General features: G+C 41.1%; 1 protein-coding gene and 1 pseudogene across 9 annotated transcripts; both read left to right on the forward strand.

Annotated features, from left to right (window-relative positions):
- The first annotated feature begins 16,643 nt into the window (after positions 1–16,643).
- On the forward strand, positions 16,644–70,481 carry RNF182 (ring finger protein 182). Of its 9 annotated transcripts, XM_017860999.1 has the most exons (6): positions 17,014–17,274; positions 36,316–36,438; positions 51,603–51,685; positions 64,679–64,833; positions 66,722–66,835; positions 67,364–70,481. In XM_017860999.1, exon 6 carries the CDS (start codon positions 67,575–67,577, stop codon positions 68,316–68,318), a length of 744 nt encoding a protein of 247 aa, XP_017716488.1. In that variant the 5' UTR covers positions 17,014–17,274; positions 36,316–36,438; positions 51,603–51,685; positions 64,679–64,833; positions 66,722–66,835; positions 67,364–67,574; the 3' UTR covers positions 68,319–70,481. The 9 variants fall into 9 exon arrangements, with proteins under 9 accessions (XP_017716484.1, XP_017716486.1, XP_017716491.1 ...); XM_017861001.1 differs by lacking the exon at positions 66,722–66,835 and having other exon boundaries at positions 64,679–64,837; XM_017860996.1 differs by lacking the exon at positions 66,722–66,835.
- Positions 39,598–40,166, forward strand: LOC108521276 (39S ribosomal protein L35, mitochondrial pseudogene; annotated as a pseudogene).
- Positions 70,482–144,179: the final 73,698 nt, after the last annotated feature.

The raw sequence follows: 144,179 nt of genomic DNA on the forward strand, positions 1-144,179 counted from the left end.
TCTGTCTCTATATGCAGAAGTTTCTAGCTGTGGAGAGAAAATACTATTTAAAATAATTGTGAAGATCCTAATTCTACAGCAGCTGTGACAAACGGACCTTTTCTGCTCTATTAGGTTTTGATGAGCTTATTTTTAGTTAAAACAGTAACTTTTGTTACTAAAAAACTCTTAATTTCATCTCTTTTTTCAAAATTTGCTCCCAGTTAAAGTCTATACTGAGCTTGAAATCAGAATCCATTTATTTTTCAAACCAGTAGCACAATCTGAATCACAGTTCTCAGTTAGATTTGATATTTATAGTAGGGTTTCTAGATATCCTAAAGCTTCCTTCTGATATTTCTGCAAATTAGGAAAAACAGTGTGAATAAACAACAAGCTACTTTCTGTGGAACGACATTTAAATGTAATGCAGGAATGGATGTGTGAAATTTTAATTTCCCCTTAGGTCACTTTTAGTTTTCTACCTATAGATGGCAGCAAGTGACCAGGCAGCTAAAGCCCCGGGCCTTTCAGCCAGTCTTTATCAGCCAGTGCATCTGTTGTAAAGCCACAGGAAAGGGAAAGCCATGGCTGAGAACAGATCCCATCTCTGGAGAATGTTTCATTCAGTCGTCTTAGATGGCTCTTCTCTTCAGATGTGGAGAACTTTGCTGTGTTTGGATTCTTCTTCTGAGGCTTAGGAGAAGTGTCCTCGTAGCACTGAAGGAATGGTTAAGGCCCATCAGAAAGGGCATGAGTCTGAGGGCTTCTCTGAACTGCTCAGTGCCTTCTGCCTTGGCTTCTTTATCTTTGAGCATGATGGAATGGAAATTCCACTGAAAATTCAGCCTTGCCTACATGGTCCCTAGGAGTCTGGAGTTCCTCGCTCTTGTTTTTCAATCTCTCAGCAAATTGTATTCTTGGGCAGCTCGTATCTTGAGTCCTGCTGTGCACCCTTGGCCCCATGGGGTTGGAGGGTCAACCTGCAGGAGACTTTAAACAGGATAACCTAAGGTAGGCATAAACTGGTTGACAGGTATACATGCATTTATTTTGTGTTTATTATTTCTTTAGCACCGTGCCAAATACTTTATATACATCATCCTATTGCTCCTCACAAGACCTCTACAAACTAATTATGAATCTCATTTGGTCAATGAGGAAATAAAAGTAGATTAATTTGTTCAAAGTCACAAACCCAGTGTAAACGGCTTTAGCTACTTTAAGGAAGCTGCTTCTTAGAACGTGATAAGACTTGGATCACATTCTCAGCCAGTAGGTACAGATTACTACCGTGTGCATAATGAGTGATACACATGTTCCATAACCTTGAAGACTTTACAGTGAGAGGTTCTACACATAGGATAAAGATAGAAAGCAGCAGAAGAATTTAAGAAATTCAAGTTATGATAATTGGAACTTCTGGAAGACCCTGGGCTAAAAGGGATGTCTTAGGGTTTTCAGGTTTTCATAGAAATGAAAGAAGCCAGAATAGAAATGGAAGCTAAACAGGGGCCTGATCAAATTCAAGATAGAATATCCTACTCTTCCAGTTTCCCTTGGAGTGGTGTAACATCAAGAACTTGGCTAAGCATTATCCTCAGCAAACTAACACAGGAACAGAAAACCAAACATCGCATGTTCTCACTCATAAGTGGGGCTGAACAATGAGAACACATGGGCATAGGGAGGGGAACAACACACACTGGGGCCTGTATGGTAGGGGGCGGGGAGAGGGAGAGCACAGAAAAAAGAGCTAATACATGCTGGGCTTAATACTTAGGTGATGGGTTGATAGGTGCAGCAAACTACCATGGCACACATTTACCTATGTAACAAACCTGCACATCCTGCACATGTACCCTGGAACTTAAAATAAAATAAAAAGAACTTGGCTAATAGCTTCACATTGTAAGGACCAAGATGTAGTGAACTGGATCCTCAAACTCTCATGGAAATCTAGGATCTGGATCTACTCTGGGTGTCTCTGGCTGTATAAAGTCTCCTGAAGCAACAGAAATAGATTGTTTATAAGAATCCAAAGCTTACAAATGGCCAATAAGCACATGCAAAAATGCTCAACATCATCAGTCACTGGGGAAATGCAAATCGAAACCAAAATGAGGTACTACTTCACACCAACTAAGATGGCTAGAATCAGAAAGTCAGAAAACAAATGTTGGTAAAGATGTAGAAAATTGGAACCCTCATACGCTGCTCGTGAGAATGAAAAATAATGCAGCCAGTTTGGAAAACAGTCTAGTGGTTCCTCAAATGATTTAACGTAGAATTACCTATGAAATTCTATTTCTAGGTTTATACCCCAAGAAAATGAAAAACCAGGTCCACACAAAACTTGTACATGACTGTTCATAGCAGGATTACTCATAATAGCTAAAATGTGGGAACGACCCAAATGTCCATCAACTGATAAATGGGTATATTCATACAATGTAATGCATGAAGTACTGATTCACACTACAGCACATATGAACCTTGAAAACATGATGCTGAGTGAAAGAAGCCAGCCACAAGAGACCATATATTGTATCATTCCATTTATATGAAATCTCCAGAGTATGCAAATCTGTAGACACGGAAAGCAGATTAGTGATTGCCTCGGGCTGGGGACAAAGTGTAGGAGGATCAGAAGGTGATAGCTTAAGGGTATAGGGTATTTTTTTGAGGTGATAAACACGTTCTGAAATTGATTGTGCTAATGGTTTTCCAACTCTGTAAATATACTGAAAACCATTGAGTTATACACTTAAAGTGAGTGAATTGTGTAGCATTTGAATTATATCTCGAGAAAGCTATTTTTAAAAAAAGAATCCATAATCAGCTACAGCTACTTATGTAGAACTTGTTTGCCAGGTAGTATTCTAAGCACTTTGCATATGTTAACTCTTTAAATCTTCAACACAATCTCACCAGGTAGGTAATTTAATCTTGCCCATTTTACAGATGGAAAAACCAAGACACAGGGGTATGAAGATTTCTTCGTACCTAAGCCTGGGTATGGTATTATAATTACTGGGTATGGTATTATAATTACCATGATAATTGCCTAAGATTTCTTAGTTTACAAGAAAGGCCACATTAAAATCTCTTGTGTAAAACTGGAGGGACTTCAGAAATTCTGCTCCTAATCATAGGCCATACTGCTTGTGAGAGAGGAGATCTGCGCGTGTGATTACCTAGTTAAACCCCCTTCATGTTATATATGGAAAAACAAGGCAGGCTTAGGGTGGAGCTGCCACAGAGCCAAGGCTACTGCACCTGGTTTGAGATTCGGTGGTATCATGTTAGCTAGGCGCTAAAGGATTAGCCAGGACAAACTCAGAGGCATCCACTTACACAGGGGATCATCTTTTCCTAGAATTTACTATTATTATTTTCGAACCTGGGAGATGAGTCAGGTCAAAACTCACAGATGGTGGTGGTGGGGCTGTTAAAAAGAAGAAAATGAGGGTGCAGGCAATAAAATTGATTGGGGATTTGGGAGTTTATGGAAGTAAAGTGAAATAATATGCAAGCATGTCCATGAAATATTGCCTGTTTCATTTTTCATTATGTATTATCAGAAGATTTCAAGGGACCTAAATCTGCAGAAAGATCTTGCTTGAAGTCAGAATGGTTCTTTTTCTGTGAGAAACTATTAGGTGTTCCACACTCCTCTTCTGTGTCACGGTTGTGTCTAAGGAGGAAGGGAGTGGATCCCAGGCTATGGAGAAAGATGGGGAAGTAGAAACAAGCCTTGGCATTCTATTAAGTGACTTAAAGTTACAGAGTATCAAAGAAAGCCTGAATTAGCAAATGATCACATTCTCTACCATTGTTTCTCCTTGTAGTTATCTTTTTTCTTCTTTTTTTATTTTTGTGAGACAGAGTCTTGCTCTGTTACCCAGGCTGGAGTGCAGTGGCACGACCTCAGCTCACTGCAACCTCCACCTCCCGGGTTCAAGCAATTCTCCTGCCTTAGCCTCCTGAGTAGCTGGGATTACAGGTGCCCGCCACCATGCCTGGATAATTTTGTATTTTTAGTAGAGATGGGGTTTTTCCATGTTGGCGAGGCTGGTCTTGAACTCCTGGCCTCACGTGATCAGCCACCTCAGCCTGCCAAAGTGCTGGGATTACAGGCGTGAGCCACTGCACCTGACCAGTAGTTATCCTTCTTGAAACGTTATCTTCCCTAAATCAGCTTTCCACAACTGTCCTCGGTCAGCATTTGTGCTCCTCCTGTCTCTTTACAGTATTGGCAGCTAGTTTGCCTCGAGGTCCTCTGAGTTTTCTTTGAGGCTGAGCTATCTTTCTGTACCCTGGCATTTCAGTCATCCTTAAATTGCTCAATTGCGCTGTTCATTCCCACTGCAGTCTCTTAAATGGCTCAAAATGGAGCACAGCTTCAAAGAGCAGTCTGATATTTGTAGTCTTACATGTGATTTGTAACCTTGAAGGCTTCCCATGGAGGAATTTATATATCTGTGGGCAATGTTAGATTACAACATGTTCAAAAAGAACATTGCAGTAAACGTGTGAACGCCAAGACATGGGGGATGAGTAAATCCATGCAAAAGTAAATAAAATAAATTTGAGGTGAGAAAGAACAACACAAAAACGAAGGACACGAGGAGGCACACTGTGAAGCAGTGATAAGAGATAAATGACAGCTGTAGTCAGGCTAGCAGGAAGTGATAAAGGTTGGGTGACTCAGTTTGAATGAATGAAAGCTGATGGTGATGGACAGATTGAGAGGAATTTTCCCACAAGTCAGGACAAGCCTCCATGTCAAATAATTATACATAAGCCCCTATTTAATTTAGCAGTCAACATGAAAACAATGAATGATGATAGCCTTTCAGCTTAATTTAGGTGAATATAAGATAAGTGTTTTCGGTAACTGTGTATAAAAATTTCCAGCACAATGAAACAAGCTACAGCTTAAATCAAGTGGACAATCCTGGTCTTTTAGATTCAACCTTTCATCATGATCCCTGTTGATGATGATGATGATGATAATGATACCAATAGTAGGTTATTATTGTTATATGACTGGGTTTGGATTCATTTACATAGGAAATTCTTTATTCATTCGCTCATAAAAGTGCTTACTGTTTATAAGAACCTTCCTGGCATTGAACTAGATGGAGAGCAGAAGCAAGCATTTGGCAGGTGTTGCTCAAAACCGTTTCCTTTTCATAGTCTTAGAAGTCCTTTTTTTTTTTTTTAAACTGCCAGTGTGTCCAGCCCCAGGGAATGATTTGATTGGCCCATGCCAATCATAGTTTCAGAAATTCCCTTTGACTATGATTGGCTCAGGGATGAGCACATGACCCATTCAATATATTGAGACTTCAGCCACTGAGGGTTTCTGGGAAAAATGTTGCTCCCTGATTAAAGGGAGTAGGATGATGAGACATGCATTTTGTCACCTTCCGTTTCCTTCTGTTTGGATGTATTTGTGTGAAGACATGAAGTTCGCAGCCATGCCAGCCATTTTGTTCTTGTAAGGGAAGCTCCTGCCAACCAACTGGGAAAACAGAGCAGAGATCACAAGAGCCCAGCCTTTGCTGACACCACGAGCTGCTGGAATCGCCTACCTCTGGGTGTCTTGTTTTGTGAAATAAACACCTATCATTTGGACTGCTTTTATTCAGTTATTTCCCTCCTCCTAGTTAAAAGCATCCTACCTGACAGGAGAACTTTAATAATTTAACATTTGCTGCCACAAGCGTGAAAACAACCAGTGCATCCATCTGAGGTTTGTCCTCACGTCCCCTGAGGCGAGCTGGCTTTCTTCTCCCCAGCACTTCAGTCATCTTAGTCATCTGATTTTGTGCACATGCATTACAGTTTTACAAATAAAGTCCCTGAAGAGAAAAACAAAACCAAATTAAAAGTTTGCTTAAGCAAACTGATCCTGTAAAATCCTTTTGGAGTAAAAGCTGAGGAGACAAATGTGTCTCCAGTACTAGGGTGTTCAGGACTGTTAAACAGGGCAAAAGTCCAAGAAAGGAAAAAGACCTTCCCACAAAAGAAGCATCCATGAGTAATTAGGGATTGGGGAAAGGAAGCTCAGACTGCAATTCCAAAGCTGTGCTTTTGTGCCAATAAGAGTGCTTTCGGAGCAATGAGGCAAGTTAATTTCCAGGCCACATTTTATAAACGGACATCTCTTCAGTTTGCCTTAACCCCAAAACAAACAAAACCCCAAACAACCAACCACCACTTCCCATACAAAATAGAAAGACAAAACAAACCTTTGATGTGCACGTTCACTTGTCAGCTAAACATAATGCCACAGCAGTGACCCCTGATGGTATTTACACCTGGGGTGGGAATTCTATGTCGAACAAAATACTTAACTCATTAATTCAGCAAAATAACTGCCAAGGGAGGGCGAGACGCCACACTAGGGGCTACATGGGATTTGTTCTTGACATATGCAAATGCCACTTGAGCACAAAATGTAAGGTTGTAAGCTCTGCAAGAGAGATACAAGGTTATACACTACAGGTGATGATAGATGAGACAGAATCCATACCACCCAAAGAATGAGACATTGTTTCCTGCCAGTGAGGGCATTTGAAGTGAGCATTGAAGGGTGGGTACTATTTGAATCTGGGAGAGTGGGAGAAAAACGGCACTCCAAAGGTGAATGAACATGTTGTTACAGAAGAATACTGTATCTTAGTTTAGCCAGGGCATGAAGACAATATAATGGGTGTTACAATGGGAAAAACAGAGACAGCAAAAGAGTTGGGTAAGATTGTCGTTCTGTAGGCAATGGGGAGTCATGGGGTATTTAGGGGCAAGGCATGACATGTTCAAAGCTATGTGAAGGTTAAGCCAGCAGCAAAGAGTGGGATGACCAAAGATGGGAGAGATGGAAGACCACATGACCAGTTAAGAAACTATTAGGATATTTCAGATAAATACAGAAAGTCCTTACTAGGATAGTGGAAATGAAAGGGAGTAGGAAGGTCAATCTGAAACCTGAATATGGAGTTGATAGGATGCAGCAAATGGCTAGAGCCAGGAGAGAAGTTTCACCCTGGCTTGCATCTGTAGTATGAGTTTCTGAAAGAACAGGGTACACTTCCAGACTAAAGATTTGTTTTCATTAAAATCAAACAGTTCTAGTGAATGTCTTTTCTGTTAAATAAGTTAACTGAAGCCCCTTGTGAGTCTAAGGTCTCCATCAGCCAAATCAACAGGCAGCTTTGGGGGATTCCTGGCCCCCTGCCTGTCTCTGGCAAGCTGTCATTGATGAGGCTAACAATGGTGCTGGTCTTGGCGACACTGTGTATCTGTCCATGGAAACCAGGACTGAAACCAACAGGCCTGTTAACTTCCAATATACTTCATTATTAATCACACGGGCTTTTAAATTTGCTAAACTCATTTGAATGCAGTTTCATAAATAATGCCAGAGAGCCTGCAAGAAAGGGTGTGTGCATATGTGTGGTCACTAACGGATAAAGTCCCAGCTTCTCAGTGCGCAGGACGAGGGAACCCTCAGGCCAGCACAAGAATGACAGCATAAGCATTGAGAGTTCCAAGGGGAGGTAAAATCTGGGAGGAAGCAGTGCCATATTCTGGTCACCAGTGAGGTCTTGGTAACCAGGAAACCATTTTTCCAGGGTTAGATTTTACTATTCTGGATTTTAATGTTACTAAAGAAAATGACTTTTCTGCACACAGGTCCATACCATCTGGGGCCTTGCTACTGGCTTGGTGTCATTTCCTGCCATCAGCCCATGAACACCCTGAATTCTGTCCCTGTGGAATTGAGGCTCAGAACTTGATATGCTGGCTCAGTGTCTCCACGCCTTGCATTTGTTGCTTCCTCTACATGGAATGACCTCCCTTCTTCTGTTGCCTCAGAGGACAGTGCCAACATTACCTTCTTAATACCCTGCAGGGCCCCAAGCATGATCTTCAGCGGTTACGCAGCACATACCACCTAGGCTGTTATTTACTGTCACCCTTTCCTTATCTGCAGACAGCCTTTCCTCAGGGCTGGGGCCACCCGTTATTCATCTCTGGATCTCTGGCCCAGCCCAGAGATCGTACAGAGAAGGAAGAAGGAAGGCAGCACATAATATTGCATGAAGAAATAAAATCTTTGAATTGGCCAATGTTCATCAACAGGTAGTAAGTTAGCATCTCACATGATGGATTTTCCTTCTCTTGACATACCTGTTCTAACATTTACAAACCTATAGCTCTTCTTATTAGAGGCTGACCTAGTTCATACATTCCCTGGCCTTCATCCAGCCCTTCTGCTCACTTAGACTCCTATGTGTGTTCTGGTTCAGCCCTTTTGTTGGTATGAAAAAGAAGTCACTCAAAGGATATTTTTTTAAAAAGTTATTTTAAGGACATGGCTATTTTATAGCATCCGAGGGCAGGAAAGAAATGAAAGCTGGCTCCCTGTGAACTAGAACTGGGCACTGGGAAGCTGTCTGTTTGCCCTTCGTCAGGTGTTTACTGAGTGATCATTGTACCTGGTGCTGTTCTAGAAGCTGAGTTGTCAGTGTGAAAAAAACAGGCAAGTCCCCTTGGACTCACATTCTAGAGGGTGTGGTGGCAGAGGAGGGCAATACACATGGGAAGCATCATGACAATGTCAGAAAATGGTAAATATTTTGAAGACAATAAAAGAGGGCAATGTGATAATGAGAAACTAAGGGCTATTTCAGATTAGGTTGTCAGGAAAGTTCTCTTTGAGTAGGTAACATTTGAGTGGAAAGCTGAGAGCTGAGAGGCACAAGTCTTGTGAGACAGTCTTGTGAGAAGCTGGGAGGAAAAGCATTCCAGGCTGGGGAACAAACAGAAGGGCAGAGGGCCCAGAAAGGAATGCATCTGATGAGTTCCAAGACCAGAAAGAAAGAAAGCCTACCCTTTGTGACTCATAGGAGCCACAAAGCTCTTGTCTCTGTTTCTCTCTTTTTTTTTGAGACAGAGTTTCACTCTTGTTGCCCAGGCTGGAGTACAATGGCATGATCTTGGTACACTGCAACCTCTGCCTCCCGGGTTCAAGCGATTCTCCTGCCTCAGTCTCCTGAGTAGCTGGGATTACAGGCATGTGCCACCACGCTCAGCTAATTTTTGTATTTTTAGTAGAGATGGGGTTTCACGATGTTAGTCAGGCTGGTCTCGAACTCCTGACCTCAGGAGATCCACCTGCCTCAGCCTCTCTGTTTCTCTCTTTGCAGTTGCTTATCTTCCCCCTACCCAGGGATCAGTACAGCGGTTAGTCTTAGTCATGTATCATGACATCTCAGCTATATCCACTTCTACCAACAGATCCCAGTCTCTTCTTTCAGGAAAGATCATCAAATTGGCTCAGCCTTTCTCTCATAACACAGAATCCTTCATGGAAGGCCAGAAACCTGTGAGGGATTCTTGGTGCTTTCCTATCCCTTATGTCTTGGAGGAGGCCCCTTACCGAGTCCTCTCTGTTCTTCCTCCAAAATGCTTCTTTAGAGTTTTTACCTCTCTCCATCTCCACCGCTACACACTTTGACCCCGTCCCATCCACTATTTTCTTTTACCTAACCTCCTGAACTATTCTGCTCATGGGTCTTCTTGACTTCATCTTGCTCCCCACAAATCCACTCTCCATAAAATAGAGTGGTCTTTAAACCATTAATTAGGGGGAAGGTCGCATTCATGGTGGTGGTGCATATTTGGGGTGAATTTCTTAGACTCTACCTCCTTGTTGGGCAATCTGATACATCTACAGGGAAACAGAAGTGAGGTGTCTCTGATGGGAGGGTTTGGTTTTGTGAATGGTACAGAGGCAGAGGCCACCCCTTGAGCCTATTGTTTTGGGCCTCACTGTCAGTTTGCTTTGGTTATGTGACCTTAATCTTGTGCCATTTCTAATAACTTGCTCTTCCTCTCCCTCAGCTTCCCTACTTACTTTGCTGACTGCTTATTTCTTTTTGGTCATTGACTAATATTTGTTGATCTGTTTCTGCTCACTAGAATAGGTTCTTCCTAGGAGCCACATCTACAAATGTTAAAATCTTCCCTGAGCTCCCTGTCAAGGGTTAGTTGATTTAGCAAATAATAATACAGGATGCCCAGTTAGATTTGAATTTCAGATGGTTTAGTGTCCTTATGTTCCAAATATTGCGTGAATTGTACTTCATCTGGCAACTCTACTCTCCCCCTTTCTAGATCCACCCCACCCCAGTGAGCAGAGCTTGTTCCAGATCTTCATTCTGGCCTAATCTGCCACATCTGGCTGCAGTTTACAAGCCTGTGTCTGGGTATTTCCTGTGATCTGTAGCTATCCAGTAAAGCAAGGTACACTCTCAACTGGGTGGCCAGGTGTCAGTGGAAAATGCTGTGTTGCATCTTTCCCTTGACACACTGAGTACCTCATCCATGAAGAGCCTGTCTGGTCACAACACCCTTGGCTTGCCTTTGATGATGTAGACTTCTTCATTTATAATGTTCAAAAGATCTAGTCACAAAGAGGGTCTTTAAAATAGTTTTACTATTATAATGATGTGTACCATATACAAATTTCCTTTGATAACCCTTCTAGTCTCTCACTCCAATAGTATTGCAACATTAGTCTCAAAGAGCCTTTGATCAGTGAGCTTTACTGAACGATCTAATTCTTTCCTGGAGATAAGAACAGACCTCACCACTCTCATTTTATAGATGAGGAAACTAGAAACAAATCATTTCCATTCTGCTAAGAGCTAATTTGCAGCTGTGTCAGAGATCAATAAGTGAGTAAACAGATAATGAAATTTAAAACAGATACTATTGGAACTAGGTCATATTCTGACACATTTTTGCCACTGAGATGAGATAAACTGTGAGTGTGGGGAAGGTGGGATGTGGAGGGGCCGTGAAAAGAGATGTCTCTACTTAATGACCCAAGAAAAGAAATGATATCTTTACACTAACTCTCTAAATACAACATTTTTCAAGATAGCCAAAAGTTAATTTATTTAAAACAAAATTTACTTAAAATCAGGGTAAAGTATATAAAAAGTTTACTTTCTTCTGATCTTATCAATATCAAATTATACGTTCAGTTGAGATATTATGTTGGATCTCTCTGTAGAGAGCTCTTGGCAGAGAACTGCAATGTATTAGTTGCTTTCTTTTCTTTTCTTTTGCTAAAATTCGATGACCTGCAGTTTTTTAACTCTCTGTTTCCATGCCATTTTCCCCTTTGTTAACAACATATATATTTTTAAATGACCTATACAATAAACACAAGGGCATAAGAAATGATGAATAAGACAGTGCTTCTCAATCCCATTTACTTTTGGCTGTATTTTCCAAGATTCTCAGAGGATACACTTCTGCAAACAGTGGCAACTACTGATGTGCCAGATAGTTTGGTGGTTAAATGTATCACCACTATCAAGTATTGACAAAATTTTTCACAATACATGGTTTAGTAGCAAGGGTATTTCAAAATTTATCTTATCTTTGTGGAATGGACCGAAATGAGAAGATAGTCTCCTTTGCTTCTATAAGCAATTATGGGACTGTTTGGCACTGATAAGAAAGCTGGGTGTTCTTTAATTTCTTTATTGCTAAAGCCAGTAGGGTAGACCATAGTCTTTGTAAACCAAGGCATCATACACAGAACTAATTTCAAGTTGAGTAGAATTCTTGTCATTTGGCTGAATCTTTAATTTCTCGAAGAGATTCACGTATGATTAAGGAATTGAGAAGGTTAATTAGGCACCCCTTGGAGCCTTTGAAACAAATTTGATTTAAACTCCCCACTATGGCCACAGGTTGTTGAATTTGAGGGACCGACATAACTCCTTGGAACAAGGATGTTCAAACCACTTAGGAGCAGTGTATTAAAAAGTACATTTTTCTCTACTTACAGGTATATCTTAGTCAATATTTGCCTTTTAGAGCAGATTTGCCCAGTACCCTAAGGGGGGCTATTAGGAAGATAGGAAATTGTGAGTTCTAAGTTTCTGGCTTCTATAGACTCAGCTGAGATGTATTTTTCTTTTTCAACCCTTCTAAATGGCTGGGGCTAGGTTTTTCCAGTCAAATTCAAAAGCTATCCATGAAGAAAACTAATTTTAAGACATAAACAAGTATTTTAACAAAAAATCTAAGACATAAACAAGTATTTTTAAATGTGTTTTGAATGCATTGGTATCACCTCATTAAACAATGTCAGAACATGGCCAGAAGGCAGGGGTTGAAGGAGTTGTTGCTTAATGAGATAGTAATGAGCAAACATCGAAGCTTGCATTTTCCTTCTGCTTATTCCAAAATGCATGACTTACTGGGATAAGATAATTGAGCTCAAGCTCTTAAATAATTTTAAGATATTTCTTAGGATAGTTGCTTTTCTTTTAGTGTTTGATTGTGTCAAGAAGTAAAGGTTAAGAAATGTTCTTTTCCCCTTTATTGAAGCTGTAGGATGTAGTGGTTAATAGTCTGGTAATTCTGCTACTAAATAACTGTGCAACCTTGGACACAGTGTGCAATAAATGCCAGTTATGATTATGATGTATAATTGAGGAAAAAATAAGGATTTGGATAGACAAATTTCAAGTTAGGGAATAGGAAAATTCTTTTACAAATGCTTTAGTAGGGATGTATTATTTACTTTAAATATTAGAAATTTGACTACAATGAACTGACTTTAAACCACTTGATAACATTTGCTGCATTTTGTTAAACCTAAAAAATTTAATATTTATCAAAATGAAATTATTATAGATGCTGATCCGGTTATTGAAATTTCTGGTTTATTTTACTAACTTGAATCAATATCTCTTTAATTTTGATAACTTTACAGTCAGTTTAAGGGTAAAGAGAATGAACTTTTGATGTCTCAATTACAGTTCCAATCAGACCATTTAAAGGAAGATGAGAGATTTATCTATATATATAGATGAAAGATTTATATATACGTGTATAGACTAACTTGAATTGAAGGTTAATAGAATAAGTGAGAGCTGGCCAGGCACGGTGGCTCACTCCAGCACTTTGGGAGGCCGAGGCGGGTGGATCATGAGGTCAGGAGATTGAGACCATCCTGGCTAACATAGTGAAATCCCATTTCTACTAAAAATACAAAAAATTAGCTGGGCATGGTGGCACGCGCCTGTAGTCCCAGCTACTCGGGAGGCTGAGACAGGAGAATTGCTTGAACCAGGAGGCGGAGGTTGCAGTGAGCTGAGATCATGCCACTGCACTCCAGCCTAGGCAACAGAGTGTGACTCCATCTCAAAAAAAAAAAAAAAAAAAAAAAAAAAAAAAAAGTGAGAGACCCAGCAAAGTATAATAATAAAAGTAATAATAGTTAATATTTATTCAATTTATTCAGCATTGTACACAATCAGGTATCTACTTTTTACAACTCAAGGAGGTAAGTACTATTATACTATTATAATCCCCATTTTATAGGTAAGGAAACTGAGGAACAGATGTATTAAATTGCTTGCTGAGGTCATGTAGTTGATAAACAGAGCTGGGATTCAGGTCCAGGTAATCTGACTTTAGTGTCTGTGCTAAAATCTTTCTAAAATATAAACGCATAAGCTAATGCTTGCGTATAATAGTATTCTAATAAGTTGAAATTATTTAACAGAAATTGCCATACTGTGGCATATTTATAAGTTGGGGAGCATTAATGAGGTAATTACATTTTCACTGAAGGTTAAGAAGAATAGCTACCGGCCGGGCGCGGTGGCTCAAGCCTGTAATCCCAGCACTTTGGGAGGCCGAGACGGGCGGATCACGAGGTCAGGAGATCGAGACCATCCTGGCTAACACGGTGAAACCCCTCTCTACTAAAAAAATACAAAAAACTAGCCGGGCGAGGTGGCGGGAGCCTGTAGTCCCAGCTACTCGGGAGGCTGAGGCAGGAGAATGGCGTAAACCCGGGAGGCGGAGCTTGCAGTGAGCTGAGATCGGGCCACTGCACTCCAGCCTGGGCGACAGAGCGAGACTCCGTCTCAAAAAAAAAAAAAAAAAAAAAAAAGAAGAATAGCTACCTTTAGATTTCTTAATGATATTTTGCTATAAACACTAATTCTAAAACAGAGCTGTCCAAAATGTCAACATATATAATTTAAAAATTTCTAATAATCATGTTAAAAAAGTGAAAAGGAACAAATGTTAGTGATTTTAATAACATATTTTATTTAACTCAATAAATTAAAAATATATTTTAACATGTAACCAATATAAATATTATTAATAACTTTTTTAAAGTTATTGTTCCAAGTCTTTGAAATCTGGTGTGTATTTTGCACTTACTGAACATGTCAGTTCAGTAGCTAATTCATATGTGGCTGCTAGCAGTTACTGAATTAGACTGTGCAGCTCTAGATCTTTTTAGGAAAGCAAATTCATTATTTTAACCTCATTTCAAAAATGGTGAGAATAAGAAAGACTAGTTATGTATTCACACATTAATTTTAAGATTTAGTACCTTCATTTTTCAGTTTGGCTAAACAGACTAAAAGCTGCCACTTAACCTATTCAAATTATATCCGCTGGTAAGTAAGGTGGCACATTTTAAGACGGTTTCTTGACAAGTCTTTTAATTTTCTCCAAGAGGAAGAATGGAAGCAGACCTTAAGATAAAGCTAAACCTCTTTTGGAAAAGTGAATGTCTGGAAGAATGTCTCACAGAATAAGGCAGGGCCAGGTCACTAAGCAATTCTCTAAGTGGGGGCACAATGTGGACTTTTCCAAGCCTTCAGCTGAGGGCAGGGATGGCCAAGTTAATGGTCCCTCCCTATTCCTTATTCAGTGTTTGATCAGGCAGTAATGTGCATGTAGGTCAACAAACATTTATTAAAGCTCTTTGTTTTTGATTCTTCATTGATAAATTACTAATAAATGCTCATTTAAAAAAGCCAAACCAACCAAATATGTGTACCAAATTGTGCATCGTAACAGGTAACTGTCCCTTCAATTTTTTTTGTAGTTAACAGGTTACCACCAGTAGCAATTACGTAGGCATTCTTATAAACCTCTATCTCTACGTTTTTGTTCCGTTTCTATCTATCTAGTTTTTTTCTTTTGTACAGAATGGGATCACCCACACATACTGTTCTGAGTCCCCCTTTTCCATTTAATAAGAGATCAGTATCTATGAATTTTATGTATTTTATTTCTATTAATGGATGCATAGTATTACATGGTATGAATATGCCACAATATTTAACCATATCACGATTGATAGGCATATCAGTTGTTTCAAACGTTTACTATTACAAAACTTTTGCAATGCATATCCTTTTATATCTATCGTTACACATCTGTGTGTTTCTGTATGACAGATCTCTAGAGTTGAGATAGCTGGGAGAAATGTATGTGCATTTTGAATTTCGGCAGGTATTGCCAAATGCTTAAGGGCCTGCCAAAAAGACTTGTCTTCTGACTTCATCTAGAGTATTTTTGACTTCATTCAGAATATTCCCATTACAAGAAAGAGGCCAGTCTCTCCGAGGAACAAACTGTTTTCTTTTTCCACCATGAAATAGATCTTATCTTTTCATTAGTTAATATATGTGTACTTTCAAATGGCAATCACATTGTTCTGCTTTGTGACTTCTCAGATAAGTAGTAAACCCAGAAAACATCAGCTACCATGGATTGTATTATAAGTTATTGACATTCTTTTGGTGATTCACGAAAGCCAAAAAATAAATGTCATGTTCCCCAGGGTTTAAAGAAAGACACTGTAGCTTTTGGATTCAGCAACGGATCTTTCAAGAAAACAGTATGGAGGGGATGACTCACTCCCCCCATGGAGGCTGTCCTCTAGCTCGTCCTTTAGAGGAAGCATGACCAAGGGTCTGCTAGTACTTTTCTCTCCCTAAGAATTTCCTCAGGAGAGGAAAAAGTTAGCTTTCTTTTCTCTGCTCCTGAGTGCCATGGCCTGCAGTAAGTGACCGGTCCTTGGCACAGAGTCACTCAGGGCTCATGGTAGATGCTTAGGCAGGGCAGTCACGGCCAGTAGCTGCGCAGTGTGGCACCAGCTGAGATCCATACTGCAGCCTGAAAGTTGTGTTTCAGCTTGTGAGGTTACAAGTGTATCCTGTGTTTACATCAGAGATAAAGCCCCCTTTCCCTCTCTCCTGCGGGAGCCCTCAACAAGACAGATACACGGTTTGCGTGGAGTGAGACCAGATCCAGCAGAGGCAAAGCTTGGTAAAAGAGGGAGGAGGAGGAGGGGGAGAGGGAGAAGGCGGCACGGCGTCCCTTGGCAGCTCCGTGCATGCTGCGGCAGTTGCAACAGGAGCACCGAGTAACAGTTGCTCAACACTTTATCACTTTGCATTGCTCTTTCTCCTTCCTTAAGTAAATTTCCATTTTGAGGGTACAGCTCCACAAGAGAAAGGTGTGGTGGTGGTGGTGGAGGGTGTGTGTGGGGGGACGGTGGTGCGACGGCAGTTGGAATGTCCAGTGTGGGAAAGCAAAGGAGTGCCTACTAGGATGCGAATACCACTTGGCCCTGGGCTCGCTCCGCTTTAGCCTTCCGCTCTCGCTGGGGAGAAACAGGCGGTTTGTGAGGGAGACTGAAAGAGGGGCGTGTTTGTGTTGGTGGCGGCCCATCGGGGGTCCTTGTCCCCTCCGAATACCCGGACTGCTGAGGGGAAGGGCTGGGGGGCCCCGGCGGTTGCCATGGTGACGCAGGGTCGGCGGCTCGCGCAGTGGAGACAAAGCAGCCCGCCCGCCAGCCCGCTAGCGCCTCGCGCGAGCTCCTCCTCCGCGGGAACCTCCCTCCCCTCCCAGGAGCCGCCGCAGCCGGAGCGACTCCCGGGCCCTGGGCCGCCGCCGGCCAGGTAAGGCGAGCGCGCCCGCGGCCGGGGAGGGGTCGGCTGGACGCCGGGGTGGGGTGGGCCACGCCGCGGCGCGCGGAGGGAGGGGTGGGGGCCAAGCATCCGGCGCGGCCCCCGAGCCGGGGGGCGCGTTCCCACCGGGAAACGGCCCGGCGGCCCGTCCCCCCGACGCCCGCGCCGGCGCGGCTCCCGACGCGGGGCCAGCCAGCCCCCGCAGCTCCTGGACCGCGCCGGGCCGCCTGAGCTCGCCGAGGAGAGGGGCGGCAAACTTCAGGCCGAGCGGCGCCGGGGGCCGGTGCGCGGTGTCTCCCTCCGGGCACCGCGGAGGCCGCCGTCCTGGCACCAACTTGAGGGGCTGCGCGGCGGAGGGCGGTCCTGGAGCGCCCGCGCGGGCTGCACCTGCTCAGGGAGCTGCCCCTCTGTTGTTGTTGTTTTTTCCTTCTTGGCGTGCCATCGAGGCTTTTAGGGGAAAAAAAAGGTATGAAAATATTTACCTTTGGATTTTCATGTTTCATGGTATTCTCTTTGAGGAGGGCATGGAGGGACAAGCGAAAGATTTTTACAAATCTCTGAAAAGTGAGCCCATTTTTATGTCTGTGGCTGAAGCATTTTGAGGGGACTTCTGAAGTTCGTTTGGATATTGAATCGAAAGACCTTTTTCTTTGGACGGTGCAGTTGCACCTATAACTAGATGGTAAGGGTAGCCCGGGTTTCCCCGGCTGGCAAGACCAGAGTGTAGAGCAGTACCGATACTTTGTCGAGGAGATACTTGGCACCGAGGTCATTGCTTTTGTTTCTGGAAGGTATTGTGTTCATGCTGTAAGGAACTGGAAAGTGGCTTGTGTTTTTTTGTGTGTAGGGAGGCAATCCAAAACACCTCTGGAGGCAGGTAGCTGGGCGGTATTTGCCTCGGTGTTTATGAGTGTGATGATAAGGACCATGATGCGGTTGCCATTGGAGCACTGCATATGTTAAAGGTACCCCTGCCCTTTCTCAGTGGCCCCAAGCCTTGCAGTCATTTCGTGATAATTAGTTTGTTGCAGATGCGAAGCACAGATTTAAATTGTGACTGTGAAGACTTACGTTTTTGGTACTTAGACATCATCTTACATGTAGTAATATGAAAGAAAACACATTTTCAGAGATACAGTTGATCAATTCAGAAGGAAATTGTATATATGTTAATAAGATCTGTTTTAAATCATATTTAAATAATATGAGATGTCATATTGGTAACTGGAAAATTAATTAACATATACATAAAATTGTATATCCAACTTAGTAAAATAATGTATAAGTTGGAATAGGTCAGTTAAAGAACTCTATATGGAATGCAAGAAGTTATATTTTTGCTAGAAAGTAATTAAAACAAACAGTACCACTGATCATTTTGAATTGCAGTTAAGTTGATTGGAATTCTGGGTATTACAGCTATTTGATATTACAGCTATCTAATATTCCTCTTCCCTCTTTTGGGATTTCAACACCTGTTAGCCTGCTGATTAATAGGTTTCTCAGTCTGTTCATATTTGCCAGCAACTTTAAGTAATGTCACTTCATTAGAAGATTGTATTGGAAACTAAAGGATTGAAGTTGCAATAACAGTTTGCAGGTTATTTCACAATTGGGCTTGTTTTTAAACTGAATTTTACCTGTGGAAGATTCACAGATGCTCTGCTAAATACTCTTTCATGACGATAATGAAATGGTACATTGATTAAAACGAAGTAGATCTGTTTTGAGAAGATAAACAGAAGAGAAAAATAAGTATTTTCTCACTTAAGCGTGAACAACAAACAGGATATTGAAGCCTAGGCACATTATATAGACAGAGAATGTAGCTTTGTGTTTTGTACTAAAAATAAATTATTTGTGTGTGTGTGTTTTTCCTAAGGGACCAAGAGAACAGCTTTATTCAGATCTTTGTTAGCAAAATGAGCATTCAAGTTAAAGGACTTGGTCCATGCTTTCAGCCAGATGAAACCCACACTGTGAGTTCTAGCCTCAACATTTATGTTGTGGCCCTTAATCTGAATGACGAAGAATGGAAATATCCATGGTGAATTTAGCAGAGTAAGAACTGGTGCTTTGCCTTTCCTGCTAGCTCACGCAAGCACAACATTCAATATAGTTTGGCTTCTTCAAAGCTGCATCATTTTCTGCCAAAATATAAAGTCAGTATACAGAAATCAACAATCATGTATTGCATGCGCTGCTTGGTTGTAGTTATAAGAGCTCTGAAGCATGAAATCAAGCTTGTGTCAGTGCAGTGGAAAACAATAATCTGGCATGATTATATGTGTTACTAGTGTTCTGAGGTATGTGCATAACTGGATAATGAAACAAAAAAATACTATGATATCTGCAATATGTCCTTAGAAAATGCAAACAGAAAGTGTACTTTCTGTCCATGGTTTAGCCACCTGGTGGAAGCAGGCAACAGCACTGCATATCCCCAGGTGTAAAATACTAGTCATCACTCTTGCTGATTCACAGGACTAGGAGTCTTTTCCTGCATTTCTAGCTTCCGAGTTTTAATTTTATGAAGTAAAACTGGCCCTGAGTTTTGATAAAAGCTGTAAAATATGGCTTGATAATCGTCACCATAGCTGTATTCTACCTGAAAGAATTCTGTAATTTAGTTTATGAAGCATATCCAAAGAAAAAAAAAATAAGCCACAAATGTTCCTGTGTAAGTTAGGATTAACATTATATTTGTGCCATTGAAAGTCAGTTGTTTGTAACCACATAAGCCTGCATGGGCAGCCTAAAACCACTGAAGCCTTTATTAGCTGTTTCTGGGTCAACATTCTCTTGCAATTTCTAGTTGCACTGTGATAACATGATTACTGGTTGGTAATTTAGCATGTAGTGCAATGTGTCGTAGCATTTATAAAAGCGCATTTGTGAAGGATGGTAGTTTTTAAATGATTTCTTCATTACCAAAACAGGTTTAGATTTGTGGCTGGGGAGAATAATGTGACCCTGAGACCTCAAGACAAAATGCTATAAATATAAGATATTGTTAACTGACCTGCTGTGCACAGTGGTTATTGATCAGAACTACTGTACTGAGAAAAGGCACAGGAGACACATGGTTATGGTGATAGGATGTGGTGTTTAGTAACACGGATTATTAATAGTGATTGATAGAAGCTGAAAAACTTTTGTGCGCATGTGTTTCAATTTTCATGTTTTCAGTTCAAATGGAGATAAGATGTCTTAAGCTGTTTGGTAAGCCACAAGTGCTTGGGGAAAATATATCCTTTTGTACAGTATTGTACATAATTTAAATGATATAAACATAGTTCAAGGTAAACGATTGTTTTCCTTATGTGCCAATTGTTTGTAGCAGTTATATAGTATGGTTTTGGACATCAGCCATCAAATGTTTATCAAATGTTTCCTTCTATATATTCTGTGTTGCTTGATGAAAGTCAACTGACCTCTTATATTTGGGGACTTACTTGTTTTTCAACTATTAGGGTTATTTATTTTATATGTAATTCTTTATGTATGATACCCAAATATTCTCCTTTGGTCTTGTTTTCAGCCTTCCTTTTTTCAGAAGTCGTTAATTTTGTAATGTTTTTAAAAAACGTTTTATATTTCCAGAGCTTATTTTAATGATGATTTGGTTAATTTGTAATTTGATCAGAAAATAGTGTGCATAAAAAAACACATTATGATCTTTATATTTTGCGTTTTGAGTATTTATAGACATTGTATGTTGGGTAGTGGAATTTGGGATCCTGTTAGGTGATTGCTTATTTCCATACATATTTTGAACTTGATCTTTGCTTCTTTATCTTATAGTCATTTGAAGTGAAAACCAAATAACTAGGAGGTGGAGGCAGCAGTGAGTTAAAAGGTGTTAAAGAGATCAGTACATACTGAGAGTCTGCGGGTATAGTGGCCAAAAGTGGTGCAGGGGTGGGGGTGCAGTGGTGGTGGTTGGGAGGGCAGGGTCAGGGAGTCTGAGGTTGGGAGCTGGGAGACAGTGACGGCTCTAATAATCTCTTTAACACTTTATGGTCCAGACTCTAAAGCAAATTACCTGAGGTCTTTACCTAGTGACCATTTCCAAAGGCTGGCCAGTCCTACAGAAGAGATGCTGGTGCTGGTCCTGGTCACTTGCCTCCGTTTTTCCTCCCAATTAACTAAAACATGACTCTCTCAAATTGTGATTTAAGTGCACTTTAAATATTGTAAACCACAAATTAAGGCCCAATAATAAAATGTTTCCACATGAATAATGTTATCTAATTGGTCAGGTACATGATTTAGACAATGAAGATGGCAATGGAACTATAAAATAAAACTGTGTGTTTGGCTAACATATTTGATGTATTTGAGTGAGAAGTTGTGTTTCCGAGCAGTCTATTGTGAACCATCTTCCCTCTTCTATAGCTATGGTCATTCAAGGCAGACATGGTGTTTTACATAAGTTGATCACCATGTGATGTGTCAGGCATAGTTATACTGAAGAATTGTTGTTTACTCAAACTCTTGAATTTTAAATCTACAATAAAAGGTTTCTGTGTGGTCTTCTCAGGCCTTTTTTTCTTCCTGTATATTGGTTTCCTGAGACCTTGTTTAGTCTGATTGCAGTAATTTTGACTTCCAGCTCTTCTCTGTCAATCAAACCCTTATGAATTCTTCCCTATGGGCCACTTTTCCAAGTACTTCAGAAATATCAACTCTTTAATCCTCACAACAACCCTTTGAAGTAGGTACTATTATCCCTATTTTATGAATGAGGAAACTGATATGATCTCTTTCTGTTATGTTAACCCAAAGGTACACAAAATATACCAGAATCCTGGCTTTATGTCAAGGAATGCAGCAAGCTTTATTTTCTATTTACTGATATCTACTAAGTGTAGAAATAATGACAGTAATTATTATGCTTGGGCTTTCCTCCCCATCTTACTTTCTCTTTTGCTAAAATAAACAAAACCTAAAGTCATAAAACAAGAAGCATTTCTTCATAGCACTTTGTGACATGTACCAGTATTTTTTTCTGTACATAGAAACTAGAATAATTTATGAAAAAGATGTTTTCCAAAGGTGGTTGTTCTTTAATTTATTATTTGTATTCATATATTTAAAGAATATGGTCAGCCTTGCATATCTGCAGATTCTATCAATTATGGATTGGAAATATTTGGAAAAAAACAACAATACAATGATAAAAAATAATACAAATAAGAAACCCAGTCTAGGAACTATTTACATGATATTTACATTGTATTAGGTATTATAAGTGATCTACAGATGATTTAAAGTACATGGCAGGATGTACATAGGTTACATGCAAATACTATGCCATGTTATACCAGGGACTTGAGCATCCTCAGATTTTGGTATCCTTGGGGGTCCTGAAGCCCACCCCCCTGCAGATATTGAGGGGTGACTACATATTTTCTGTGGTATTGGCTGTGCTATCTACATGTAAATCTATCTTGGAAATGTTGATCCATTTGCATTGCCTCACGGGGTTATCCTCAATCTGGGCTCACCTGCTCTTCCCTAGGCTACCTCTTACATGTGCTAAGGACTAAGTGATACTGCCTTCTCACTCTTTCCCAGTGGAACTCTGTGCATGTCCCTCCTCTGAAATAACACATGTTCTTACTGTCTCCATAGAAGAATGAGTAAGCATTTTAATTTCAGGAGCCTTATTTAAGCTATGTGAAAAGTAGTACTAAATAAGAGACAGCTGTTCATAAAAGCAAGTGAGTAAACATAGTTCTGTAGATTCATTTAATAGTAAATATTATAATAACTACTATTTATTAAGCATTTACTTGGTGCCAGGTACGCTATTAAGTATTCCACATAAGCTGTCTCTTTTGATCATCACCATAATTCTTGTTTCCTCATCTATAAAAGGCTAATAAATAGCTTATCCAAGATTGTACAGAGTTGGTAGATTTAAAAACATGATTTGTGTGGATAAACCACAATCTGAATTTGACTATGATTGCTTTGTTAATTACCAGCAGACAAAGAATGCCTTCCTGCTGCAGTGAAGATGCTTTTTGAATTATGTTACTTTGAAAGAGTGGCAGTTGAGGACTGCCTGGTAGAGCAAATTCAGAGTGGCAGGTATGGATGGCTGAGAAGGAGGAGGTAGTTCTCTGGAGGTAGCCAAGAAAAAGACATCGTTGTTTACAATTATTGCTGCAGACCTCAGATGGGCTTTTGGAGTAGAAGGAGGGAGAGAGCCCCTATCCTCAAGCCTAATTTTGGAAAAAAAACCCAAAAAAATTAAATGGAGTTATTTTCTGTCTCCTGAATTTGTGTTTTGTTTTATACTGTGTTCTGGATTGGAAATGAATAAGGACAAGTGCTACCTGAGTGGTATAGGATGAAATGAAATGAAAAGTAACTCAATAAATGTCATACACCGCAGGCTAAATTCTCTGAGGGTCAGAGCAACGTGCTCTTTGTTACAGTGGGAGATTTCCTTGTTTTAGGATGCTGAAGGTCTGGAGTGTGGTATAAGGGATGAAGTTAGAAGTTTGGGAAGATGTTTTCATTTGGGTCATTCCCCTGCATGGCATGGGGTTTTCCTGGAATTCCTGGTGCATACTTTTCTTGATAACTCCTGGGGGGAAAAAAGGAGTAAGAGATTTAGAATCTTAATAGTATGGAATAAAACCACTTTTATGATCATCTAATTATTTAGATCACTATGACTTTTTTTTTTTTTAAATGTTCAATGCCAATATGAGAAGCCAGACAGCCTGGATTTGAATACTGGCTCTGCCACCTTTTAGTAATATGATCTTGAGGTAGCTGCTTAATCTCTCTGTGCCTTCATTTCATTACTGCAATGGACAGCATTCTTATGTCCCCTCCAAATTCGTATGTTGAAATTCTAACCCACAAGGTGATCATATTAGGAGGTAGGGCCTTTGGGAGGTGATTAGGCCATGAGGGTGGAGCCCTCACAAATAGTATTAGTGCCCTTATAAAAGAGACCCCAGAGAGGTCATTGGCCCCTTCTGCCATGTGAGAACATAGTGAGAAGGCACCATCTGTAAACCAATAAGTGGTCTTTTATCAGATACTTAATCTGCGAGCACCTTAATCCTGGACTTTCCAGTTCCCAGAACAGTAATAAAGAAATTTCTGTTGTTTATAAGCCATTCAGCATATGGTATTTTATGATAGCAATCTGAACAGACTAAGACAATTACCTTTAAAGCAGAGACAATAATATTACTTCGCTTGGTGATTGTGAGGATTAAATGAATTAACATTTCTAATGTACTTAAGTATTAGTTATTAAAGGTAAGTTTTGTGTGGAGAAAGGAAAATTAATATTTAATTTATTTCAGGTAGAAACAAAAATCTAATTTTCTTTAGGCCTCTAAGTTCAACTTGCATATCTTAATACTCTGTTTATATATCTGGTAAATATGAGCAATCATCGTCACTTTTTCTTTGACTAAACTTTAATTCAAATTGAATAGATTGGATTTCTTAAATTATCAGCCTCATTTATGAACTTAGTTAAATTTCAAACCTTAAATATTTTAAATTGCACATGTTACTTTAATTATTGATTGTTCTGTTTAGATAAATCATATGCTTATTGGGCAAATTTATGACTCAAGTAAGTAAAACCTTACCAAATACTTAGGTGAAGTTCCTTTGAATATTTTGTCACTTACAAAATTAATATTGTATAGACATAGTCAAATACTCCTAAACATTTCAATCAAAATAAATCGTCTAAAATCTATTACACATTTTGAACTAGAATCACAAGGCTCATCTGTCAGTTTGATGTCAGATTCTTTTAAATTGTGCACAGGCTGTTCCAATTAATATAAGACATATTTCTAAACTTTTCTAAAAAGTAATACAAGTGTGATTTTCCTCATCTTTATATTTAATTCTAAACCTTCTCTAGATGGGAGTTAGTTACCCACTAGAAGGAAGTTTATAATCTCAGATAAACTGAAGATGCCATTCTAGGTGAACTTTAGTTATCTTACCATCCCATATTGATTTGAAATTGCTGTCTGACCATTTTTTAATTAAAATATGGTTGCTTATTGATCACACATTTAAGGCTTGAATGCTGCAACTGGATGGCACACATTCTGGAGAATTCTTCCTATGACATAGGTGGACAGGCTTGGCTCTCCTGTGTAGTCATCATAACAATAGGAGACTCCAAACCCTTCTTTTCAGATAGTGTTGGTTTTTTAATCCTTAGACCAGTGCTGTCCAATATGTACTTCTAAGTTATGGGTAGTGATATTGAACAGTAAGATTTGGCCAGGTGCGTGACTCACACCTGGAGGAAGCAGGAAGATCACTTGAGGCCAGGAGTTCAAGACCAGCTTGGGCAACATAGTGAGATCCCACCTCTACAAAAAGTGCTAAAATTAGCTGGGCACGGTGGTACGCATGTGTAGTCCCAGCTGCTCCAAAGGCCGAGGTAGGATGAGGCAGGAGGATTGCTTGAGCTCAGGAGTTCAGGTTTCCATGAGCCATGATTATTCCACTGCACTCCAGTATGGAGCGAGACTCTGCCCCTTAAAAGAAAAGGAAAAGTAAAAGTAATTATTTTAGTAGTAGATTTTATTTAACCTAATATATAAAAATTGCCATAATTTCAACATGTAATCAATAAAAAAATTATTAATGAGATATTAAACATTTTCATTTTGCACAAACTATTTGGAATCTGGTGTGCATTTTATACTTAGAAAACATCTCAATTTGGATGGTAAATTTTCAGCAGTTAAAGTGAGGCCGGGCATGGTGGCTCACTCCTGTAATCCTAGCACTTCGGAAGGCTGAGGTGGACAGATCACCTGAGGTTGGGAGTTTGAGACCAGCCTGGCCAACATGGTGAAACCCCGTCTCCACTAAAAATACAAAAATTAGCTAGACCTGGTGGTGCGTGCCTGTAGTCCCAGCTACTCAGGAAACCGAGGCAGGAGAATCGCTTGAATCTGGGAGGCGGAGGTTGCAGTGAGCCAAGATTGCACCACTGCACTCCAGCCTGGGCAACAGGAGGAGACTCCGTCTCAAAAAAAAGGAAAAAAAAGAAAAAAAGAAAGAAAAGAAATGTGGTCTTACCAAAAGAGTAATGTTGTATTTGCAGGAAAAATATTTTTCATTGGTTCAGTTTCTAAATTTAAATTAATTGAAATTAAATACGATGTAGATTTCAGCTTCTTAGTTGCACCAGCCACATTTCAAGTGCTCAATAGCCAAACGTGACGAGTGGCTGCCATGTTGAATAGTGTAGTCCTAGACTTGATTCAGAGTCACTCCTCACCCTGTCTCTTATTGTTATGGAGTCCCTTGTTGTTATGATGACTATACAGGAGGGCCAAGCCTGTCTGTATCAGCTTTACGCTTTGCCCACCACCGTTTGAGATATCTTCTTTCATTCTGTTGGATTCTTCATTTCCCTTGCTCACAGTTATGTCAGTCGTTTTAATGACATCTCTTGGTTTGAAAGGCATTTTAATGTGATTTCATTAGATCCAAATATTCTACACTTTTGCCTGTTTTTCTGAGTGACTTCTCCAACAATGTTTTTTTGATTTGTTTACAACAGTTGTACTTCCAAAGGTGGTGCAGTGGGGTAGGCTTATGCCATCTCTGTTTCGTCATAGGTAGTTTGCCATTTAGATAGGATTATGAAGACTGAACTGTGATCCAAGCATGAGCTCTCAATGCTGGCTGGCAGCCCCACTCCTTTTTTCTTTTTTCTTTTTCCTTTTTTTGAGGCGGAGTCTCGCTCTGTCGCCCGGGCTGGAGTGCAGTGGCCGGATCTCAGCTCACTGCAAGCTCTGCCTCCCGGATTTACGCCATTCTCCTGCCTCAGCCTCCTGAGTAGCTGGGACTACAGGCGCCTGCCACCTCGCCCGTCTAGGTTTTGTATTTTTAGTAGAGATGAGGTTTCACCGTGTTAGCCAGGATGGTCTCCATCTCCTGACCTCGTGATCCGCCCGTCTCGGCCTCCCAAAGTGCTGGGATTACAGGCTTGAGCCACCGCGCCTGGCCTCCACTCCTTTTTTCTAGTCTGTTTGTTATTCTTCTATCTTGGACAAACAAAATCCAAATAAACAAGAATACTAGCAGAGATAAATAAAATTGAGATAATTAAAATAATGCAAATGAGTGGATGAGTACCTTAGATTAAACGGTAAGGTAACATTTAAATAGGGATTTGAGTGACAAGAGAAGATTTGCTCAAGAGCACAGCATTTCAGACAGAATCAATGCAAAGGCCCTGAGGCAGAGAGAGAAGGCAGGAGAGTCATATGAAATGAGGTTAGAAAGAAAAGGGGTGGCCAGATTGCTCCAGCTTTGTTATTCGTGGTAAGGACTTGAGTTTTATTCTATGTGGAATAGGAAGCCATTGGAGGACTTTTTGTAGAGGTGGTCTGGTAAAGATGGGAGTAATTTGGTTAACATTTTAGAAATATTATTCCATGTAGAGAACAAATCTACATGGAAGATGTAAGGGGGCAAGATTGGTACCAGGGAGACTTGTTAGGAGCCAGTTTCAATAGTCCAGGTGAGAGATGGTGTATTTACCACAATTTTAATTTTACATTTATTTATGTGATAGATTGATACCATCCTCAGTAGACTGTAAGCTCCAACAGGGCAGAAACAATGTCTTTTTTTTTTTTTTTTTGCCTAAAGTTGTAATCCCAGTGTAGTATTCCCAGATGTAGTCCCTGTATGTTGACTTAACTGTCAATTCAGCATTTTCCATATTTCACACATAGAAGATATGTCTATGTATCATGACCAAATAAATTACTGTAGCTAGCAGGAAAGTATTCCTAAAGTCAGAATATCAAGGCCTTTATTCAGATATTCAGATTAGAGTTGGAAGTCTTTCACTCTGATTCGGACAGTGAAATGTCTTACAAACCACATATTAACAAGTAGAAGATATTTTCACAGGAAATCAGAACATTTGATGATCCAAAAAGATAGCACATTAGTTATAACCATATGATGTCACTGAAACTGTTGAAATTGTTATGATCTCTTAATCATGATAATGTATGGATAGAAAATTTACTCAGCAATGTATCTTACATTGAATATATACAAAAGATGTTTAAAAATAAGACATCTTGCTATGATTCACTTGAGATAGACATCACTTATCATACTGGGGTACTAGAAATGCCCTATGCTGTTGATACAGTTTTGGTGGGTGAGTGTATTAGTTCATTCTCACATTGTTATAAGGAACTACTTGCGAGTGGGTAATTTATGAAGAAAAGAGATTTAATTGACTCACAGTTCTGCAGGTTGTGCAGGAAGCACGGCTGGGGAAGCCTCAGGAAACTTAACAATCATGGCACAAGGCGAAGGGAAAGGAGGCACATTTTACATGGCCAGAGCAGGAAGGAGGAAGAGAGATGGGAGAGGTGCCACACACTTTCAAAGAACCAGATCTCCTGAGAACTCTGTCACGAGACAGCACTATGGGTATGGTGCTAAACCATTAGAAACCGCCCCTTTATCTAATCACCTACCACCAGGCCCCACCTGCAACTTTGGGAATTAAAATTCAACATGAGATTTGGGTGGGGACACAGAGCCAAACCATATCAGTAAGGAACTAGCATAATGAAAAATTTAATGTTTTCCTTTTCCCTGTCTTTATAGACAATGATGGAAGAGTTAGAAATCCTTAAACAGCTTTATGTAAACAACTGGACACATAATTAGGAGAAGTTTAAAGCATTTTAGAACTCAGGATAATATCTCTATTGAGATTCAGTTATTCTTTGATCTGCAGTAAATTTAAATGGTCATGGTTGGTCTATAAATATAAATTTTCTTTCACAGACAGTTTTAAAAGGGGAAAATTTAGACAGCTCTTTAAAAATCTCACATTGTAGAGTAGGAAATTTCTTAAGTAACACTGTGCTAGGCACTAATGACTCAAAGACGAACAAATCAAGTATAGCCCTACCCTGCTGATGCGAACAGAAGAAATTACAGGTAAGTGTCTGGTCGTTACACAAGTGTGTATCATGATAGGGCATATATATGATGCCTGTGGGATCTGTAGGAGAGGCATCCAAGCAAGATTTGGGATTTGGGAATAATTGATATCTATACTGGATGAAGGATGACCCAGGAAAGCAGGCAAATATGGGAAAGTTTGGGGTGGTGAGAGTGGGTAAAAGAGCTATAAAGAAGGAACTGGGGCCGGGTGCGGTGGCTCAAGCCTGTAATCCCAGCACTTTGGGAGGCCGAGACCGGCGGATCACAAGGTCAGGAGATCGAGACCATCCTGGCGAACACAGTGAAACCCCGTCTCTACTAAAAATACAAAAAACGTCTACGGCCATACCACCCTGAACGCGCCCGATCTCGTCTAAAAATACAAAAAACTAGCCGGGTGAGGTGGCGGGCGCCTGTAGTCCCAGCTACTTGGGAGGCTGAGGCAGGAGAATGGCGGGAACCCGGGAGGCGGAGCTTGCAGTGAGCTGAGATCCGGCCACTGCACTCCAGCCTGGGCGACGGAGCAAGACTCCGCCTCAAAAAAAAAAAAAAAGAGGGAACTGGGCATCGTAAAAGCTTAGAGTCCATTTGAGATAATGTGGCTTCTTTTGGAGAGTAAAAGAATGGCGGGGCGGGGATGGAGTGAGGTCGAGGAGGAGAAAGGAGTAAGAGATGTGGCTGGTGAGGTAGACAGAGGCCAGATAAGGTAGATGGTAAAATATTTTAAGCAGGGGAGTAAATGATCAGATTTGAGTTTTAGAAAATTTCTCGTGGTGTTACATGTAGACTTTTCACAATCACATTACCTGTTTTGTGTTGTATGTATCCTGTATAGACACAGGAAGCATTACTTTTATTTTTAGATACACTTGTTATTGAAGGTTAACATACATATAGGAAAGTGCACGAATCATAAGGATATACAGCTTTCATGCATTTTCAAGTGAGTCCCCTGTGTAACTACTACTCACATCAAAAAGTAGAAGATTACTATTACCCCCAAATCCTTCCTTTGCCTTTTTTTCAGTTATTACCTGCCCCCAAAGGCGACCCATAGTCTGAATTCTAACACTGTTGATTATTTTTGCCCATTTTAGAACTTTATACAAATGGAATCAGGCAGTGTGTACTTTATGTGTGTGTGTTTGATAGCTTTCACCAACTATTTGGGATATTCATCCTTGCTGCTGGATGTAGTAATAGTTTGTTTTTTGTCTCTCATTTTGGTGTAGTATTTCATTGTTGCCTGTAGCACACTTTTTAAAATTGTACTGTTCATAGACATTTGGGATGTTCCTGTTTTCAGCTATTACAAATAGTGCTGCTATAAACATTCTTATACATGTGTATGTGAGCATTTCTGTTGTGCATCTCTGTAGAAGTAGAAAGGTCATGGGTTATATGTATGATTTAGCTGTGATATTGCTGTCAAGCATTTGCCACACAGTTCTCCAGGTGGTTATATCAGTGACATTCTCAACATCAGTGTATGAAAGTTCTAGTTGTTTCTCATTCTTGCTCATAGTTGTATTGCCAGTCATAGTGGCAGATGAAAAATGATATCTCATTGTAGTTTTTATTTGTACTTTCCTAATAAGTGATGTTGAGCATTTTTTCATGTTTTGTTAGCCATTTGGATAGCCTCTTCGATGAAATGCCAGTTCAAATATTTTTGTCCATTAAAAAAGATTATCTTTTCTTACTGATTTTATGGAGTTCTTTATATTTTCTAGATAGAAGTCCTTTGTGCGATATATTTGTTGTGGAATTCTTCCACACTATAGCTTGCTTTTAACTCTTACAATTTTTCAATCAGAAGTGTTTAATTTTAATGAACTCATTTATATATCTTCTTTTAGTGTTAGTGCTTTTTGTGTCTTCTTTAAGAATTTTTTGCCTGCTCCAAGATCATGAAGATATTCTCCTATGCTACCAAGAAGTTTTATTGTTTTACTTTTCACATTTAGATTTATAACTCCTTTGAATTGATTTTTGTGTATGGTGTGAGGTAAGGATCAAAATGATTTTTATCTATGTAAATATCTTGTTGACCCAGCATTATTTATTGAAAAGATTATCCCTCCTCCATTAAATTGCAGTGGCATCCTTTTCATAAAAATAGGTAATCATATGCTTATGAATCTCTGTCTGGATTCTGTATTTTGTCCTTATGATATATTTGTCTAATAAAGTGTCTTACATAATCCCAGCACTTTGGGAGGCCAAGGTGGGTGGATCACTTGAGGTCAGGAGTTTGAGACCAGCCTGGCCAACATGGCAAAACCCCATCTCTACTAAAAATACAAAAATTAGCCAGGCGTGGTGGTTCACACCTGTAATCCCAGCTACTTGGGTGGCTGAGGCATGTGAATTGCTTGAACCCAGAAGGCAGAGGTTATAGTGAGCCAAGATTGCATCACTGCACTCCAGCCTGGGCGACAAGAGCGAGACTCCATCTCAAAAAAACAAAAACAAAAACAAAAAAGGGTCTTACATTGATGTAATCCTGATACCAGGTAGTATAAGTTCTTCAGTTTTGTTTTTTTGTCTTGATTTTCTTTTAGCCCATTTTTAGTGTTTGGCATTTACATACGATTTTAGGATCATCCTGTCAGTTTCCACAAACAACCTGATAGATTTTTATCAGAATTGCATTGACTCTGTAGATCAATTTGGGAGAGTTGACATTTTTATAATATTGAGTCTTCTAATCAATGAACACAATATAGCTCTCCATTTGTTGTCTTTAATTTCTCTAAGTAATGTTTGGAAGTTCTCTCTGTAGTATTCTTGTACTTCTTTCATTAGATTTGTTCTTTTTATTGTTATTGCAAATGCCATCTTTTAAAATTTCACCTTGTAATTTTTTGTTTTTTGTGTATATAAATACATTTTTGTATCTTGACCTTGATTCCAGGGATTTTGCTGTATTCACTTCTTAATCTTAATAACTTATTTGTAGAATGATTTGGATTTTCTATGTGCGTAATCACTGTATGTGATGGATAAAGAGCTTTGTTTCTTTCTTGTCTGATTCTTATCTCTTTCACTTTTTTTATTGCCTCATTGCTCTATCTAGGACCTCAATTATAATTCTGAATAGAAATGGTGATAGCGTGTACTTTGTCTTATTCCCAACTTCAGGGGGAAAGCATTCAATATTTAAAATATGGCTCTTGCTTAGAAGTGTTGAAACCTTTTTATCGATTAAGAAAATTCTCATTTCTAATTAATGGTTATTTTAATCATGAACATGTGTTGAGTTTTAGCAAATTATTTTCTGCATTTATTGAGATGATCATATGATTTTTTTCTCCTTTATTTTGTCAATATGGTAATCACATTTTAAAAAATGTTAGAACAGTTTTGCGTTTCTATCAAAAATCCAACTGATGTGCTATTATTTTAGTGTTTTGTTGGACTCAGTTTGGTGATATTTTGTTAAGAATTTGTCTGTTTAGGAGAGACATTGGTGTAAGTATCTGAATAGTGCCTCCCTTTGCATTCTTGATATTTACAATCTGTGCCTTTCTTCCCCCCTTGCCTGGGGTTTATCAAATTTATTATTTTATAAGTGAACTTATTTTGACTTTTTTTTTTGCTATTGTATGCTTATTTTCTAATTTATTAATTTCTGTTCATAATTAGTACTTTCCTAATATTTTTGGCTTTGGGTTTTCTGTTTTTTCTAACTTTGTGAAAATGATACTTAGATTATTGATTTTCAACTTTTCTAACATATGCATTCAAAGCTCTGCATTTTCCTTAAGCATAGCTTTAATAGTATCCTCTTAAATTCTGTCACATTTTTTCTGCTCAAAATATTTAAAAATAGCCATGTGTTTTTTTCTTTGACCACAAGTTATTAGACAGTTATTGCTTAATTTCCAATGGTTTAGGATATTCTAAAAATCTTGTTGATTTCTAGCTTAATCCAGCTATTGTCAAAGAATATGCTATTAACATTTTAGTCTTTTGATATTTTTGAGACTATTCTTATGGCCTGGATATGATCATTTTTGCTGAGTGATAGACATGCACTTGAATAGACTACACAATATATTTTGTAGTTGTAGTTGCAGAATTTGGTGCACATAGATTGGGTCAAATTCATTAATTGTGTTGATCAAAGTTTCTATCTACAGTTTTTCAGTCTGCTTATTCTGTCAGTTATTGGAATGGATAAGCAAAATCTCTTACTGTGATGATGAATTTTCCTACTTTTCATTCTGTCAGTTATTAAATATATATTTTGAGGATATGTTATTAAATACATACAAACCTATAATTGTTTTAATTCCTTGGTGTATTGTACCCCTTTCCTCTCTGTACCTCTCATAATGGTTCTTGACTTACTGTTTACAGGTCTTATAGTAGTATATACCAACTCTCCTTTGTTAGTTGGTTAGTGTTTCCATGGTATATCTTTTTATATACTTTAAATTTCCTTACTCTATTTTTAGTTGTTTGTTTTATAAGCCACATATAGCTGGCTTTTGTTTACTTATCTCACCTGACAATCTTTGGAGCAGCTAATAGTTCATTTACATGTAAAGTACTTGATAATATAATTGGGTTTAAACTTCCCGTTGTGCTAGTTGTTTTCTAACTGTCCTATCTGTTCTTTGTTCTTCTTTTCTTCTTTCTTGCTTTTAAAAAAATTAATAAAGCAATTTTAATTCAGTTTTCTTCTCTCTTTTCTTGATAGTTATACATTGTGTTTTACTCTTTTGGCTGTTATCCTAGAGATTATAGCATCTATTTTCACTTATGAATATACTTTAAATTAGTATTTTAATCCTTCCGTGATGATGTGGTGTTATTAGAATACTTTGACTCTATAAACCCCTTGCTCTTTTTGGAATGGTTGTATCGTTTTAATTCCACACATGAATAAAATAACCTGATACATTATTATTGCTGTTTTATACAGTATTTATCTATATGTATCATTTATTTTCATTCCTTCATGTAAGTCTGTGTTTCCCTTTGGGATTATTTTCTTTTTGCTGGAAGAACTCCCTTTAGTATTTCTATTTTTACCTGTTTGAAAGTATTTTGTCTTAATTTTGAAGCATATTTTGCTGCATGTGGAATTCTAGATTGACAGTTTCTTTCAGCACTTTAAAGATGTAATTTCATTGTCCTCTGTTTTCCATTATTTTTGTTGAGAAATCGGCTGTCAGTCTCACTTTGGTCCTTTAGAGGTGACGTGCCTTTTTCCTCTGTGTGTTAAAATTTTTTTCTTTGTCTTTGGTATTGAGGAGTTCTATTATGATGTGCTGAGGCACTTTTTCTTTACTATTTATCTTGCTTGAGGATCATAGAGGTTCTTGAATCAGTTTTAGAATATTCTTTAATTACAAAATTTTTTTTTTTGAGACAAAATCTTGCTCTGTGGCCCAGGCTGGAGTGAAGTGGTGTGATCTCAGCTCACTGCAACCTCTGCCTCCTGGGCTCAGGTGATCCTCCTGCCTCAGCCTTCTGAGTAGCTGGGACTGACTACACGTGCCACCACACCTGGCTGATTTTTTTTATTTTCAGTAGAGATAAGATTTTACCATTTTGGCCAGGCTGATCTCAAACTCCTGACCTCAACCAATCCACCTGCCTCAGCCTACCAGAGTGCTGGGATTACAGGTGTGAGCCACCACCCCTGGCCAGTTTTAGAATATTCTTAGCAGCTTTCTCATCAAATAGTATTTCTTCTGGTCTGATCACTTTCCTCCCCTCCTAGAAGTACAATTTTATATCCTTTAGATCTTTCACCCTGTTCTATTTGACTCCTAAACTCTTTTTCCTATTTTCCATTGTATTTTTTCCTCTTTAGTTTGGAAATTTTCTAATGACATATGTTTCAATTCACTAATGTTCTCATCTTCTGTTCTGTTCTTTTTATTTTATTTTGTTAGGGCTTTATGGAAGTATAACTTATACACCATAAAATGCAGCCATTGTAGGTGTAGCATTCAATGATGTTAGTTAAATTCACAGAGTTCTGCAACCAGAGAAAGAAAATCTTACCTTATTCTTTGTCTTTTCTGAAATTCTTATTTGGTAGATTAGTAGATACAAACAGCCCTGATAGAGCTATAATTATTTAATTACATTCAGGGAATACTAATGGCTACCTTATCTAAATGATGAAAGTAGTTTCTAAATTATAAAGTACTATTAATATATACTTTTACTCATCCAAATAAAAAATTATATTTAATAACATATATATCTAAACCCTTGGTAAAAATAAAATGCTAAAATGCTATACAATGTAAGGTGTTATTACCATGTGCATAGAGGTGGTTCCTGCTTGTTTTTTTTTTCTTTTTGTAGAAATAGGGTCTCACCATGTTGTCCAAGTTGTTCTTGAACTGCTGGGCTCAAGTGATCCTCTTGCCTCAGCCTTCCAAAGTGATAGGATTAGAGGCCTGAGCCACTGTGCCTGGCTGAAGTCTATGTTTTTTTGATGGAGCTATAAAAATAGGACTTTTTTTTTTTTTTTTTTAGCAGTAAGTCATGTATGCTACTGGGTAAGTGAATACTGAGGTGCTAGTAGGACTCTGTATCATTGGTACTTATCTTACTGCCTTGGAACTCCTATATTTTGCATACATGCCTGTCCCCCCCTGTGAATTACTAAGTAAGATTGCTAAGCTGCTTACTAAGTGGCTGATCCTAAGAAGAACACTTAGCCGGGCTTAATAAACATTGAGGAGTGAGAACATAAGAGTGTTACTAGAGCTTTGCTTTCTTAGGGTGGAAATGCCCTCCGTTGTCACTTGAATTCCTGCTAACACCCCAATACATGTGGAAAGGTTGCTCTTAATTATATATGATATATATAATGATCAACCTATAATGTTGAAGCTGGAAGGTCTTTGGCCATCAAGCCCAGAATCTTAATTTCTCAGATAAAAAAGCCATGACCCAGAAAGTTTAAGTGATTTACCCAAGTGATTTACTCAAGATCTCAGTCTATGCATTAGAGAGAGCTGGGCTTGATTTAGCCAAAAATTATTGTGGCCCACTTTGGGGAGTTACCCTCAGATGTTGTCATCACAAAATGTATGTATCAAATGTGAAACTGCCACTTCGTTGCCAGTGCATTCCTTTAGCAAATAACCTTAAACGTTGGAATTGCCCTTATGGGGAGATGATGGTACCTCAGCAGTGCCCCTCAGAGCCCAATCAGGTGATTTTGCAGAGCTTTCTGTTTTAAACACTTCTGTCTAAAGTGTTTAGCGTGACGCTATAGGTCAGGCAAAAATATAGTAACAGCAACATGACAACAACAACAAAACAACGAACGTGGATAAACAAATGAACCTTAAAAATTTTTTGTCACTACAATGTTTTAACAATTTCAAAGATTGACATAGATCTTTTCCCTTACTTATGTTAATACCTATTAGTTTATGCTGTTTTTAGTGTTAAACGGTAAAATGTTTATTCCCTTGTTATAGTCCATTACTGCAGTGGCTTAATTTCATCCTGACAGTTTTCCTCTGCCTTTTTGGCATCCCATTCATTCTGATTACACCAGTGGATCTGTTACCAGAAAGGGGTCCCAAACCAGACCTCAAGAGAGGGTTCTTGGATCTTGTGCAAGAACGAATTCGAGGTGAGTCCACAGAATAAAGTGAAAACAAGTACTTTAAGAACGTAAAGGAATTAAAGGGTGGCTATTCCATAGAGAGACTAGGGCATTCTCAAAAGCAAGAGGAGAAACACGTCTGCCTTAGGTACAGTGCTTATTTCTGTATAACAAAGGAAAAAGTCATGGGGAGATGTACTTTACTACAAGGGTTTGTGACAAAGTATTGTTAATCTTTGTGTAACTACTTTGGAAAGAATCTATATTATCTTTAAAGCAAAATATTATTATTATTATTATTATTATTATTATTTTTTTTTTTGAGATGGAGTCCCACTCTGTTGCCCAGGCTAGAGTGCAATGGCATGAACTCAGCTCACTGCAACCTCTGCCTCCTAGGTTGAAGCAATTTTCCTGCCTCAGCCTCCTGAGCAGCTGGGACTACAGGCATGTGCATTATTACACCTGGCTAATTTTTATATTTTTAGTAGAAACAGAGTTTCACCATGTTGACCAGGCTAGTCTCAAACTCCTGACCTCAGGTGATCCACCCGCCTTGATCTCCCAAAGTGTTAGGATTACAGGCATGAGCCACCGTGCCTGACTGCAAAACTTATTCTTAAACTAAGAATGCTTTTGTTCATAAGATATTGGGGCATCAGGACATTTCCTGGGTCTATTATTTCCTGGGTTTGTTAAGTCCTGGGTCTATTCAGTAAACATTACTAACTTCTTCCCTTAACTGTAAATATCCTATAACTAAAAAGTCTAGCCTCCTGGGAATGCAGCACAATAGGTCTCAGCCTCATTTTACCCAGCCCTAATTCAAGATGGAGTCACTCTGGTTTGAATGCCTCTGGCACATTTCCCGCCTCCCATTTATAAGGGGAGCCTTAATCCTAAAGGTTGCAGAGGGATAGAAATTTATCTTCTGTAGCGTCTTCAGGCTGAACAGGGGCTATGATGTTCCTGCCTAACAATATTTAGGGTCTCTTGTATTTAGAGTTGGGAGGAGTTTAGTCAGAAAGTGTTAGTATGGTGAAGGTCATTCAAAACTCTGAGTCCTGATGAAAGATGATACCTGGAAGATTAATAAGTATTTAAGAAAACATTGAGTAAGCTTCTTCTAAATTATAGACAAAGAGTACCACAGCAATATATTCTAGAACTGCAAAGCAAAATCAGTAAAATTGTCTCAAATAAACGAAATAAGACAGCTCTCTATGAACTGGGGAATTGTGGGAACCAAGGTGATATGGGGTTGCTAGCTGATTTCATTATGTGTCCAGAATTAGAATATTAATTCAGATTTTTATGTTACTCATGCTGCTTGTTTCTTTTGAGCAGCAACCAGAGATCACTGGTTGGTTCACAGGAATAAGCAGGGTCAGTCTAAATTGCAGAAAAAACTCAAAGTCAATGGACGAGACCAGAGTCTAATAACAGGTGTACCATAGTTTGTGAAACGTAATTTTTCTATCTCCAGTCCCTGTTTTTATTAAAGCAAACCATGGTAGGACTGATTGGTTTGCAAAATAAATTTTAGTCTTATTGTATGTGGCCTGGTTGTTTGTATAAAGTGAAGCAAGAATAATAATTTGCCATATAGTGTCTTTTGACTTTGATGGAACTGTGTTCTATAATGTAATCTTAGATTAGACTTTTTGAAGCCTTGAGACCAGTCATGGATTTATATGTGCCTGCAAATACGAGTTGGGTAAGTTTCTCTCCTCTGGAGGTCCCAAGATATTTGGGGCTCCAGGGCCTGTCAGAAAGTGACATTCTTTACTTACCACAGGTCAGGAGCTCTGTACAAGGCTCAAGAGTCCTGTACAAGGCTCAAGATATGAGGTCAGTTTTCTTAGGGGCTTTAATTGGCTCTATAAATGAATTTTGATTCCTTAAAGCAGTCTGTTTACATTTGAAAGCATGTCAGTTATTCCAGTCAAAGCCTTGGTAAAATAACTAGTGTCTCCAATTGTGTCTTGACACAAAGGAAAAAGTCTTACTGGACTTATGTAAATAGCTATATCACTGTAAGTTAAAAATACTCACAAATAGTTTCCAAATTTGGGAGAAATCAGGTAGAGAGAACGAAACGTGCTGTAAATTTTGTTTACAGTAGTATACTATACTCAATTGTTAAAAGCTGTAAATAGCTCAAAATAAAAGTTTTCTTGACTCTTAAAAACAAAACAGAAAGGCAAAAAGTCATAAATAGATTATTTTGGTCTTTTATTAGTTGTCTATGCAATTCCTGTTTTTCTCAATATTTATGAATACATTAGTTTTCCAAGAGTCTTGGAAGTTTTCTTCTATTTTAATGGCATACATTTCAAAGCTGTCAAAATCCTGCTTTATAAGAGTACTTGTCAGAGTCCTATAGCTGATTATAAACTGCCTTTTGAAGAGAATCAAAACAAGACAATTGCTTGTGGATGACAAAAAGTCTTAGGGCAGCTGTAGTCAGAGACACAGTTGACAAGGAAATTTGGCTACTCTTGTGACACACAATAATTTAAGATAACAATTATAACTATTAATGATAACATATACTAAGTTATGCAAGAATTATTGTAGTTTTGCATAATTTTGGAACACATACCAATGACACATATAAATAACCCAAAGAACGTCCGATGCCATTTTGTATTTGACAATACTTCCTATGTGATTTTAGTATGTCAAATAAGTCAAATATGCCATTATTTAACTTCAGGGGACCTCGTATCTAAAAGGATTATCAAGTCAGGAAAGACTTAATTTATAATTTGATTTTGGAAAGTTTGTTAAATAGCAAAGGTGTAAAACACGTTATGTTATAAAATAGAATCTCAGGTCACCGATTTCTTTAGCCAAAATGATAACTTAAAGACTTAAAAAAGGCAAAACTTTTACCCATTGATAGAGGGAAGAGTTAGCTTTCCAAATAATGTCTCTTTTCTTTCCTTTCTTTTTTTCTTTATTCAAAAGGCAAACAAAAATATTTTATATTTTAATATTACATGAAAATCTTGTTCAAAAGAGAAAGCCAAATTTCGCTTTTGTGTTAATATACTATTAATGTCAAATCCAATTTTTAATAAAATCATATGGACCAAATCTACTCACTCCGAATCAGTTTGACCATAAAGTAAGATTCTCATAAACCTTTTATAATCCTTTAAATTTTTTGTTGATGGCAAGATGGCTGCCTTTGTCTTTGCCAGTGTAGTGAGAGCAGCTTCAGGAACCTTATAGCCCCTGAATGTTTTGGCATCTTCAGCCTACCAAAATTGTGTCAAGAATGCCTCTCTTATTTCTGCATTGTCTACTGGACGTTTTAGTCATATTCAGACACCAGTTGTTTCCTCCGCTCCCAGACTTACCACATCTGTCAGAAACCTGACTTGTGGGCATCCTGCAGTGATCTTTAATAGAGTGGCCCCTTTGCTTCCAAGTGTCCTGAAGCTGCCAGTCAGATCTCTAACATTCATCTGTACACAAAAAGGCAAGAGAAAGACTGTGAAAGCTGTCATCTATAGGTTTCTTCGACTTCATTCTGGCCTTTGGTTGAAGACAAAGGCTGGTTATAAGAAAAAATTATGGAAAAAAACACTTGCGAGAAAAAAAGCGATTGAGGGAATCTGTATTCTACAGTAAAACCCAGAGTAAACTCTTAGATAAAATGATGACTTCTTTCTGGAAGAGACGAAAAACCGGTATGATGATGATCCTTATCAAAGTATTATGATCAAACAAACCTGAAAGTATAGATCAGAAGTTTCACTTGTTTCTCAGCTATTGAATATGTATCTTTGTGTACATAATATCTTCGCAAAAATGGGTAAATGTAAAACTTCATGTAAATTGTACCAACGAATAGGTAAACATACAGTGCCAATATTAAACTTATAAAAGTTTTAAAACTTAAACAATTTTTTGCTGAAGAGTAGGTCAGTACTCTAAGCAAACCCTGTTGTGCGTTTTTCCAATATTCAATTTATGGAAAAACTAAACAATATCCTTTTAATTTTAGTCACTTTGTTCACACACAGAATTTCTTTTACAAGATTAATTTTTTGCAAACCTTCCACCATTTGGTCAAATTTTTAGCTTTATTCTATCTAACTTAAAATAATTATTCAGCCCTCTTTTCTTTTCTTTGTTTTTTTTTTTTTTTTTTTTTTTTTTTTTTTTTTTTTTTTTTTTTTTTTTTTTTTTTTTTGTTGTTGTTGTTGTTGTTGTTGTTGTTGTTGTTGTTGTTGTTGTTGACAGAGTTCTGCTCTGTCTCCCAGGCTGGAGTGTGATGGCGCAGTCTTGGCTCACCGCAACCTCCACCTCCCAGGTTCAAACAATTCTCGTGCCTCAACCTCCCAAGCACCTGGGATTATAGGCACACACCACCACACATGGCTAATTTTTGTATTTTTAGTAGAGATGGGGTTTCACCATGTTGGTCAGGCTGGTCTTGAACTCCTGACCTCAGGTGATCCGCCTGCCTTGGCTTCCCAGAGTGCTGAGATTACAGGCATGAGCCACCACACCTGTACCCCCCTTTATTTTTTTTTGAGATAGAGTCTTGTTCTGTTGCCCAGGCTGGAGTGCAGTGGTGTAATCTCAGCTCACTGCAATTTCCGGCTCTTGAGTTCAAGTGTTTCTCCTGCCTCAGCCTCCTGAGTAGCTGGGACTATAGGCGTGTGCCACCACACCTGGCTAACTTTTGTATTTTTAGTAAAGATGGAATTTCACCATGTTGACCAAGCTGGTCTTGAACACCTGGCCTCAGGTGATCTGCCCAACTCAGCCTTCCAAAGTGCTGAGATTACAGGTGTGAGCCACTGTACCCAGCCACTTATTTTTCTTTAAGTCAGTTAACCAGAGCTCTTTCATATGTAAACATCACACACATAACACATATAAATACACAGATGGAAGAAGATCTAATAGTTATAATATTTTTTTATTTGCCGGTTTTAAGTTTCTTAATTGGATTACTGGCTTCAGGCTGAAGCCCTTCAAGGAACAGGGCCAAAAAGGCATGCAATTTGTAGGGCCTAATAAGCAGGCACAGTGGAAGTCAAAACAGATCCTCCAAAATTAAAAGTCCCATTTTAATACTGGATCCTTGATCCCCAAAACAGAGAATTAGCCCATCCCCTATGGGAGTCTTATCTCTCAGTAGAGCTGGGGACATTTCCATACTTTCCAGGTGGTCAAGAACATGCTTCTCTGATCCCAGTGTGCCAAGTGCAGAGTATTCCTCCCTCATAGCTGCCATTAGCTATCCCTAAAAGTGTATGGCCTACCTGGTTATTAGACACCAAGGCTAAAAGCTCTCAAAATGCAAGTGATTTTGACCATTCATTTAACCCGTTTTCACAGAGAGACCAGAAGCCTGACTGGTAGGAAATTCTTACCTTTTTGCCAGCGTGATAGGTTTCTGAGTTACCTTTCTCTGAGTGGCTTTGATAGTCTTGCTTGTTGCCCCATAGCTGTGGGGTCCAAGCCACGTTACAAAAGACAATCATCTTTTTTCCATTTCATGGACACATAGGCAAAGCCTCTCAGTTTTGCGAGCTTCCACCCAACAGGCTGTGTGGGGGAAACAAATGAACATTTTCCATTTTGTCCGGAGCAAAATACACATGACAAACATAGATACCAGTCACCCCAGTCAGCACCCAGCATCAACCTGGCAAGGCTCAAACTTTCCCCTGTTGGCCTCTGTCAACCCCTGTCGTCTTTGATCCACTTCAAGTGGGGTGGAATGACCTCTAACCAGGAGTTTCAACATGTGGTCTCTGGGCAAGATAGAAAAGCGGACAGTTGCCCTGCATGACAGAAAAGATAGTAAAGAAAGGAGAGAAAGAGAGAGAGGAAAGGGAAGGGCAAAAAGCATTCATTGCCTGTGGTGGGGCAGGGAGGCGAGGAGCTCAGGGAGGCCAGGGAAAGACCCACCCAGTGCAGCAACACTGAATCAAAAGTCTAGGCAGCTGCTTGTCAGTTGTGAAGAGATCTTCTCCAGCAGCCCCATCAGCTCTCACATTTCCCCCTTTGTGGGAGAGAAAGCTCCCCAGTGTCCGACAATCCTGTACGTGCCTAATCCTGTCACCCACAGCCGTCAGCACAGAGTTCAAGGCAGATTAATCCAAAGAGAAAAGCGGTCAACATCCCATAGTGTCAAATCCATTTTTGACCAAAAGAGGCCTTACTGAGAGGACTCTCTAACCCCTTATGTCTCAGGAGGGATGCTAACCCGTCTGAGCTGGGCCTTTAACCCAACTTTGTCCTTTACCTGGGATGAAGTGTATCCTACCACTTATCCAAAGTCGGCCAATTGGTGCTGTGCAGACAATTTTACTTTGGTTAAGTGGGGGTCTCTTCAGTATCATCCCTTCATGGCTCATCACAGAATATGTTACTGAAAAGGGGGTCCCAGTCCAGACCCCAAGAGAGGGTTCTCGGATCTTGCGCAGGAAAGAATTTGAGGCAAGTCCACAGAATAAAGTAAAAGCAAGTTCATTAAGAAAGTAAGGGAATAAAAGGGTGACTACTCCACAGAGAGACCAGGGCATTCCCAAGAGTGAGAGGAGGAACACATCTGCCTTAGTTAGGTACAATGCTTGTTTATATATAAGATAACAAAGCAAAAAGTCATGGGGAGATGTGCTCTACTACAAGGGCTTGTGACAAAGGATTGTTAATCTGTGTAACTACTTTCACAAGAATATTATTTTTAAAGCAAAACTTACTCTTTTTTCTTTTTGAGACGGAGTCTCATTGCAAAACTTATTCTTAAGCTAAGACTGCTTTTGTTCATAAGACAGGACATCAGGACATTTCCTGGGTCTGTTATTTCCTGGATTTGTTAAGTCCTGGGTCTGTTCAATAAACATTATTAACTTCTTCCCTTAACTGTTAATATCCTGTGACTAAGAATGCGTAGTCTGCTAGGAATGCAGCCAGTAGGTCTCACAGCCTCATTTTACCCATCCCCTGTGCAAGATGGAGTCACTCTAGTTTGAACACCTCTGACAGATCTCTTGGTGTGGAAACTGTGTGGCATTTCATTCCATTCAGTCACACAGTGGACAGGTGAGTTAGCAGTGAAGATGTAGAACAAAGGCATTAGTACTGCCCTGGGTGTATGTGTATGGTGGGGTTGGGGGTGGGGTGTCACTTGTTACTGACTATGGAGCAGGAAGTAAGTAGGATAACACTGGGTGAGGATGGGATTTTGGGGCTGTCAGGTTAGTTACCACAGAAGTCAAAGGCATGTGGAGGACAGAGTGGAGGAAGAGTCCAGTGTTTTATATTCATGGAATAGGCAATGTGAAGCCTCTGGCTTGTAAGTCAGGGCCACTTAGAGAAAGGAAATTTCTCCTTGGAAGAGCAAAGTAGACAATCGGGAGAGATTAGCCATACTGTTAAAGAATATTAAGGGGTGGGAATGAGGAACATGGGAAGGCATAGATGCCCCTTCTCTGCATTCCTTAGCACCCTGTGGGTCCTGCTTACGCAGCATTGACCATCAAGTGTGGTAAGGCTGAGTTCCTTATTGGGCTCCCCCTCTAGAATGTACACTTCTTGAAGGTGAGGCCATCGCCAGCACCTAGCCCAGGGCTTATGCTGTACTAAACATTCAGTAGGCATTTGTTTAATGAATGAATATACGTGGTAGATGGGCAGGGGGAGAAACAAAGCATCCATGAGCACAGATGTTGGAAAGTAGAGAGAAAGCTTTACTAATGATTTTATTTTATCTTTTGTTATGGAAAATGTTTAAACATATTCAAAAGTAGAGAAAATGGTATAATGAATCCCTTTTTACTTATCACTCAGCCTCAACAGTGATCAACATATGGCCAATCTTGCTTCATTTATCTGCCCCCCTCCCCGTTGGATTATTTTGAAACAAAGCCCAGATGTCATATTATTTCATCTGTGAAACCCCAGTATGTATCTTCAAAACATTGAAGAGACTTGCCTTTAAATAATATGACCACAATGTCATTATCACACCAGACAACAGTTGCAGAGTAATTCCTTACTGTCATGAAATATTGGTATTCAAATTTCCTTTATTGTCTTGTAAATTCCCCCCTTCCCCATTGGTCAGTTAGAATTAGAATCCAAACAAGGACTACTCATGTATTTAGCTAATAAATCTCTTAGGCTTCTTTTAGTCTATAGCAAGCTTGTCTAACCTGTGGCCTGTGGGCCACATGCTGCCAGGACAGCTTTGAATGTGGTTCAACACAAATTCATAAACTTTCTAAAAACATTATGAGATTTCAAAATTTAAATTTAAATTTAATTTAATTTTTTGTAGCTCTTGGGGTATCATTAGCATTAGTGTATTTTATGTGTTGCCCAAGACAATTCTCCTTAAAGTGTGGCACAGGAAATTAAAAGATTGGGCATCCTTGGTCTGTGGGTTCACCCTTCTTTTTTTCCTTGCAATTTATTCATTGAAGAAACTGGATCCTTTGTCCTGTAGAATTTCCCACAGTCAGAATTTTGACTAACTACATCCCCATGTACTTAAATTCATTTTTCTGTCTGCTGTATTTCCTATGAACAGGTAAAACAACCTGAGGTTTGATCGTATTTTCAGATTTTTGGCAAGAAGGCCTACGAAGGTGGGGGTGCTGTACGCTTCCCGCTTAATGGCATCAGGAGGCACCTGCTGCCTTGTCCCTCCGTTTGTTGTGTGAAGCCCCATCAGTGAGCACAGGTGTTGTAAGCCTGACCCGTGTGTCATCCGCCTCCTTATCTGCTTTTTGCTCTGTGATTTTGGCAGCCATTGGTAATTAATTTCTAGGTTAGGGGTTAGTAAACTTTTATGTAAAGGGCCAGATAGTAAATAGTTTTGGCTTTGAGGGTCAATATGGTCTCTGTCATTGTAGTAGGAATGCAGCCTTGGACAGTATGTGCATGCATGGGCACAGCTGCGTACCTATAAAACATTTACCAGATTAGATTTGACCTACTGGGAGTTATCTGCCAACTTCTGATCTAGATTATTTTACTAAGGATTACAAAATAATACAGTTCCATCATCATTGGTTGAAATACTTCTATAAAGAAGAATTTTACCTCATCAATTATTTGGTTACTTTAAAGGCATAACAGAAAGGAAGCTGCATATAAAGAAAAGGCAGAATAAATTCTTGTGTCTTTCGCTTGGTTATTTGGTTTCAGAGTGGGTTATTTTCCTCACATCTTCCAAAGGAGTTCATTTTGTTTTTTAAGTATCATCATGAAATCATGGCTTTTTGACATACTTGGGGTTTCAGTCTTTCTAGAATTAGGCCCTGTGGGTACACAGGAGGAGCCCCATGGCTGGTGTTGGTTAACAGTTGCACTGCAACCACAGGGCCTTTGATGCATTATGTGCTGCTTGGCAGAATGGTTTCCATGTCTCAGTTGTACTGTTACTGTAAATTCTATGAGTGGTCTCTGCCTGCAGCTTTACGATCCATGATGGTGCCATTTTAAAAAAGTTTTATTAGGCCAGGTGCAGTGTGGCTCATGTCTGTAATCGCAGCACTTTGGGAGGTTGAGGTGGGAGGATTGCTTGAGGCCAGGAGTTCAAGACCAGCCTGGGCAACATAGCAAGACCTTATCTCTATGCCCTCCCCACTTTCATACCTTTATTAGGTATGAAAATACATTGTTTTCAAATTCAGAAATTTGATTCTAACAGTTTTACATAATACTTAAAATTTCCATGGGCTAAAACTTTATTTTGCTCCCACATTTGAGTGAGAACGTGCAGTACTTCTCTTTCTGTGCCTGGCTTATTTCACTTCACATAATGTCCTTCAGACTTATTCATATTGCTGCAGATGACAAGATTTCATTCTTTCTTAGGGCTGAATAGTATTTCATTGTGTATACCCACTACATTTCAAATCCATTCATCTGCTGATGGCCACTTGATTCCAAATATTAGCTATTGTAATAGTGACCAGCTATCTATTTTTACCTTCTGCTGCATACTCTCTCTGCTTTGGCCTAATGTATCCTGACTGTTCTTTGCCTTTTTTTTTTTTTTTTTTTTTTGAGATGGAGTCTTGCTCTTGTTATCCAGGCTGAAGTGCAATGGTGTGATCTATGCTTACTGCAACCTCTACCTCCCGGGTTCAATCGATTCTCCTGCCTCAGCCTCCCTAGTAGCTGGGATTACAGATGCATGCCACCACGCCTGGCTAATTTTTGTATTTTCAGTAGAGACAGGCATTCACCGTGTTGGCCAGGTTGGTCTCAAACTCCTAACCTCAGGTGATCCACCCGTCTTGGCCTCCCAGAGTGCTGGGATTACCTGCGTGAGCCACTGTTCCCAGCCTGTCCTTTGCATTAGACTACTCTATAATGTTCTTTCTCTCCTTAATGTATCTTGGCTCACTATGAAAGTTTCCAGAGTTTCACTTCTTTCCATGGAGGTTTTCCAGACTAATTATGACCATCTTCGAGGATACCAACGGCTGAGCTCTTTTTCTCTCAACCACAAATATAGGAAGAATTTATTTATAATTTAAAAGCTTCCTCAAATTCATCATTTCCTGGGCTGATATGAAAGGAAGCCGTGCTCTACTTTCTTCCTGCTCTATAGTCAGTAACAAGCACCACCCCCTGCCCCCACCATACACACACACCCAGGGCAGTACTAATCCCTTTGTTCTACATCTTCACTAGTAACTCACCTGTCCACTGTGTGACTGAATGGAATGAAATGTCACACAGTTTCCACACCAAGGAATCTGTCAGAGGTGTTCAAACTAGAGAGACTCCATCTTGCATAGGGGCCTTTTGGGAATAGAGTATTTAGAATGTCTGTCACACGACAAAATTACTTAATCTTAATATACAATAAATATAAAACTATCTTTCCTAGCAATCTTCTTTTTATGTAAGTATCATTTTGTCTCATTTTAAAAAACACTACAGGCTTTTACTTTATCCTAATTTTCACAGTTGAATATATGTCAATCAATAATGCCACATTATGTAGCTGTGTTGCAAAGTGACACATTCATTAAGATTGATTCTAAAAGGCCTATTGAGAAAAGCCACTGAGGGCAAATAAATTCAATAAAATTTAATCTATAGAGTTCTTTTTTTCTTGTCAAGCTTGGGTCAAGGCATATATTAAATGTGGTAGAATATAGAAAGTGTTTTTATTTCATTTTAAAACCTTTTGCCTATTATTAATTGAGGCATTTCATTAATTGGATTGGTGACATTTTTGCTGAGTCCAAGTACAGCTGGACCTTGGTAAACAGAAATCTACTTCATCTCATGAGATGTTGTAGTCATTTTATTAATGCTGAAAAGAGATGGTGTATTCTTTAGAATTACAGAAAGTGAGCAAAACGTTTTGGTTTGTGACTTTGTTTTATTTTAGGATAATATTATAAAATAATACCTTTCTAGCTTTAACTGTGTTTATAATTTTTAGAACATTGTGAAAACTGAAATATTGTAGTGATAACTGTTTTGCTTAGTATGTAAAGAAACATTTGTAGAAAATTTAAAAGCCTTAAGCACAAAGTATACTTCTTCAGGTACATATCTGAACATTTACAGAGAAACAATCCTATGGGAATTTTATTCTCTGAATTGTATTAATAGATACTTTCGGTGAGCCTAAACCTGAAGCTGATTGTGGACAAATATTTATCAAATTGGAGATTTTAAATGATGAAGACAAATAATGGAATTCTTTTATTTTTTCAACATGTATTGAGAGCTTCCTAGATGCTATAAGTCTTTAATGTATTTTTTAATGTTTATAGATTTCTTGGGAAGTCCAGCTGATTTGAAATTTTCATGGACATTTTAGAGTGTTAAATTTATAATCTGTTGGGAGGCTGAGGCAGGCGGATCACGAGGTCAAGAGATCAAGACCATCCTGGCCAACATCGTGAAACCCTGTCTCTACTAAAAAGACAAAAATTAGCTGGGTGTGGTGGTGCATGCCTGTCGTCCTTGCTAATCGGGAGGCTGAGGCAGGAGAATTGCCTGAACCTGGGAGGCGGAGGTTGCAGTGAGCCGAGATTGCTCCACTGCACTCCAACCTGGTGACAGAGCAAGACTTCATCTCAAAATAGTAATAGTAGTAATAATAATAATATAAAATCTATAATCTGAAAATCTACATTATAAAATGTGTCACATTCAAGAATATTTATCAAGACAAAGTGCTGACTTCACCACATTCAGAAGGGTGTGGTATACCATTCACGGATAGGAAGAGGTGGGAGGAGTCTTGGAAACATTTCAATATATTTATATGGCAGGTATTTATTGAGTATCTACTCTGTGCTAGCTTATCGATAGGTGCTTGTGCTAGAATGGTAAGCAACGTATTAGTGGTTCTTGTATTCTTATAATTTACATTGTAGTAGTAGAAATTTAGAACAGACAAATTAGTTAAATTGGGCTTCTTGAAGTTTGTTGAAGGAAGTAAACAGAGTGCCATAATAGAAAACAAGGGATAAGTGATTTTGAAAACAAGTAATTGGGGAGGACCTCCTTGAGGACTTTATATTGAGATCTGTTGTGGTTTTGGCTATTTGTTACTTCCAGACCTCATGTTGAAATTTGACCAGATCTCTCCTGAATAGATTAATGCTCTTCTTTGGAGGTGAATGAATTCTTACTCTGTTAGTTCCCTTGATAACTAATTGTTACAAAGAGCCTAGCACCTCCCCTCTCTCTTGCTTCCTGTCTTGCCATGTGATATCTGCACATACCAGCTCCCTTTCATTTCTTCCCATGGATAGAAGCAGCCTGAGAGCCTCATCAGATGCAGGTGTCCAGTCCTGAACTTGCTAGCCAGTCAGAATTTTGAATCAAATAAACCTCTTTTCTTTATGATTTACCCAGCGTCAAGGTATTCCTTTATAGCAACACAAAACAGACTAAGGCAAGATCTCTAAGAAGGAATGAAATTAGTATGATATTTCACATTGAGCAAACAGCCTAAAACATGAAAGACTTTAGACTGTTCATGGAACTTAACAAAGGCCAGTGTGCCAGGAAAACAATATGTTCAAGACAGGGTTGGAGGGAAGGCAGAGGCCAGATCATATAGTACCTTGCTGCATAGAGTTTGGATTTTTAATCTCTATGTAATGAAAAACAATTTAAGTGTAATAAACAGATGGTAGAGATAATCCCATTTACATTTTTAGAAGCTTACTTTGGTTATTGCAATGAAAATAATTTATAACGGGGCAAGATTAGAAGCATGAAGATAAATTAGAAGGTTCTGCAATGAACAGGGTCAAAGCCTGGATTAGGATGTTCATGATGAAGATGGAATGATATTGGAGGATTGGAAACATACTTTGGTTGAATTGACTGACTTGCCAGTGGATTGGACATGAGGAGTGAGGTATAATGTAGAATCAAAGGTGACTCCTAGTTTTTGAAAAACTAAGAGAATGGTGGTGCCATTTATTAAAATGGGGAAAACTGCAGGAAACAATTGGGTGGTAGTGAGAGGTGAGGATTGAAATTTGTCTTAGACCTGTTAAATTTGAAATGTTTGTGTTAATACAAGTGGAGGTGCTGTAAGCACTCTGGAACTCAGAGGGAAGGGATAGGCTGCAGACACAAATTGGGGAGCAGTCATCATGTCATGGTATTCAAAGCTACTGGAGGAGATGGAACAATCCAAGGGAAAGAGTGCAAGCAAGGGCTGCGGAGTTCTAACATCTAGAGATTTGATAGAAGAGGAGCTGGCGGAAAAGATTGAGAATAGTGACCAGTGAACTAGGAGGAAAACTGGAAGACTGTGATGTCATGGAACTGTGAGAATAGATAGTTTCAAGAGTAAGGGTATAGTCACTGGGAAGAAGGTGAAGAACAAATGAGACAAGGTAGAGGCAGGAAAGGATCCATTTGCCTTTACAATCAGCCTCTGCTTTCAGGAACCTTGTCTTGATTGTCTTTGAATCCCCAGCATCTTGCACATGGTATGACACTTAAAAGATATTAAGTAAATGCTTGCTGAATTATTAAATGAAAGTGATAATATATCAAAAGAGGGCTACATCATGAGTCCATCAAGAATTAAAACCTATCTTGGCTAGGTGCAGTGGCTCATGCCTGTAGTCCCAGCACATTGGGAGGCCAAGGCAGGAGAATTGCTTGAGGCCAGGAATTTGAGACCAGTCTGGGCAATATACCAAGACCCCATCTCTACAAAAAACAAGCAAACAAATCAAAAACCAAACCCAGCTGTTACTCTTTTAAGTGAGTTCTATAGCAGTTGAAGATGACTTTTCTGTCAATCACAAATGTATTGATGAAGGACAGTTGGTGATTTTTAGCCATGGCTTTGGGAGTATTATGCACTTTTTTTGATGGAGGAAGAGAGAGAGAGAGAGAGAGAGAGAGTGTGTGCGTGCGCGCAGGCGCCCGCGCGCATGTTGTATACACTATTAGTTCCATTTAGTGAAATAGGCATCAAAATAATCTACTTAAGTTTGAAATTGTAGAAATGGTACATGTAATCTGTGCTAATTTCTTTAGACATTTTAGTTTTTCTTGATAAGGTTAGAGAGTTTTATTAAACTTTGGCTAAAGGAAATTATGAAGGAAGAAATTAATAGGAAAGAAATTAGTCTAATGGAAGAGGATTCAGTCATTCTTAATAATGTAATGTTCAGGCCATATTCTTATTAACCATGATCTTATATTATATCTTTGCCTCTTCCAAATAAAGAGTAAGGTACTAAGCAAAAAATCTAAACTTATGAGCTTTATATATTATTTGTTAGTGTTCAATATAGATAGTATAAACAAAAGAGAAATAATGACATTTCCCTCTCAGCTGATCAGGTAGTGGAAGTTATTACAACATTGGTAAATTGTGCTTTACTTGCTTTACTTATTATCTGCTCTATCTATAGACAGAAAACCTGTGTACTTTCTGATACTGTGTTCAATGCATATTCTATCCACTACTAATTTAGAATGCTGAAGTACCATATCAATGGATCCATTATTTCTAAATTTCTAGTCGCATCCATATAGTGCTTATGTATGTAAAATATTTACACCTAAATGATTTCATTGAATCCTCACAACCACTTTGTGAGGCAGGTGTTATCTTTTAGTCTAAGATCACAGTGTCAGAGCCAGGTCCCAAATCTCAGTATCCTGACTCTAGATGCTATGTGCTTCCATTGTAGACAGCCCGCAAGCGACGGTCATGCTCCTGGCTGCACTTCCAGAGTCTTGAAGAAGAAAGCAGATGTGGATACCTAAATATAGGGTGTGGTGTACCTGTTTTTTTCTGTCTTATTCCTGAACATTTATTCATTTAAAACTGCTGTCAAACAGCACAGCATAAATCACAACTCCATATATAAAAATAGTGGCCTCTCTTCCAAAATTAATAACTTAGATTGCTAGGTTATTAACTTGGCTGTATCCTAATAAATAGATTATGACTCTCCATCAAATTAAATTGCTTGTTCTTGGAGGAGGGGGGAGGTAAGAGTTTTAATTGTTGAGGGAGGCTTTCTGGAATTGCTCCTTATGCTGCCAAACAACCATTAGGGGTTATGAGTATTGTGGGTTAAATTCTTCTAGAGTCAGCTGATGGTCCTTCAAGAATGAGAGCTTGGCATTTGTTGAGCCTATTCTTTTTAGGTTTTGAGTTTTGGAGACTTTTATTATAGTGAGAAGGATTGTTTTTAATGAAAGGTATACTAAAACCCTTAATTCTGAGACTGTAATCTCTACAAAGTTCAACTATTATTAATGTTCCCTAAGGCATAACTGTGATAATTGGGACAGACCAGCATATTATTGTTAGTAATTATTAACAGTAATGCGAGTCTTTCAAGCTCTAACTAGAATCCAGCTTCTGAATCTCTAGGTGGAAAAACTGGACTTTGTTGGAGGTAGATGCCACATGTGTGGTTTAAGCTTAATTTGAGACTCAAGCTCCATAAATAATGAGGTTAGGAACATCGGGTTTTGTGATTGAGCAATTGGGTGTCAGAGAGATGGCAAGCGTGTATACTTTATCAATAGCTGAGCTTAAAAACCAGTGTTCTACCTTGATAGTCACAAAGAAAATGATGCTACAAGTGCCAGAATCTCTCATATGTTTTGAAGATAGAGTTATTAGTCAAAGAATTTAAGACATCATAAAAACTGATGATCAAGAAGTCAAAGTGTTTGAAGAGTGATTCTCCATTTTGCACAAAAATAAATTGAACATAGAAGCAGGTATTTAGCACCATTTATAAAAACAGAAACCATAGTTAATGAAAATGACAATACCTTAACTTGTATCAGTTTTCTTGTTACAGAGCCATTTAAAATATATTTTCTCATCATCTAGAGAGCAATGTTTACAACATTTATTTTCTAGGATGGGAGGAGTATTTTTGGAAATGAGAGTTGAAATTTGAAAGTTGTCTTTTCATAAGGGGAAAAATATATCTCCTGTTGATGCCAAATTAAAATGGTTGATGGATTCTATAAGAATAATTCAGGCTACATGAAACTGTATATGAAATATTTTAAAGAAACTCAACTCACCCTAAGACCTATACAATTAATTCATATGGACAGTGGAGTAATACACAGCATAGAGCCCTGGATAGACAAATAATAGGATCACGGTGACAGCTCTGTTTTGTTTTGTTTTTTTGTTTTGTTTTGAGCTCTACTTATTTTGACTTTTTTTGTCCTGACTTCTCATGTAATCTTAGGAAAAGTACTTAATTTCAATGGATGTTCATATACCTATTAAGTGGGAATTATAATTTTCACTTACTGTAGTAGAGCTTATGTAGTGTTTCTAAAATTTTGAGCTTTTAAAAGACTTGAATTAATAGAAGTTATTATAATACAAATTATTGATGTTTATGCATGGAAGAATACATAGAAACTGTATTTTGACTGACAAACAAAACTTGCAAGACGTATGGATTGGACAGCTTCAAAGTTCATAAAAGAGTCTTCTAGGTAGGCATGATACTCATTGATAAATGAGGGAAATAATTTCTTTGGGCAGAGATTGGCTTTGGATTAGTTTGGAAATAAATAGTTTAGCATGCTATTTTGCTTATCTATTGTTACAAAAGCACCTCAAAACTAGTGGCTGGAAACAACAGCCATTTTATTGGTTCATGAGTCTGTGGCTCAACATTTTCTACTGGGCTCAGTGGGGCACATTCTTCAGCTGTTCTTTCATGGTGACACTTATTCAAATGGGTGTTGTCCCTCGTGGTTAGTTGAGGCTGGATGGTCTCTAATGGTCTCACATGACTGGATTTGGTGCTGGCTTTTGTCTGGGCCCTTCTCTCTGTGGTTTCTCATCTTTGGAGAGGCTAGCCTGGGCTTCTTCGATGGTGGTCTCAGAATTCCAGGAGAGCAAAGCAGAAGCTTCAAGACACCCTGAGCTCACAAATTTGCTTCAAACTCTTAATGTTGGTCAAAGCAAGTCACAAGGCCAAGATTTAAGGAGTGGGGAAAAGCAGATTACCTGTTGATCTGATGAAAAGAAGGTCACATTGTAGAAAGTGTTTGTACAGGTCTGTGGAGAATTATTGCAGCCATATTTGCAGACAAGTTGCCACACATGATAGGGGCTAGGGCAAAGAGTATTTAGGGGAGATGGTCTAATAAATTTAAAAAATTGAAATAGAAGGGTAATATCATGAAAAAGTGGGGAAGAAGACCCAAAAACAGTTCAAGAACCAAACAGCAAAGACTCAAGACAATTTCAGTTAAAAAAACACAAATGTTTTTAAAATGTAAAAAAAAAAAATTATCTAGCTAGTATATAGAAATATAGCTCTTTGAATTACAAGGTAGAACTTGAAAGGCATTACTTAAGAAAGATAGCCAAAGGCAAAGGAAAATGATTCTTATACTGTTGAGTGTCCAGTTTATGGATTCTTAGAATGAGACAGTTTGTTATAGAGGAAGTAAAACAAAATAATGTGCAAAAGGAGAATTCTAAAAGTGAATTTCAAAACAATTAACTTAGGGATGAGAATCAGTTTGGTATATATCTTTATGTAATAGTCACTGAACATGATTAGTATTGCCAGTGTTCTCCCCAAATTAAACTTTTATCACAAATTTCCATTTTTCCATCTAGGTAACTATTTGGGAAAAACTCCAGGAATTATAGTTGGCAAGGATTCTTGAAAGATAGCAAGCTAAAGTGGCTCGCTATCTTGCTCTCTCAATTCTACTCTATCTGCCTTTCCTGATCCCAACTACTTCTGGAGCCAGCAGACCCCTGAGTGCAAGTGAAACCCCAAGCTTTATGAAAGCTGAGGGTAGGGGTGTGGGGAGCAGATGGGAGATTCCCTTCTAGGCTTGGCTGGTACCGAGGGCTGGCATCCACTGGATGAGTCCCCCCAGAAGATCAGGATGCATTGGATACTGTGATGAGCTTGACCTACAGAGGATGGGGACTCCTGGGAGGAAAACTGAAACTCACCCTCACCACATGGTGTGTGTGTTCCACAAGAGACCAAGGAGAAAAATCAGTAGTTGGGGGCATCCTTTGGAGCAGGAGGCCTTGGAAGGGTCCTGGCAGCCCACCTGTCACACTGCTAGATCGCAGGAGAAGAGATCATTGTGTTTCCCCTACTCACAGAACTTCAGTTCCATGAGTCCTTCAACAATCAGACCTGAACCCCAGTGATATAACAAAGAAAAATATTGGCACTGCAGCCAAAGGGAAGACAGTGTATGAGAAAAGACAACTCACGCTGAATGAGATGGAGCAGCAGCCAGAGACAGATGACAACCTGACAAAAAATAGAAAGAGCACATAAGGAGATGCAGATGCAGCACAAGAAGACTTTCTAGAGATGAAATGCATGATTTCCCCATCAAACATTTTAGTAAATGAACTGAAGGTGATAATGATCATTCTTGGGGCTTGAATTGGCAGCCTAGTTGGTCAAGTAGAAGAATATGAAAGTACAGAACAAAAATATAAAGGAATGGAAACCACAAAAGAAAATAGATCCAGGAAATATAACATGTGAGTAACAGGAGAGAGCCAGAAAGAGAAAAAGGAACAGATGGAGGAAAGGCAATAATTAAATAAATATAAGAAACAAATTTTTTGAGCTTAAAAATCAGGACTTGAGTCTGTAAATTCAAGTGGCTTATTAAGTTCCAGGTAAAATTTATGAAAAAAAACACTCTGCATTTATTGGAAAAGTTGTTGAACTATATATTAAAAATAAGAGGCAAAATCTTAGAAGCTTCTAGACAGAGCAAATTACTTACCATGAAGAAGTATCAGACTAGCAGCAGATTTCTCATCTGTGACACAGAAAACTAGAGATAGCAATTTCTGCAGGTCATGGAGATGTTACCAAAATACCAAGGGTTTGGTCTAGGCCCTACTTGCTCGCCGCACAGAAAGCCAATCATGAGACAGTGAGTATTGCCAAGGAAGAAGGCTTTAATTGGGTGCTGTGGCTGAAGAGATGGGAGATCCTTCTCAAATCCATCTCTCTGACAGACTAAAACCAGGGGTTTATATAGCAGGGAAGAAATGTAACAATGTGTAAGAAACAGGAACTAGAGAGGGGCAAGGAAGCAATCATGATCAATGAGGGGCCCCTCATCTGGTGTGGTGATCTGGTGAGTTTCAATTCTTTGATACTTTTTTTGAGAGGCATGAAAGTCCTCTCCTGAGGAAGGAGCTCAGATAAAACATATAAGTTTTAAGCTTTAAGATAAAAAAGGGCAATCTATGTTTATAAAAAAGATTAGTCTATACGACTATTGGGTTGGTTTCAGAGATAAAAAGACAGCAGCCTGAAAATCCCATACATTTCCCTGTCAGGAGGAAATTTATTACTATATAAGCATTCAGAAATATCACGTGTTTTCTGACAAAATAATAATACAAAACAAAAGTAACTGAACCACAAGTTAACCAGAAACGCATACCTTGAGATGAAGGAAGATGACAGGAGGGAAATATTTGGAATTGAATCAAATAAATCAAGTGAGAAGGAAGGAATGAGTTAATATATGACAGCCTTTACATTAAATGTGAATGAACTTGGAAAATTCACAAATTTTTGTAATTCATCAAATGTTTTAATGGGAAAATTGTCAGACTGAGTTAAAAACCAAAACCCAGGTCAGGCATGGTGGCTCATAACTGTAATCCCAGCACTTTGGGAGGCCAAGGTGGGTGAATTGCTTTAGTATAGGAGTTTGAGACCAGCCTGGGCGACATGACAAAACCCTGTCTCTACTAAAAAAACAAAAATTAGCTAAGCATGGTGGCACACACCTGTAATCTCATATGTGTAATCCCAGCACTTTGGGAGGCCCAGGTGGGTGGATCGCTTGAGTACAGGAGTTTGAGACCAGCCTGGGCAACATGGCAAAACCCCATCTCTACTAAAAATACAAAAATTAGCTTAGTGTGGTGGCGCACACCTGTAGTCTCTACTTGGGAGGCTGAGGAGAGAAGATTGCTTGACCCTGGTGGGTGGAGGTTACAGTGAACTAAGATCGTGCCACTGCACTCCAGCCTGGGTGACAGATCAGGAACCTGTCCCCAGGTTGTCAAATATAAATGTCTAAATTTAACCTAGGAAGAAATGGAACATTTGAATAGGACAATAACCCTAAAACAGATGGAAAAATTATTAAAGATCTACTATTGCAAATGACAGTGGAATCATATGAAATTACAACTGAGTTTTATGTAACTTTTAAAGAACACATAATTTTATCAGTATTTAAACTGTTCCAGAAGATGAATAGCTCCTGTTTCACTTATCAAATAAGCATACATTTAATGTCACAACCTAACAGCACAAAAAAAATCTAGAGACCAATTTAATTTTGAGTACAGATGCAGAATTTCTAAATAAAATATTAGCGAATAGAACCCATGAATGTATTTGAGAACCCAACTGTGACCAGGTGGGGTTTATTCCAAGAATACAAAAGTCAAAATCTGTCAGTGCAGTTTATTACATGATCTATTTAAAGGTAGAAAATCATATGATCACATCAATAGATGCTGCAAAAGCATTTAACAAAATGTATAGATGCTAGTAATAAAAACTATTGGAACAGACAGAATGGAAAGAAACCCCATAGGCTGGCAAAACTTAAAAGTTCAATAACTATTGATGTTCAGGAGAAAGAATATCCACATTACTGGTTGAGTATGTGTTACAGCCTTTTTGGAAAGCAGTCTGGCAAAATAGATTGCAAGTAGTATCTGTTTGATCCAGAAGTTCTACTCCTTGTTCTCCTAAGGAAATAAAAGCACCCACATGTAGGGATATATATTACAAGGTTGTGTTTGGCATTACTGTTTGTGTTGGGGGAAAAATTTAGACAAATAAATAGCCACCAGGAGAGGAATGGTTGGATATATTCTAGTACATCCAAATGGTGAAATATCATGCAGCCATTATAAAAGTAATTTAGGGCTATCTCAGTTGAATGAGCTACTACTCAGTAGGAAAAGCAAGATGCAGAAAACTTGGTATAATATACTATTAATAAAAAACAAAGATTGTGTTTATTTGTGTCCTTGCAATTATATGTAGATGGAGAAATACAGATGCTTTTCTACTTATGATGGGGTCACATCCCAATAAACTCTTCGGAAGTTGAAAATACTTAAGTTGAAAGAAAATGCATTTAATATACCTAACCTACTAAACATCATATCTTAGCCTAGCCTACCTTGAATGTGTTCAGCACACTTACATTGGTCTGTTGGGCAAAATCATCTATCACAAAGCTTATAATTGATACAGAAGGGGGTCAGGGAAGTGCTGGGTAGAGGAGGGCATGGTCCCTGGTTAGGGCTCCACCCTCAGACCTGTCACAGACCTAGAGAGGACAGGCTCTCCTGCCTTCACACCCAAATGTTCCATTTCCCAAGACCACCCTGGCCCACCACATCCCCATCCTGTACCTATAAAAACCCTGAGACACACAAGCGACTGGACGTTGAGAGGAGCACTGCGGCACAAGAGCACACTGACAGACGCTGGCAGGCTGGCAGTCCATCAACCGGTGGAATGACAAGGAGTTTGGCCGAGGTAGTCGGAGGAGAGTCCAGGTGGCTGAGTTGTCCGACTCCAGGGGAAAACCCCTTCCCACTCCATCTCCCTTCTGGCTCCCCATCCATCTCCTGAGAACTTCCACTCAATAAAACCTTGCACTCATTCTCTAAGCCCACGTGTGATTCGATTCTTCTGGTACACCAAGGCAAGAAACCCCAGGATACTGAAAGCCCTCTTTCCGTGCGATAAAGCAGAGGGTCTAATTGAGCTGACTAACATAAGCCGCCTACAGATGGCTTAACTAAAAGAGCACATGGTAACACATACCCTCCGGGGCTTCAGGAGCTGTAAACATTCAGCCTTACACGCTGCTGTGGGGTCAGAGCCCCATAACCTGCCTGTCTTCATGCTCCGCCTTGAAGTTTGAGCAGTGGGGCACTGAAGAAGCGAGCTACACCCCCATCACATGCCCTGTGAGAGGGATAAGGGAACTTTTCCCGTTTCATAATGAAGTGTTGAGTATCTCGTGTCAGTTACTGAATACTGTAATAAATGTGAAAAACAATGGTTTTGTGGATACTCAAAATATGGTTTCTACTGAATGTGTATGGCTTTTGCATGAGTGTAAAGTAGAAAAATAGTAAGTTGCGAACCATCTGTATGTAGAAGAAGACATACCAGGTAGTTAATATGGGCTCCTGGGGGAAGTGGAACAGGGGAGGGGTGGTATTCAGGCTGATACTGGTGGAGGAGAAAAGAACCAAATAAAAAAGAATGCACACACATAAAGGCCACTAATAAATAAGCAACAATATGTCTGGTGACCTTTGTGTATTTATATATGTAAATGTGTGTTTATGTGTACATGTGCATGCGTGTGTGCACATGTGTGCAAATGAAATCTTAGAGAATGCCTATTGCCTCTGAGTTGTTTTGTTGAATTATTTATTTATATAAATTTCTGTAATACTAAGTAGCAACCTAGATCTAAAACAACAATAAATTCTCAACGTCAAGTACAGCATGGTAACTGTATTAGGGCACTTTGGGTTGTAAGTAACAGAAATCCATCCAGAAAACTAACATAAGCATAAAAAGGAATTTATTGGCTCACAGAAACCTTCATACATTATTGACTTCAGAAACTCAGTTTAGGTCTCATCAGGTTTGTCTCTTTTTTTTTTTTTTTTTTTTTTTTTTATCTCTGCCTCTTGTTTTCCTTTACTGTCTTCATAATTTTGGCTTTGTTCTTCTTCTCCCTCTTGCTGCCATGGCAGTTCCTTGATACATCTTTTTCTGGTTCTGGTCCCCTCCCCTGGTCCTTGTCCTGTCCTGTTTTCCCTAGCTTCAAATAAAAGAGTTCCAGGCAGTAGCTTTGAGAAGTCTGGTTTGGCTCACATGCCCATTAGACTAATCCTTGTGAATAGGGGAGTAGTGGAGTATGTGATCAGTCAGGCCTGGTCCCAAGTCCACACCTTTGGAGAGAAGGGAGGTACTATGATTAGCACAGCCCACCCACCATTTTGTAATTTGAGTGAGTAGGGAACACTTCGCTAAAGAAGTGGGGGCAGTTGGGAAGGGAGCAGTGTGATCTAAAGGAGCAAAAAGATCCTAGGTAGATACAACAGATGTCCACTGGAGGGACTTTGCTTTAAAATATAAGCCAAGTTTGCATCTTCACCATCAAGGGAATTAAGTAGCAGAGTAAGATGGATTCGAGTCTAATAATAAGTGGTAAACATTTAGGGCTGTGAAAACAATCATTTGCCCAATAGTCCAGGAGCTCAAGCTAATTTATGAGAATAATAGTAGGTAATTATTTGTATACTCTTATCCCCAGATGACTTATAAAAGATGAAAGACTGTGAAGTGTTAGTTAGGTATACCAGCTTCATATATTTGAAAATGTATGTATTTTTCTAGGAAAAGAAAACTTTGTATTTATTTTTAAGGCAATTTTAGCATACCAGATTCTTTACTCAGTGTCTGGTGAGACATACTTTAGCCCTTGTTCTCACCAAGGCATGCACAGATATGTCCATCCTGGAGATTCCATACGCTTTCCCTCATTTCTTAATATATAGTAATTTACATATTTATGGGGTACATGTGAGTGTTTGTAACATACAAAGAATGTGTAGTGGTCAAGTCAGGGTAATTGGGTTATTCATCACCTTAACTGTTTATTATTTTTATATGTTGGTATTTCAAGCTTTCTGGTTACTTTGAAATATACACATTATTGTTGCTAAGTATAGTCACCCTAGTATGCTATCAAATATTAGAACTTCTTACTTCTATCTAATTGTATGTTGGTACCCATTAACCAACCTCTCTTCTTTCTCCCTCCCCCACCTCATCCTGACGTAAAGTTGTTTAGCTCCCAAATGAGTGAGAACATGAGGTATTTGTCTTTCTGTGCCTGGCTTATTGCACTTAACATAATCACTTATGGTTCCATTCATCTTGCTGCAAATGACAGGATTTCATTCTTTGTTATTGCCAAATAGTAGTTCACTTTTTTTATCCATTCCTCTGTTGATGGGCATATAGCTTGATTCCATATCTTTGCTATTGTGGATAGTCCTGCAATAAAAATGGTAGTGCATGTATCCCTTTGATATATTGATTTCTTTTTCTTTGGGTAGATACCCAGTAGAGGAATTGCTGGGTTGTAAGGTATTTCTATTTTTAGTTTTTTGAGAAATGTTCATACTGTTTTCCATAGTGGTTGTACTAATTTATATTCTTACCAGCAGTATTGATTTAGAGTAATGTATGAAAATTAAGATGATAGATAAGTGACATTTCAATTTTGTGAAAAAAATTAATGAACTTACATACAGATCATATGGAAAAAGTAAGTTGATCCAAAATATACATCTATACATTTTGAATGTAGAAAATCTGTATCTATAAAATAGCCAAAAAAGTCATAGATTCCCTTTCTTTCCTTTTCCTTTCGTTTTCCTTTCCTTTCTTTTTTTATGGTGAAAGATAACACTAGTACAGAAAATGGTGCTGTGTGATGGAGTAGCACAAAGTGAATCCTTGTAAGTACCACCCCAGTCAAGAAGAGCGCATTGTCAGCCACTCTGTAGCCTGCACTAAGTCTGCTTGGACATTGTCCTTTCTTCCCTTCAAGGCATTGGCTATCCTGATAATATGGTTTGGCTCTGTGTCCCCACCCAAATCTCATCTTGAATTGTAATTCCCATGTCAAGGGTGGAGCCAGGTGGAGATAATTGAATTATGGGGGCAGTTTCCCCAATACTGTTCTCATGATAGTAATTTCTCATGACATCTGATGGTTTTATAAAGGGTTTCTCATTTTACTTGGCATTCATTCTCTCTTGCCTGTTGCCTGTTGCTCCTTTTTCGCCTTCTGTCATGATTGTGAGGCCTCCCCAGCCATGTGAAACCGTGAGTCCATTAACCTTCTTTTTCTGTATAAATGACTCAGTCTTGGGTATATCTTTATTAGCATAAGAATGAGCTAATACAGTAAATTAGTACCAGGAGTGGGGTACTGCTAAAAGGATACCTGAAAATGTGGAAGCAACTTTGGAACTGGGTAACAGACAGAGATTGAAACAGTTTGGAAGGCTCAGAAGAAGACAGGAAAATGTGGGCAAGTTTGGAACTTCCTAGAGTCTTGGAGGGCTCAGAAGACAGGAAGATGTGGGGAAGTTTGGAACTTCCTAGAGACTTTGAATGCCTTTGACCAAAATGCTGATAGTGATATGGACAATAAGGTCCAGGCTGAGGTTGTCTCAGATGGAGATGAGGAACTTGTTGACAACTGGAATAAAGGTAACTCTTGCTATGTTTCAGCAAAGAGATTGGCGGCATTTTGCCCCTGCCCTAGAGATCTGTGGAACTTTGAACTTGAGAGAGATGATTTAGGGTATCTGGTGGAAGAAATTTCTAAGCAGCAAAGCATTCAAGAGGTGATTTGGGTGCTGTTAAAAGCATTCAGTTTTATGTATTCACAAAGATATGGTTTGGAATTGGAATTTATGTTTAAAAGGGAAGCAAAGTGGCCGGGTGCAGTGGCTCATGCCTGTAATCCCAGCACTTTGGGAGGCCGAGGCGGGCAGATCATGAGGTCAGGAGATTGAGACCATCCTGGCTAACATGGTGAAACCCCATCTCTACTAAAAATACAAAAAAAAAAATTAGCTGGGCGTGGTGGCACGCACCTGTAGTCCCAGCTACTCGGGAGGCTGAGGCAGGAGAATGGCATGAACCCGGGAGGCGGAGCTTGCAGTGAGCTGAGATTGCGCCACTGCACTCCAGCCTGGGCAGCAGAGCGAGACTCCGTCTCAAAAAAAAGGGAAGCAGAGTATAAAAGTTCAGAAAATTTGCAGCCTAATGATGCAATAGAAAAGAAAAACCCATTTTCTGAGGAGAAATCCAACCTGGCTGCAGAAATTTGCATAAGTAATAAGGAGCCAAATGTGAATTGCCAAGACAATGGAAAAAATGTCTCTGGATGTCAGAGGTCTTCATGGCAGCCCCTCCCATCACAGACCCAGAGGTCTAAGAGAAAAAATAGTTTTGTCAGCTGGACCTAGGGCCTTACTGCTTTGTGCAGTCTCGGGACTTGGTGGCCTACATCCTAGCCATGGCTAAAAGGGGTCAGTGTACAGCTCAGCCCATGACTTCAGAGGGTGCAAGCCCCAAACCTTGGCAGCTTCCATGTGGTGTTGAGTCTCTGGGTGCACAGAAGTCAAGAATTTAGATTTGGGAACCTAGATTTCAGAGGATGTATGGAAATGCCTGGACGTCCAGGTAGAAGTTTGCTGCAGGGGTGGGGCCCTCATGGAGAACCTCTGCTAGGGCAGTGTGGAAGGAAATGTGGGGTTGGAGCCCCCACACCGAGTCCCCACTGGGGTACTGCCTAGTGGAGCTGTGAGAAGAGGGCCACCATCCTCCAAACCCCAGAGCAATAGATCCACAGACAGTTTGCACCATGCATTTGGAAAAGCTGCAGACATTCATGCCGGCCTGTGAAAGGAGCCAGGAAGGAGGCTGTACCCTACAGAGCCACATGGGCAGAGCTGTCCAAGACCATGGGAACCCAACTCTTGCATTAGCATGACCTGGATGTGAGACATGGAGTCAAAGATTTGGCTGCCCTGTTGGATTTTGGACTTGCATGGGGCCTGCAGCCCCTTTGTTTTGGCCAATTTCTCCCATTTGGAATGGGTATATTTATCCAATGTCTGTACCCCCATTATATTTTGGAAGTAATTAACTTGCTTTTGATTTTACAGGCTCATAGGTGCATGGGGCTTGCCTTGTCTCAGATGAGACTTTGGACTGTAGACTTTTGAGTTAATGCTGAAATGAGTTAAGACACTGGGGGACTGTTGGGAAGGCGTGATTGGTTTTGAAATGTGAGGACATGAGATTTGGGAGAGGCCAGAGGTAGAATAATATGGTTTGGCTCTGTGTCCCCACCCAAATCTGACCTTAAATTGTAATAATCCCCACATGTCAAGGGCAGAGTCAGGTGGAGATAATTGAATCATGGAGGCAGTTTCCTCTATACTGTTCTCATGATAGTGAATTCTCACAAGATCTGATGGTTTTATAAGGGGTTTCCCATTTTGCTTGGCATTCATTCTCTCTTGCCTGACGCCATGTAAGATATGCCTTTGCTCCTCCTTCACTTTCTGCCATGATTGTGAGGCCTCCCCAGCCTCCTCCACAATGTGGAAATGTGAGTCCATGAAACCTCTTTTTCTATATAAATTACTCAGTCTTGGTTATGTCTTTATTAGCAGCATGAGAATGGACTAATAAACCTGATATGTAGTCTAATCACCTCCAGACTTTTCATAATAACTTTACCACCTAAGCTTGCACCCCTAAATGCTACAACTTGATTTTGTGTGTTTGTGAACTTTATATAAATGGACTCATATAGTATTACTCTTTTTGAATCTGGCTTTCACTGAGCATCATGATTGTTGTCCACAGCCTTTGACAGAAGTGAAGACAGGGTGGAGATGGGATGGAATGACTGTATTTTAGAGGCCCAAAGAACAACTCTGACTATAACCCTGGAAAGGTTTCGATTTTTGGTTATTATTCAAGTTCTTTGAGGGATCTTAAAATCATAATGAGATAGATGAAACTTTTTTTTTTAAACTCTAGCAGTTGGTAGCCTGGCTTTTCAAGAGGAACAATCATCATGCTGTTTTCTGCCGTTCCAGGAAGAAATACTTCTGTTGGCTGCATTTCCAGGGATGCTGCCAGAGCTCAAGGCTGTCACCTGGTCTTGCCCAGAAGAGCCATTCTTAGAGGCAGGACTTGATGAAGGCTTTCCTGCTGATGGAATAGGTTTGCTAGAGCTGGCCTTGGAATTAGAGTAGGTATATTTTTTATTGGATATTTGAATATTGAGTATTTTCTTTGCATGTTACCAAGAAGTCCCTTATATAAATTTTTATAAATATGAACATTGTAATCACATAACACTCTATCTTAACATATTCAGTAATCTGATAGAGTATTTCTGTGACAAAACAAAGCTTTGTTTCAAATAATAGCTCAATATTGTCAAGGAAATAATTTAGGTTCACACAATTATCAGCTAGAAATTGTGGCTGGCTCAACATAAAGTGTTATTGCTACTCTTCTAATGGTTGGAAGCTTGGTACCGAAAGGAGGAATGTGACCCGCTGACTGTCAAATGCTGATGTTCTAATGTGTTCTCACGCATTCATAAACACTTATGTGTCTACTCTAGCTTTCTGTGCCTCTAGAGGTAATTTTGCCTAGTTATCCTCACTGGATGTTTTACTCTTTTTTTCTGATGTCTTTATGCATATGTTTACATACTTTCTTTTCCTTTTTCCACATGACTTCACATACCTCAGTCCTTTCTATGGCAGTGGGGACAGACAATGCTGCTAATCCTACTGGGACCATCAGCTTCCTAACCTCTGGATTCAGGAGAGCGTTATGTCTGGGTGGGCATGTAGCTCCAAAGAACAAATTACATGTTCCATTTGGGTGGGCTGAAGTCTGTGTGTGGCTAACGGGGGTACTGTTGTAAGAGCCCTGTGTTCAGCAGGGAATGAATGGGAGCTTTCTAGGTGGCAGATCACCAGTGAACTGCCCAGGGCTAGGGGCTGTCCCATGAAGTGAGCTAGGACTGTGTATGTTGACCAGGATAGAACTCCTTCTTGTTCTTTGGCTATCATCCTGAAGATGTTCATCCCATAGGAGGAAAAATGCCAGCCTTGTGGAACTGTGAGCAGGACATAGTCATGTTTTGCAGGGACATGGGCATGCATATCCTGAATGGGATCAGCATCAGGAATGAGGAAAATTAGGGCACATGGAAGGAAAGGAGAGAGAAGAGTTGATGTTTGTGTCTGTGTATCTTTTTTGTGTGTTACACTGGATGCATAGAGATTGGTTCATGGTAGCAGTTTTGAAATACAGGCATACATATACTGTATTTTAAAAAATCTTACCTACATTTTTGGTTACCAGAGATTCTATAGATTGACTTCCTTTTGCCACCAAGTATACATCTTGCCACTGCTATCCATTACACATTCTTGTAGAATAGGAAGTCAATTAAAAATTAAAGTCTTAAAATGAAGATAATATGTATTAATAAGTCAACTATTCATGATTTTTAAAATTATCCAGATTCAGCTACCCACTGCCTTTCTCTCAGTGCAGTATGATCCATAGCAAATTTAAATGTCTAGCAGTTACTCTCTGCCCTCAGAGCTGTTATGACAGCTTTCTGCTATTATTGCTTGGAGATGTGCTCAGAAAATCAAATACATTTTGATATTTTTCTAAGCCAAACATAATTTAAGGTGAATCAACTACCAAAAATACCACATATATTAAAGCTAATTAAAAATAATTTGGAGATTTTCTATTAACACTGCTTCCTTCCATTAGTACTGAAAATTGAGAACTGACTGTGCATATGAAATTAACCTTCAGCCATTTGTCCAAAGCCAGTAATAACCAGTAATAGTAATAGTAATAGTAGTAGTAAGGACTGTAGATTGTATTACACTTTCCTTTTACTAAAGAGTTTGTGTGAAATAAAGTAGATGAGTAAGTGAATGTTGAGTATTTATTGATAGCCATGCACAAGTGATTTCTTCATGTCTAGAGACATAGCTATGCATGTTTTATCTGCGTTTACTTCTCTTTCTTGGGACTTAGACTTGACTTGTTTATAGTGCTTATATTGGGTGTTACATGCCTCATTCTTCCTTTAGTGAATGTATATGCACAGCTGTGGTTTTCAAGACTGGCATTGAAACAAAAAAAATTGAAATGGAATAGTCAAACAATAAAGGCTTTTATATAACAGATTTCTTTACACTGAGAAGGTAAGAACAGTCTGCTCTACTTAAATATGCTCTTATCTCTATCAAAGCACTCTCTGAAAACACATTTTTAACATTTGTCCTTAATATTCCCTTTTGTGTATTCCTGAGCACTATTGATGGTATTTAGACACCTGGTATTTACACCAGCAATACTCTGAATTAGTCTTCTGTTTCTGGTACATGTCCCATTCTGTTTTCAGAGGCCAGAATTTGTTACAAGTTTCAGAGTGAAAATCTCTTGTATCTAAAGTATGTTCTAGAGCACATAGCTAGCTCTACACTGTCCTTTACACCCATTAGGATTCTTAACTCTTTCTTCACTATCATGCTTGTTGACTGAAACAGCTAAGCATGGAGATAACACTTTCCTGTTCTGATGATAGAAGTATGTGAAAAGATAAAGGGGATTTAACCTTCTAAGTTTATTGCTTCTAATCCTTGAAGCTCAGAAAATTCCATAAAGCACTTTTCAGAAACACCTTTTCAATGAACTGTTCATTATATTAGAATCTCTTTTCTTCTTTACAGACTCTTCATGTGGCCTTTATAAATATGCATTTGAGACAGAGTTATATGCAGAAGTTGAAAATGCCTGGAAGACTTCTGGTTTCTTTCACTACTTGTCCTGCCTTTTTGTGTTGCTGCAAGATTTGGATGATATGATATTCAGAGGGGCAGCTTAATCAAAGCCATTCTTCAACAAGACCCACCTGGCAGAAGATTGCACACATAATTCAAGATGGCTAGTCAACCTCCCGAAGACACTGCGGAGTCTCAGGCCTCTGACGAGCTCGAGTGCAAAATCTGTTACAATCGATACAATCTGAAACAGAGGAAACCCAAAGTGCTGGAGTGTTGTCATAGGGTTTGTGCCAAATGCCTCTACAAAATCATAGACTTTGGGGACTCCCCACAAGGTGTCATTGTCTGTCCTTTCTGCAGGTTTGAGACATGCCTGCCAGATGATGAAGTTAGTAGCCTGCCCGATGACAACAACATCCTTGTTAACTTGACTTGTGGAGGCAAAGGGAAGAAGTGCCTGCCAGAGAACCCCACTGAGCTGCTGCTCACCCCCAAGAGGCTGGCCTCTCTGGTCAGTCCTTCTCACACGTCCTCCAACTGCCTGGTCATAACCATCATGGAGGTGCAGAGAGAGAGCTCACCGTCCCTGAGCTCCACTCCTGTGGTAGAATTTTATAGGCCTGCGAGTTTCGACTCTGTCACCACTGTGTCACACAACTGGACTGTGTGGAACTGCACGTCCTTGCTGTTTCAGACATCTATCCGGGTGTTAGTGTGGTTGCTAGGTTTGCTCTACTTCAGCTCCTTACCCTTAGGAATCTACTTATTGGTGTCTAAGAAAGTCACCCTTGGGGTCGTCTTTGTCAGCTTAGTCCCTTCGAGCCTTGTTATTCTTATGGTGTATGGTTTTTGCCAGTGTGTTTGTCATGAATTTCTAGACTGTATGGCACCTCCTTCTTGACTGATATGCAAAATAAGAAATTGGACACACATTGCCATGTTTGAGTGTGAAGTTAGAGAATTTATAATTTATTTTCTTTTATGTTCTTTATGATTAGTGTCCATGACATTAACAAAGCCCTTGGCCATGTGTTGACTTGATTGGTTTTCCTGTAGGTCGGAAGTAAAAATGTTCATTTCTACTTAGGGGTTAGAACAATTGTATAAGCTCACCCTTCATGGAGCACTGACAGCAGTGAGTCTTCCCAGAGAAAGGGCGGGGTTTCACTCAGCACAGTCAGACAGATGGTAGTGGTGTGGTATGTTATGCTGTAGGGAGATTTAGGAATGAATGGATCCTTCCTTTCGTATTCATGGATACTCTGTGATGGCCGTTGGACACAAGAGGAAAGTTGCTCTGAGACACATCCATTTACAAAGCGTGTACTCCCTCCCCTCCCCATATTCCTGGTATTGAAACACCCTGGAATTGTCTTCAGGTGTTTTCTCTCTGAAGTCACTCTCTATAGTCAGCATTCATATTGAGATACCTGTTCCTTCTGCACATTCTCCCTTGCCAAGAGGAAACTCAGTTCCATTCCCTTGGGTGGTTTCAACTGAATACCTGTTTTGCCACATTACTACAGAGAATGAAAAGCACTGAGGAATTTGCATCACAGTCAACTTCATGGCAGAATGTGGCCATTTGTCCTTGAGACACTCTTTCCTCCATGTCTATTTTCCTCTCTCCTCAGTCTTCTCTGAGAAGAATGGAGGAGAATGAACTTCTCCATAGAGCGGTTATTATTCATGTAAACCTTCATTTGAGTCTTTCCTTATAACATCTTAGTTTTGGTTTTTTTAAACCACATTGCCCAATCAGCCTCACCCCTTGTCCTGAAAAGGTTCCATTTAAATTAGTTGCTATAAATTCATAAAGACTTTTTTTCCCCATTGTATTTTTGGTTCTATTAGGATTTACTTTACTGAATCTTACAACAATTAGAGGTGAACTGTGGCAATGAAAATCAGAAACAGTTAATGAGATGCTTCAGTTTACAGTTTGAAGTGCTAAGAACCTAAGTATTTTGCTGTACAGTACTGAGTTGTACCAAAATATGATGGTTTAGGTTTATGTGCAAGACTTTATGTTGTAGTCTAGACAAAGGGGTGGGCAAGAGACATGCAAAGCTGATGCCCTACTTGAAAAGACTCTTCAAGGAAGTAAATGGCAGGGACAGAGTGGAGCTTAACATGTTGCTATCCCTGTTGTCTTTGAGTTGGTTTTGGAATGGATTCAAGTTCTTACACAATTTATTTTGAATACAAGCATAACCTAGGTGATTTGAGTTAATGAACTTACTTACGTGATGTAGGGAAAGTTGAATGTATATATTTCTGAGAAGAAATTGTTTAGCAGATTACAAGTTGGCAGAATAGAATAGAATGTTCACAGAAACTAGGCAAAAATTTGAAAAAGCATTCTAGTCTCTAAAACCCATTACTAATGATTAACATTAAAATATTTGTAACTTAGAAAGGGGGCATTACTAAGACGACTTTAACTTGTTCGTGATGAAATCTTTGTTGTGTGTGATGCAGGTACAGTGCACCCATTCCAACTGGAATAGCAGTTTGATTTTAATTGTAAAACTAAACTTTGGGAATATGTATGCCCAAAGTTAAGTAGGATGAGAAAAGTATACATGGGATATGATCCAGTGAATTTAAGCCCCAAGATACAGCTAAATACATTTATGATTTCATAAAATCTAGTTTAGATAGCATTGTGATGCAATTTCCAGAAATCCATTTGTGTTTAGAGTAAATATCATGTTTAGAAGATGTTTTGTGGTTTGGATTTATATATAAGGTTTTTTAAAAAAATGTTTGTTTTTTCTGAAATGTAACATTGAGTAAATTGATGAGTTATATAATGAGATTTCTAGAAAGCTCTGGACATGGGTACTATGTGTTTTGCTTATCTGTATAATGTCTACAGTGATAAATTTGTGTCTCCATGTATTGTGGCAGTCTTTTTTCTAGTTAATTTGGCTTTAAAGAGCAATCTTTGTATGACACCAGAAAACTCTTCATGCTGTTGAATGAAAAAAAGATAATGCTTTAATATTTTATTCACTGTGATACTGTTTTGTTTGTCTATTAAATTGTTATTATTTCCAAATTTAGAAGTTTAATTTCTCTGACTTATGGTTAAAATTCAGTTATGACTTTGCACCTCTGTTAGTTTTAGATAATGGCAAACATGAACTTTCAGAAACGTTGGTTCAGCTAATGCCTTTATCATGCCCATGAAGACTTCAGAACTTTCCAACAACGGGGACCTAACCCATCACACTTCGAAAAGGCCTTCATAGTTTGTTTTGGTTTTGTTTTGTTTTCTGTTTTATATTGATTTTAGCAGGAGAAATTAGGAAATAAATTCTTCGGTTTTAGTTTGTTTGATTTCATTTCCAGGTTTTTGTCTAACTGCTCAACAAAATAGAATCCAATTTAGTTGGGAAATCACTTACCTTGTATGGTCTGGGAAAAACCTAAAAATTACATGGTATCTAAATTTGACCATTGTTAGGCAAAATAGAAATAATTTGGGAATATGCAACAGTTCTATGCTTATGATAATTAGTGAATTGGCACCATATGTTAATCAAGAATAATGGCTTCATTCACTTCTGAAATGTTTATGTAAATGAGCAAAGAATCAGCTTAAAGAAAGCAGTTACCTGTATTGGTCATAACTTACAGAGTGAATTCATGCATATCTCCCGAGAGACCTGAGAATGATGTGTGTTTTCCAGATTGTAAACAGATACTAGGCTTCGAAGACACCTTGAAGAAATTTCTTAATATGTCAACCAGGTAGTCCCAAAGCCAAATGAATCCTGGTATTGATAGGCGAACTGATATAGCCATTTTAAGTATGAGCTCTGGAGTAGCTCATATTTATAGTTCATGGGATACAGATGAGATGCAAATGAGTTAACTTCAGAGTATAATGCAAGCAAACTACGATTTTATGTGTTTCTGCATTTTTTGAGACTTGCTCTTTTTGCCTACTCTTCTTGGTAAAAAATACCTCCACTTGCTTTGATTCCTTGGAAATGCCGCAGAAACACCACATATTATTCCAGAGCTTTATTCAAAACCTGTGAGAGTCTTGGTGAGGTCCCTGAAAGAGTTTAACCATTTGCTCTCCAAGTTAGAGTTTTGTGTGCTTTCGACATCTTTGCCCTTTTATTAAATTATTCTCTCTACTTCAGTACCCTTCATGAATTTTTACTCCTCTGTGAGGAACTATAGGCTTAGTATTGGGTCTTTCCTTACACATTTACTTTTGTGTAAAAGAGATTTAAAAATGTGAATAAATGTTGAAATTTGAGTAAATTCCAAATGGGTCCCGGAGGGAAAATAGATTCAGCCCAGTTCCTGATATCATTTCATACTGTGGTAGACTCCAAATCTGCATATACTCGGGGTACATTTATGGTTCTGACATGAAGGTGCTTTAAGCTTATGAATAAAAGAATCAAAAATTAAATTACATCCTGAATACTGTGTGTACTAAGTACGGATCTGTGCTAATGTATTTTTAAAAGTGGTTAAACCTTGATTTAATTAAAACATCAATTAACCGAAAAGTCACAAGCATTTTAATTAAGAGTTTATTAGATTTGTAACATATTAACACTTTAAATTGAGAGGGTTGGAATTTCATAGGAGAAAAGAATATGCTCTGATTGTAGGTGATTTTAGATCTTGTTTTTCCCATTAAGTGTAAGGAAAGTTTCTTTGTACATTCACGTTCACATTATATTTACATTCTTATTACCTCAGATAAGAGATCGGGCCTGAAGACAGCTTTGGGAGTCTTTAGCAGTTCTTTCTTCTTTTTTATAGTCTGTATTTTAAAAAATTTTAAATTGAAATATAATTGTATATATGTAGTATATAGTGGTGTTTTGATACATAATAATGAATAGTGATCAGATCAGGGCAATTAGCATAACCATTGCATACATTTTTCATTTATTTGTTGGGAACGTTCACTATCCTCCTTCTAGCTATTTAAATCTATATAATCTATTATTAACTAGGGTCATCCTACAGTGTTATAGAACACTAGAACTTACTCCTCCCATCGAGCTGTAATTCTGTATCCTTTAACAAATTTCTCCCCATCTCTCCCTTCTCTCTACCCTGCCTAGCCTCTAGTATTCTGTTCTACTTTTTACTTCTATGAGATCAACTTTTTTTTTAGCTTCTATATATGAGTGAGAACACACGGTATTTAACTTTCTGTTCCTGGTTTATTTCACTTAGCATAAGGTCCTCCAGTTCCATCCATGTTGCCACAAATGATAGGATTTCATTATGTTTTATGTCTGAATAGTATTCCATTGTGTACTATACCACATTTTCTTTATCCATTCATCTGTTCTTAGATACCTAGGCTGATTCCATATCTTGGCTATTGTGAACAGTGCTGCAGTAAACATGGGGTGCAGATGTCTCTTCCATACACTGATTTCTTTCCTTTGGATAAATGCTCTGGATTGCTGGATCACAGTTCTTACTAGTTTTTTGAGGACCTATTCTCCATAGCGACTGTACTATTCTCCCTAGTGACTGTACTAGTTTATATTTCCACCAACAGTGTATTTCAATAGCAGTGGAAGGTGAGGGGGTAGAGAAATGTTGAGGCCCAGAGAGGACTGAGAGGCTGAGCTCTCCAGGATATAACTGAATGCTCAGTAGGGCAGCGGGCACAGCCCCTGTCATGGTGCAGCCAGAGGGGGAGTATGGACACCAGAGGCAGTGGTCATGGGGGCAAGGATAGGGGATGGAGTTAGGATGATTAGGTGAACACAACAGAAGCAGATTCAGGTTGGTGGAAGAAAGGTTCTTCAGGCTTATTTCATGAAGATTTTTAAAGATACAGAAAAGTTGAGAAAATAGAATGATTATCACCTGTACACGTACCACTTAGCGTCAACAGTTAATCTTTTGCAATATTGTTTTCTGTCGCCCTTAAAAATAAAGAACTACCCTCTAATTTGACTAAAACATTATTGTATTATCTCAGACAATTAAAATAATTTTCTAATATCATTTAATATGCATTTTCTCAAAATTTTCTATTCTCAAATATGTTTTGTAACTGAAAAAAAACCAACCAACAAAAATTAAAAAAAAATACCAGGATCTGGTCAAGTCTGGCACGTTGCCTTTGGTTGTTTTATCTCTTTATTCTCTCATTCTGGAATAGTCACCCCACCTTGTTTTCTCCATGACCTTGACTTCTTGAAGAAAGTAAGCCAGTTACCTTGTGCAATGTCCCACATTCTGTGTTTGGTGGTGGTTAATTTCTGTTACCTGTATTTTCTGTAAGCCGAAAACCTAGAAGCTTGATTGGACTCAGATTTTGGGCAACAAGTTGTCTTAGTCACCTTTGTATCGCATCACACTTGGAGGCATAAAATAAAAGGTTGCCCTCCCATTGAAAATACTCAGTTTGATCCCTCAGTTAAGGTGGTCTCTCTACTGCCCCTGTGCAACTGTAAAAAAAAAAATCCATGGGATGACACTTTGGATCCATGCCAGTATTCTCTTCCCTAACAATTTTCACCTGATGGATTTAACAGCCAGTTATGATCCTTGCGTGAATCAACTACAGGTACTTCATTTTCCAAAGATTTGGAGTGTTATTCTGGTGAGAACTAACTCCCGCCTCACTGGAGGTTTTTAAGTAAGGGTGATCCAGTTACTGACCGTCAGCTGTGTAGTGGAGGAAATAGGACCATAGAAACCAACCCCTGTCTAAAACTTCAGTAAATCTTAAGGTTTGAATGCATCGTAAGGTTTGAATACATTACCAGTTAATAAACTGGAATGAAAATCACTTTTATCTTCCAATGTACTTTCTATGATCTCAGAGGAGAAAGAAGCCCAAATCATCTGTGAAGTAACTTTTTTTTAACCTTTAAATAATTCACTGAACTCTAGCCTTGAACTGTCCATTCTCAACCACTCTCTTGTTGACATTTCATAAGCAGCTCTCAGGTCATCTGCTGAATCATTACTTCCTTGAAGACTATGTACTCCTTATTCTCAATCGTTGTCAAATTTAAATTCTTTGCTTTAGACAGCTCTCTTTCCTTGTTACTCTAGTAATTAGTTCACTCCTTATTCTGTTTTTTAGAGTGATCCTGTTTGCACAGAATAACCTCTTGCCTACTGTCTGACCATTTCATCTCTTCTTAAAATCCCTGCCAGGCAGTGGGTTCCTCCACAGCATCCACTGTGTGTTACACTATCCTGGAACTTTTCTATATATGTACTCCCTCTTTTTAGATCTTTTTCATTCTTTGTAGCAGCAAGTAGAATGCATGCAGGATGCCTATCAAGTCACACTATACTGTAGTCTTTAGATAATGTTTTCAAACTTTTAGTAAGCATTATTTTTTAGTACATATATGCTGTGTAATTCTAAACTTAACATTTGCCCCTAATTCTTGCTAATACAGTCCCAATTTGGTTGAGCCAATCACAAATGAGGGATCCACCCCATGACTCAAACCTTTTGTTAGGCTCCACCTTCAACACTGGTATCAAATTTTAACATGAGGTTTCAGGGGACAAGTAAGTATCCGAACTATATCAAAAGTTAGGTAATTAGCAGTGCCACCTTCCTCCCCAGTTTCAAGGACAGAATTTAATATTCTTTGGTCTCCAGATGACCACTTCTCCATTCTCCACTCTAGCAGCTCTTGGTTAACAGATGTATTCTGGACTAAAGTCAGGTAATTCTGAGTTGGCTTAATGGTAAATCCTTCTCAGTAGTTTAGAATAAGTTAAACGTTTTATTGTTCCATGCCTACAAATAAGAGAGCTCATCTTTTAACATGGAGTTTCAAAAGAGTTAAAGTAACACTTTAGCTATGAAATGTTATTTTTAATGCCACATAACATCATTAGTCAATAAATGAACATCTGTTTTTGCTATGTGCTGAGCCAAAACCTCCTGCGCTCTTTGCTTTTGCCCCCATTTCCTCTGATTTCTTTAATGTCATTTAGGACATTAGTGACCTAGCGCAGTCACTGCCACCTTCCTCCACACCTCCTGTGCACACACGCTTTATATTTCAGGAAACAAAGCTCTATGAAAGAGAACCACATTAGTCTTCCACTAGCTGGGGATTATCCATTTAAGTACTATTATTAAAATATTTTTGTGATGACTAACAACTACATTTATGAATTCTTGTAGAACAATGGATTCTGGCTGCTTGTCTCAGAGGTAATTATGCCCTCTTTTGCAATATTCACCATAGCTGAGCAATGGAGATTATTCCTAGCTAAATGATGGAATGGTTGTTGACGCTGCTTCCATTTGATTTTTTTTTTTTTTTTTGAGATGAAGTCTCACTCTGTCACCAGGTGGAGCGCAGTGGTGTGATCTAGGCTCACTGCAACCTCCGCCTCCTGGGTTCAAGCGATTCTCTTGCCTCAGCCTCCCAAGTAGCTGGGACTACAGGCATGCGCCACTACATCCAGCTAATTTTTGTATTTTTAGTAGAGACAGGGTTTCACCATATTATCCAGGATGGTCTCAATCCCCTGACCTCGTGATCCACCTGCCTTGGCCTCCCAAAGTGCTGGGAGTACAGGTGTGAGCCGCTGCGTCCGGCCTGATATGGTTTTTTTTTTTTTCAAGAGATTCCAGTTTGAACTAGGTACTTATATGATTAAATTTACTGTTTTTATTGTTGGTTAGAGTTTTACAAATTATGAAATTATTTCTAGCCTATAATTTGACCAACTCTTAATCACCAGTTAAGAGGGAGTAAACAACATGCCCTAATTTTGTGGGATTTTTCTGCTGCTAGAGTGGAGAATGGAGAAGTGGTCATCGGGAGACCAAAGAATATTAAATTCTGTCCTTGAAACTGCGGAGGAAGGTGGCAATGCTAATTACCCAACTTTTGATATAGTTTGGATACTTACTTGTTCCCTGAAACCTCATGTTAAAATTTGATACCAGTGTTGGAGGTGCAGCCTAACAAAAGGCTGGAGTCATGGGGTGGATCCTTCATGAATGGTTTGGTGCAGTCCTTCTCCTGCTAGAGAGTGGGTTCTTGCTCTGTTAGGTTCCCCCAGAGCTGGTTGTTAAAGGAGTCTGGCACTTCCCCTCTCTCCCTTGCTTCCTCTCTGGCCATGTGATCTCTGCACACACAGGCTCCCCTTTGCCTTCTGTCATGAGTGGAAGCAGCCTGAGGACTTCACCAGTAGCTGAGCAGACACTGGTGCCATTCTTCTTGTACAGCCTACAGAACTGTGAGCCAAACACATCTCTTTTCCTTATACATTACCCAGCCTCATGTATTCCTTTATAGTAATGCAAAAATGGATGAAGACAACCCTGTTTCCTACTTACAGCTTTATATCCCAAATGGGAACCTTGCCAGAGTTTTTGATACAAAATCTAAACATTCATCATTTTAATTCAAACTATTGACTACTTATGATACATAGCATACAAATATTTCTTGATTCTTTGACAAGATATCCATACATGTCACAACTCATTGGAAGGATATAAAGACAATTATAATGTTTCTAAGGTGTATCTCATTAAAGCTGTAGTTTCAAAATATATGACATAAAACATGTCTCAGTAGCTGGCCCAGGAAGGGAGGACTTCCTGGCTGTGCCTGCTCAGAAGCTGTGCGTATGCATCTTTCTTTTAGAGGTTCTCATAAGTGTTGCTACAGGAAAGGGCCTGAGAAGTAATTTGGTTAAAGAAACTTACTTAGCAGTCTAATCTACTGTTTCCCCAAACTTACGTAACCATGGAAATCTTTCTCAAAACATCTATTAATATTTTGTGGAATTAGTGTTCTGTGGAGCATATTTTGTGAAATCTGCAATAGAGAATTGATACAACTGTCATCATATAGAATCTGACGGCAGACATAAATCACTAAACCAGTGCATGGATCTAAAAGGCAGTCAAAAAGTCACAATTACGCAGTGCATCCCAGCAGAGTGGCAGAGTGCAAAGGAGCAAAGGAATGGACCACCAGGAGCATGGATAGTGAAGGAATGTTGGTCACTTCACTTGTTCCCAACACAAAACAATTTACAATGAACAATTTTTGTCAGACTTTCATGGAATGACATATTCAAACTTTGTCTCTAGCCCCTACTAAATATCTAAATATATGTAGAAGGGGATTTCAAGTGGAATAATTAAGTGCTAGTTATTTTTTGAGCCTATGAAACTTCCACAGCTAATTCTCAGAGTAGACCTAATATTCCAACTGTTGGAAAATGTGTAACAGATATTTAAAGTTTTGGTCATTGAATGTTAGGGCTGGAAAGGTTTTATATGTCAGAGTCCAACTGCCTTGTTTTACATTATCAAACCAACACATAGAACTGCCTTGTTTTAAATGATGAAACCAACACTTAGAAATGATCCCTCTCACAAAGGTGAGAGATAGGTTCTAATATGGGCCCTTGAAGTCCCAGTCTGCTTTCTACCCTACATTCCCCTGTCTGTTTGTCATTAGCCATCAATTTATTTTTTCCACGTGGATTACTGAATTATGGACAAAATATGCAGCGGGACAGAGATTATTTTATGCCTAGAAGCTATGTCTAGCTACAAAAATATGTAATGAAGATATGAAATAATCACCTACATTCTTCATTTTGTTCTCGAGAAGTAAGGTCAAAGCATGTGAGAACAAAAAACTTATTCATAAACAGACACAGAGCTTTATCATATACAAGCAGAGAGCTGTAGTCATTACAGAAAGGAAGAGCGTTGAAGTGAGAGGTCAGTATGTGAGTGACAAATGATCAGAATCAGGAAGCTTTCGTGTAATCTTTCCTTACCCTGTGCACCACCCTAATCTAGACCCTTACCTGTATAGTTGCAATCATCTTTGAGGCAATTTTACTGCATCGTGTAAAGAACAACCTATGCCATTCTGACCTCGGTACCTGGGACCATGATCAGACGTGGGAAGATGCTGTGCGCGTGCTCTGCTCCCTTAGTGCACGGACCTCCACTCTGGTGATGAGTCCCGATGCCATCCTCTCACCCTCTCGTTCTCATCACCCGTGCATGCTCTTGAGTGGCTTGCATTTTGGCTTTTACTACTACAACTGCACTGAAACTGCTTTCTCAGAGGGACTGATAGCTCTTTAAAAAAGTAACTTCTGGCCGGGCGCGGTGGCTCAAGCCTGTAATCCCAGCACTTTGGGAGGCCGAGACGGGCGGATCACGAGGTCAGGAGATCGAGATCATCCTGGCTAACCCGGTGAAACCCCGTCTCTACTAAAAAATACAAAACATTAGCCGGGCGAGGTGGCGGGCGCCTGTAGTCCCAGCTACTGGGGAGGCTGAGGCAGGAGAATGGCGTGAACCCGGGAGGCGGATCTTGCAGTGAGCTGAGATCCGGCCACTGCACTCCAGCCTGAGCGACAGAGCAAGACTCCGTCTCAAAAAAAAAAAAAAAAAGTAACTTCTATTTTTATTAAAATTATACATGTTCATGGTATTAAAAGTTACATAGTATTAAGCACTTTTAATGAAAACCAGGTGCCTCTGAACCATCCTTCCCTGTCCTCCTAAGGGCAACCACTTTCTACTCTTAAATATTTTTTCTCTTTACTTCCATATTTCTGAAAATTGTACTTATATGATAATTTCTTAATTTTTTTTTTCAGTTTTAGCCATTATCTATTGATATTCTATTGTGGAAAATGACTTAATTTTCTTATGATCTTCCCTACACACACACACACACAACACACACACTTTTTCACTTCTTACATCTTCCCAATATAATTATATCACAATTCGTGGTAAAATCAACATTTGGTGCTTAAATTGTTATGACTATGTAATATCACTCATAGCTGAGGTTCTAGTGTATTGTGAATACATTTTCTTTCATATACAACTTTTTGTTTTCCCTGGAATTAATTGCCTCATTTTAGAATTTGCTTAGTTTTCTTTGTATGTATAACTGAAGCATCCCCAGAGTCTATGATTATTGGAAAAACCTTTCCCTTCTGTCAAACATGATAGATAATGTGCCAGTTTACCCTCATGGGACAGCCCTCCTGGGGCCCTTCCCTCTCTTGATTTAATCCAGATTAGTTACTTTCTGCACAGCTGCCAGCCAGGCATCCTGAGAATTCTCTGATCCCCTTTTCTTGAGTCCCTTGCCGTCTTTTGCTAGGTTTATTCATTTTTTGACAACAAAGCATATTCTCTACTAGCTTGCTGGGAGAAAAAGATGCATGGAGGTAACAATGCTAAGACCCTGCATGTCTGAAAATATCTCTCCGTCTACAGCCATACCGTTCTGAACGTGCCTGATCTCATCTGAAAACATTTTTCCTCTAGCCCTAAGCTTGATCGATGATTTGGTTAGAAATGATCTTCCCTCATTGCTTTGTTGCCTTTCAATCCCCACTTTGCTGCGGAGGAGTGATTTAACATTCTCATCTCTGATTCTTCATATATCATTTTTTTTTTTCCATTTTGAAAACCATTAGGGTCTTCTTTTTTATCCACAGTGTTCCACACTGTCGCAGTAAAAAAATTACTGTGCAGCTGTTTTCCCCCATTTATTTTACTAGGGACTCAACAGGCCCTTTCCATTGGGAAGCTCATGTCCCTCAGTTCTGGAAATGTTCTTGCAGTTTAAAAAATTTTTAACTTTTTTTACAAAATAGCTTTCTTTATGTTTTCTTTCTTCTTGTTTCTGGAACTCCTGCTGGTCAGCTTCTGAACCTTCCGAGTTGATCCTCTGATTTTCTTATCCTGTTTGTCATCTCTTTCATGTTTAATCTAATTTCAGAGCATTTACCTCAAATTTATCTTCAGCATTTGTCTTTAATTTTATCATGCTTGCCATCATGTTTAATTTCTTAGAGTGCTTTCTTGTCCTCTGAATGTTTCTTTCTTTTTTTTTTTGAGTGATACTCTCTTCTTGTTTCTTCTCATTCTTTTGTGACAATATTAATTTTAGAGTTTTTACGTGTTCTTTTGCTCCCTGCACTATTTCCTCTGAGTCATGTTGTCCGTTTATTTTGGTCTCTATTTTTCATGGAGACAATCCCTCACGTATCTGATCTTTAGCTGTCTTTTCAGTTTAGTGAGGAGCTAAACAAACTAGTTGGAAGCTGTGTATGCATGGCTGGGGCTTGTCAACTGATGGGCCTCCTGGGAGGTGTCTTCTGTTTTATTGGCAGATGCCCAATTCTCAATCCATGTAGGTCTTTCTTTTAAATTGATGCGTCTCCCCACAGAGGATAATCCTGGCCGCCAGTGTCTTGGAAGCTGAAGGAAGGAGGGTGTCAGACTCCCGTCTCAATAGGCAGCCTGTCGTTGAATACCTTTGTTTTCAGCAGGGCTCATTCCACCCTCAGGTGCATCTGGTGTATCTGAGGACAGACATTCTCTGGTCTTCAGGAGGGCAGGGGAGGAGCAGTTGGCAGGCTTCATGGAGGAGTAGACAAGGGGATCTGGGAGGTGAATTTTCTGGGTGCCAACTCTCAATGGCCCAATCCTCTCCAGGTTCACAGGTAGCTGGTGTCTTTAATTCTCCAGCTTTTCCAAGGTTCTTCTGCAAGAATTAGCTTACCTCTTTCTGGTATCCTTCCTCTCCTCCGTACTTTTCCGCTTGCTCCTGCTGCAGGCTTGGGGGCAACTTTCAGTAAAATGTATGCTTACTACCTTTATTGGCTGTAGTGATTCAAAATGAGCTCCCATGGGTTCCAGGAGTGTTGGAACTTTTTCTTATAATGTATACACACAATGCAATGAGGGTTAAAAATGTTCCCAAAGCACATGCAATGCTGTATACCGATTCTACTTGGAGCATGGATGGGTTCACTTGGAGTACAGAATTGCAAAAGAGATACACATCCTCAGTAGCAATCTTACCCAAGAGAAAGATTCTTTATCAATGGGTATTAATATCATCTCACTGCATTAGGGTGTGAAAAATGCACAGAGGAGTCTGGTAGATTTGTTTTCCAACTCACTCCAACATTCCCTGTATTTAATGGAGACATGGAAAAATGGTCACTGACTTAGAAGTTATTTTTAATAGAATTTGAATAACCATGAGCAGAAATCATTCTCTTTTTTAACTTAAGTCTAATAAACATGTCATGGCCCTACGGGTATAAAATAACTCTCGGGTAGAAATGAGACATAACACTTGGAGTGATTAATGATCTCATAATCTGAAAATCTCAGATCATAAAAGCCAGTGTTTTTCTTTTAAAAGGTTTATTGTGGCCAAGTTATTCATCAAAATCTATTTTGCAAGATGCTGACATTGTTCTAATATAAAATGCAGAAATAATTAAACATTTGTCAGGCATCATTTGTTTTCAATTGTGCAGGTAAATGTGGGACTAGAGTCTATTGTGTCTGTACAGGCATCTGACATTGGTACATCAGACAACTACATAACTTTGGGCTGTGAAATTATAACACGCTATATATTAAGAAGTAACCAACCTGAAGTGATGTACTCTGCTGAGCAACAAAGTATTTTTCTGGACTTTTTAAGTTACATTGTGGTTATGAATTATAAGTCCTCTGAGAAATGTAAGGCCTTGTTCCCTCTTCCTGTAGCATCTGTAGCATGGGAGACTTGCAAATGATAGCACTGTCAAATTACTGAGCACTTACATATACTTGGTTCTGGGCTAACTGCCTTTTTTTTTTTTTTTTTTTTTTTTTTTTTTTTTTTTTTTGAGATGGAGTCTCACTCTTATCGCCCAAGTTGGAGTGCAGTGGTGCGATCTCAGCTCACTGCAACCTCCACCTCCCGGTTTCAACTGATGCTCTTGCTTCAGCCTCCTCTAGTAGCTGGGATTACAGGTGCCTGTTAGTGGAGACAGGGTTTCACCATGTTGGCCAGACTGGTTTCAAACTCCTGACCTCAAATGATCCACCCGCCTCTGCCTTCCAAAGTGCTGGGATTACAGGTGTGAGCCACCACACCCGGCCTGGGGTAACTGTCTTAAAATGCATTATTTCAGTCAATCACCAGAGCAACCCTGTTGTGCTCGTCTAGAGACTAAATTCAGGATGCTACCAGGTGAAAAAGAAAAGTTGTCTTTTCCCAAACACAGCTTTTTCCTTTAAGCTTTTTTAAATTATTATCAAAAGGTATCTGCTTTACATACTACCTGTAAATTCCCCTCTTTGAGAGTGGAGGTACTTAACTCACATTACTTTCCACTTTCTCTTCTCTTAAATTTTGTTGATTATGTTTTCTGTAATTCTCCTACCAAATAGGCCATATACTTCAACTTTGATCTAATTTCTCCATGGCTGGATGCCTCTCTTTGTTCCCTAAACTCTGATTCTGAGATCTCAGCTTTTTTTTGATTTGGGATGGAAACTCCGAAAACGGTCAAATGCTTGCGAGCAGCCTGAAGTAAATATTTTTTAAATAAACTTTTTTATTTAAAAAAAAGCTTTACACTTACAGAAAAATTCAGAAGACAGTAGAGCGAATCCTCATATACCCTATACCCAGTTTCTCTTCTTAGCATCTCACATTGATAGGGTATGCTTGTTACAATTAATGAACCTGAATTAATAAATTATTATTGAGTCAAGTTCATACTCTATTTGGATTTCCTTAGTTTTGTTCTAATGTCTTTTTTATGTCCCAGGATCCCATCTAGGAAATTACATTACATTTAGTTGTCCTGTCTCCTTAGGTACCTGTTGGCTGTGACAGTTTGTTAGATTTTTCTTTTCTTGTTTTTTTTGTTTTGTTTTGTTTTGTTTTTTTTAGTTGGAATTTCGCTCTTGTTGCCCAGGCTGGAGTGCAATGGTGCAATCATGGCTTACTGCAACCTCTGCCTCACTGCAACCTCCGCTTCCTGGGTTCAAGCGATTCTCCTGCCTCAGCCTTACAAGTAGCTGGGATTACAGGCGAGTACCACTACACCTGGCTAGTTTTTGTATTTTTAGTAGAGATGGGGTTTCACCATGTTGACCAGGCTGGTCTCAAAACTCCTGACCTCAAGTAATCCACCCACCTCGGCCTCCCAAAATGCTGAGATTACAAGTGTGAGTCATCATGCCCAGCCAGCTTTTCTTGTTTTTGATGACTTTGGCAGATTTGGTCAGGTATTTTACAAAATGTCTCTCAACATGTCTGATGTTTTTCTCATCATTAGACAGGGCCTATGGGTTCTGGTGAGCAAGACCACTGAGATTAAGTGCCATTTTCTTGCATTATGTCATGATACAGACTATCAACATGACTCATAATGGTTGATGGCCTGGGTTTATCATGTTTCTCCTCTGTGAGGCTACTCTTTTCCCCACTTTTTGCACTGTACCTTTGGAAGGAAGTCGCTATGAGCAGCCCGCACTTAAGGAGTGTGGGTTGTGCTCCGTTTTCTTGAGCATAGAGCACCTAGTCAATTATTTGGAATATTTCCATATGGGATATTTGTCTCTTCTCCTTCATTTATTCATGTTTTCAATCTTTAGTTATTTCAACAACATGGACTCATGGGTACACATTTTATACTTTGGGATATAATCCAGTACGACTTTATTTATTTTGTTGCTGAAATTCTTCCAGCTTTGGCCGTTGAGAAGTTTTTCAGTTGGCTTGTATTTCCTTTTGACACATGCTAATTATGGTGGATTTTATATTGTTTTCTTTTGAGCACTTTCTTACTTTGGGAACTACAAGAAGAGATAGATAGATAGATAGATAGATAGATAGATAGATAGATAGATAGATAGAGATAGAGATCTCCTTTGGTGAGGTGTCTGTTCAGATATTTTGCCTATTTGTTATCAGGTTGTTTGATTTTTATTGAGTTTTAAGAGTTCTTTATATATTCTAGATGCAAGCCTTTTATCAGAGATATGTTTTGCAAATATCTTCTCCTAGACTGTGGCTGATCATTTCATTTACTTAACAATGTATTTTTCAGAGAAGAAAAGATTAAAGTCCAATTTATCAATTTTTAATAAAATCAAATTTATCAACTTTTTTTGTGGATTGTGATTTTTGTGTTGTATCTGAAATTTATCACCAAACTTAAGGCCGCCTAGGTTTTCTCTCTTGTTTTCTTTCTCCTTCCTTCCTTCCTTTCTCCCACCCTCCCTTACTTCCTTCCTTCTTTCCTTCCTTCCTTCCTCCCTCCCTTCCTTCCTCCCTCCCTTCCTTCTTTCCTTCCTTTCTCTCTCTTTCTCTCTTCTTTCTTTCTCTATTTCTCTTTCTCTCTTTCTCTTTCTTTTCCTTCCTTCCTTCCTTCCTTCCTTCCTTTCTTCCTTTCTTTCTTTCTTCCTCCCTTCCCTCCCTTCCCTCCCTTCCCTCCCTTACCTCCCTTCCCTCCCTTCCTCCCTTCCTCCCTTCCTCCTTTCTTTCTTTCTTTCTTTCTTTCTTTCTTTCTTTCTTTCTTTCTTTCTTTTTTCCTTTGTTCTCTTCCCTTTCTTTACAGTTAAGTCTATGATCCATTTTAAGTTAATTATTGGGAGAAGTTTGAGGTCTGTATATAGGTTCAGTTTTTGATATATGGACATCCAATTGTTCCAACATCATGGAGGAGACTATCCTTTTCTCCACTGAATTGCCTCTGTTCCTTTGTGAAAGATTGGTTGTCTGTATTTGTGTACCTTCGTTTGCAAGAGAAAGCATTCAGGCTTTCAGCATCAGGTGTCATGCTCCATAGGATTTTGCTTTATAGATGCTCATTATCAAGTTAAGGTAATTCCCCTTTTTCCTTATTTCCTGAGTTTTTATCATAAATGAGTGTTGGATTTTGTCAAATGCTTTTTCCAATTCAATTGATAGTATCATATGATTTTCCTTCTCTTGCCTGTTAATATAGTGGATTACATTGATTGATTTCCAAATGCTGAACCAGTCTTGTATACCTGGAGTGAATCCTACTTGGTTTTGGTATATAATTTTTATGTATTGTTGGATATGATCTGCTAATATTTCGTTGAGGGTTTTTCCATCTATGTTCATGAGAGATATTGGTCTGTAGTTTTTCTTTCTTGTAACATCTTTATCTGGTTCTGTTATGTGGGTAACACTGGCCTCACTGAATGACTTAGGAAGTGTTCCCTCTGCTTCTGTTCTCTGCTGGAGATTGTAGATAATTGGTATAATTTCTTCTTTAAATGTTTTGTAGAATTAACCAGAAAACCATCTGAACCTAGTGCTTTCTTTATTGGGAGGCTATCATTATTGATACAATTTCTTTAGTAGATATAGAGTTATTCAGGTTATCTAGGTTTTCTCAAGTGAATTTTGGTAGTTCAGTTGGAAGCTGGACATTTTATATTATGTGATAAGAACTGGGATAACTAGGTCTTTAATGTGAGAATTTGTGTTAATCTAGCGAACATTAGTAAGTTTAAAATAAACATATATATAATATTAAAAGCTGCAAAATGCAAACCTTCAAGGACTTCCTATTATCAATAAGATTGAGTTTGAGCTCTTTAGCCTGGTAGACAAAGGCCTCCAGATTTTGGCTTCAACCTAACTTCTTAGCTTTCTCTTCAAATAATAGTGCTATCATTTATTGAGCACCTACTATTTACAAGTGTGTGACAATAACAATACAAGGTAGAGGTGTCTCCATTTTTTCAGATGTGAATACTAGATGTGGAGAACTGGAGTAACTTGCCCACAATCACACAGATAATAAATGACTAAGCCAGGATTGGATCCCAGGTCTGTCTGGTTGACTGCTTTATTCCTTAGATTAATGTATATTCCCTTTATCAAGCCCTGTATTCCAGCCCAGTCAAATTTGTCTATTCATTGTCCCCCAAACATGCTACTAGCTTTTGCTGTTATCCTTGGAATGCCTGACTCACCTGCATTAGTAATGAAATAGCCAACTAAAGCAACTTAAAGACATAGTTATTTCACATAACAGAAAATTTGATAGTGGATAGTCATAGGATGGACAGAATGGCTCTTCAGTGTTACCAACGGCCCACACTTGTTCTTTTTTGTATTCTGTCATCTTCATAGTTTTGGTGGTATCTCCCATATGTTCACTAGAAGGCTGATTCAGCTTTAGGAGTCATGTCTTGGTCGGGCACGGTGGCTTGCACCTGTAACCTCAGTACTTTGGGAGGCTGAGGTGGGTGGATCAGAAGGTCAGGAGATTGAGACCACCCTGGCCAACATGGTGAAACCCCGTCTTTCCTAAAAATACAAAAATTAGCTGAGTGTGGTGGCATGTGCCTGTAATCCCAGCTACATGGGAGGCTGAGGCAGGAGAATCACTTGAACCAGGGAGTCGGATGTTGCAGTGAACTGAGATTGTGCCACTGCACTCCAGCCTGGCAATAGAGCAAGACTCCGTCTCAAAAAAAAAAAAAAAAAAAAAAAAAAAAAAGTTATGTCTTCAGAGGACAGGAATCCAGGCAGAAAGAAAGGGAGTGGGAGCAAAAGGCAAGAAAATATTTCCCAGAATTCAAGTGGGCAAAAGTAAACCTTAAACCCATCCCCAGGTCCATCAGTTGCAGGCATCAGGGTTACTATAGACATGCTTTATTTCCAGAAGTGGGCACATTGATGTCTAAACAAAATTGGGGATCTGAAAGCAGTCAGGAATGGGGGAATGACTTTGGGGGGAAACTTCAGGGTCTGCCAGACTTTGTTTTCTGTTCCTTATAACATAATACCTGAAACTGGGTAATTTGTGTTTTTTAAATTTATTTTTATTTTTATTTTACTTTAAATTCCGGGATACATGTGCAGCACGTGCAGGTTTGTTACGTAGGTATATATGTGCCATGGTGGTTTGCTGCACCTATCAACCCATCATCTAGGTTTTAAGCCTTGTATGCATTAGCCGTTTGTCCTGATACTGTCTCTCCCCTCCCTGTCCCCCGACAGACCCCGGTGTGTGTCGTTCCCCTCTCTGTGTCCATGTGTTCTCATTGTTCAACTCCCACTTAAGAGTGAGAACATGTAGTGTTTGGTTTCCTGTTCCTGTGTTAGAAACTGGGTAATTTGTAAAGAAAAGGAATTTATTTCTTACATTATGAGGGCTGAGTCCAAGGTCAAGGTGCCGTATTTGGCTAGGACCTTCTTGCTGGTGGGCACTCTCTCCAGAGTCCCAAGATGGTGCAGAGCATCACATGGTGGGGGCGCTGAGCGTACTGGCTCAGGTCTGTCTTCCTCTTCTTTAAAGCCACCAGTCCCACTCCCATGAATACCCATTAACCCATTAGTCCATGAATGGGTCAATCTATTTATAAGGGCTGAGCCCTCATGACCCGGTTACCTCATAAAGGCCCCACCTCTCAATACGGCCACACTGGGGATTAAGTTTCAACAGTAGTTTGAGAGAGGACAAGCACTCAAACCATAGCGCAGACCATTCATCCTTCGATGCTCAGATCAGGTACCATCCCCTGCCCCAGCTCTCTCCTCACCACACCAACTGCTGTGGTCTCTCTCTCCACAGAATTCCCACAGGAATTGCCTCTGTGTAATGATTTGCAAATTGTAAATGATTTACTAGCCTTAAATCATTTACTGTCTTATGAGTTTTCAAGCCTGTATCTTTTCATTAGCAATCTATTGCGAGTGTCTTGTGCGTAGAAGCTATGTCTTATGCATTGCTTGTCTCTCACATCTAGTATAAGACAGACACACAGTGAATGTTTGCTTAAGACACAGAATGGCACCTGGTCACACAGTCCCCCGATAGGCTATATGGTTACAGTCCTCTCTCTCTCAGATACCTAAACTCTTCATCACCCCTTTTCTCAAACACATGAAGGGGATATTTGAACAATTAGTAGGTTGTTTTGAAAATGATGAATATTTAAAATTATTTTTATGTAGTTATTTATTATTATTAGTTTTTGAGACAGATCCTTGCACTGTCACCTGGGCTGGAGTGCAGTGGTGCTATCTCAGCTCACGGCAACCTCCGCCTCCTGGGTTCAGGCGATTCTCCTGCCTCAGCCTCCTGAGTAGCTGGGATTGCAGTGCCCGCCACTGCACCCAGCTAAGTTTTTTGTATTTTTAGTAGAGATGGAGTTTCATTATGTTGGCCAGGCTGGTCTCGAACTCCTGACCTCGTGATCTGCCCATCTTAGCCTCCCAAAGTGCTGGGATTACAGGCGTGAGCCACCACTCCCAGCTTAAAATTATTTTTGTAGTACATGATATGCAACATCAGTAGACCTTGAAAACAGAATCTGTTCTTCTGAGGTTAAGAGAAGTCTAATTTATGAGCAAAGTAATTTAAAAGACTGTGGCTTGGTAATATGGCATCTTTCCTTCTATTGTAAAGAATTAAAAAAAGAAAAAGAAAGCATTTTCCATTCATCACTTCAGTGGTATTATTTGACACATTGAGATAATGATACCAGTTAAAAAGAAATATTGAGAATCCAACAGACCAAATCGTTGAATGAAGAGCTATGTTTTGGGTGTAAACATGCAATTATGGCTTTCAAAATAACAAGCACACATTTCAATAAGATGGACTGGGAAAGCAGCAGGATTATAAACTGTTAGATCTAGAGCATAGTAAGTGCGTTGGAGAAGAAGAGAGAAGGGAGACTGGGACATTGGGTGGGAGACGGTGTTGAGATGTTCAACCCACTCCTAGGGCCTAAGCAATCTGCTTGTTGTTCATTTCTTGTAAGATCATACCATAGAATAATGAAGTTTTACTTCAAGAAAAGACATCAGAATTGTATACATCAACCCCACGGAGAGAAATTACTTATTAGTGTGACAAGTCAGATACTACGCTGGGTAATTCATACACATCATTATTTTGTAATGCTTCTAGCAATCCAACAAAATAGGTATTATTACCCCATTGTACTGATGGAAACATTGTGCAGTTGGCCAGGGTTACAAAACAGTGGCAGACCTAGGATTTTTCCCCACGGCTGGCAGATTCTAAAACCTAGGTTCTTCCCTGCGTTTCTCCTAATGCAGTGGTTTTTCACCTTGGCTACAGACAAGAATCACTTAGAAGCTTTTATACTCTTCCTACCCAGGCCACACACTAGACCAATTTAATTAGAATATCTGGGGTTCATCTTGCAATTTGCTCATTATGAAGCTTAGTTTGTTTTTGTTGCTATAAGGGAAATACCTGAGGCTGGATAATTTATAAAGAAAAGAGGTTTATTTGGGTCATAGTTCTGCAGGCTGTACAAGAAGCATTTTGCCGGCATTGGCTTTTGGGGAGGGCTTCAGGGAGCTTCCACTCTGACAGAGAAGAAAGGGAACAGGCATCACATGTCAAGAGAGGAAGGAAAAGAGATAGGGGAGGGAGGTGCCAGACTCTTCAACATCCAGATCTCACAGGAACTAAGAGTGAGAGCTCACTCAATACCACAAGAATGGCACGAAGCCATTATAAGGGATCCATCTCATGACCCAACTACCTCCTACAGTGCTCCATCTCCAATATCAGGGCTCAAATTTCAATATGAGGCTTGGAGGGGACAAATACTCAAACTATTAATATACCAGAGGACTTGGGAAATCATAAATGAAAAAAACTATATAAATGGAAAATTACAGAAAACAGCATAATGAGTTTACCTCCCAGCTATTTCCAATCTCAGTCCAAAGTTGTGCTATATTAGTTTGTTTTTCTTAATAATTAACTTTGTACCCCTTTCTGACCCTGTTATCCTCTCTTCAGAGTTGTTTATCATTCTTCTGTGCACTGTATTGCCTTACTATGTATGTTTTTACTAAAGTGTAGATGATTTCTAACTTTGTGTAAATGGTACATATGCCACACAACTTTCTGTAACATGATTGTTTTTGTTGTTGTTTCATGTTATGTTATGTTTTTGAGATTTATCCATGTTGACACAAGTAACTGTGTAGTATTCCATTGCATATACCACAAATGTGATTTTTCCAACCTTTCACTTCCACCAATGTTATCAAAACAATTTCCGGGCCAGGCGCGGCAGTTCACACCTGTAATCCCAGCACTTTTGGAGGCCCAAGTGGGATGATTGCTTGAGCCTAGGAGTTTGAGACCAGTCTGGGAAACATGCTGAAATCCTGGTTCTACAAAAAATACAAAAATTAGCCTGGTGTGGTGGCTCACACCTGTAGTCCCAGCTACTCAGGGGGCTGAGGCATGAGGATGGCCTGAGCCTGGGATGTTAAGGCTGCAGTGAGCCGAGATCATCGGCCCTGGTGACAGAGCGAGATCCTGTCTCAAACAAACACCCAAAACCAGTTTCTGTTTCTTTATGTTCTTGACAATCCCGGGTATTATCAAATTTTAAATTTTTACCAAACTGATGGGTGTGGAATGGTTTAAATTGCTTCAATTTGCATTTCCCCAATTATTAAGTGGTTTCAGCAGTTTTTCCTTATGTTTCTTGTCTTTTCATGTAATTTGCTCATTTTTCTTTTGGCTTGTTTGTCTTTTCCTCACTGGTCTTTAGGATATTGTTGTGTAAGCTATTTGCTCATCTTTTGTCAGTTAGACACACTGCAAATATCATTTCCAGCCTGTGGCTTGTCTTTTCCATTTCTAGTGTTTATTGGTGAAATGAAGACTTCAAATTTGACACAGTCAAACGCATTCATCTTTTCCTTCATGGTTTATAATTTTAAAAACTTTAAAAGAAATCCTGCTATACTCTGAGGTTATCAAATTTGCCTCTATCGTTTCCTCCAATTTTAAACATTTCTATATGCAGGTCTTTAATCACCTGGGGTTGTTTATTTTGTATTAGGTAGGAGAGGCGAGGTTATACCAAAGAAACAACCCCAAATCGCAGAGGTTTAACCCCAAGTTGTGTCTCATGTACACAAACTGCATGTCCACTGTGGGTTTGCAGGGGTCTCTGCTCATCAGAGTCCCTGAGGGATGCAGGTTGAAGGATGCTTTTCTAGACAGGGGCATCTGAAATGCCTGCAGCAAGGAGGGGGTATGGAGAGTCATACATGGCGCTTTGGTTCTGCTTGCAGGTAACACACATTTCTTCAGATCAGTTTCAGCAGCCAAAGCAAGTCATGGGACCAGGTCTAGCTTCAGAGGGGACAAAGAGGTACAACCCCTTCCTGGGCCCAGAAGGCAGATACAGTTGGTGCATTTGGTGAACAGCCCTAATGATGACTCGTAACTTTGAAGTAAGAAATTAATTTTCATGGAAATAATCAATAGTGTCAGCTATTTTTGGAATCTCCAGTACTTCTTGGTCTGTAACATCACCTGTCACCAAGTTTTCAAGCTGGTGTGAGTTTTTTTCTGGATTTCTCTTCTGTGTCATTGTTCTACTCACTCAGTTCTGTGATGACACCCCAGTTTTAATCACAGGAGCTTCATGCAGCTATTAATCTGATATCTTGCAGTAAGAGACCCCTAACCTGGCTGTCTCCTTTAAAACAATGTTACCTGGACTTGGTGGCATGCTCCCGTAGTCCCAGCTATTCAGGAGGCTGAGATGGGAGAATCGCTTGAGCCCAGGAGTTCTGAGCAACATGGTAAGACCCTGTCTCAAAAAACAAGACAAAACTGCAAAGAGTAAATTTGTCTCTGCTCGTCCCAATTTTTTGCTTTTGCTATGAATTTCTAAATCAGTTTGTCAAGTTTTATGAAGTACATCTTAGAAGTTTGTCTAGTGCTCCACAGCAAGCACTTACCAGTGCCAAGATATGAGCCTAGGATACAGATTCCCATGGGGAAAAGAAGCAGCATTGCCTCTGAGCTGCTGCCAGCAAGCCGGGAGAGCGTAATTGTCTTGTGTTCTCCCCAAGCTCCTTTAGTGCATTGGGTCTTACTTTTGTAACTTCTACAGCTCCTAGCATGGGGCTGCCCAGAGGAAACAGCACTTGGTAAATATTTATTGGGCTTAACTAAATGTGAATGTGTGAGACAAGAAGTCTAGATGAACCCAGCAGAGAGGGTCTCAGAATATTAATAGCCCCGCTGGGTGGAAACACAGAATCTGCTTCCTCCAATGAAGTGGCCTGATCTCGTCACTAAATATTGGAAGGAGGCCACGTTACAGTGCAGAGACTGAATTTCTCATCCACATCCGGAGCCAGGCATTCTGGAAATGAGGTCTGTTTGCCACCTCTCTCCAAAGCATTGATCTCTGATCATGAGTCATTAGCCCCCAAGCACCTCCTCCCAGCTGGCTCATAAGAATTAATCAGCTTTATCACTGCAGTCATTCCCTTCGGGGAAAATGGTCAGTGTATACGCAACAAATGCTTGTTGAATTGGACTGAAGGGAGTCTAGCTGTCAATATCTCCTCAAGTATGACTGGTTGGAGAAAAAGGAATGTAAGGGAACGTATCAAAGATGTCTCTCCCGGCCACTTGACGACTCGGGTGGGATCTTCCCATGACCAGCGCTGCTGTATGACTCACAGCTCCGCTTCCTTCCCCGCCCTTTTGTGACAGGAAGGGAAGATGCTGTGCTTTTCACTCGTGAATTGTGCTTCTTATGACTCAGTCGGCCAGCCTTTTAGCATTGATTTGTTCTTGGTGGGCACCGTTGGGCAGAAGGCCCTGCTAACTACAGACGTGAGGATGAAGTGTGCGCTCACTTTTCTATCAGCAAGGTGAGAACTCACAGGCTGTTTATTTCCATCCAAGTGCCTCATACTTTTGCTGCCTCTGGGTGAATGATGGTGCCTTGATTATGCGCTAAGAGGCAGATGCTTGCATGCTTTTCCACACAGCACCCTTTTATTGAATGTAAAGTGGAGCTTTAAAGAAAAAAACAAAAATGGTGAAGTTTAACGTTAGTCAGTTTTACTAATAATTATATTACAAAAGCTTGGTACTCCATGCAATGTAATAATTGGAGCTATTCAGTAACAGAAGGTATTGCCCCGAGAACAGTGAGCTCCCATCACTGGAACTGTCCCACGGAGGCTGGCTGAAGGGAGCATCTATCCACGTTGGGAAGGAGATCTGTGTTAGGGAGGAAGTGGGACCAAATAGCGTCCAGGACCCCTTCTATATTGGTTTCCTGAAGTTGCTATAACAAAGTACTATAAACCCAGGGCTTAAACAACAGAAATTTATTTTCTCTCACTTCTGGAGTCTCGAGGGCTGAAATTAACCTTTCAGCAGGGACGAGTTCCCTCTGATGGCCCCAAGGAAGGCTCTGCTCCGCCCTCTCTCCCAGCTTCTGCTAGTTCTGTGGCTTGTGGTGGTGTCACTCCAGACTTCACGTGGCCTTCTCCCTGCATGCGTGTCTGTGTCCAGGTTTCTCCTTACAAGGACACACAAGTCCTGTAGGATTAGCTTTCCTCTGGTGTGACCTCATCTTAACTAATTACATCTCCAACAACCCTATTTTCAAATAAGGCCACATCCTGAGGTACTAGGGGTTAGGACTTGAACATACGAATTTTCAGGGGACACAATTTAACCCATAACACCTTCCAACTCTGCAATTTGATTGACCAGATTAAAGATATACACAAATATAACTAAAATAAGCACCCATTTACGCTATTCGTAACCGTTTTTAGTTATTGCGCATCTAAACTTGGCATTCACGTGTCTGGTCTTAAAGAGAACGTGTGTTTTTTCTTATCCTGAATTCTTTTCAGAAGAGCCTTCACTGTCCATGTTCCATTAGCTCCACGGAGGACTCACTCCCTGCAGCCTCTGCTTGCCTCCCATAAGAGATTCCTTGCCTTGATTGCACTTAATAGAAGTATAATCTGGCCTTCAGATCACCCGTTCATTTGATTTTCCCAGTAATCCCTTTGCTCTCTGTCTCTGCATTTGCCAGCTGGGTCTAGAGCTGACTTTTTCCCATCTGAGGGGAGGATGCTTCCCCCGTCAACATTCGCTTTTTTTCCTTTGAACCTCTAGTGTGTGTGGATGATCGCTCAGGATTTAAAACAAACCCCCACAAACCTCAGCAACACCAGAACATCGCTTTCCAATCCCTCCTTAATCAGAATGTAATGAAACTTTGAAACAAAAGCTTTTCAAATGCGATGAATGATTCCATCACAGGAGAACAAAGGCAAGACAGCTAATTAGGAAAAAATCTTGTCCACGGAGTTTCTCTGGTAATAATGGAAATATTCTTCTTATGTTACAAGGAAAGTAGGAAAATTCATATATCCAGTATAATTTCAACTGTGGGGACAAAAACACAAAAAGGGCTGTAGTGACTCCAAGGAACTTGTGAACAGTGGTTATCAGCGGATCACAGAATGCAGGTGATTTAAATTTTTTTCTTTCTACTTGACCGTATTTTCCAGAGTCTTTCCATTGCCTGTTTCTTTTATCGTTTCTCTTTCTTTTGTTGATGAAGGCACAAGGATGAAAGTTTCTGCCCTCTAAGGCAGAGCTGTGTGTCTTATAACCTGTCAGGCTCAGCTCTCCAATAACTGACGATGTTCCCTCAATACCGGTTGAATAGCTGTAGAACAAAGATGGTTTGAGCTGTGGAGTTTCATATGAGAAATAATGTAGAATGGCCATTTATTTCATTTTCTCATCCAGTTACACTTCCGATGCATGTCATATGCCATAGGTCATGATGAAGTTGTGCTCAGGAGCCCAAGGTTAGATGTTTAGTGGAGGGAGTTTAGGTGAGGGCCAGAAAGCTGCTAGTGATGGAAGCCAGTTGCACAGGCTGCAGTCTTCTAAATTGTCTCAATAAAATTGAAACTTGTGAATTTGGGTACTGGAAACCAACAAACTGGGGGAACATGAGTGGAGGGAGATGTGAGGACTGAGCCTAGTTACCTGACCAGCCCTCTTGCTTGATTTATGTAGAGCCATGTGATAACTAAGGCCCAGACTGGAATACATTTTATTATTTCAAATTCCAGTAGAAAAACAAAAGTCAATGCATTCCTTCAACCTGTTGCAAATCTTCATAGCAAGAGAAATAGGTGGGCCTCCCAGGTATGAATGATGAAGAGCCATTGAGGGCATTAAGACACTACCCAGCTGCCATGACTTTTCTCAGAAAAACCTTCTGTTCCTGCCCTCAGTGAGGAACTCCACAGTAAACTGTTCTGAACACAAAGAAAATGGAAATTCATCTTCTCAAGATTTTTGTTTTATGACCTAAACAGAGGACCCCAGGCTACTTCCAAGAATGCATCTAGATGGGTAGCCAAGAGCTTTCTAGTGATGAAGTCTCAGAGTAGAGCTAAGAGAGACGCAGGTGTTTCCATTAATGATGATGGGCACTTGGCCATGCTCCTTGTTCTACTTGAATGCATCCTTTTACGCAGCATAAAAATAAGGACCACACACATCTGCTGTCCTAAATTTGAGGAAAGCATTTCCAGTACAGAATTGGATTCTTCTCTCTCTTTTTTTTGTTTTTTTTTTTTTTGAGATGGAGTCTCGGTCTGTTGCCCAGGCTGGAGCACAGTGGCACAATCTTGGCTCACTGCAACCTCTGCCTCCCGGGTTCAAGTGATTCTCCTGCCTCAGCCTCCCGAGTAGCTGGGACTACAGGAACACGTCACAACACCCCGCTAATTTTTGTATTTTTAGTAGAGACGGTGTTTCACCATGTTGGCCAGGATGGTCTTGATCTCCTGACCTCGTGATCCGCCCACCTCGGGCTCGCAAAGTGCTGGGATTGCAGGCGTGAGCCACCGCGCCCAGCTGGGTTCTTCTCTTGAATCACTGCAATGAAGACTTTTCTGTAGAACACAGAATGTCACAGAATTGGCTTTTTTTGTCCCAAGTGAGGGGTGTATCCTACTTTGACTACACAGTCAAGGAGTTAAAGCCTAGAGTAGAGGAGGTAATTTGCACCTTAGTGTTGAGATTTTATTGAATAATACCATTTGCTTTTTTCACACAGGAAAATATCCATTTCTATCTTTAAACTGATCTGAAAATTTAGGACCAGAGTGGAAGTCAACACTGGTCCTGCATGTAGTTTCAGAAGAGGCGCCTTCTGGACCTGCCACACATTGATACCCTCCTTTGCACACCCCCTTTCGCTTGTCCTGCTATCAACTTGACATCGGCATTTCCACACCCAAATATGCCTTATGTGCTCTTCTGACAGTGAGGATGTTTGCTCTCTGCTGAAACAGAGTTCAGAACTCACACCTTGTTAACAGGTTGTCAAAATTCGTTTTGCTAGTCTATTGTTTTTCTTCTAATACAAAAAGATTTGCTGATTTGTTCTTTGGGATTATTACACCTGTGTCTAAGCCACGCTTTAAAGTCAGAACAGGGGCCGGGTGCAGTGACTCACACCTGTAATCCCAGCACTTTGGGAGGCCGAGGTGGGTGGATCATGAGGTCAGAAGATCGAGACCATCCTGGCTAACACAGTGAAACCCAGTCTCTATTAAAAAATAATAATAATACAAAAAATTAGCTGGGTGTGGTGGCAGGCGCCTGTAGTCCCAGCTACTCGGGAGGCTGAGGCAGGAGAATGGCGTGAACCTGGGAGGCGGAGCTTGCAGTGAGCTGAGATCGTGCCACTGCACTCCAGCCTGGGTGACAAAGTGAAATTCCATCTCAAAAAAAAAAAAAAAAAGAACAGGTGTGGCAGTTACCTTGGGAAGGTGCTTCTAGCAAAATATCGAGTCTATCATTTAGAGTGAATTCTTGTCCTATCCCTCTGCATCCCTCCCCTTTCTCTTTTTTCCCTTCCCCCACTCCCTACTTCACTCTCTTTCTTCCTTTCTTCCAAGTAATAACTACTTCTCAGAATTCATAGCTCCCTTAGGATGGAGGGAATGAATTTCTTTTCTCGTTCTCTCTCTCTCTTTTTTTCTTTTATTTATTTATTTTTTTTTTGAGACAGGGTCTTGCTCTGTTGCCCAGGCTGGAGTGCAGTGGTATGATCATAGCTCACTGCACCCTCAGCCTCCTAGGCCCAAGTGAACCTCCTACCTCAGCCTCCCAAGTAACTAGGACTACAAGCATGTGCCATCACATTCAGCTAATTTTTAATTTTTTTGTAGAGATGGGGGTCTCCCTGTGTTGCCCAGGCTGGTCTTGAACTCCTGGGCTCAAGTGGTCCTCCTGCCTTGGCCTCCCACAGTGCTGGGGTTACAGGTATGAGCTACTGTACTCAGCTTGAATTTCTATAGAAGATTTATCCTTATCTTGTCCTGTACTCTCATTTGAATTTTCCCAATGTAGAAGTTTCTTTTTGGCTGGGCGAGGTGGCTCATGCCTATAATCCCAGCACTTTGGGAGGCCGAGGCAGATCACCTGAGATCAGGAATTTGAGACCAGTCTGACCAATATGGTGAAACCCCGTCTCTACTAAAAATACCAAAATTAGCCAGGCATGGTGGCTGTAGCCCCAGCTACTCAGGAGGCTGGGACAGGAGAATTGCTTGAACCTGGGAGGCAGATGTTGCAGTGAACCGAGATCCTGCCACTGCACTCCAGCCTGGGCAACAAAGTGAGTCTCATCTTAAAAAAAAAAAAAACAAAAAAGTTTCATTTCGAGGACTCTCCCTCTCTCTCTGCATCCTCTGCAGACATTTTTCAGAGCCTATCGCTGGTAACTTTCCTCACAGAACGCTGATGCTTTGTTGGTGGCTGGAAAGTCAGCGGAAGCTTTCTCAGGGTGGCTCCCTTGATCTTCTCATTGAAAACAGTATACTGCTGACTGTGATTCCTACTGTTAGGGGAGAGAGATGAAGTTTTTTTTTTTTTTTTTCTCTCTCTTTCTTTCTTCTATATTCTTTTAAAAAACCTGACAATTTTCTCCAACCCACCTGAGATCTAATTTTAACTTCATGATCCTTTATATGTTTTGACACTCTAGAAATCAAAATGTCAGTAAGATGATCTCCTGGCGGAGTATGATCAGTTATTACACAGACTTTACCAAAATAGCGATTAGTCTTGCCTGTCTGTTTTCTGTAGAAGGGGGACTTAAAAGATGGCTTAAGCTTTAAGTCTCTACCGGGGGATAGCATGGCAGAGGTATTAGGTCTGAGCTCTTATCCGGTACTGTCACTTACGACTTCTGTGTTCAGAGGAAGCCACTGGCCTTCTCTATCTCAGTTTCCCTGCCTGTAAAATACTCATTAAGGTCCTTTTCTAACGGGATGTTTGCTCCATGCCCATTTTTTACTTAATAGCAAGCTCCTTCAGTCATCTCTCTGAGATAGTCAGATAAAGTTTAGGGAGTCAGAAAAGAAAATGAGGGATGTTAAGTGTCTCAGCCTTGTGTCAGAGGCCTGATTCTCCATCATCACTCAAAAACATTTGTTAGGGACTCATTTGTGGTGGACTCTGGGCTACTGTCCCCATTTCTCTAGGGCTTTAGGAAGTCTTTTATGGGTTTCTCTTTCACCATTTATAAATTGCACATGTTATAGTTATTATAAGTTGCACATGTTACATGTTATAATGCATTGCATATGTCATATGTTATAAATTGCACATGTCATATGTTATAAATTGTACATGTTGTATGTTATATGTTATAAATTATACATGTTATGCATTATATGTTATAAACATGTTATAAATTGCACATTATATATGTTATAAATTGCACATGTTGTATGTTATTATAGATTGCAAACTTTATGTTATTGCACAACTCCCTTGTGAGTACCCGTTTCACCATTTATAAATTGCACAAGTTAATTTCTACCTCCCTTGCCTCATGAATCTCTTATTAGGCTACCTGGGAGTGCTTTAAAATGCTCTGAGCTCATTAGAGAAAACACGTTTTCTGTTTTCCTATTTTACAAATTCTTGTGGGTCTGATAAGAACAAATGCACTCCCTTGTGCCTCTGCACTCAATATGAATCTTACAACACTGGCATTAACGAGATCTTTGAAGTAGCCATCAGCCTAAATAGCATGCTGAAGACACTTCTGGTTTCATGGAATATACCTCATTGCAAGCTAGAGAAATAAATGCTGGAATCTATTTTTTGAGGAAAGAAAAATCTATCGGTAGCACTGAGAGATGTTCACGATGACATTACTCTTAAGACCATTGCCTCTCTGCAACCTGCTAAGTGCTACAGAAGATAGCATGGGCTAATTTTGAGTGTGACGGTCTCAGCTCTTTTCCTGCATCTGCTGGCAGGGCTGCCGTCATTCCTATCGGCTGCTTCTGGAAGACACAGTTCCCCCCCAGCAACATGTCCAATCCCAACTCCTCCCATTGCTGTTCCCTTCTTAGGGCTTGTGTGAGTTTGCTGTCTCCACCCCACAGATGCCATCAGCTTCATTTCCAAAGCTCCTGCTGGGCCTTTCTCGGTTGAGCTCCTGCACACAATGGAAACATGCAGAGACTTCAGGGACAGAGAGTCCACTCAAATACAAGCATTGCTGTTGCCCTCTCACAAACACTGACCGTCGTTGAATGTCCTCTAGAAAATGGGGCTCTGCAGGGCAAGGTTTAGAGACTACCCTGAATTTAGGACAGAAAAAAGCATCTTATGAGAATAGATTCTGGCTAGTACACTCTGCCCTCTTTACACCAAAGCCCTTTATTCCATTTTTATTTCTTGCTGCCCACAACCGATTACTGATGGTTAAAAATCTCTCCTCGTGTCCTTTCACAGTGTTTTACTATTTGCTAGTGTTTGACAAACTGCAGATGTCATCAGGAATTACCACATCTTCTATTACAGATCAACCCGGCTCTGAACAAGGCACGACAGTACAATCACACTGAACTGTTGTGACCTGTAGGAGGAATCAGCATTTGTGTGTGCATGCTTAAGACTGATGTATAGCATGCAAAACACCTAAAGGGGCAGAAATACATGTCCACAGAAGTGGTAATAAATAGGACACACAGGGTGTTTGTGTGTGTGTGTTGCACTTCTTTCTTCGGTGTTCTCAAGGAATAGTGATGACACTACAAACTTACTGTGCAAAATATTTGAATTAATACATACCTGTTAGTGCAAATGAGCAATAACAATTTCTTACCTGTATACAGAGTTTCAGAGGTTACAAAACATCCCAACACCCCTGTCAACCAAATGAGTAGAGAATAACTGATTATGCGATGATTTTTAACAATGACCTGCCACTATTTACTCAGTCTTAGATACTCAACGAACATTCTAAGTCATTATCACTGTTGAATCTCTAACTACTCCAGAAGCTTGTTGGGCAGGCTTTCAAAGTTTCCAGTTGTCTTATGGTTGTAGAGCCTGCATTTCCAATAATACTGGAATCAGTTTAGAATTAAGCCGTTGTTGGTGTGTCTCTTCTAATACAGGATGAGTAGAGCCATTTAGGACCTGGTGGGACCTGCCCAAGTGTCAGATTTTCCACTGGCTCATTTGTTTGGACCCTGAATATGCTCCAGGGTTGCCAGCTGGGGATGAGGTGCCCATCACTGGAGGTGTTCAAGGGTAGGTATGTAATGCTTGTGTAGATGTTAAGGGGAAGTGTAAAAGGTTGTACTAGGAAACTGTGGTTGAACTTGGCTCGTTGCTGTTTTCTTTTCTTCTTGGGCATCAACTCGATCACCCTTCCCAAACTCCCTTGCAGTTTTAAACTCTTATTTTGTGAAGTCACTGAGCTTTCTGTATTTACTTGTTTTAGCAGCTAGCAGTTACCTCAGCTAATACAGTAACCTTTAAGGTTCCATCCAAGCAGAGTCTAGGATTATAAATCTGTTTCTTTCTTTCTTTTTTTAAGATGGGTTTTTTCTGTGTTACCCAGGCTGGGGTGCAGTGCTCACTGCATCCTCGACCTTCCATGCTGACGTGATCCTCCTGCCTCAGCCTCCCAAGTAGCTGGGCCTGTAGGCATGTGACACCACACCCAGCTTTGAAATATATATATATTTCATAGAGACAGGGTCTCACTATGTTGCCCAGGCTGGTCTCCAGCTCCTGGGCTCAAGTGATCTTCCCTCTTCAGCCTCTCAAAGTATGGGAATTACAGGTGTGAGCCACTGTGCCTTAAGGTGATAAATCTTGACAGACAAGACTCAGTTATGATTCCCTTTGACTTTCTCCCCACTTATAGTTGATTCTTCTTATGTTTTTCTCCTCTCCTCTCTCCACAGGGTATCTGTTTACCCCCTTTCCATTTTTATAAAGCCTCAGATTCACTTATGGACAGGGAGGTGGCTAATGGTGGGTTTAGCCTATCCAGTTACCCAGCTATTTTGTCAGGGAGTCAAGGTTCTTCAGAGAAACAGAACCAATAGGACACAGACACACCCCCCCACACACAGACAGACACACATACACACACACAGAGAGAGAGAGAGAGAGAGAGAGAGAGAGAGAGAGAGAGAGATTTATCATGGGAATTGTCTCATGGGACCGTGGAAGCCAAGAAGTTCCATGATGTGCTATCTGCAAGCTGGAGAACCAGAAAAGCCAGTGGGGTACTTCAGTCTCAGTCTGTAAGTCTGAGTACCAGGGAAGCTGGTGATGTAAGTCCTTGTATTCGTCTGTTTTCACGCTGCTGATAAAGACATACCTGAGACTGGGTAAATTATAAAGAAAAAGAGGTTTAATTGACTCACAGTTCCACGTGGCTTGGGAGACCTCACAATCATGGCAGAAGGTGAAAGGCATGTTTAATGTGGCAGCAGACAAGAGAGAATGAGAGCTAAGTGAAAGCAGAAACCTCTTATCAAACCATCAGATCTCATGAGACTTATTCACTCCCATGAGAACAGTACGGGGGAAACCGCCTCCATGATTCAATTATCTCCCACTGGGTCCCTCCCACAACAAGTGGGAATTATGGGAGCTACAATTCAAGATGAGATTTGGGTGGGGACACAGCCAAAGCATATCAGTCCTGGTCCAAGTCCAAAGAGCTGAGAAACAGGAGTGGTGTGGGAGCCTGATAGTGTAAATCTCAGATAGACTCTGAAGGCCTATCTGAGTGCCTGTGTCAGAGGACAGGAGAAGATGGATGTCCCAGCTCAAAAGGAGAAAGTGAGTTAGCCTCTCCTCTGTCTTTTTGTTCTATGCAGGCCCTCAAAGGATTGGATAATGCCCTTCCACATTGAGGAGGGTGATCTTCTTTGCTCAGTCTGCTGATTCAAATGCTAATCTCTGCTGAAAACCCTCACAGTCATACCTAGAAAGAATGTTTGACCAGCTATCTGGGCATCCCTTAGCCCAATCAAGTTGACACATTAAATTAGCCATTAGACCAGTTTGAAAGCAAACATGTTTATCGGGCATGCATTCAGCCTGCTGTGGTTTGCTGCGTGGGTCCAGGGGCTAGGCTGAGTGCACAGGACAAATCCCAACCTGGGAACAAGGGTGACACAGCCTCAGGACATGGTGATTACAGATGGAGTTTGACAGAGCAGACTCCAGGGCCCAACGTGGAGACTGGGCAGAGATGGTGGAATCAGTGGATCAAGGTGCCTGTGGAAGAGTTACCTACAAGAGATGCCTAGCCCTGATTTCCCAACACCACCACTAAGCGGAGTTCTCCTTCCCCATGCTGCTGTAGGGAAGTACTTCATCTACTGCTGTAGAAGCCAAGCAAGCAAGTGCTAAATGGCTCTTGCATTCCTTCTGTTGTTTCCAAGTGGGTCCCTAATACACTGCACAGTCGTTAAGTAATTAATAGAAGCAGAGAGTTCAGAACGATGGAGAAGGAATTTAATGAAATTTGTTTTTAATGGTAACAGATTATCGATAATCCAAAGGTGTTGACTCTAGTTAGCATAAACCTCTTCCTGAGAAATTAGGTGTTCTTTTTAGAATAAATTTGAATTGGGCTATCTCTCAAAGGGAAAATCATTCTAAGAGTGCATTTTCCAAAATTCCTGGGTTTTAAACCTTTGAAATTATTATCATTATCATCCTCTTCCTCGTCTTCATCATTGGATCTAGAATCTGAATAAAGGTCAGAATTCTGGTTCAAGAGATGAAAGCTCTTGACCAACACCTTGGCCATTTTTGTTAATGTATATAATGGAGTATGATGAATGAGTCTGCTCTGCCTCCCATCTGAAGGCAGGTGGTGGTGGTGGTGATGGGGTGTGTGTGTGTGTGTGTATGTGTGTGTAGGTGTGTGTGTATGAGAGAGAAGTTTCATCAGACTTTTAAGATAAAACCATTTTTATCACATTACATTTGTCAATTACTCTTGACCCAACCGATTCACAATCATATTCTAATAAACAAATATAAATAATACTGGAGTGCTTTATTTAAATGGAAATTTTATATCACTTGAATGTATTTATTTACCTATAGCCTTCTAATAAAGTACTTCTTATGTAGAATTAGATGATTTTAATAAGTATTGAAGGTGAGACAATTATTCAGCTCTGACATACAGTACTTGCGGTTTTTTTCTCTACTTTTACGGAACTCTTTGATATTGCATAAGCTATTCACAAATATCAGTTGCTGTTGACATCCACACCAACAAATAAATTTAGCACAATACACCAGAGGCTGGAAAGTAAAGCTTTTAATTAACCTTTAGAGGATTTTCTAAGATCAGAGGTTTAAAAAAATTAGAGGTGGGAAGGTCCCTGACAAAGGTAATACATGCATTTTCTCCTGACTTTTTGATGTGCCCACAGAGCAAGGCCCCTCTGATGTACCTGCATAAGGCAGTAGATTATCCATTTAAAAATGTATTCATGGAATGTCAGTTCCAAGAAAAAAAAATGTACTCATACATTTTATTTATTTATTTATTTATTTATTTATTTATTTATTTATTATTTTTTGAGATGGAGTCTTGCTCTTGTCGCCCAGGCTGGAGTGCAGTGGGGCCATCTTAGCTCACTGCAACATCTGCCTTCTGGGTTCAAGTGATTCTCCTGCTTCAGCCTCCCAAGTAGCTAGGATTACAGGTGGCCACCACCACACCCGGCTAATTTTTGTATTTTTGGTAGAGATGGGGTTTCACCATGTTGGCCAGGCTGATCTTGAACTCCTGACCTCAGGTGATCCGCCTGCCTTGGCCTCCCAAAGTGCTGGGATTACAGGTGTGAGCCACTGTGCCCGGCCTACTCATACACTTTAAATGGCCCAATACATATCTGCCCTGCTGAAACCAGTGAGGAACATCAATAAATGTGACACAATGATTAGCTGAAAATTTAAAAGCCCCAGTTCCAGCAAAGTTATGAGAAGGTGTGATTTCCTCCCTCTTTCTTTTTGAATTATTCTATTCACTCAGGGAATTCTCCTGCCCTGTGTTAGGAACCAGATGCTCTCCTGCTGCTCCCTCATTTTCCAGAATGTGAGGGTCCCTGTTCGTGTAAGCAGCCCCTCCCAACTTCACGTGCCCCACACCAGGATCTAAGCTCACCCACTGGGACTCCCAGCCCTCGCTCTCCACTTTCCAACACGATGAGAATTTCCACGTTCCAGATGTAGTACCAAGTGCATTCCATTTAATCCCAAGACCATCCTTTGCCACAGGTGTTAGTATCCCTACTGTGTATGTACAGAAACTGAGATGAGAAAGGCCAATGACTTGGCCGAGGAATGCACACATGGAAGAGGCCAATCTTCTCCTTTCTTGTTTTCTTAAGGGAAGTTTCCTGGAAATAACTACTGCTTTGTTTTGCTTCTTTGTTTCCAGAATCCTTTGTTACTTAGACCTAGCCTGTTACCAATCCCCGTCCATTCTTTTGGACTGTCCGTTCCCACAGACAGTCAACCTCACTTCTGCATTTTTTCCTCCATCCTCTTTGCTACTATCTTAGTCTATTTTGTGTTGCTATAATAAACCATCACAGACTGACTAATTTATAAAGAACAGGAATTTATATACCCAGAGTTCTGGAGGATGGGATAAATCCAAGGTCAAGGTGTTGACATCTGGTGGGGACCATTTTGCTGTGTCCTCACATAGTGGAAGATGGAAGAGTAACAGGGGACGAATGTTGTGTCCTCACGTGGTAGAAGAGTGAGTGAGCCCACTCCTCCTAGCTCTTTTTATAGTAGCGTTGATCTAGTCATGAGGGTGGAACCCTCACAACCTCCATTAGGCCCCACCTCCTGACATTGTTGCATTGGGGATTAAGTTTCCAACACATAAACTTTGGGAAACACATTCAGACCATATCAGCCACCCACTCCAGTCCATTCCCCAAGCTCCTCCCAGGCTCATCATTCTCAAACACGTCACTGTGCTGGCTCTCAGGCTGGGAGTCAGCAGGATCAGGGACATCTACCGAGACGGGTGCCTGGGATGCTGGATCCACTACTATGGTTCTTGCTCTTCCTCTGCTCCTCTGCTCTCTCTTTTCCTCTTCTTTTCTCATCCCTCCCACTCTTCTTCATTTTCCTGAGATTATCAGATAGACCAGGAACAAAACAGCTCTGGCACCTGTTGCTCTCCTAGTCCAGCACTTCCACTCCAGCCTTTAGCACACACATCCACACCTCCACTTGCCTGGCCCCTTTACCACATCATCTGGATTTCTCTACCTGGCTGTGTCATTCAGGGTCCAATCAGGAAACAGAAACCACACAATAATTTGAATGTGGGATGTTTAATATAAGGCTTAGTTAACTGTAACAGGGAAGTAATGAGAAGATGTAAGGAAAATTCTGAAGGTGACCCTGAGGCTGATGGAGAGCACCTGGGGAAGGACGAGCTTAAAGAAGACCCCTCTTCAAGGCTGAGATTCAGACTGCATCAGAGGTGTGCTTGTACCCCACTGGGTGGCAGAAAGGTTCCCTGGGTTGCCCATGGTTGCTGGGCAAGGAGAAAACAACAGTCTTGGGTAGAGGTTAAGGCTGGTACAAGAGTGCATGGAGGGCTACGGGTGTCAGGGACCTGCTCTCCAGCAGGGTAGTGAAGACTGGGGCATGCCAGACCTGCATTAGGAACATCATGGTAAGGTGGTCACCATGGGTGGCCAAGAGGTGGGGCTGGGCCATGAGCCTGAAGACTGCACACTCGACACACGGCTGGGGCAGTGATAAGAGTCATGCAGCTGGAGGCAGAAAAAGACAGCAGCAAGACAGACCCAGGAGGAGAAGCCCCTTCCTCCTGCATCGACTCAGAGCACGCTACTGACAAAGCTGAATATTGTGTTTGCTGCAAAGGAGAAACGCCTGAACTCCCTTGTCACAGAGCAGGTGCAAAGCGAAAGATCTGGGGCTGAGAGGCAAGGGATAAATGGATTGCTAGCTGGACACCGGCCTTTCCCTGTGTCCCCAGTCTGGCTCACCCCACCTCCTGGATTCTGTTTTCCAGCACTCGCCCTCTGGCCTGTCAGTCTGGCTGCTTCGGCTGGCTCCCTCCAGGCTCTGCTCATTCTATTAAGGAATTCTATTCACTTCCATTAAGGAAAGCATTCTTCCTTCTCTTTTCTTGATCAAACACTACCCATTCTGCAGGCCCAGTGCAGGGCCCAGGCAGGCATCTGTGAACCGCCTCCTATTCAGTCTTCTGTTGCAGTTCAGCCAGCTCTATGACAGTGAATTCTTGTCATTTCTTGAGTGTCTCCTTAATTAGATCGTAGCTTCTTTGAGAACAAGGACTGTGTCCCTTTCCCTCTGGTTTCCTACATGCCTGGAATCATGCTTTATTCTCCGTGGACCTCCAGTCGATATTACAGTGTGTTGATTGATGGCGTGTGAATTTCAGGGTTAGGGGAGCTAGTTGGGGAATGTTTACAGATATCTGGAAAGAAATTCGGTGGCTACTCCTTTCTCCACATATACCCTAGACCTCAGTGCTCACTGGAGACTGAGAGCCTCCCTGACACAGAGAACTGTTTATATCCTTTCTGGTGCTATGAAATAGTGTGATTGCAACAGCACTAATTAATAGTGTGGAGTTCCCTCCTGTAACTCTGTGTACTGGTGAAGGAGATGTAAAAATTTTAGGAGCAAATTAAAATGATTTTAACTGCTCTGACCTGGGTCTGGTTGAGGAAAAAATATCTTCCTCTCTCATCACTTTTGAAAAGCAGAGTTCCTTTCATAATAGAGACTTATTTCTTGCGATGAAATACTAGACATCGTAAGGAAGTAGAGAAAGAAAATGACCCGAGTGCTTTATAGGGGACAGTTTATTGAATCAGTGCCTCTTTGTCTTATTAATTTGTGTTTTCCCAAATGGCCTCTAAGTGATTCTTGAATCACTGTGATCTCAGTCTCAATAGCCAGAAGTAGGATATATTAAAAGCTTTGGCCTGGTCAGTGAGTCACTTATCAAACAAGGCTCCTCTACTCTTTGCTGGCATTTCTGGACAATCTTTTGTAAGTTACGTATTTCCTTTTTTTTTTTTTCATCTGAGTGAGATCTGCCCTGACTACCTCCTACCATTAGACTGAGCTGATGTTCCTCTTTTGTATTTCCATAGCATGAAAGGGCAGCAGGGAGAGTATGTATCTTGTATTGTAATTGCTAGTTAACTCTTTGTCATTCTGGACTGCTCTTTTTTAACTATGTATCCTCAGGATTTAAACTAGTGCCTTACACATAGTCAAGGCTCAATAAACATTGTTTGAATGGATGGATGGTTGGATGATGAAATAAATAGTCATGGTTCTTTGGGTGGCAAACATCAATAACCCAACTGTCTTAGTCTGTTTGGGCTACTGTAACAAAATCACATAGACTGGGTGGCTTATCAACAATGCAAATTTATTCCTCACAGTTCTGGAAACTTAGGAGTCCAAGGTCAAAGTGCCAGCAGGTTTGGCATCTAGGGAAGGCCACCTCCTCGGTTCATAGATGACCCTTCTCCACTATACCCTCATGTGGTGGAAAAGGCAAGGAACTCTCTGCAGCCTCTTTTATAAGAGCATGTATCCCATTCCTGAGGGCTCCAATCTCATGACCTAATCACCTCCCAAAGACCCTTCTAACGCCATTACCATGGGCGTTAGGATTTCAACATATGAATTTGGGGAGGAATAAACATTCAGTTCACTGTACCAGTTTAACTGGTTTTAAGCATAAGAGAAAATACATGGGCTCATGTAATTGGGACATTCTAAGGGTTCTTCTAGCTTCAGGCATGAAGCTAGATTGAGATTCTATCTATCTGCTCATTCTGTTAAGGAATTCTATTCACTTCCATTAAGGAAAGCATTCTTCCTTCTCTCTTCTTGATCAAACACTACCCATTCTGCAGGCCCAGTGCAGAGCCCAGGCAGGCATCTGTGAACCGCCTCCTGTTCAGTTTTCTGTTGCAGTTCAGCCAGCTCTCTGACAGTGAATTCTTGTCACTTCTTGAGTGTCTCCTTAATTAGACTGTAGCTTCCTTGAGAACAAGGACGGTGTCCCTTTCCCTCTGTTTTCCTATATGCCTGGGATATATATGCAGGGATTGAAATTCTATCACTGGGACTTGATCTTTCTCTCTCTTTCAGTGTGTCTCGGTTCTTCTGTCACCTAGATTTGTGTCATTCTCATGAAAACTCTCTCCATATGGAATAATAATAATAATAAAGCCGCAGAGGGTCCTGCGCCAGGGTTTCTCATTGTGAGTGCTAGTGACAACGTGGAATGGATACTTCTTTGTTTTGCGGGACTGTCCCATACATTACAGGATACTTAGCATCCCTGGCTTCAAGTTATCAAATGCCAGCAGTGCCTCCATACATAGTGACTACGAAATACATCTCCCACATTTCCAAATGCCCCTTAGGTAGGCAATATGGCCTCTGACTGAGAACCACAACTCTAGGCTGACTTTGTACCCACGGTCATGATCCCAGAGAAGATGGCGTGATTCTCTATCACCTACTATCCATATCAGTTCCTGAAAAGGATTCTGATGAGCTCTGCTTGGCTTATGTTTCCACCTCTGGGCCAATCACAGTCTTTAATGTGTTTAGGGCTTTGCCAGAGTCTGATTGGTCAATGTATAGTTATTGCTACTGAACAAATTACTCCAGAACTTAGCAACTTAAAATATGTATTACCTAAACCAATTTCTCTCGTCGGGAATTTGTGAGCAGCTTAGTTGGGTGGTTCTGGCTCAGGGCCTCTCATGAGGCTGCAGTCAAGCTGTTGGCCGGGGCTTCTTCTCAAGGCTCATTGGGGGCTGGAGGATCTCGTCCATACTCACCCACATGGCTGCTTTCAGGCCTCAGTTCCTCACTGGCTGTTGGGCACCTTGCCATGTGGCCTCTTCACAGGCTGCTTGAGTGTCCTCTTCAAATGGCAACTGGCTTTTTCCAGAATGACATATCCAAGACAGAAAGAGAAAAGAAAAGAAAAGAAGGGACAAGGAGAACCCATTGTAGAAGCTGCAGTCTTGTAAAACCTAACCTTGAAAATGACATACCATCCTTTATGCCATTATTGGTCACATTAGAGCAGCTGTGGCCAACTGTAGGCAGGGGCTCCACAAGGGTGTGAATGCGAGGAGGCAGGACCCCTGTCCCCTGTGGGGCACCCTCAGAAGCTGCCTCCCTTAGACAACAAGGACGCAGTCTGTGCTCACTGCTGGACATAGAGGGTAAAGTCCCAGGAATAACAGCTCCAGGAAATCACAGAGGGTGGGGAGGGGCATTTCCCAAAACAAAGGTCATGCAGTACAATCCAAAAGTGCATGTCTGCTACAAATAAATACTGCAATCCACTTCCTCACAAACTGACTCAAGGAGGGCTGCGTAGGGTAAGTTCTAATAAAAATAGTGCTGTGAATTATTTCTGTCTATCTGTGTAGATCATCATTTGTCTCTTAAGGATCTTTTTCTACTGCCAACTGACATTCCTACTCAGCGCTTATTTGTGCAAAAAGCGTTCACAAGCAATTCAACTGCGGGCTTATAGATAGGTTTTGGAAATCTTGGGAGTAGATCAATATTTGAGTGTTTGTCTCATATAAATTTATTCTGACAGCTGCTTACTTCCTTTCTAAAATTCTCCTTTCTTTGGTGCTCTTTTAATTTTTTGAATGTATAGCAGGGAGAGAGCATCACTGTGTCCTAGTATGTTTGCACTGGAAAGAAGCAGAGGCAGCATGCAGGACTGCAGGAGCAGCTTACCACCAGATAAGACATGGCTGCTCAGAAGGAGGTATCTTGCTTGGTTCCGTGCATTCGGAGGGCTTTTCTGCAGTTGGTTTTCCCAGAGCCTGTGTTTTCTCATTTGAGGTGAATGGCATATAGAGGCAAGGTGACTTTTTATGGCTTTGGTCTTTGGTGGAAGTACAGCCAGCTACTGAACCATCCTGACACTCCTGTTTGTCTTCCCACCCACCCTGCCGCACGAAGCCTGCCAAGCACTGTATAACCAATGCCCGAGACAGTTGATGAAAGGTTTGGCTTCACTGGAGCCTTCTCTCAAAGCTCTTGGGAAGTCATACAGGAGACAAATTACAAATAAGTCTTGCTAGGGTTTAATCACACAAATGAGGAAATTGTGTTTCATTACTCCTTCGACGAATGAAGAAACATTGCTAAGTGTGAGACCTTGTGTTAGTTAACCTTCCCTTTTCCCTCCCTCCTCCTCCTCCCCTCTCACCTCTCCTCCTCAGGCGCCTCCCTCTGCCTCCTCCCTTCTTCCTCTCCTTCCTTCCTTCCTTCCTTCCTTCCCTCTTTTCTCACTCTGTCACCCAGGCTGGAGTACAGTGGCACAATCACAGCTCACTGTAGCCTCCACCTCCTGGGCTTCAGTGATCCTCCTATCTCAGCCTCCCAAGTAGCTGGGACCACAGGCACACACCATCACACCCAGCTAATATTTTGTATGTTTTTTGTTTGTTTGTTTGTTTGTTGTTTTGGAAAGATGGGGTTTCGCTATGTTGCCCAGGCTGGTCTTGAACTCCTAAGCTCAAGAAATCTGCCCACTTCAGCCTCCGAAACTGCAGGTATTACAGGTGTAAGCCACCACACCCAGCCATTAAGCCTGATTTCTTACATAAATTCTTTGTGTCAAATTGGGCACCCCTTTGACAGTGAGTATTTTGTGCAATGTGGGAGAAGATGTCTCTCTCGGGGCAGCCCAGTAGGTCACCAAGCTGAGACCAAGCTTTGCCACTCTCTGGCTAGAGGTTCCCAGGAATGGAGTGTGTGGTGCAGTGTAGCAAAGGCATGTAGGTCTATGCACTGGACATGGCAACTGGTTTTCAAAAATGATTAGACATTTGAAATTGCCATCCTCTTATACTTACTTTGTCCCTGACCTTTCCCACCCTTTTAACCTTCCAGGTAGCTGAATACAGTATAATAGAGTAGGTGAAGAAACGCACCATCATTAGTAAATAATGCTTGCCTTTCTTCCTGCCCACTCCAATACAGACCAAAAAGGAGGGAAAGGAAGAAACTATGAAGATTAATTTGGTTGTCTTAGCTGCTATTTATGAGGCCTGATGTTTCTCTTTTATATTTGTAATAATCCAGGATATTGGGGCAAAAGTTCATCCATGGCTGGATGGATCTATAGGATGTGGGATCATTCCTGGGAGTTCTGGGACAGGTGAGGTTAGGGTTGGGATGTCTCTGGAACGGTGGGTAGGATATGGGTTGTGTCCATGCTTTCCCCCAATACTTAGGCTCTGGCTTTTGATATTCCTCCCCTTGGTCCCTCACCCTGAAGTGAGCAATTGGCAGGGCTTGAAAAAGGTCAGAGCCTCAAGTCTTGGTCTCAAACAAGCCTGACTTCAAATTGTACTAGTTGTGTGAGCTTGGACAGGTTACTTAACCTCTCTGGACTTCTGTTTTCTTATCTGAAGAATGGAGATAATCATCGATATGGTTTGACGCTGTGTTCCCACTCAAATTTCATTTCAAATTGGAATCCCCATGTTTGGAGGGAGGGACCTGGTGGGAGGTGATTGGGTCATGGGGGCAGTTTCCCCCATGCTGTTCTTGTGATAGTAAGGGAGTTCTCAAGAGATCTGATGGTTTAAAAGTAGTAACTTCCCCTATGCTGTCTCTCTCCTGCCACCATGTAAGACGTGCCTTGCTTCCCCTTCACCTTCTGCTATGATTTTAAGTTTCCTGAGGCCTCCCCGGCCATGCAGAACTGTAAGTCAATTAAATCTCTTCTGTTTGTAAACCACCCAGTCTCAGGTAGTATCTGTACAGCAGTGTGAGAACGAACTGCAGTGAGGATTGAATCGTGTAATGCAGTGAATGACAGACCTTGGGGAGGGTCTGCTTCTCTTGTTCTAGCATCCAGGGTGGGCTGTCTTCACAGTGTGGCCCCAGGAGCTCCTGGCTTCAGAATGGCAGAGCCAGTGTGGTCTTACTGCTCACAAGGTAGGCATCCCTCCTTGGCTCTTTTTTTTTTTTTTTTTTTGAAAATGGAGTCTTACTCTGTCACCCAGGCTGGAGTACAGTGGCATGATCTCGGCTCACTGCAGCCTCCACCTCCCAGGGTCAAACAATTCTCCTGCCTCAGCCTCCCAAGTAGCTGGGATTGCGGGCGCCTGCCACCATGCCCGGCTAATTTTTGTAGTTTTAGTAAGATGGGGTTTCACCATGTTGGCCAGGCTGGCTTCCAACTCTTGACCTTAGGTGATCCACTTACCTGGGCCTCCCAAAGTGCTGGGATTACAGGCGTGAGCCCCCATGCCTGGCCCCTCCTTGGCTCTCAAGGGTCAAAATACAGTGTTGTTGTTGCTGTTGTTTTTTCATCAATCTTCATTATTTTCGTTTCGATGAAGGGAGGCTGTAATGTCCCAAATGCTTTATCTTGGGCAGTGGGATCAGCATAGCCCTTGGAATTACCTGCCACCTACAGGGTTGCTGGAAGAAGCAGCACCCTCCTTCATGCTCTTTTTTTTGAGGTTTTGCCTCAGTGAATCCTTATGAGGCTCAGGCAGACAGTTTGTCCTATCATTTGACCAGGACTTTTGTTAATAGAAGAAAGGTAGTAATTGTGGAATGCAGCCTGCAGGGAGTAAACGAAATACTTCCCTGCTTAATAAGCCTTTCATTCATTTTCTCAGTCTCCTGCTGGGTTTGTCTTTGTCTTTTTCTTTTTTAAAATGGAAAATCATTTTGTTGATTTTTTCCCCTCATTGAAAGACTTTAATGGAAGAAATATTGTGGGATATTTAGTCTTCTGCCTCCTTTCTCCTCCCTGAAGCTCTGCTTCAATCATATCAAACTGGCTGCAGCTGGGGCTTCAGAACCCAGCTGGGAATAAAACCGAGATGGAGTGGTGCACCACCCTGCCATTTTGCTACCTGGGGCTGTACACGGTGGGGCAGGCTTTGTCCTAGCTCCCAAAACAGTGGTGCTGAGTGTTCTATGTGCAGAGCTTCATGCAAATGCCTACACACTTCTGCCTGCATCCCACCCTGGTCCATAAAACTGGACCACCAGTGCCTATGCTAATCAGGAATGGGGAGCCCAGAAAACAAGCCTGCCCAGCCCCTGCCTGCAGGAGCTCTCAGTCTGATGTGCAGAGGAGGTATAGACAGGAGGCCATGGGGACCGCATTGCTAACAGCTGTGATGAGTGAGGCTTGGGGAAGGTAGGGGAGCTGTGGAGTGGTGTCATGGGGATCTGCTCTTCCCTGGATGCTCCAGGTCAAGGCAAATCACTTGAAAAAGGCATTGTTTGGAGCTCTGCATTCACAATCATATTTGCGACTGAACTAAGGGAAGGAAAACAGTGAAGGGTGGGGAAGGGAAGGAATTAGAAGAACAAAGTAGGCAGCAGCCCTAATTGCAAGCCCTCTACCTCTCAGTGAGTGCTTTTATCATGGGAAACCAGGCTCTTCCTTTCCCTGAGGTTTCTGCACACACTGACAGGAGTGATGCAGAGGCTGGAAGTGCAAGGCTCTAGGACAGGTCGACCGATCCTCAGCCTCCGGAAGAGGGGCCTTTGAAAGCTCAGCCCTTGGGTCCCTGCTAAGGTGTGCACCACAGCCCCAGCAGCCTGAGCACAGCCTTTCTACTCACATTGGAGACTAACTTGATGACATCCTGCCCACCTTTGGGTTTGCTTGCATTTGCTGCCAGGACTAAGGCGTAGCCATTGTCTCAGTCTTTCAGCTTTTGAAACATTTTCCTCTACTTCCTCTATCAGACAGTATCTAAATGACACCAATAAGTGAAACTGAAGCAGTCAGATCTGTGGCCCTGTTTAGGGTTTGACAATGAATGATAGTGAAGGTGGCTTCCCTGGCCCATTCCGAATGTTTAATTCACTCTTGCGTCAGTGAGCTCACCCCTCATAACTGCCACATTAGCCACCTCACTCTAATAACTTTCCTGGCAAAGGCAGAAGTGACAGCCCAGCCTCAATCATTACATCACTCCCCAGCCCTTTCTCAGCATAGACCGCCTCCCACGGTTTACCACAGCATCTGAAAACACCCGTGGTGCTGAGGCTGGCATTGCCACTTGCAATGATCTGGCCCATGCTGCCTTCTCAGCACCTGCTCCACCCCACCTTCACTTAGTCTGTGTTCTAGGAAAACTGTATCCGCTCTTTCCTGAACATTCTCTGCACCTTCCCACTTCTCTGCTTTTCCTGAAGGAGTTCCGCCGCAGGAATACCCTCCACATCTCTACCTGCTGAAATCTCATCGTCCTTCAGGGCACAATGCAAATGTGATTTTCTTCATGAAGCCGTCTGTGATTTCTGCAGCCAAACGTGACTCTGGGCTTCATTATGATTTTCTGAACTTGTGTCTCCTTGTTCATTCCTGACCATGGTTCACACCCTAAGCCCTCATCTTTGATGTGGGTCATCAACTTTCTGGACCAACTTTTTAAAAACAAATATGCATTGAAGGCTTACAGTGTTCCCACTACTTTGCAGATATTGGCAATGGAAAGATGAATAAGAGACTGAATGTGTCTTTGAGGACATCAAAAATCCAGTGGACAGACAGGCAGGTAAACAGCTAATTATAATGAAATGTGCTAAGTGACAGGAACAGGATTCTGGGAACACACAGAGATGGACAAGGGCCCAAAGCTACTGAAGTTCCTGGTGTGTGCAAGGAATAGTTGCTAGTCTCTGGGTGGCTGGAGGAAGGACTTGTATAGGGGTGAATTGGGAGGTGAAGCTGGAAAACCATGATCCCAGAATGGAAGGGAATTTGTGGGTGAAGCTATTTTTCAGGCAATAGGAAAGCATCAGAAATCATGGAGCAGGGGAGTGATGGGTCAGAGCTGAATTTCACAAAGGCTCCTTTGACTTGAGCAGGTTCTACTCCTGGCCCAATTACAGCTGTTAGTTCCTGAGTACCCAGCAACCTCAGGGTGCTTGGCTGTTCCCTGGCAGCAGTGGGGTTCTGTCACAGCAGCCATCAGTAGGGAGTTCCTGTCTCATTGCTGACACATGTGTTCTGAAAGCCAAGTGCAGGACATGAGCATGTGGATTAGGAGTGTGTCCAGGCAGAGATGCTGGCCCCAGTAGGGTCAATAATCATAATGGGGTCCACATATGTAGCCTGTTAAATCCCGCCTATCCTTGATAGGCATTGAGAAATAAGTGGCCCTGCCATGGGGCGAGGTGGAAAGAACCAGGATATGGCTATGAACAGTAGATACTAGGACTGCCCTGCCTAGAGTGTTGGAGCAGCTAATCAGGCCCAGGTAGTAGCCTAGGTCCATGGAGCGGACCCACACTGGAAGGGCGAGGCATGCTCAATATGAAATCTTGCAGGTCTTGCCTCGTTGACTAGCACCCGGATATGGTTGGCAGCAAAGAAAATGCCCATGGGCAGTTGGAGCTTGCAGGAGCCCAGAAATATATATGGATCACTCGATCCTCATGGGGAAGGGGTGCAGCTGAATTCCACGCCATGTGGCCGAGGATGCTGATTTATTTCCTGTTGCTGTCAAATCAGGCTCAGGTGCTAGAGGCGGGCAGCCATGGCTGTGGCTGTGGGTGGCTGAAGAAGGCAGAGGCAGGGGAAATGAGGCAGGGCCGACAGTTGTCCTGGTATCGTGTAGACTTTCTTAAATTAGCTGTGCGGAGAGGAAGTAGGAAAGAAGAGCCAGAAAGTCAGCAGCCAGACTTTTCCATACCATCTGGGATGGGAAGCAGAAAGCTGCCAAGAAAAACCATGTGCTGGAGCTAATTGGTAGGACTTGGAAGCAGAAGTAACACAGCACCCTACTAAATCAAGAGGCTTTTTTCTTTTCTTTTTGTTTCTCCTTTCTTTTCTGCTTTTTCTTTTCTCTTTCCTTTTCTTTTCATTTTCTTCTTTTTTCTCCTCTCACCCTTCCTTTCCCTTCTCTTCCCTTCCCTTTCCTTCACTTCCCTCTTCCTTTCATTCTTTTCTTAAACATATAAATCTACGGAGCCTCAAAGAAATGGCACTACTAAGAAATTACAGATCTAAAGATTCCGGATAATAATGTAAACCAGCGAGCCAAGATTAAGCTGAGTTACTTTTGATAGTTTAATGTAAGAAGATACTAACTTTGAGTGTGGAAGTTTAATTTTTAAAAATCTTGCTACAAATTGGATTCCTAATTTGTAATGCCATTTGAAGGGATATTATCTTTAAGAGAAAGTCATCGCAATTGGATCATTGCATGCCTTAAATTCTTAATTAAAGAAAAAATTATTCACCATAAGGAATAGTTAACTGTGAGGTCTATGCTGCTGTATCGGGTACAACCAGCCACCTGGTGTAGTGAACACTCCATGTCTTGGAGGAATTAAGAAGTTTTTAGATAGATACATTCTTTTTAACCTTATTCAGATACCTCAAAGGTCTCATAGAGAATGTGTACTTCTCAGGGGCGAAGTTTTTCTTTTTTTCTAGTCTGTCCCCAAGCAGATGAGGGGACCCGGGCTTTAAGGAGTTATAACTAAGCTGACAGATAATGGTTTGAAAAGTCTGCATCTAATAAGGCGTTCTCCTTCCCCCTCTTATTTCCTTCCCCCTCCCTCCATTCTTCTTTCTTTCCATCCATTTACTCTTTGCTTATGGCTCTAGTTCTTTTTATTATTTTTTTTCCTAAAAAACATCAATATAGGAAGGAACTGCTCCTTCCAAACTTGCCTGTTATGTTTCTGTTTCTCTAGAGATAGAGGACAGACATCATTGATTGCAGAATAATACTTTAATAAACCTTTTGGTTATGAAACGCATATATCCCAGACCGTCTTCTGGAATAGAGTGGTTTAAGACAACAAGGATATACAAATTTTGTGTAATTAATATGTCTTCATTGAGGGCAGAATTGCACATCTCAGATGACTTTTCTCCTACAAACCACTTTTTTTTTCTTCTATGGGAGCCTCGGAAAATATCCGCCTGGGCTCAAAGTTGAAGAGACATGGTTCTTCGGGAGCCAAGTTGACCTCTTCTCTGTGACCACAGAGAATGGTGTCTAGTGGAGACCTTGAGGATAACTTGACCCCTGGGCTCCAAGAGTAGCCAAACCTCCTGTTATCCCGACCAAAATGTATTTATGTCATCAAAGCTTAATTAATCATTACAATCTATAATTAGAACTAACAAGTAGTGCAGGGTTCAAGCTTGTGCAGAGAGCCAGACGGCTGATGAGGTGACCCTGACAGTGAGGACAACATTCCTGGGGCAGTCCCAGGAGTACAGGGTTTGGATCGCTGTTTTCAGGGCATTATTGAGCATGTGAGCCTTGAAGGGTGGAGGAGCCTGGGGCACCTGGGTGTCTGGCACATCCATGGAGCCACTCTTCACACTTCCGTGTGCTCACAGTACCACCCTACAGTCACTGGCTCAGATTCTTGGTGAAAGGAGACAGGACGTCATTCCTGCCTCCTGCCATCAGAAAGGGGGCCAGCAGCAGGCCTGAAGTCAACTTTACGGAGGTGGGTGGACCGGAGCTATGATTTGAACAAAGCACATCCTTCCGATTGTCCACTTCCCTGGCACCCTATTACTTACAGTTTGCTCTCCTACTAACATTTGATTTTACACTCTTCTGTTGATGCTCAGATTTCTCTCTCCACATCCAGGTGGAACCTCCATGAAGGTATCCTTCACTTACCAGGATTTCCATAAATACCTGCAGAAGAGCAGCTCAATGCCCAAAGTCCTGCAGTTTTCCACAAGACCTATTTGAGGTACAGCAGAACCATAGCTTAGAGACTTGGGATCAGAAAGTCAGAAAATGTCCAGTTCCTTAGCCCAGAATAGGCCGCTCCACACCACGTCTAACCCCTTGAGGATCCACCAATCCCTCATTTTCCTAAAAGGCGCTTGCAAGTCTGCACAGGTGAAGAAAGAAGATAATTCCCAAGAGTGCCAAAAAGCCCCTCCACCCCGACCCCCGCGGCAGAAACTACCCCTTTTAAAAGTCACACAAATGGGAAAAAAAACACTGGATTTCACAGCTCAGCAGTTTTGTAATCAGAAAAATCTGGATTTGAGTCCCCAGTGTATCATTCTCTGGCTGTATGACCTTGGGTAAGCTGTTTTACTTACATGATTTTCAGAACAAGTGGAGAAGGAGGTGTTTTCATTTCCATTTAAAAAATAAGGAAAATGAGGCTGGGTACAGGGGCTCACTCCTGTAATCCCAGCGTTTTGGTAGGCAGAGGTGGGAGAATCGCTTGAGCCCAGGAGTTTGAGACCAGCCTGGTCAACATGACAAAACCTCTACAAAAAACAAAAACCAAAAAATTAGCTGAGTGTGGTGGTGCTTGCCTATAGTCCCAACTACAGGCTGAGGTGGGAGAATCGCTGAGGTGGGAGAATCGCCTGAACCCAAGAGGTCACGGCTGCAGTGAGGCATGATTTTACCACTGCACTACAGCCTGGATGACAGAATGAGACCCTGTCAAAAAAAAAGAAAGAAAATGAGACATGAGACTAACTGAGGCTATGGGAGTAAAATGTGGAGCGTGATGCACATCCACATGCAGTATACAGAATGTGTTCAATATACAGAAGGTACTTGCTGTCATTAGAGTTTATTGCCTTGGAATAATGATGATGATGATATGAAGAAGTCTTATGTTTATATAGCTCTTCAACATTTACAGAAGACTTTTAATTATCCTCAAGAGAGTGGCATGCATTTAAGGAGTTGGTCCTGGAGAAACAGGCCTTAGCTTCCTTACAGGCAATTGATTTTTTTGTTTCAAGAAAGATAAGTCATTTCTTACTCCTTACTAACACTGGTGCTTCTGTTGTGTGCCACTAAACAGAGGCATGGTCTTGGTACAAAGCCCTGGGGAGAGCACAGCTATCTCCTGGAACCAATGCACCCACCTGACCAAGAACAGAGATTCCAAGAGAGGCAATGGTATGGAGGCCCCCCGGGACGTGCTGTGTGGAGACAAGGAGGGGCTGATGCGTATCCCTAAAATTGAAGAGCTTTCCCATGAACCCTAGTTCCTTATTCCTGGACCTTAAACAGTTTTTCATTTCATTGCTGTCATTTGGTGTTCTGCAGTGGGTTGAAAGGTCTCCTCCCCAGCAGAAAGCACACCCACTAGGAATCTGTGACTGTAATTTTATTTGGAAAAATAGTCTTTTCAGATGTAATTAAGAATCTCAAGATGAGATCATCCTGGATTATTCAGGTTGACCCTAAATCCAATGACAAGTGTCGGTATAAGAAATAGAAGAGAAGATAGGGGCACACAGAGGAGAGGGCCATGTGAAGGCAGAGATTGCACTGAGGCTGCCACAAGCCAAGGGATGCCTGAAGCCACCAGAACCAGACGAGCAATGATGAAATTTTTCCCTAGAACCTTCGGAGAGAGAACATGACCCTGCTGAAACTTTGATTTTTGGAGTTCTAGCTTCTAGGACTTCGGGAATAAATTTCTGTTATTTTAGCCACATCGTTTGTAGCAATTTTTTACAGCAGCCCTACAAAACTAATATACCTTTCCTCTCTCTGTCTAACACACACACACAAACACACACACACACTTCCACCTTTAAAAAAAGGAAGAAGATGAAAATAATGTTAAGGGGGAGAAATACTGAATTATTCATATGCCCAAAAAAGGTAACATCTCCCCTACTTGAGGGCGAGACCCCTGGAAGGAATTTCTCCCTCCCTACTCTCTTTCTCTGCTCCCTCTAAAAGGTTGGAGAAAGGCTGGCAGGTTTATTCAGCTGTTTTATGTGCTTCCCCCATCTGTATTCCCTTCAAACTCATCCATTTATCTCAATCACAGAAAGGACTTGCCGAGCAAAGCCTGACATTTTCCAGTTCTTGGGTCTGTGCCTGGAATCAACAGCCCTCACCAGGAAGGCGGAATGAACTCCCGGGATGTCAGCGCAGAAGCCCTTGGGCTGCCTGGCTTTGGCTTCCCTTCCCTCCCCTGGAGCCATTGCCGGGTGATGCCAGGCTCCACGTGAACAAATGAGTGCTTACTGAGCAGGATCATAAATCCTGCCTAAGCAGCCCTGGTGGCTTCAGAAGAGTCAAACCCAGAACAGTCCCCTTCGCTCAGGATGGCCAACCTTTAAGAAAAGTTAGATGGATTTAAGGTGCAGCTTTGTGTCTGTTTGCTGGCCAAAATTTTAGTTTACCTGAAGCCCACAAGACTTCTGAAAGCTCCCTTATCCATCCATGGGTCCAGGGTTTCCGTGATGGAGAATATGGCCCCAGTGTAGCTGACATCACTGGTTCATCTAATGAGCTAGACTTGGTGCAGGGCAAGCAGAAAAAACAAACAAACAAAAAAACTGATGCTCCTCGTCATGACCTCAACTCGCTGACATATATATCTATCCAATTAACAGCTTTTCTGACCAGGTTTAGGTCTTAATAAGCAGTCTCATTTTTTTTAGGTTTTTAAAAAAAGTCTAGTTTAATCTAATATGAAAACTCTAAGGTCTCCCATTTAAAGCTTCTTGCCCTTGTCCAGCGTTGACCCGCATTAGTCTTGGAAACCCGCACTGGGGGAGATAGCAGAGCCGTCTGCTTCTTCAGGATCTGTCTCCCACCCTATAGTCATCTCCCACCCCCCAGGCTGACTTGGTCTCCACGGGGAGGTAAAGGAAGAGTGGGGAGACAAAGTGCAGGAAGGGGAGACAGTGCCCAAATGCTAGCTCTGATTATGGTGAGTTCTGTGAAAATGTCCCTCTGGGGAACCCCCTGGGAGTCCCCTGCCCACTGCATGGCTCACAGGTGCAATGATGCAGGTGATGCCCTCTGCATGGCTTATGGGTACAGAGGTGTAAGTGATGCCCACTGCATGGCTCATGGGTACAGAGGTGTAAGTGATGCCCACTACATGGCTCATGGGTGCGATGGTGCAGGTGATGCCCCCTGCATGGTTCATGGGTGCAATCGTGCAGGTGATGCCCACTGGACCTGCCATTTTGATTGCTCCTCCCAGTTTCTACTTTTGGAGATCCACCCTTCACAGACTCTTCATTTGTGGTCACTTCCAGCTGCAGGTGGACCTGTTGGGAGAGACCCTTTCAAGACAGCTCAAGCCTTATGACCTTCTGCAGCATCCGCTATGGTCCATGGTGAGCACGCATTCACCCCTCTGAACTCTGCGAAAGCAGGCTGCTCACACTTTGTACTCCCACCCTACACCCAAGGGGGCCTCAGGTCAGACTTTTGTTTTCAGAATGCTACAGACAGGCTGAGATCAGGCACTCTCTCTCTCTCTGGGTCCTCCAGACTCCAGGGGCCACATCATGTTCTGCAAGTATTTCCCTAAAAGCCCCCTCACCTGACTTCAGGAACACCCATCATTTTCGTAACAGGGATGAGGGAACACCCAGCCCTCCAGACCATCAGGAATCCTGCCTTGCACCTGCTCCCTGATCACTCTCACCTCAGGTGCAGAGCCTGTCGGCAGCCCTGGGCTTGAGGTCACACACTTGATTTAGGGGACCCAATAGGCAGTCCTTCGTAGATGGTGTAGTGCCTTTTGCAGAGTGCGGATACATTTGCCGCCTCTGAATCTCCTCTTTGGGGCATCAGCAGAGGACTCACTGACTATACCTTCAGAATACTCTCATTCCCCCAGTCCTCCCTGTAGTCATTCTACAGGCTCTTTAACCCTCACTGCCTGGTATTCATGTGTTCTCCATTAAATCATAAGCTCCCCCATGGAATAACTGATGAGCTCCAGTCCTAAGACAGTCTGGAGAAGCTACAAATTCTGTCAGTCAATGTCACTAGTGTCTCTGTCCCTCTGGGCATGGTGACTCTCACCTGTAATCTCAGCTACTCAGGAGGCTGGGGCAGGAGGATTGTTTGAGCCTGAGAGTTTGAAACCAGCCTGGGCAACATGGCGAGACTCCATATTGTCTCCATCTGCCCTGGCTCCTGATGACTTCTCTGGAGAGAGGGCTGAGATGGGGTCAGAGGGAGGAACGAGAGCAAGGTGCCTGTGGGCACCTCCATTTCCGGGAGGTTCCTCTCCACCTGCAATGCAGGGTAGTGGGTGCTTTTCAAGTGCATACAAGAAGACTTGGAGGCCACCCTGGAGAGTGCTTCCCTGGCTGAACCCCCAGTCTAGTCTGCATGAGGGAAGGCAGATTTCTCCTGATAACAATACTTTGACCCAAATCTCTGCCAAACAATGACCTGGGGCTATGATGCTACGTCTAGTCAGATTCCCCTTCAGCATGAACGGTACCATGTTCCAATCATTCCTTCTGCAGTCGCAACAGAGGAGCATTTTGTTCGTCGTCCCGTTAGAGACAAGTGGGAAGTCACCTGGGGAGGAGGGAGAAGGTGAGAGGGCAGGAGTTCGAGGCAGAGGAAGGGGCAGGAGCCCATTTTGGGAACCACAAGTGGTAACGCTCAGCTGATTGTAGCGTGCATGGGGGTGTGCGGGAGAAGGGGCAATGGAGAAAGCCGAGGCTGGGGGAACAAACAAGAAACCAATTATGTGGGGCCTTAGTGGTCATGCCAGGGATTCTCAGTTTTGTTCTAAAGGCAATGGGAATATATTAGCAGTGGGAATATATTCAGATATATTAGGAATTTTAAACAGGGATGACATGAGCAGCTTTATGTTTTAGAACGAGTACTCTGCCCCATGAAGCGTTGGCGCCTCCCTGGAGGCAGGGAGGCCAGGTAGGAGGCTGTGACAGAAGACCAGGGAGCGGTCATGAGGCAGTGAGATTAAGAAAGTGGGATGCCTTGGAGAGAGAGCCAGGAGGTGAGGTCGACAGGGTGCGATGTTGGGTAGTAGGAGGTAGGAGAGAGCGGAGCCTGGCTTGGGGAAATGGGTGGATGGTGGTGGCATTCCCTGGGGTGAGGAACACAGCACGGGCACATGGTATGTGCGGAGGTGCACGGTATGATCTGGTTCCTGTTGGGGTTCCCCGCCCTGCTAAGAATGGTCCTGGGCCCCCACTTCACTGGATAGCCTTCTGTCCCTCCCCCGTCCTAATTTCACTAGGGAATAGCACAGTTGTAGAATAATTCTCAGGAGTGACTTGTTCCTCCTTCCTCAGCTAGAGTCCAATGGATACACCCACCTCAAGGCCGGATTGTCGTAGTGTTGCAAGGGGACTCTATCCTGGGATGCTCTTTGGGTAAGACAGCTCCTGCAAGGTGTGGTATCTATACATGTTGGAATAAAAAGTAACTTTGAGGTCTATATATTGGATGTTCCACCCTGATTTAGCTCCATTTGGTCTACCATTTGGGGAGATTGGGCCCAATCAAAGGTCTAATTTTATCAGACGTACAAAGCTCTTATTTAGCTTTTTCTTTGTTACCGTTGCTTATTTAGCACACTCAAAGTTTAAAAACTTAACAGACTGAAGAAAAATCACCTATGGCAGGGGCTGGCTAAGTATCAATCCTGTTTTCTCTTCCAGGCACACTGGGAGATTGCATTTCCCAAATTCCATTGTACTTAGGCTGGGGCCAGATGACTGGGCTTTCACCAGTGGAATGTGGCTGGAAGAAATGCAAGCTGCTTCTGGGCCTGGCATGAAAGCCTGAACATGCTCCCTCTTCCCCTTCTGTGACAACGTGGAAATTCACGTGTTTAAGATGGTGGCAGCATAAGATGGAAGGAGCTTAGATTCCTGAGTCACCTCCTGGAATAGAGCCACCAAGCTGCTTTCCTTGTGATTTGAGTAAGGAATAGGCCTGTATTGTATTAAGCCACTGAGATTTGGGGGTTATTGTTGCAGTTATTTATCCTAACATACTACTACAGCAGTATATCAAGGTGTTCTATGACTGGAAGAGCTCTCTTCTGCTGATTTTCTATATTAAAACTTGCTTGCTGGGTCATGGGGTCATGAGAAGACAGGACATCATACAACTTCTTTAGCTAAGCTCAGCCTCTCATTGTACTACTTTGAAAACAGAATGCACATATTTTAATGCGTATATGCACACAGACATATTTCTAAATCTTGAAGTATGCACTGGCTGACAAGCACAAGCTTCGAAGGAATTCATAGATACTAGACCACAGTCAAGAAAAATAGAGTTCAAAACATCCAGTGCTTCCAGACAGGATTTTTTTTTTCAGAATTGGAAGTGTAATGACGACCCTTCATGGGCATACCCTCAGACCAACCCTCATCTCAGTACTTCTCTTTTGGAGGGAGCAACTTCTGTTGTACCTTAAATATTCACCCTGTCACCATCATCATGGGGACAGCTTGGCATATCTTTCCCTCCCTGCTCAAGGGTCAGCATGTAGGCAGTGGGGACTCAAGGTTAGGATGACCAGAGACGAAAGCGAGGAATCAGAACCATTGTGTATGTAAACAGAAGACTGAAGTTACAATGCTTGACTATATTTCTCTTCTCTAAGTGAGGGAAGTTAATTTTGACCCCACTGAAGGGTTTTTTCATGATGTATCCTCAGCAGAGTGAAGGATGGGGAACCCGTTTCTATGAAGGGCCACTGAAACCACAGGCAGAAAAAAAAATCACCATATAAGATTTTTTTTTTTTTGAGGCAGAGTCTCACTCTGTTGCCCAGGCTGAAATGCAGTAGTGTGATCTCGGCTCATTGCAGCCTCCACCTCCCAGGTTCAAGCGATTCTTGTGCCTCAGCCTCCTAAGTAGCTGGGATTACAGGTGTGCACCATCATGCCCGGCTGATTGTTTTGTAGTTTTAGTGGAAATGGGGTTTTGCCATGTTGGCCAGACTGGTCTCGAACTTCTGATCTCAAGTGATCCACCTGCCTTAGCCTCCCAAAATGTTGGGATTACAGACATGAGCTACTGCACCTGACCACAGTATAAGATTTTTAAAAAAATGATTCACATCCCAAAATAAATTATAAAGGCTCATTATTTCTGGTTCATAGCCATGTAAGAGAAACAGATGTGGACCTGTTGGTATAGAGAAAGGGGGTGGTAGCTGGCCAGGCCGAGACAGAGATGGTAAAGAATTGGGAAATGAAGGCAAGGAAAGAGCCCCTCTTTCTGTCTCCCTCCCTCTTTCTCCCTCAATTTCTTTGTTTCAATCTCTCTTCCGCGCTCTCTCTATGCACATGCCCTAAAGCTATAACTCATATTTTAAAATGAGAAAATGTTATCTGAAACGTCTCTAAAATGCTTTACCTTCTCCCCAGTATCTGGAAACCACAGGTGCTTTGGAAAGTTTCTCTTTTTCTCATTTTCTGATAAAAAAAATTCAGGTTAAAACACCCAGCTCCAGGTTTTAGTCGACTCGTGTATCTATAAATGAGCTGTGGTACTCCTCATTTCTAAGTATAAAGTCGTTCTCTCTTTTTCTGCTTTTAAAAAACTTTTCGAGCTAAAATCATAGATTTGAGATTTAAATTTTGTGTGTTGTTACTAGAAAAGCCTCTGAAACATGTGGATTTATGCTCTGTATGCCAGATGGGAGGTAGTTGGAGCCAGAGCTGACTCATGGTTTGGAAGCTACGTATTTCCAGTTTGAGGTTGTGTTGTTTTGCTTTTGTTTTAAAACCCAGCATCTTTCAATAGAGCTTGGGAGAGGAATTAGCAGAAGAGGATTCCAATCCATTAACCATTTGGGTGATCTGGATACCTGAATTTTACAGCTCTGGACTGAATCTCCAAGTGGTCACCTAGTTCTTGCATTCAAAGCTTCTTGGACACTGACTGACACTCACTGGGGCAGAGACGCCCTAATTTGTAGGTTATGTTTGCCGGCTTGCTGTTGCTCACCATCCTTTTTAGGCAATGGCCCCTCTGTCGCTTGACAGCTTGTGATCACCTGCAGAGGATGGGAAGCGACAGCTGAGCCTTGCGTTGAAGACATAAGCTTCTGTAAAAGGTTTGGGGAAGCAAATTAAATGCTGCCTGAATTTAGATGACTTATGGATTCAAACCCTACTTTTATTAGATTATTTGTGGGTTGAAATTCTAAAGTTAATTCAATCAAACGTCTAGTAAAAATATTACAAAATCAGCTACATGAGTCTGACATCACTGAAATGAGACCCCCTCACATAATTTGATTTTCTTTTCTCCTTACGGTGTCACTGTAGAAATTTTTGCCTTACGTAGTGGGGAAGCTGGGGCCATGTGCCATCCAACAAAACAACTGAGTTTAAACCAGAATCTCTCACCAGCTTCAGTTTCAATGTACTCAAATATTAGGCATTACATGGAAATAATACATACTTGGTATTTAGAGACAGAGTCTCACTCTGTAGCCCAGGCTGGAGAATAGTGGTGCTCACTGCAGCTTTGAACTCCAGGGCTGAAGTGATTCTCCCGCCTCAGCCTCCCAAAGTGCTGTGATTACAGAGGTGAGCCGCTATATACTCCACCGCACTTGGTATATTCATACCTGTAAAATATCAGAACAAACAAGTGTCCTTGTAAATAAGAAGTTGACATCTTAAGTTGGTTTTATTCTGAAAGTGCATATTACACATTTCCTCCACCATCATTTAAAAAAACTGAATATTCATAATTATCCTGTTTGTTGCCTATGACTAATATGACTTACAACAAGATGCAGGGTCAGGACAAAATGAGAAGCCGAAGAATCATACTCTAGAGCTGGTTCGTGTGTATTCTGGGGTATTTATACTCCGCAAAAAATGATGTTCCTGTACTTGCAGCGTGTATCCATAGATCATAGTTGAAATTCTACACCGAATGAACTTATCAGCTGCCTTTTTTCATCGCGTTCATTGCCTCTGACAGATCTATCCCCAGCTGGTGTTGACTTCTCCCTACGGTGCGGGGAGATCATTAATCTTGTATGTTCTCTTACTCCAAGGCCTTTTTTTCTTCTTTGCTGAGGTTTTAAAACAGATTGTGCCTGTTTCCACAGGCCTTTGAGAGATCTGTCATGTGTCCTCTTTTAAGCAGGTTGTGTAAAAACCAATTACTTGAGTATAGCTGGGGTCATGGGCAGTAATTCTGTTACCAGGGTGGGAGCCTGATTTTGTCATCCTTCCCTATGTCAAAATCAGAGTGAGGGCACTACCAATAGAAGCATTTATTACTTAGCAACTGAGAGATGCTTTCAAACCATTCTAATTGGTGATTCTTCTCCAGGGCTGGTGGAGTATCTCCATCTTGCCTCCTGGGCTGCATTGATAAGGAGCTGGATACCTCACCAAATCATAAGTGAGAACTGCCCACAGTGAGTGAGAATGCAATTCCTGAGGGCCTCAGTCACCAGTGTAGACCTCCTTGTAGTTGAGCTTGGCAATGGACAAGTCTCTTGGCTGTGGAGAGAGAAAGGATTATGTCTGCACAAGCAGAATAGAGAAGTGCAATAGAATGATCTAGTGGAGGCAGGTGTTTAGAGAACTGTCAATACTTGTTGAGTGAAAGGATGGGTGTACAAAACTGGACAATACACCTTAGACTTAATAAGCACTTCCTTCCCAGTAGCTGGTTATTTGTTTCTTCCCAAATTATTTAGGGAGTCATATCAACTGCCTATTTTATATCATTTCCATTTTCTGTAGCAAGGAACTTATTACTTTAGTATCATTATTTAAAAGTGACGAAGACACACCACTTATTGAATGTTTACACTGCTTTCCCCCCACATTAAAGCTCTTCGTGAGATTAAAAGCAAATGATGACAGAGCACAGAGACCAAGGCTACATGCTCCCATCAGACTTAATCCTCCATCAAAACATATCTCTTCCATGTTCCTTTTACCTGGAGCCTGAGAAGTGGGAAGTGACCCACTGGGGCCCACTCCATAATCTTTAAGCTCTCATTCTGAGACTTTTGGTAACAGGCACCAAACATTGCTTTACCACATTGACAAATCCGTGCTGAACCCTTTTCCATGCTCAGTTGTGACATCTTATTTGGACCCTCTCAGTCACCAACAGTGCTGTTCATTCTCTGATTGAATCCTTTCTTCTTTGGGATTTGCAAAGCGCTGCAAACTCTTGGCTGTGACCTTGGAATAACAGTCTTGGCTCTCTCCTGGCTATACCTTCAAGTCACCTGAGTGTACACAATTCTGGTTATATTTGGTCCCAAGAACCCTCTAAACTAATTCTGCCCCCGCTGGTGGGGGTTTTTGCCAGGTTCAGCCCAACCCTTTGAAATGGAACAAGACAAAAGGCCCAGTCAATAGGGTGGTTAACAGGAGAATGTTCATGATTTAAAAAGAGTTTGTGATACATTGGAAAGAGTCTAATAACGCATATGAAAACAATGGCTTACTGTTGATCTCCATGCACTTTTTTTTTTTTTTTTTTTGAGTCTGAGTCTCACTCTGTTGCCAAGGCTGGAGTGCAGTGGTATGATCTCGGCTCACTGCAACCTCTGCCTTTTGGGTTCGAGTGATTCTCTTGTCTCAGCCTCCCAAGTAACTGGGATTACAGGCACCCACCACCATGCCTGGCTAATCTTTGTATTTTTAGTAGAGACAGGATTTCATCATGTTGGCCAGGCTGGTCTCGAACTCCTAACCTCAAGTGATCTGCCCACCTCAGCCTCCCAAAGTGCTGGGATTACCGACATAAGCCACCGGGCTTGACCTCCATATACTTTAAAAATACTACTGTTGTTACTGATAAAAGCCATAATAAAAATAAGTAGCTGCTGTGTTTAAAAGTGTTTGTGATTTGACCGTTGTGGGGATTTCTGTCTGGGTTGGAGGCACCGAGGCTCCCAGGGCGAGATGGCGTCTTCCTCGTGATCTCTGAGGAAGCAGTTGAGCCTGTGCAGGTGGTGAGCACTTCTTCTGGGTTTACTGAGCACCTGCTCAGTGCAAGGAAAAGTTTTTATTTTTTATTTTACTTTCAGTTCTGGGATACATGTGCAGAATATGCAGGTTTGTTGCATAGGTATACGTGTGCCATGGTGGTTTTCTGCACCTATCAACCCGTCATCTAGATTTTAAGCCCCTCATGCATTAGCTATTTGTCCTAATGCTCTCCCTTCCCTCCCCTTACCCCCAACCCTTGACAGGCCCCAGTGTGTGACGTTCCCCTCCCTGTGTCCATGTTCAGCTCCCACTTATGAGTGAGAATATGAGGTGTTTGGTTTTCTGTTCCTGTGTTAGTTTGCTGAGGATGATGGCTTCCAGCTTCATCCATGTCCCTGCAAGGACATGAGCTCATTCCTTTTTATGGCCGAGTAGTATTCCATGGTATATATGTGCCACATTTTCTTTATCCAGTCTATCACTGATGGGCATTTGGGTTGGTTCCAAGTCTTTGCTATTGNCATCTAGATTTTAAGCCCCTCATGCATTAGCTATTTGTCCTAAAGCTCTCCCTTCCCTCCCCTTACCCCCAACCCTTGACAGGCCCCAGTGTGTGACGTTCCCCTCCCTGTGTCCATGTTCAGCTCCCACTTATGAGTGAGAATATGAGGTGTTTGGTTTTCTGTTCCTGTGTTAGTTTGCTGAGGATGATGGCTTCCAGCTTCATCCATGTCCCTGCAAGGACATGAGCTCATTCCTTTTATGGCCGAGTAGTATTCCATGGTATATATGTGCCACATTTTCTTTATCCAGTCTATCACTGATGGGCATTTGGGTTGGTTCCAAGTCTTTGCTATTGTGAATAGTGCTGCAATAAACATACGTGTGCATGTGTCTTTATAGTAGAATGATTTATAATCTTTGGGTAGATACCCAGTAATGGAATTGCTGGGTCAAGTGGTATTTCTGGTTCTAGATCCTTGAGGAATCGCCACACTGTCTTCCACAATGATTGAACTAATTTACACTACCACCAATAGTGTAAAAGTGTTCCTATTTCTCCACATCCTCTCCAGCATCTGTTGTTTCCAGACTTTAATAAGTGCCATTCTAACTGACATGAGATGGTATCTCATTATGGTATTGATTTGCATTTCTCTAATGACCAGTGATGATGAGCTTTTTTTTGTATGTTTGTTGGAGTGTGGGGAAAGCTGTAAGGACTGGGGCTGTAGAGGAGAACCAGATACACAAGCTTATTGAGCTCACACAGCTTATATCTTAGTAGATGAAGCTTATACAGCTTATATCTCACACAGATTGAGCTCACACAGCTTATATCTTAGTAGATGAAGAAAAGAAGAAAGAAAAAGTACATAAATAAGACATGTTTGGGTAGTCCACTGCCAGGAACCTCCCTGGGGAGAGAGTGCTGATTGGACCCCTTCATCTCCTGCCTCTCCCCTTCTAGAAGCCCTCCACGCAGTGTAGCCTCTACTTTTCTACTTTTGTTTGTTTGTTTGTTTGTTTGAAACAGGGCTTTGCTCTGTTGCCCAGGCTGGAGTGCAGTGGCACAATCTCAGCTCACTGCAACCTCTGCCTCCTGGGTTCAAACTGTTCTCCTGCCTCAGCCTCCTGAGTAACTGAGATTACAGGCAGGCACCACCACACCCGGTACCCTCTACTCTTAAGCATTCCTCACCACTGTGCCCAAAAGAAATAGTCAGGCCCCTATCCACAGACTTCTACCAAGGATGTGATCACTTCTGCTCTCAGGGCCTCATCTTCCTCATCTCTAACATGGATAGGTGAGACTTGATCTTAAGATCTTTCCTACCTCTATGATTTTGAGAATACGGGAAACTGAAGTGGGTGGCAGGGGTCAAAGGTAGCTCTCCCCCATTCTGTGCCTAGAAAGATGTGTTTCAAGTGTTAGGGAGGCAGCATTTTTAAGTTTTTAAGTCAAAGGTCATAATTCCCCCACCATTTTTTGAACAGTGACTGATATGGGGTTGAGAGCCCAGAATATGTCTAAGAAGTACCTGCTTATTATTGGTCTTGCCATCATCTGGACCATCACTGTTGTCACGGCTACCACACATCAGCACTCTTGTGTGCCGGACACTGTGCACACAGGACACATCATCTCACCTAATCTGTACCATAACCCTGCAAAGGGGGCCAAGTTCCCACTTCAAGTTAAGAAAATGGAGACTGAAGAAGTGAAGGAACTACCAGTAAGTGGCAGAACTGAAATCAAATCCAGGTACAGACGTCCAAGGCACTCTTTTATGTGAGTGTTTTGGATTTTGCTCTTGTGCAAAGCCTTAGCCAAAATGTGTTTATGAATCAGACACCAAAGCAAAATCTCCCCTGGTTGAGAGCCATGGGCCTATCTCAAATCTCCCCTTCCCATCTCTTCTTTCCTATTACTGTCTTATTTCTCTTCGCACCACTGTTCACTCTCTGGTAGCAGTGTGTTGTATATCTGTTTGCCGTCTATCTCTCTGGCTAGAGCATAAAGTACATAAGGGTGGGGGCTTTGCTTTGTTCCCTGCTGTAATTCCAGCCCCTGGAGCAGCATCCGCTACATTACAGCTGCTCAATAAATACAAGTGAACAACTGAGTGTGAGGAGACAAGGCTGGAGAAAGCAGGAAAAAACTGCAAGGCCCCGAAAAGGAAAGGATGGGATGTAAAGAGAGCCAGAAGGAAGGATACAGGAGGCCAGAGGCCAGGAGTCCTTGCATGAGGATGGGTGGTGGGCCAGGAGGCAGCTGGTGCCCAAAGGGCAGATAGGCGAGGGAGAAACCCATCAGCACTTTGGTGTGGTCAGCAACACAAGCCTCTTTACCAAATATCTCAAACATCTTTCCATATACCATGTAACAGGGTTTTTTTCTGTTTTTTTTTTTTTTTTTTTTCTTCAGGGAGTTCTATGTCCTCCCCTACTGCTGATTGCTGAAGACAGACCCCCCAGCAAGAGCATTTGACCAAATCTTGGTGACCCAGAGAAACACGTGTATCCACCAGGCATTGAGTCACAGCAGTGAGATGACACTAAGCTGGGCTCAATTCCCCAACCTGGTTTTCTTTACAGTTCACTTTCTCCCTGGGGAAGCATTGAGGACCACAAGAGGCTGGTAACGGAGATGACGTTAATTATAAACGGTGCAGTGTCCCGGTGAACATAAACCACTGGCTCATTCACAGTTATTTCTGAGAAAATAATTATTTTGCTTTTGCTCTAGTCGTTCTTTCACTGAAATCCAATGAGATGATAATGGGTGTGACAGTGTTTGTTAAAGTGCAGAGTTCCATTAAAACGTGGGGAAATGATATTATTGCTGTGAGAGGAAATGGCTGCTTTCTTTTGGCAAGGCTTTGAACATCAAAGTGTTTGTTGGCTGTGAAAGTGAAAAGGGCTTTGTGTGCACCCCGGGGAACAGATTCTGCCCTAGTTACTAAAGAATCCTTTTAAGGATGCAAGCCAGGACAGTCAGGCAGCGCTTCTCTTGGCCTCCAGATGGGGGTGCCACTGAGCCAGACACAGATTCCTCCAAGCTTCTCCCTGGACAGTTCCCTGGGGCCAAGGAAGTTTCTGTCTACTGCAACTCGCCCCAAATAGCTTTCTCAAGTGTTGCAGGACACTGGGAAGATGAGATGGGGTAACACTGATGTTATATATGTCTTATCTATACGTGCTTCCTAGCTCATGAGGTGCTCACATGGTCTAGTGGCCTTTGATGCTATTTTCCTGTACAGTGCGAGAAATATAAAGTCTTAGGAAGGAATATAGGTCATCAAGAAAGAAAGAAAAAATGAGACAAAATGCCTTGCCATTAAGTGGATTACCAGTTTCTTTTGTGAAGTATGGTTTTAGTAATGAGTACATTATTTAGATAAAAGCAAGCATTTAAAAAAAGCCCAAAACCATAAAACAAAACTCTCTTCAAGTTGCAATGCCCTTCATTTTCCACAGAAGCTGTGTATTTCAAAACATGCCTGCTACGAAAATTCTGCCAAATAAGAATTAGGAAGTGATTAAAGTCTACGGCTTACAACTTTTTACATACAGCCTGAATTCTCTGCTCTGCTACCTCTCCAACCACTTGCTGAAACTTTCTGAACCTGTATCATATTAAGATGGGTCTGAACGTCCACATGGTTAACTGGGAGGCCGGGAGGGAGGGGAACTAGATAGTACAATGTGTGAATAATGTAACATAGTACATAGAGAGTGGTCAGTACATGGCTCTGAATTATCATTGTGCTTTAATGTGGGATGTACACGTGGTTTTTTTGTTTTTGTTTTTGTTTGACAGAGTCTTGCTCTGTCGCCCAGGCTGGAGTGCAATGGCGCAATCTCTGCTCACCGCAACCTCTGCCCCCCGAGTTCAAGCAGTTCTCCTGCTTCAGCCTCCCAAATAGCTGGATTACAGGCACTTGCTACCACACCCAGCTAATTTTTTGTATTTTTAGTAGATACAGCGTTTCACCATGTTGGCCAGGCTGGTCTCGAACTCTTGACCTCCAGTGATCCACCAGCCTTGGCCTTCCAAAGTGCTGGGATTACAAGTGTGAGCCACTGTGCCCGGTTGGAGGTGCGGGTTTTCTATCCAGCACCTGCGGTGAGGTAAAGCCAGAAGGCAAAAATAATGACTCTGGGAGAGGGCTGTGGATGGCAAACTGCTGAGCTGTTAATTCTGTCTGCCTCAGGAAAAGGGCAGGCCTGTTAAGAGAATGCCTATAGGATGCCCACCCTGCATTTCTGGCAGCAAAAAATAGGTTTTGAGCTTTCCCTATGTGTATTAGACATTATGGAGGCCATATGGGGGCATGAGATACTTGTGTAAATAGTGATTTTCTGGTTCTTGAGTTTTACTGAAGCCTCATTTATGCTAGTTGAACCAGATAGGGCTAGATATCTACTCTGAATTTTAGAGTTTTTTTTCAAACAAGAGGGTCACTGTTGTAGGTTGGGGTGTTACAAAATATTATTATTATTATTATTATTATTTGAGATGCGGTTTCACTCCTGTTGCCCAAGCTGGAGTGCAATGGCATGATCTTGGCTCACCACAACCTCCACCTCCCAGGTTCAAGCGATTCTCCTGCCTCAGCCTCCCGAGTAGCTGGGATTGCAGGCATGCACCACCACGCCCAGCTAATTTTGTATTTTTAGCAGAGATGGGGTTTCTCCATGTTGGTCTGGCTGGTCTCAAACTCTCGATCTCAGGTGATCCATCCACTTCAGCCTCCCAAAGTGCTGGGATTACAGGCGTGAGCCACTGTGCCTGGCCAAAAAAATATTTTTTTATTATTTTATTATCTATTATTTCCTCCCTGCCCCTGAGCAACAAACCATTTTTTCTTAGGCTTCATTTTCTCAACAACTACTGTGTCTGGATATACATTATGTTAAAGCAATGGACTACTTCATGAACCAAATCTCTGGTTAATTTAGTGTGAGAGGATCGTCATGCAAACATTCCAAATAAATGCTCTTTATGCTGTGAGAAGTCACAGAATTCTTATTTCTGTATGGCTAGCTCATTGATTCAGCCTCACTGATAAGTCCTGGGGTAAAAAAATACATGTTTTTGCCCCAACTGAACTCTGCCGATCACTCAAGAGTACTGTTTCTACACAAACAAGGAAAGAAAATCCTCAACAGAATAAGTATTCTATGGCCTGGTGATAATTAATAAAAAACACTATTAAGAAGTTTTTACTGGCTGGGAGTTACTGGGTAATTTACTCACTTGGCAATTGTTGGGGATGATTCCACGTTGCCCTGTCAGGTGTTTACTTAGGAGCTCGGCCCGGCTGAGCTGTGTCTTGCTCTCAGTCTCCCTCTGTTGGCTGGAACATGGATCGTTCTCTCTCCAAGGCCTGAAGAATAATGACCTGCCTGCACAAATATTCAGCAGGCACATTATGCTCTTCTGGACCCCCCACCAATGAAAGGCTTATTCGGATTTCAAATTAACAAATTTTTAATGAATGCACTCTTCACTCTTTACCTGCCTAATTTCTCTTTCTAGCACCCATCTGACATATATCCACCTACGTTCCTCGACTTATGAATCCATCATAAGTTGAAAATATCATGAGTCAAAAATGCTTTTAATAAACCTAGCCCACCAAATATTATAGCTTAGCCTAGCCCACCTTCACATGCTTGGAACACCTACACAAGCCTGTAGTTGGGCAAAATTATCTCATGCAAAGCCTATTTCATAATAAGGTATTGAATATCAAATGTAATTAATTGAATATTGTACGGAAGTGAAAAATAATGGTTGTATGTGTACTCAAAGTAAAGTTTCTACTGAATGGGTATGGCTTTTAAGTAAAAACAAAAGTAAAAAAAAAATTTTTTTAAATAAAAAAAAATTGTAAAAGGAACCATCATGAGTTGGAGACCACCTGTATTTATTTATTTGCCTTTTGTTTGTCACCCGGATGAGACGGTGAGCTTCATGAGATCAGGAACTTTTGTTTGGTTCACTGCTGTATTTTCGGGGCCTAGAAGAATGCCTGGCACACAGTAGGTGGTTTATGAATGTTGGCTGAATAAATGAATGGGCACCAAGCATATCTAAGAATTGGGTACTGTGATAAAAGATTAATAAGACATTGTTCTGGCCTTTTAGAAGTTCACAATCTAGAATTGGACCAAAAAGCACTATGATTGAAGGAAGAACTGTTGACACCAGCCCTTTATAATCTAGAGGACACTGGCCCTAGGAAATCATTCACACTTATCTTCAATATTTGAAGAGCTGTCTGTGGAAGAAAGATTAGACCAGTTCAGTTTATTTCCAAAGAACTTTCCAATTGGTAGAAGCTATGAGGCAAAAATTTCAGCTTGACAAAAATCTCAGAATTGTCTAAAGTAGTTTTGGATTGCTTTGCACATCATGGAAGTCATGTAATCATAAAAACTCATTTTCCTTATCCCTTTCCCAGACATACTAAACCAGAGTCTCCAGGAGGAGGTCCCAGGAATCTCTGTTTGATAATAAGTTCAGAGGTGATTCAGAGGCAGTCGTCTGCAGACTGTTGTTAGAGAATCAGATATTGGACTGGGAGACTCAGGTATCAGAGGAGTAGTGGAATTAGATGATCTCAAACCATAGTATTTTATGGTTCCAGCCGAGCGCAGTAGCTCATGCCTGTAATCTCAGCACTTTGGGAGGCTGAGGCGGATGGATCACATGAGGTCAGGAGTTTGAGACCAGCTTGACCAAAATGGTGAAACCCCATCTCTACTAAAAATACAAAAAATTAGCTGGGCATGGTGGCGCATGCCTGAAGCCCCAGTTATTCAGGAGGCTGAGGTAAGAGAATCCCTTGAACCTTGGAGGCGCATATTGCAGTGAGCAGAGGTTGTGCCATTGCACTCCAGCCTGGGCAACAAGATCAAAACTCTGTCTCAAAAAAAAAAAAAAAAAGATTTTATGGTTCCAGAAGATCATGGAACTCTCTTCTTAATAATGGTAATGTTAGTCATTGTGGTCTTTGCTGGGACTGCTACCAAACTAGAAAATCAAATCAAGAAGGTCGGCATGGGAGTCTGGCAGATGCTTTAAGCAACATGGGGTAAAACTCCATGCATTCTACACCCTGCAGAGGGTAGAAGTGATTGACCTTCAAATATCTACGCCCAAATAACCCACCTTACAAATTGCTGTATTGTAGTCAAAGTCAAATTTGTAGTGATGATTTCTACATATTTCATTTCTAATTTAGAGCACTTGGAGAGGAAACTGAAATAATGGGTCAACTTCTTTTAAGGAGAATTATCAAATAATGAAGTGTTTGTTGAACTGATATGGTTTGGCTGTGTCCCCACCTAAATCTCATCTTGAATTATAAGCCCTGTAATCCCCACATGTTTTGAGAGTTAATGAAATAATGGGGGCTGTATCTTGTATGCTGTTCTCGTGATAGTGAGTGAGTTCTCACGAGATCTGATGGTTTTATGCACTGTTTTTGTTTGCGGGAGGTTTGACAATTTATACCAGGAGTAGGGAAAGGAGTTGAAGGTTAATTGCTCACCCTTCTAAGCTCTTAAAGCTAAAAACATTTATCTAGGAACTCAGACGAGGAGGAATGGGGAGCTCTTATTATAGAAGTCCTGGCCTGCACTGACTCATCCATCCTAAGTACTCATTAAATATTAGACGTGATGATTGTTTATTGAGCGCAGAATTGGAGAGTGGCACAAAGATAAATAGTCTATGGTTTCTGCTTTCAAAGATCTCGGAGTCTAGCCTTGATGACATAATCATGGTGAATGTGACAAGTGTTATATTAGAGGTTCTTAGGGCATGTGGCAGGGGGAATGTATAAAGGTGTGTGTCTCCAACCCAGTCTGACCAGAGATGGTATGAATGGGGCTGGTTACCTTCCCTGACCAGGTCATTAATTTACAGGGGTTGGGGCATCATTGCTTTTATTGGTTTGTTTCAGATTGGAAGAAGGAGGAAAAGCTGATGCATGGTTCCCAGGATGCTGAAGAGAAAGACAGGAGTGTTGGGGGGAAGGCATGGCTCCCTTCGCTGCCTGGTCTGAGAGATTGGACCTACAGTGAGAGGGAATACAACCAGAGGTGAAGGAGGGTCAGTAAGACTTGGAGTACACATAGGGGGGTGTTTCAAGGCCCTTGCGACCTAATAAGGCACACAGCAGAAGGAGAGCCATTTTCCCATGGTCTGCCATATGCCAGAGGAGCCCAGGGAAGCAATTCGGACCAGGAAGTATTGAATTTTCACAAGGGCATCTGCCATCAGGCAGACAAGGGTGCCTCCTCGAGGAGACGTAGATTATCAGAGACTGAAGTTCACCCATGGAGGTGCTGCTGAGCTCCTTTATGAGAGCCCTTGAGGACACACAAAAATAACCAGGGGATAATTTGAGGGTGGACTTAGTTCTAGGGCCAGTGTTTAAGAAGTTGGTAAAATTTAGGTAATCATGATCCAGTCATGCATCACTTGGCGATGGGGATATGTTCTGAGAAATGCATCGTCGGGCGATTTTGTCATTGCACGAACATCATAGAGTGTACCTACACAAACCTAGATGATATGGCCTACTACACACCTAGGCTATATGGTACAGGCTATTGTTTCCAGATACAAACCTGTACAGCACACTACTGTACTGAATACTGTAGGCAATTGGAACACAATGGTACTTATTTGTGCATCTAAATACAGAAAAGATATGATAAAAATATGCTGTTATAAGCTTATGGGGCCAGCTTGGTATATGTGATCTGTTTTTGACTGAGACATCATGGCTGTTTCTGTTCTAGGAACACAGAGAAAGTAAAAATCTGTGAGTAGGTCCTGGTAGATGGGGCTACAGAAATGTGTAAAAAGGACATTATGAACTGGGCTTTAAACGTTAAGTAGGAGTTTGTTAGGCTGACATGGGTTGGTGAGTATCTCAGATAGAGTCAGTACCCTTTCTAGAGTATCTCCTTTGCACCTTTGCACCTTTCCCCCAACACCCAGTATTAACTCAGTGCTTTCTTGTGCCATCTAGTTATGCTGGGGGGAGCAGCGTGGTCTTTGGGGTCTCTCTCCTGCTCAGTCTTCTCATAGTCATGCCCATGACGTCCATTGTAGACTGCTGGCCCCGTGCTTTTCCACTTTACCATGGGTGGGGCTTAGAGTTGGCCCCAAATGCTAGAACAGGGAGGAGACATCTCTGCCCATCTATGTCCATATTACAGATTCATATATGCACATCTAAGGGAGAGTGATTCTTATTTAACAGCAATACAAGTTCCACTTGAAGGCCCCTGTTACCGCTTTTCTTTACTGCCAGTGTCATGGTTAGACTGCTGGGCTGGGTGGACAGGCATGGAGAATGGTTGGCAGCGAATGCTGGATTACCAGATAGCGCAGGGTAGGGCAGGTGAATGAGGGGAGCTGAGATGCACCAACCAGCAGCTTGTGGGGCGGTACACAAACACTTTCAGGATGTCGAAGCCAGGCTTGAGCTGCTTCTCCTGGGGAGCCTCCAAATCCAGAGGCATGATGGCCGCACATCACGTTGATCTGTCTGGTGCTATCAGGAGGGGCATGAACATTTTTGTCCGAAGCTGTCAAGAAGCACATGAATCTAATAGGCTGCTCAGAGTGAAGCAGCAGACTTGGGAACTTGAGTCCCACCTTTGATTCACCATTGCTCATGCAGATGGTACTCAATCTGTTCCCTAGTAGGGCTCTCAGGGGAGCCTGGCTTTCCTTTTCTACCATAAACCCTAGCTTTCTTCACACTTAGACCTGGGGATTTGGTGAATATCTGCAAAGATAAGAAGATGCCCTCTATGCCGGGCGCGGTGGCTCAAGCCTGTAATCCCAGCACTTTGGGAGGCCGAGACGGGCGGATCACGAGGTCAGGAGATCGAGACCATCCTGGCTAACCCGGTGAAACCCCGTCTGTACTAAAAAAAAAAATACAAAAAACTAGCCGGGCGAGGTGGCAGGCGCCTGTAGTCCCAGCTACTGGGGAGGCTGAGGCAGGAGAATGGCGTAAACCCGGGAGGCGGAGCTTGCAGTGAGCTGAGATCCGGCCACTGCACTCCAGCCCGGGAGAAAGAGAAAGACTCCGTCTCAAAAAAAAAAAAAAAAAAAAAAAAGATGCTCTCTTTTCTGTTAATCCTCTGATATCCTAGGTTTTGCGGGGAAGCAGAGCTAAGAAAGCGTGTGTAGATTGTGGTCACCTGGGTGATCTCTTGCACAGGACTATACACACACACAAACAAATGGTAGGAAGTCAAGGGGCTCCAGTTTGCTAAAGCAAACAACAACTATCTCTGTGCAGTTGCTCTGTTGGTCAGGCAGCAAATGGCTCTGCCACACAATTAGAACGATATAACCATTTTCTTTCAGTTTGCATGCCTCCTGCTGTTGCAGCACCTGTTCAGGAGACCCTGGGGGTTTTCCATCCTTGTACTCATAATCCTGCAGATTTGAGCTATGGACTATGCTCATTTCCCCCACTTTGGCTTCATGTAGTTTTTATTTGATGTGTGGAGGAATTAGAGAGTGCCATGTAGCTGTGCAAGGTGAACATCAGCTCATTAAACTTGCCAAGAATTGGACAGTCCATGAAGATTAATTATTGGCTCTGCCTTTTATGTGTTCTGTCATTAGGCAGACATCTCTGTTGCTCTGAGAAGTTAATACAAATACTTAATTAAAGCCAACTTTTCCTCTCTTTGGAGGCTATTCCAAAAGCTTCCTGCTTCTCAAAACATAGAAGACGCTTCACTGAGTGACCTCAGGAAGGTCCCAGCAAAGCACTATGGAAGAAATCGTGGGTGCGGTCAGGGAGCTGGGACTCTGCCTGGGGAAAGGGTGATCCTGTCCATCTCAGCTGGGGCTCTTATAACTCCCCTGCAGTGTTCCTGCCCAAAAAGTCAGAAGAGCCTAGAACTTGTGCTTGTTAACAGGCATGTTGATTTCAATGGAAGAAATAATCCCCAGGAAACCTATTGCATTGAATTCAAATGGATTTGTTTCTGCTGTACTATTATTTAGTTAACTAAACCACAGACTTCTGCACATCAGGAAGTGAAAATGTACATTTTTGAAAGACTCAGATTTGAACCACTCAAAGCCAACCAATGTCTGTATTTGGGCCTGGTTGATTGGGTGGGGTAGCATGTTTTTTGCTTTTGCTTTTTAGTAGAAGAGGCAGTATCTTTCACATGCGTTATTTGTAAAATGCCCGAAAAAAAGCTGTTTAAAATGGTATTTAGGTTCCTAGGCTAGCCCATAATGCTTGTTTAATCCATGCATGCTGAGCCACACAGCTGCTGCTTTGTTGGTCTACTGAAAACACATCCTACATCCTTTGTTTTGTAGCAGTGGCAGCCTCTGAACTCTGGAAAGGGTTATCCCTGGCCCACTTACCCCTGCTGGTCTGGCACACATTCTAGGTCCAAATGAATGGACTGGATCAAGTAGAGTCCACATGTCTTTCGCTCACTCTTTGAGCATACAGCCTGTCCCAGCCACTGCACTAGGAGGTTAGGATACTGAGATGAATAAACTGGACTGCTGCCTTGAAGGAGCCCATGGGTTCGTGAAAAAGGTAGATGAGTCAGTCAGCTGTTTCATTGCAGTGTGAGGCTCAAGCTGCTTTGGGAGCACAGAAGGGATTATGTCCACAAAGATGCTCCTGGTTAGAAAGAAGAAATCAAAGTAGGGAGTGAGGCAGCAATACCCAAACAGCAGTTATTTCATGAGTGTAACTCATCAAATAATAATTTAAAGAACTGTGAGTTTGCAGAACACTTTACATGCATTCAAATGAATTTGATCCTCACACCAGCCATGAAAGGTAGCATTTGTATTTTACCTGATTTGTTTAGCATTCCCTAATTGAGTGCCCACTGTGTGCTGGCAGTGTGCTAGGCTCTGGGAGAGCAGTGAACAGAGCCAGGTCCCTGCCCACGTACACCTTGCCCTCTAGTAGGAGGCCAAGCTATCCTCCATTGGTGTGACGTCTCTGTGATCATACAGCTAGTTAGGGAGGCAACAGTTGGTACTGGACCTTCTATGCAATCGGCTTTTCCACCCTATAACTCACCCACTACATTGAGAACACATTTTTCTAACACTTTTTCCAGCATCCCCCAGATAACTCTGCTTGTTCTATTGGCAACAAATGACCAACACCAACAAGCAGAGGTTGTCACTAGACATACAATAATGTGAGATTTCAGCAGTGCTAAAACTAGGAAACATTTCGGATTCCAGAACAATGGTGTACAGGAATGAAGAGGTGGGGGAAATATACCCTGTGAAGGAAGGGGAACACTTCCCCTTATACCCAGCTAATATTGAAAGCTTGGAAATGACTGAGTTAAGCCAGCCCACCATGTGCCTTATTATAGCTTGTTCCACCTATAGCTGTTGTCTGGCATTTTTTAACAATCATAGACATTTTCAGCATATATTAAGTCATTTTTATTTTGCTGTTTGATATATAGCTGAAGTTGGCAGGATTGGCTTACTTCGCCTTTATTGGAGCACCACACAAAGTGTGCACTGATAAATGTTTGTTCAACAACTAGCTTTCTAGGAAAGATACGTATGCAGATATATAAGCACATACATTTGTCATAAATTTTGCTGATACAAAGTGTGTAGCACACAATTTACAAATAAATATAAAGTAGGCAATACTCTTGATTGTAAATTTCAATAGCCAATTGATTCTTACAAAAAAAGGCTTTTGTTGATTTCTGCTGAACCTTTGTATCCATAGTCAGTCAACCTGTGGTTGTAATTCAACCATGATTTGACAAAAATCAAACTACGAACTAACGTTTGATTACTACCCCATTCAGCAAAGTCACTCAAGGCATTAACAAATGAGTGTAGTTCTAACATGAATGCTGGTCGATGTTTTTGTTTACTCTGAATGAACAGAAGGAAAACCATCAAGATGTGGAAACTTCATTCATTAGTCAGTATGAGTGACGGTACTGAATTAGATAATCAGTATTTTTGAATTGGCTCTCCCAATATTTTTGCATCCCGAAAGAATATTTCCTCAATTTTTGGTGCTACTCACAATCTAGGAGCTACAGATCCACTTTTAAGTCTTATGACACACTTTTACATTGATCTGCATCGTCAGTATTTCCTGTCACCTTTTAAAGTAGAGACAAGCAAGAAAAAAGAAGCCCTGACTTTTAGTGTTTGCCATTTTTTGTGGTGTAAATACTCCTTGTATGGCTGATTTCCAATGTGACATTACTGAGCACATTGACGGGAAGAGATGTGCATACATATCATTATGTAGTACTTTGACAATACAGGTCCAATGGAAGAAAATAGCTCCCAGATCATAGGTAATAACAAAATATAGTAAATTTATTAGAAAGAGATGCTTTGAGTATTTATCACCTTTGTTTTTAATATAATTTATTGCAATTTTATATAATTTAGATTTTTTGGGGTTTTTTTTTTTTTTTTTTTTTGAGATGGAGTCTTGCTCTGTCACGCCGTGAGCCACTGTGCCCAGCAATTTAGTTTTTAATAATAGCTGTATTTAACGACCAGATTACAAAATCCTGAAAATTTAACAGTCAGCTCCCATGGGCTAGTACAAACTGGCTCTAGCACCCCACTACTGTCTGCATATTATTCCCATTTAAGTGGAAAAAATTAGTTTCTTCTCATAAAGTGCTGTGACACTTACCTTCTAAAATGAAACTTATGGCCAGACGCAGTGGCTGATGCCTGTGATCCCAACATTTTGGGAGGCTGAGGCGGGTGGATCACGAGGTCAGAAGTTCGAGACCAGCCTGGCCAACATGGTGAAATCCTGTCTCTACTAAAAATACAAAAATTAGCCTGGTGTGCTGTTGCGCACCTGTAATCCCAGCTACTCGGGAGGTTGAGGCAGGAGAATTGCTTGAACCCAGGAGGCAGAGGTTGCAGTGAGCTGAGATCATGACACTGCACTCCAGCTGGGTGACACAGCAAGACTCCATCTTGAAAAAATAATAAAATAAAATATAAAATGAAGCATATAAACAGGTGCCCAATATATGTATGTCGAATGAATGAATTTAGAAGAATATTTAATCAAAGCGTGTCTTGATTTTTACAAAATCATACAACTGAATTAGAATAACATCTGAACTAGCAAATACTGTACTTACTGTAATTAGTCTCTGTTCTCTGCTACAGTGTGATTTTCCACCCTTCTTCTAAAGGTACAGCTTGAATTTTGAAACTAGATCCCTACAATTTGATCCTATCTTGTTTGACTTGGAAGAATAACTCATAACAAAGCTGATTTTTAAAATACTGGTAGGTTCCTTAAGACCCTGAGTGTGATGTCTGCTCAGGTGAGCGTCTGCTAATTAGCTAGCTGGGATCTGGTCCTTGGGGGACTTGTTTTACCAGCTGCTTCAGGTTGT

Source organism: Rhinopithecus bieti, unplaced genomic scaffold (assembly GCF_001698545.2).
Source record: "Rhinopithecus bieti isolate Rb0 unplaced genomic scaffold, ASM169854v2 scaffold_58852, whole genome shotgun sequence".
NCBI lineage: Eukaryota > Metazoa > Chordata > Mammalia > Primates > Cercopithecidae > Rhinopithecus > Rhinopithecus bieti.

Coding starts and splice junctions, on each gene's coding strand:
- RNF182 (XM_017860995.1), top strand. CDS start 67,575: ATGGCTAGTCAACCTCCCGAAGACACTGCGGAGTCTCAGGCCTCTGAC.